The 144,179-nt window shown below is 44.5% G+C and overlaps 1 protein-coding gene across 6 annotated transcripts; it reads left to right on the forward strand.

The window, feature by feature from the left end:
• Positions 1-13,775: 13,775 nt before the first annotated feature.
• On the forward strand, positions 13,776-119,772 carry LOC148520520 (LON peptidase N-terminal domain and RING finger protein 1-like). 6 transcript variants are annotated; one of them, XR_015878864.1, is made up of 11 exons: positions 13,776-14,571; positions 18,563-18,681; positions 40,730-40,852; positions 41,699-41,845; positions 64,065-64,218; positions 77,920-78,022; positions 83,778-83,892; positions 83,978-84,099; positions 88,545-88,696; positions 98,605-98,774; positions 114,981-115,064. XR_015878864.1 is itself a non-coding variant. In XM_088475682.1 (11 exons), exons 1-11 carry the CDS (start codon positions 14,265-14,267, stop codon positions 115,134-115,136), a joined length of 1,806 nt encoding a protein of 601 aa, XP_088331808.1. In that variant the 5' UTR covers positions 13,776-14,264; the 3' UTR covers positions 115,137-119,772. The 6 variants fall into 6 exon arrangements, 5 of the variants coding, with proteins under 5 accessions (XP_088331808.1, XP_088331810.1, XP_088331809.1 ...); XM_088475682.1 differs by having other exon boundaries at positions 88,545-88,703; positions 98,605-98,905; positions 114,981-119,772; XM_088475684.1 differs by having other exon boundaries at positions 88,545-88,703; positions 114,981-119,772.
• Positions 119,773-144,179: the final 24,407 nt, after the last annotated feature.

A 144,179-nucleotide genomic window follows, 5' to 3' on the forward strand; every position in this document is an offset into this window, starting at 1 on the left:
TGCATATCCGTACTATTCTCATAAACTGTGAGTACGGAAGTCCCTTAATGAGGGCTGGTGCATGGAAACTATTGGCCTGTAGAAAAGTATTTCTATCAGTGGCTTTGAAATAGATAGAGGTGTTAATCTCTTTGCCCTCATTGATATTAATAGCCACATCCAAATAATGAATGGAATCATAATCACACACATATGTGAATTTGACGGCTGGGTCAGACATGTTGATATCAATCATGGCATTCCCAAAGGCTTCTTTGGAACCGGACCATAGAATGAATATATCATCTATGTACCGTAAATATGTCGTAATATTACTGTAGTTGCTGGGAACCGTGAAAAACAGATCTTTCTCAACTTCACACATGAATAAATTCGCCAGACTCGGGGCCACACACGATCCCATTGCACAGCAATGTGAGTTCTAATAGTGTCAAAACAAAATTGATGTCTGGATCAGAATAAACAGAACTGGTCGTTAACATACGTCGGACCGCTTCTATGCCCCTATGATGGGGTATACAGGTGTACAAACTCACAACATCAACCGTGCACATCAGTTGTTTAGAGGTCAAAGGAGAGAAATTTTGGAATTTTAAAATAAAAGATGTGGTATCTTTCAAGATAGAAGGTTGAGACTGTACTACCGGTTGCAACAAAAAATCAAGGTATTGTGACACAGTGTAGTACAGAGAATCTCGGGCAGCTATTATGGGTCGGCCCGGAGGTTTGGTGGCATTCTTGTGTAGTTTGGGGATGGTATACAGTACTGGGACTATAGGCCACTCCTGTACCAAACTGTCATGAGTTTTTTTTGTAATCACATTGTTGGATAACGCTGAAGATAGAATACTGTCCAGTTCTTTTTTAAATACCTGAGTGGGATCCTCAGGCAATTGTTGGTAGACCAAAGGATCGGACAATTGATTGTAGATCTCAGCCTTATAATCTTCAATGTCTTGTACGACAATGCCCCCTCCCTTGTCGGCCGCACGAATGACAATGTCTTTATATTGACTTAGATTTTTAAGAGCCTCTCTCTCCAAATTAGAAAGATTACAAAAGCCAGAGGTGCGCCCATGCTCGGGAATTTCTTCAATATGTTTTTCCATTCTGTTGCAGAAATATTTGATAGCTTGGTTATTAGATGTAGGTTCAAACTTGGATTTTTTGATGTAAGGGGGAGGATACTCAGTGGAATCCTGCACACCAAAGTGCTCCTTTAGTTTGATTTTTCTCATAAATTTATATAGATCAACCTTGTTAGTAAAGTTATTTGGTCCATGAGAGGGGACAAATGAAAGTCCTTTATTTAAGACTGTAGTTTCTGCTTCTGTCAATAATCTTGAAGATAAATTAAAGACTACATATTGGAAAGACCTCCCGTCAGTTTAAAGAGCGCATGGCGCTCCATCGATCTAGCATCCGAGCTGCCTTGGACGGTAAACCTGTTGACCAACCTGTTGCCAAGCATTTCCGTGACCATAAACACAGCTTAGCCACGATGAGATGTAAAATTATTGAGTGGATCCCCCCTAACATTAGGGGTGGCAACAGGGACCGTATTCTTTTACAACATGAATCAAGATGGATTTATAACCTACAGACCCTACAACCTGGCGGTCTCAATGAAATTTATTCATGTGTGAAGTTGAGAAAGAACTGTTTTTCACGGTTCCCAGCATCTACAGTAATATTACGACATATTTACGGTACATAGATGATATATTCATTCTATTGTCCGGTTCCAAAGAAGCCTTTGAGAATGCCATGATTGATATCAACATGTCTGACCCAGCCGTCAAATTCACATATGTGTGTGATTATGATTCCATTCATTATTTGGATGTGGCTATTAATATCAATGAGGGCAAAGAGATTAACACCTCTATCTATTTCAAAGCCACTGATAGAAATACTTTTCTACAGGCCAATAGTTTCCATGCACCAGCCCTCATTAAGGGACTTCCGTACTCACAGTTTATGAGAATAGTACGGATATGCAGTGATCCTGGCGATACTATTAAACAGATTGACAATATGATGCTGAAATTCCTCAGTAGAGGATATAATCCAAGACTCTTGAAATTAGCGAAGGATAAAGCATTGAAAGTCTCTAGACTGACAGCCCTCAATCCAGCCAAAAAATTGTCTAATTCCAACAGGATGCTATGGATACAGGAGTATACCGATAATTCCAGCAACAACATTAAAACCGCAAGACAACTTTGGCCTATTGTTTCATCGGACCCTGCTTTGTCTATGCTTAAGGACACTAATGTCACACCAGCGTACAAAAGGGGTCGCAATATCAAAGACTATGTGGTCCACAACGATGTTTCTCAACATAAACAACAAGCACCCTTGCATTTTCTAACTAGAAAACCAGGGAATTATAAGTGCACTGGTTGTATTACGTGTAGCCATCTGGAAACAGGTAATTCTTTTTCACACCCGCGGTCCGGCAAAAAATATTCCATCAGGCACCCCGTTACATGCACAAGCCGTTATGTTATCTATTACATTAGATGCCCCTGTGGACTATTATATATTGGAAAGACCTCCCGTCAGTTTAAAGAGCGCATGGCGCTCCATCGATCTAGCATCCGAGCTGCCTTGGACGGTAAACCTGTTGACCAACCTGTTGCCAAGCATTTCCGTGACCATAAACACAGCTTAGCCACGATGAGATGTAAAATTATTGAGTGGATCCCCCCTAACATTAGGGGTGGCAACAGGGACCGTATTCTTTTACAACATGAATCAAGATGGATTTATAACCTACAGACCCTACAACCTGGCGGTCTCAATGAAATTAATCCTCTATCTTGTTTCATTTAATGTTTCAGTCCATCTTCTGTTTTCCTTGGATTTTTCTGTGTGCAGATTTCGTTGTGTTATTTGCATTGTTCTGCACATTAGCCCTTCGTGCTGTTATTCTCATTTTTTGAGCTCTCTGCCTCTTTTACAGATATGCTTAGAATTATGTGTAGTACTGTCCAGCAGATGATTGTTTATATTTTTATTCCGGTTACCTAGGTGACGGCTTACACGAGGGTGCATACGCCCCAAGGGATGATGATGATGCCGGCGTCACGGCGCTACTGGTGACGTCATCAGAACCCCGGTCGGGACGAGAGTACGCGGTGAAGGGACACGAAGTGTTAGTCTATTTAAGGTATGTAATCGTTTGTTTCACCTTATGTCTTGATAAAAGTGGTTTACACTGAAACGTTGACCAAAGGACGCACAGTATTGCCGTGATTTATTTCAGTTGTAAGTCTCGCTGAGTGCCTCCCACCTCCGATCTATATATTGAATTTTCTGGGAAGGACACCGGAGCTGTTTTCTTTTTCAATGGAGTGCCGGTCACCAAGTTGTCTATATATATATATATATATATATATATATATGTATATTGTTGAATCGTAATGTTGAATCTTTTAATAAACCTTTTAATACATTCCTGCCTATAAACCTCTAAGATTCACCTGCCTAGAACCTCTAAGACAAAACCTGCCTATACCTTCTAAAACCACAAGATGTCGCTAATTAGCGCTGTGTTTGATTATACCATTAATGAAATACTGAGACAGTTGAATAGCGGTCCAACGCGCTAAAGATTATTATTCAGGTAAAAGTACAGATGTTACAAAGCTATGATCTAATAATGAGCGCAAATAAATTGTACAAACATTAGGTCATAAGGTACAGATAATATACATGAAATGGTTATTAAAGATCAAAATACAATGAGCAATATGAGACAGGGAGACAGAGGACAGAGAGACAGAGAACAGAGAGAGAGAGAAAGAGAGACACATTAAAATACAATGAGAGAGATATCAATGTCTGCTGAGAGCACATGTTCAAGATGGCTGGTGATGGTGTGTGTGTGTGTGTGTGTGAGGGGGGTTGGGAATGCTTCCTCCCCTATTGTCCAAACCGCATGGTCTACAGACAAACTCCATTATGAAGCTACCTGCCCTATTGTCCAAACCGCATGGTCTACAAACAAACTCCATTATGAAGAAAACCCACATTAAGTTGTAACTCTGTAAATCATACACCCATCAATGATCACAATTATAATAAAGACAATATACCTATCTGACCCATACAACACCATAACTGGGTAGAATTATAATTTCCTTTGTTCACCCCACATGGAAGTAGCCATCTCTAATAAACTGCAGACAATATACCTATCTGACCCATACGGCAATTACTTATGACCATTCAAAGCTGTTATTAATTCAACTTCCATAATATAACACTGATACCACCCTATGATTACATTCATGAGTATACAACACATACCAAGCCTATCTCTCCCAAGCAGAGATATTGTTCAGGCACATGGGAAGGCCCTAACACAGAGCACATGGGAAGGCCCTAACACAGCTCACCAGAGGATCTCAATCAACCAGCATCAATCATTTACAAATATTACAAAAACTCCATAGTCAATCCCTTTCCTGCATGCTGATGCAGACTATTGTACCCTACAGTGTAGATGAAAAGTACAGATTAGATAACATATCATCCACTGTATGGTAACACAGACTCATGAATATCCTTAGAAAACTACAAACCACAAACCATGCTAAGCTAATAACATATTAACACCAAAAATAGCTACAGACACCCAAATAGGCTAAATATTGCACTATTTATACTTAGCTATAACCCAGGGGAACTGAGACCCATTTTCCGTTGTCTTGTGAGAGAAGGAACCTCTCTCTCTTCCAAAAATCTGCAAGTGTGTGTGCTGGCTTGTGTGTTCTCAGAATGTGCATGCCATGTTCCCGCCCCCTTTCACCTGTGAGGTCATCAGAAAGGGAGTATCCTTCTGGTTACCTGAAACTACTGCTAATTAGATTCTAGTCCCAGTTAGCTATCTCTATTGATTAGACTGGAATAACCAGTCCTTTGGACAAAAATGTAAACAAGCCTACACAATGTCATTGTCCTTTGTTAAGGGTTAGAAATCTGTTACAGGGCATTTATTGGACAATTTCAAATGGATACAAAAGGTCTCCAACCTCCCTTTGCATCCCCCACATGCAAATCTAAGCTGCTATGGTTTACAACATTTCAAATAGTTATTCTCTCTAACATTCATATTTCATAGCCGCATGTTCTGATCTTCATATTGATGTCACCGGAACGCTGTGGAAACAGAGTAGATCAGTACGGTTCCAAACACAGTCCAATTGTCATTTACTAAGCCATAGTTACAGAAAACATTCATTTCTTTATATACTGACATTGCATTTAAACCAAGTAATAATTATCCTTTTTGCGTTACGGGACCATTGCTTTTAAATGTATGTATGCGGGAAAAACACCACTGCTTTGCTGTTGCTCAAATATAAGTCTGTGGTGATTTTAATGTGTTGGAAAGTTATTTTATGTATTCTGAACACTGTCGGTATGTGTTTGGGGAAGATTGTTAAAAAGCTGTTCGTGCTACTTTTAGCAACTTTGCACTGTGGTTTGTGTACTATGTATTTTTGACAAAATGGCGCTTGTGTAAGCTTTCTTTTCTAAAATGGAGTCTTGCTGCCATTCACAAGATGGTGTCGTGCAGGTTTTCCTGATTGCAAACAGATTCTGTCTTACCCAATTATCCGGTTTCGACAATATATACACTTAAACGATCACATTGGTATCCACAATGCATGCACACATATATATATATATATATATATATATATATACATATACAGTTGCAATTGTAAATAGAAACACACACACGGCGCACCTTTTACGCTGCATGTAGACACACAACGCATACTTACATATAATCATAAATATACACGCACTCATTAAAGGTTCCTGCACATTATGGTTTATATTAAAGTTATTAATTATGATGTAAAATGTATATATTTGATATCTAAGGTTTAGTACATGATAAGCAGACCATGTTTGGTACCATTCTAAACCACTGTCTATTTGCAGATCTCTGGTTTTATCAGCAAGGAGATCGCAACATGCATCTGCAAGTTATGGATTATAGAGAATTAGGTGTTAGAATGTACTTTGTATGTAGTGTCTATTTATTAGTTAAAACACACACAAAGAACCATTGGAGGGCTGAACTACCATTGTACAAACTGACCTATAACAGAAGAACCAAGAAGAAGAACCAATAGGATTATGCCAACTCATTTCTATTGTATTGCCTACTCTCTGTACTGTATATATTCAGGTGCTCTATTTCCAGTAGTTAGTCATCATATTCTTTCTTTTGACGGAGGCTTCACCTTTGATGCCGGAAATCTGGATCCAGAGCGCCTGCATATGTATCGACTGTACCTTGTTTATGTATAATCTTCTATGCTAATTGTATTTAGATCACAGCGTGTAACTAAATGCTTTTTATGTGAATAATAACTTTTTGTGCTTTGGAACCACACTCACAGTCTGGAAAGCAATTATTTCTTGTGCGAATTACAACGCTAAATAGCGACATTTGGGTATAAAGATTATTAGGTATTCATACACCTGTGGACAGAGCACCATCATCTGAGCTTCGATATGAAGGGGTAACCCGTTCCACCCTTTGCAAAGGTCTGGAATGGTACTGAGCATATTCCACCATGGATCCCAGAACCTGCATTGCTGAATAGATCGACACTCAGCGACTGTGAAGACATCTGCGCACTCGTAGTTGAAGTGTGGAGATCTTGTCTGATGTCAGAAAGATTCTCTGATCCTGAGAATCCAGCAGGGCTCCCAGATGAATCATTTTCTGTGAGGGATTCAGGGAGGACTTTTTCCAGTTGATTAACCATCCGTGCTTGTGCAGGAAAGCAATGGTTAGCTGCAGACGGCAGTGAAGCACTTCTGGGGATCCTGCTAGGAGTAGGAGGTTGTCCAGATATGGTAACAGTCGGACACTCTGAACATGTAGGTGGGCCGCCATGATAGCCATCATTTTGGTAAACACCCGTGGAGCTGTGGATAGTCCAAAGGGCAGAGCCTGAAATTGGAAGTGTTACTGTATAGCAAACCGGATAGCGCTTATGTGAGGGCACTATAGGTACCTGTAGGTACATGCCCTGAATATCCAGAGATACCATGAAGTCCCCAGGCTCCATAGCTAGGATGATGGAGCGTAGGGTTTGATCCTGAATCTGGGTACCCTGAGGAATTTATTGAAGGATTTGAGGTTGACGATAGGCCGATGAGATCCATTCAGCTTCTGAACAAGAAATAGAGTAATAACCAGTCCCTCGCTGAGATATTGGGACTGGCACAATTCCCCCTGCTTGCAGCAAGGACTGTATTGTAAGGTCTTGTTCAGGTTTGAAGGAGGTCCTGTGTAGAAAAACTGGTGGGGAGGCCATTTGAGAAATGAGAGGGCGTACCCGTGAGAGACCACTTCTCTTACCCAAACATCTGTTGTGGTTTGACACCAGCACTGGGCGAACTGTAGAAGTCGGCCTCCCACTCTGGGATATTTCAGAGGGAGACCCGTCCTGTCAGGCTGAGGGTTTATCCTTGGGTTTTGAAGCAGGAGGTCTGGTGTTACAGGTCTGCTTGGTCCTGGGTTTGGCGGCCCTAGTTGAAACCGACTGCCTAGGAAAGGACTAACTCTTAGGCTTTCCATGGGGACGAAAGGACTTAAATGATGTAGTCTGAGGCCTAGTAGAAGTAGTTGCTGAAGGCAGAAATGCAGTTTTTGATGCTGCCAACATTGTTACAAACTTATCAAGGTCTGGGCCAAACAAGATCTCCCCATTGTAGGGTACCCTTTCTAGTCCTTTCTTGGAATCCGCATCTGCTTTCCTTGAGCGTAGCCACAGGGTACAGTGTGCAGACACAGCCACGGCCAAGACTCTGGAGGTTAGGAGGCTGGCATCCAATGTCACTTCTCCAATATAGGAAACTGCATCTCGAATGTGAGCAACGAAAGACATCTGATCCCTAGAAGCATCTGAGGGAAAAGAGTCTTCAAGTGCATCAGCCCAGCTCGCTATAGCTTTAGCCACCCATGCAATAGCCATGTTGGACAGTCAACATCCCCTGAAAGAGAGTATATCGATTTCAGGCAAGCTTCCACTTTCCTATCTGTAGGATCCTTCAAGGAAGTAACTGTAGGAATAGGCAATGTAGCGCTTTTAAGTAAACGCGTAACATGTGAATCCACCACAGGGGGTGTTTCCCATTTTGCACAATGAGCCACAGGAAAAGGGTAACATGAGGTCAGACGTTTTTGTCTTACCAGGCGATTGCCAGGCAGCAGCCATGTGTTCAGCTAGTTGATCCAATAGAGAGAATTCTGCTGAAGCCACTTTCTGTCGTTTAAACAGAGGGTACTTGGATTTAGGGGCTGGATCTTCATCTTCTATTAAAAAGATGGATCTGACAGCTCGTACCAAGGCAGGAATTTTAATTTTGACCAACTCTCATCCTCCTCCAGAGGGGAGTCAGGGTTAGAGAGATCAGCATCTACTGCCTTCTCAGATGATAATTCAGAATCTGGAAGTTGCGTGGACTGTGACAATAACACAGGAAGCTTAGAGGGCTTACTGGGTAAGGCCTTCTCACCTTGCAACATGGTTTGAAAGGCATTAGATGTAGCCATTATACTCTGCACAGAGTTAGAGAATACATCTAGCCATGGTGGGGGCACAGGAGGTACCTGTATCGCCTGAACCTGTTGTGGCCACCCCAAAGGGGGAATTACGGCCTGCTTATGATAACCCCATAAGGGGAATGACAGCCGAAACCACCAGGCGGTCCGCAATAGTGGCTAGAACCTGAGAAAGTGAAGCCCAGGGGGGCTCTTTTGTACAGGCGCTGGGTTGTCTGATGGGCCTGTGGAGTATAACACTTACTATATAACCCATCTTGTATCAAATCCTCCTCACTTAAGCCTGCAGCACATAATTTGCATGAGAGCAGTATGGGTGCAGGTGCTTGTTTGTTACTCTTGCCTTTACTAGACATAGCTGCAGAGTAATATGGCACACAATATGGCTATAATAAAACCACCGTATATGTAGGATACCAGTAGGAATGCAATATACTGGTCCTGTCTAATGCTTGTGTAAGATGTAGGAGCACGCAGTCCATATATGGCACAGTGCAACGGCCAACTGTATGTGACAAACCTCACAAATACTTAGTTCTATATATGTGAGGTACAGGAAAACCCATGAATACACTTGTATGTTAGGGCAAAGTCAGAAAAAAAGGGAAAGATATATGCTGACAGTAGAATAGAAAACAGACAGGCAGCGCTAGCATTAGTCACATACATTGCAGAAATAACATATAACTGCAAACTGGCACTACAATCAACTACACAGACTCAGTGCCTGGTAGGTTATAGCACTACATATGCAGACCCCAGGGAGAGGTATGTAGGGGGACCAGACCCTGCATATCCCCAAAAGAGCTGTGGCCGTGCATTAAGAAAATGGCCGCTGGAGACCTCAGAGGGGGCATGGTCCGAGGAGGAGAGCAACTCAGGGAAGCGAGATCTCTGTGGAATGGCGCCCTGAGCTGAGGGGACGCTGACCTTCCCTTGCTGATTTCTTTAGCCACCGGGATGCTGGGGCCTTCACCATGTATACCCTGGTGGTCTACTGGATCATGGTGGCTGGAGCCTGCGTCTACACTCTGCACCTCTGGTCTGTCCCATGAGACCGGAGGTATGACCGCCCGCGTGGGCCGCCTTACCTGTCCTCTTAGCGTCTGGCTGCAGTCTGGATCCTCCTACAGGGCCTTGGCTAGCACTGACTCCGCTCTATACTGGTGGCGCGGCACCGGAGCGGCAGCGCAGATGTCCTCAGTCTGCTGCTGCGCGCTCTAAGGTAGTAAAAGTAAAATAATAAAATCATAAAATAAAAAGCCTTAGGGCTGCCTAAGCAGCCCCCTGCATTAATGGTGACCGACTACGGCTGGGCAACAACGAAACTGAGGTGCCCCTGGCTCGGGGACGGGGTATACGGGGATGGACCGATGCTTCCTGCGAGCTAAAGCTTTAACTGCGTGATCCACCACCTACACCCCAAGGTCTCCCTGTGGAGCCTATGTACCCTGAAGAAGAAATTCAACATAAGATTGGCTGTCCTAATTTATCCAATCCAGGGCCGTAGTAGGGTGATAATTTGCCCTGTGATGGCCCCGTCCGGGAGCATGAGACCTCATGCTGTCACAACAAAGGCACAGGGCCACCGGCACCAGAAAGGAGCTGAGCACTGGGAGCATCCTAAGGACATACTGGGAGGCTCTGAGGCCCCTATCTAGGCCGCAAAGTGACGTTCCAGGTACAAGCCAAATATTGGTACCAATAAAGGGATACAGTGGTGTCCCTAGGCCCTGCACCCTGAGCAGCAGCACAAATCGTTAATAGTTAAGATTACTTCTCTGGGTACCAAAAGGCTGCATTGTTTGCAAGTGCAATATGTTCTGAATGTTGTCTCTCTAAGTTATAAACGTTTGGAAGCAGATAATTAATTCATAGAGAATTAGCAGTTTAACTCAATGCTAGAAATATGCTTTTATCACAGGTTTCTCATATTTATACAGCCAACTTATTTTAAGGGGTAATATGCTGAAACCAGGGGCATATCTATAATGGGTGCAGGGTGTGCGGTGTACATGTGCACCAATTTATTCAATACTAAACCTCTTCGGAGTTCTGCATTGGCGGTAGCAGCACTGTGCAAATCACCGGCAAAATGGCACGGCACCCATTTTCCTGGCGTTTTGCGCATGCGTAGTAGGGAAATCGCCGGGAAAATGACTGCCGCGCCATTTCCCCGGTGACCTGTGCTAGCGCAGTAGACTATAGCATTGCACTAGAGTCTACTCTAGTGCCCAGAGTCTGCGGGGCTCAGTGCGCCACCGGCCGCCGGGTAAAGAGGAGGGGGCCCCAGACGGAGACTGCACATGGGCCCCCTCTCTTAATATGGCTGAACCCATGCTTACTGTAAAACTTTTTATCTAAAATGATGTATTGTCTTTATACTATTTCCTCCTGGTTGACTAAAATTTACATACTGTAAATGGGTGCCTATTTATTCATTTTGATCTAGATTGTTGCAGCAATTTGCAGTGATCTTTGTTTCCTATTTGCCAAAGTACTCCTAAGCAGTGGTCTTACCGGCAGCTGCCCCATCCTCACTGGCAATTGGCTACCACTGAAAGCGAGCAGACTCAGTGATATGTACATGCGCAACCATTGGGTGGCACTGGCAAGCATTGGCTATTGGAAAGGGATCCCAAAGATCCTTCTCTGCAAAAAAAATTGGACTATAGGCTACAATGGCTAATGTGTTAGCTAAGATGCCCAGGCTCCGAAATGCTATAGTCTGCAATGTTAATTAGCCCAGGATTATGCAACTTGTGTCACTCCATCTGCCGAGGAACTACACATCCCAGAATGTCCAGAATGTCCTGCCATAGTTTTGCTATTAGGTGCTTCTAAAACAGTGGCAGAGTAGTCTGGGGTGTATAGTTCCACAGCAGCTGGAGTACTGGATGCTCCCTAGCCCAATGCAGGAGATATTTAGACCTGCCGTGTCTCACACTTGTTGGCTTTAACCTGACTGTCACTGTACCAGACATTGTATTTGTGTTTCAATGAAAAAATTGTGGTTTAATAAAATTGTACTAGTCCAATACTTACTGTTTGCATCCTATCCTCAAAAGGTAGTATATAGGTTAATATATATATATATATATATATATATATATATGCTATTGTTAGTTATGGTTAACAAATAAAATCATAACATTAGTAATGGCACTATACATTAATACTCATTATCATATTCACTCTACATAGCTATTATCTCCATGCTTAAGAGAACTAAAGTGCCTACTTATCATTGGTGGCAGTGGGGCCTCTGAAAAGTATCATTCCTCGTTTTTGGGGCTATATCACAAAAAAATCTTTGATATCTTCTGTGTTCAATTGCACCATTCTTAAACCATGCAAAAACTGCTGCTCTGTATGGTTTTACCATTGATAAATATACTTCTATAAAGGCGGCCATACACTGTGCAATTATCCACCCGATAAGAGAATTATCGGATCTGCTCGAGCAGCCGATTATCGGATAATTGCATAGTGTATGGCCGCAACCTAGCACCAATTATCGGTCTGTTGGACAAGAAAAATCATCCAACATGCCCGACGGATGCAATAATTTATGGATAAATACCAATACTCACTATCAGACAGAGCAGTGGATAGCAAAGATATTGTTGGCATGATTCTGAGTCGGACGAAAATAAGCTTTTCGTCTTCGCATGCACCTGAGTGGCACCGCATATGCTTCCTGATTTTGGGCCTGATTCAGCAGTGCATGCAAGTGCACTACTGATCGCAGATTCCCGATAATCGGGAATTGCGCGTGCACAGGACCCATTCTGCGTAGTGGCACGCAGACCCTTGAATGCCTGTGCCCGATTGACAGGCAGAGGCATTTAAGGGGCAGTGCGGGGTCGACTGGCATTCCTGGAAACGGGGGGCGTGTCTGCCTCATTTTCTGGGAGTGACCAGCCCAGGATCTGCATTGATTAACGCAGTGTCCTGGGCTCGCAAGCCGGCTAGCCTAAGTAAGCTGAGGCTTACTCAGCTGGCCGGAGGCCCGGCGCCATCCACGATAGTGACCATCAACCGATGGTCGCAATGGTGATCCCAGACTCTGTTGCAGTGCTGGGATCGCAAATGCAGCAGGGAGTGTAACACACCTCCTGCTGCATTTGCATAATAGCAAGGAACGCAACTGCAAAGCTGTGTATGCCGTTGCAGTGCCTAATTTATGCAAACGGACAAACAAGCCTGCAACCACTTCCCAGTCACCACCCCCAAACGCTGACCTCCTGTCACTCACTCTGCGATGGCTGACCATCTGCATGCGTGATCGCATTGCGATCGCAATGCTAAACTGTGCACATGCACTACGGGACACAGTACTCACCCCCGGCCGGTCTGCATACGTGGTTGCAATTGCGATCCAATTGCTGAATCAGGCCCATAGACATGGAAGCCTTCGATTCAGTCCATGTATGATTTTAGTATGCCAAATAACTAGTTGGTCTGTCTGATTGTAATTTTGCTTTCAGTGTTAAAGTTCCTATGGGATGAATTTAGTGTTTTTTGGGCTTAAGCCCAATAAAATAAATGTATTTAACCTGATGTGTAAATAAATAGAAAAAAATATTTCTTCTGGAAAAAAAACAACAAACAATATATAAAATTCACTTCATACACAGCTTTATTTCATATCTACTATCCGGTATATGAAGAGAGGAAATACAGTAAGAAGAGCTGGAACACAAAAAGTGTTACACTTATTATGGTGCAAATAGGATTAATATAATATCCACCAATTTCTAACCCTGTGCATTGAGCAAAAAAAATGCCCCCAAAATACACACACCCCTGTCTTTTACATTATAATATCAAGCAAATCAATTGACTATAGGACACTAACCTTTACACATTGTAAGTATGGATTATGTTGGTATTTTTGTTATGAAGTTACTGTATGAAATTAATCTGCCCCCACTGAATTACATTCAGCCTATACAGCCCCAGTTATACAGCAGCAAGCACCACATAAACGCAGCCAAGCTGCTTATGGCAGGCTGTCATTAAACTAGACATGTAATCATATCTATGCTGTAGCTACATCAACACAGTGTCACAGACCACCCCATGGCTGTAATTCATCCTCTCCCCCCTCCTCAATTTGTGAGCATTATGAAACACAGGATCCTGGCTGTTTCACAACAAGGGAGGGGGGAGCATTGCAGCAGCCAATGGGAGGTCTGCCTGCCGTGCCACGTGACCGCAGACTTTATGTAATGTTGCTGCACATGTAGTTATATCAGGGTTCTATTTTCCTTTTGTGTTGTTACTTTGTTCCTCCTGGCACAGTAGTAGGTTATTAGAGAGAGTGTTGGGCTGTTTATGCTATGGGGTAAGCGCTCTCTCAGCCTGACTCCTTATGCCACAGTGCAGGGAATTGTTAGCAGCACCAGAGCATACTGTTGTTTTCATTTATTATTCCCACCTATCCTGCCCACATCAGGATGGCATCAGCTGCTCTTTGCACTGGATGGCAGGACTGAGGAAATCCCCTTACCAGCTGCTGACATGAGGATGCACCTTTGCTAGTTAATAGATTACTGACTACTACCTCATTGGGCTAGTGGCTGCTCGCTGTAAGCATCTACTCAGGGTCTCTGCTCTGTGCCCTCTGGCTACTTCTGAATCACCATTTTCTCTCATGGAGCTTTTCAATTGCCTGTGCTGCCAACAGCCCCTCTGGGACCCAGTGACTGTACCCTGTGGGCATACTTTCTGCAGGAGATGTCTCAAAAGATCAGCGCCAAGCAGGTGCTTTGTCTGTAAGCAAAGGCTAAAGATCAGGGGTTCCCATGACTTGAAGTGTAACACTCTCTTATCCAACCTGCTGGAGAAGTGCCTGAGTACAGAAACCAAAGTTAACAGGATCACAAGGGACCTGGAGGACTTGATCTCCCTTCAGCAGTATGAAGAGGCTGGGACAGTAGCCTGCAAAGGAATTGTGATGGGTAAGAGAAATGAAATAGTAAAAAAAAAAAAGAAGAGGGCACATCATGCAGGTTGTTGGGGGATGGCTAATGTATATTTTAGCAACTATAAGAATGCCTTGGTCAACATACGTAAATTCAAATGGCTGCTATAAAAAAACAGAATTTTCAATAACAGTTTTGGTACAGGCATGTAATAGTATTGTAATGATTTGAATTGACAATTATGTTAGTGATTTGTAATTTTTTTTTAAAAAAATAAAAAATTTGGTCGAGAGAGACTACCAAGCGCTGTACATTCCTAAAGGGCTAAAGCCGGGTACATACCAGATGACATTTGTTACCGGCTGAAAGCAGATGCGACAAACGACATATCGTGTGGTCCGTACACACCTCACAATCTTGTGAACGACCGCACAATATGTTATTCCCCCACCGCATCCAAATGCTTGGGGTCATCCGTCAGATCCTCAGATTTAGCAGCATGTATGGCAGATCTGAGGATGCGGCAGGCGACGCTGTGGGAGCACATATAGTGCATACACACTGGACAATTTGAACGATTTGTCATTCTGATCCATCGCATAGTGTGTACCCAGCATATTAGGGACCTAAGAAAAAGTGTGTGGTGATATTAGTACATAAGGCATGGATGTGCAAGTAAGTGTTTTACTTACTTTAGTAGTTTGGCCAGCAGTGCTATTAAAAATCATACCATGACACAAGTAATGGCATATTGCAGTGCTACTCAAACTCTGGGGCCTAATTCAGCATGGATCACAAATTGCAACCTCGTACGCAGATCGGGCAATTGTTACGTACTGCGCTTGCACCACATTGCGCATGTGCGGCGATCGCACTGCGATTACGTTCCCGCTCAGGAATCCATCGCAGAGTGGGTAACAAGCTGTGACCGTTTAGTGGTAGTAACTGAGGTGTGGTCAGAGAAACGCAGGCGTGCCTGTCCATTTGACCGCCGTTGCATGGGCGTGCATGAATTACCCACTGTGATTGCATACGCAGCCTGAGATCCTTCTGCGTGCGACGAGACTTGCAATTCCTGCGACGGTCCAGAGCTCCAGTAATTGTGCGTGACGGGCTGATGTGCTTCGATGTTACCAATGTATACGCAGGACTGCGAGGTGTTAGGGATGTGAGAAAGCAGCAGTGGGCGTCTCTATCCTGACTGGGCGGTGGCAGACATTAGCATATTTTTGCATCTGCATTGCTTGCGATTCCGCAGCTGCGATTGCAATTGCGATCTGTGCAGAATCAAGCCCTCTGTCCGTAAGTCACACAAACAGTCCAGGTTCTAAAGATTTCCATGCTTGAGCACAGGTGACTTAATTAGTAGCTCTGCCATTTTGATTTACTTATCTGTGCGCAAGCATGGATATTCTTAAAACCTGGACTGTTAGTATTTCTGAGGACCAAGTTGGAGAAGCACTGGTATTTTGGGTCTCAAGAAAATGAAGTCCTTCAGAAAAGTTATGGAAGCCCTTGTTTGGGCCCAATGGGCCTCCAATTTCAGTTAAGAATTATGCTACATAATGTGAATTTATTTCCACAGTTTCCTGACTAATTAGTTTGAGTTTAATAGTACCCTTATTACATGTCGTTGGCATGCTTTCTGTGGGTGCTGGTGGCAGCTCTTCCCAAAATACGTTTAGTACTAACAACTAAATTAACAATTAAAAGTTCCAAAAGTGTTCTTAGATTTTCGGGCAACTTTAGTACTAGAATAAATAATTGTCTGTCTTGGTAAAGGTTAGATTCTGGATATCTCGAGGTGCACCTGTTGATATGTTAGCATATGATGTTATGAAACACCCTGCAAGAGTATGTAAACCACTGAGGGATCAGTGTGATCTTTAGTCTGAAAACTGTTTATTGCAGATTAAATGCTGTGTTTGTTATGCAACGAATCTAATAGACTACATAACAAAATGCTTTCATTGCCTTGTAAGCGCACCATAGCAAATCTTATTTGATGACTTGTAAATGCACACTGGGCCTGATTCAGCAAGGATCGCAGTTGCAAAGACGCACGCAATCAGTCAATTAATTCGCATTGCGCATGCAAATACATCGTAGTGCGCGTGCGCAAATTAGCAGTTGCGATGGGAAATGTGATTATTTCACCAAGAATACGGATGTGTGTAAATGGAAGTGGGCGTCCTTATGGTAAGCTGTGATCGCAGTGCGATTGCAAATATTTGCATTTCACCGTTAATATTAGCAACGACGGTGTGTACGTTCTAGCAGAATAGCGGTCCTTGCTGAATAAGGCCCACTGATTGTAGCTGGCAGATTTTTTTAAATGAAAGGTTTTTTTTTTTACTAGTTTTAGAGTTCAGTTCATTACAGGGGTTCAATTAGCCCCTGATAATCAAGTTTCCAACAAGATGCTATAGTTGATACCTAAGTACGGAACAATACTGAAGTGCTCTGACAGATCTGGCCCCTGGGATGCCGTCAATATCCCGACCGCGGGAATTCCGGCGGCCAGAATTTCTGACACCGGAATTTCAACACTAGTCAGAATACTGGCGCAGGCATCCCAACTGCCAGGATTGCAAAGGTAATTACTGAGGGGAGGGTCAGAGTTAGGCACTAGGAGGGAGGGTTAGGGTTAGGCACTAGGGGGGAGGGTTACTTAATAAATGAGGAAACAAGTGTTTACACATATGTAATGGACCCATATGTGTATGGGCTACACTATGCAGAGATAAACGGAAGCGTAAATAGCCTGTTTCTAGGCATATCATTTGCACCAAAGATAGACCAGTGTCATTGTGCTCTGTTGATCAGTAGCAAAGTAAGCATATGGATGTAGGGTTGGTGCTCCACAAAGAGATGTGAACATCTCTGTTTATGGGCAAATATACACTTTTGGTTCTGTGAATGCAATGTGGGTCACCTCCCACTTTTTATGACCTCATAATTTTAGCAGGGCAGACCCGGGTTAATTGTGAACAGGACTGACCTGGGAATAATCCAGATCAAAGGTGCAGTGTAAATGGGGTCTGACCTGGGTTGGAACCATGGACTTCATTCAGAGGCGGTCGTTAGATGCAAGCGGTCGCTCTAAATGAGGGCGGCCGCTTGCATCTTGTAGTGCCGCCTCTTGGTCGATCGCTAAGCTGTGGGTCTTGACCATCGCGACCATCGGGGCTTGCAATGAGAACCTAAGGTTGGGTCTCGGCACTCGCAAGCCCCAGGGAGCTTCTTGCTCTGATCAAGCAGGAAGCTCCCCACTGACATCACAGCTGATGTCAGTGCGGCCGTCCCCAAACGGTAGGCGTTCCTTTGGGAACGCCTCCGTTTGGCTGGCCACGCCCCCCTGCCCGCCTCCCAAACGCTTGCAAAAGTCCAGGAATGATGATGTTTGTCCATGCAAGATAACGTTTTGCCTCTTTCTGAGTCCCATTTTTTGGAGGGAAAAATCCGAACTCGGCGTGCAAATTCGAACCTATCCGAGCCTACACATCCCTAATTTAAATAGTATTGAAGTTGCATTTTAAGCACATGCATTTAAAAATAAAAAATCAGATTGAAGTGTGTGTATCTTCCGGGGTGGCTGGGAGGCTCCCGAAAATCAGGTGGCGTTTACAGCCTCCCGGAAAAGTGGGCCAGGCTCCCAGCTAGCTGCCTACCCCCGCAGCAGGGGAAGGGGCAATGACGAGATTTGCGCTGAATTGCATCATCGTGGGCCTGGCCCCTGCTTCACAATGGCGGTAATATCGGCACTGCGTAGCAGGGACAGGGACACGATGACACTGCCACGTGCGCTTTGCCCCCTAATGCTGGGTAATGAGGGAGATGGATATAGATATATATAATATATTATAAGAGAGAGATATACAGTGTCATATACATGCTGTTTCCTAAAAGTGCATAGGTGCTGGTTATTTTAGCACTTTCTTTATTTAAAGTGGATGTAGCAGGTTTTATGGGTATTTGCAAGTCTCTTAAGTGAAGTACAACACAGAAATATATATATTTTTTGCAGCTCCTGAGGACGTTCCCTTGAGGGTACTTCGCTCACAGGTGTATCTGTCATTAAAGCAATATCCTGAATCTCTGCGGGAAGCGGAGGTGATCTGTAATCTGCAGCCACAGAATCCAGAGGTAAGTGCACATTCGCTCTACTGTCACCTAAATGTGTTAAAGTGGCAATCATTTAAAAGGCAAAACTGGTTTCACCTTTTAAATGATTGCCACTTTAAAGAATTTGGCAGACTGGCCGTAATCTCACCGATGGCTCCAAGTTGCAGGCCGTTCCATTTCTCCCCTAGTGTGAGAATATGATCTGTCTATAGTAACTGATAATATTGTGATGAATCCTCACAGGCCAGCATGTGATTCATGAATATCTAGTATAGTTTGGGGCAGAGGGCCTGATTCTGACCCGGTCGCAAGCGCTGTGCGCTCGCAACCGGGTCGATGGTGGGCCAGTGCGCATGCGCACGATGGAGCCGGCTCCGTCGTGCGCATGCGCGAGACCCGGATAGCGACGGGCACTCCGTCGCTCGTACCAAAGGGGGCGTGCTGTCGATGTTGAGTGACAGCATGCCCCCTTTGGTGGGCCGGCCGGGGGAGTAGCTGTCCAAACGGAGGCGTTCCCATGAGAACGCCTCCGTTTGGGGGGGGGCCCACTGACATCACGAGTGATGTCAGTAGGAGAGATTTCGGCTCTGTTTGAGCCGAAATCTCTCTGGGGCTTGCGGCAACGAGACCCTACCACAAGGGTCTTGTAGCAAGCCCAATGGTCGCGATGGTCTTGACCATCGAGACCATCTTCCTGGCCGCTCGCTATAGCTGTGGGTGGTCACCCACCCACAGCTATGCGAGCGGCCAGGAGGCCATTCTAAAAAAAAAAAAACGGCCCTGATTCAGGGTCCAATTGTGAAACAAGTTCAGCAAGTACTGTATAAAACTGTTTTTCCTCTATAGCGCATAGATGGAACTACATGTGATTAGTCTATTATATTATCTCCTGCAGCATGAGTCTATCTGCAGGAAAGCCCCGCACCCTCTCTGCCCTAACATCTCTCACTGGCTGGCAGACAACCAGATTTAGGGATGGCCATTGGTGCCATTAGTGCATAACATTGAATGCATAAAGTGTTGCCTACCCTCCTGCATCTGGCGGGAGACTCCCGATTCCCTGTGGAGTTTCCCGCTGCCCCAGAGACTTCAAGAAATCCCCCGACTTGGGCATGGACATGAGGACCTGGAGGCAACCGCTGAGGACTGAGGCCCTGATTGAGAGCCGGTCGCTCTGACAGAGCGCTCGCTCTGAATCAGGGCCGGTCTTTTTTTTTTTTTCTTTTTTTTTCTTTAGAACGGCCTCCTGGCTGCTCGCATAGCTGTGGGTGACCACCCACAGCTATAGTGAGCGGCCAGGAAGATGGTCGCGATGGTCAAGACCATCGCGCCCATCGGGCTTGCGACGAGATTTCGGCTCTAATAGAGCCGGAATCTCTCCACTGACATCACTTGTGATGTCAGTGGGGCCGGCCCCAAACGGTAGGCGTTCAGATGGGAACGCCTCCGTTTGGGCAGCCACCCCCCTGGCCCGCCCTCCAAAGGGGGCGTGCTGTCACTCAACATCGACAGCACGCCCCCTTTGGTGCGAGACCCGGAGCGACGGTTTGCCCGTCGCTATCCGGGTTTCGCGCATGCGCACGACGGAGCCGGCTCCGCTGTGCGCATGCGCTCTAGACCACCATCGACCCGGTTGCGAGCACTCAGCGCTTGCGACCGCGTCTGAATCAGGCCCTGAGAGCGGGCTTACCGTATCAGTACAGGGAGAAGGAACTGGGGAGCAGTCCGTGCATCCAGCCCAATCGCAGCTAGGGAGGCACTGAGATATTACTTGGTCGGAGTGTGAGGGGAGAAACTGAACATCTCCTCCAGGGACACAGATCTGAACTAGAGGGTCGAATGAGTGGCCGGGTTAATGCTGTTTCCTGCGGAGGCAGTCATGGCAGGGTGTTGTAATGGTGGAGGGGGGTGGTCCAGAGGGTGTGCTGTGCTGGGGGACACAGAGGGTGTGCTGTGCTGGGTGACAGAGGGAAAGCAATGCTGGGTGAGAGAGTGGATGCTGTGCTGGGTGACACAGATGGGTGCTGTACTGGATGCTGTGTCAGGTGGTACAGTGCTGGGTGACACAGAGCTAACAGATCCTGAGTGGCATAGAATGGATGCGGACTAACTATGGATAGCATATTTGAGGTATTTTTCCAGGAAATGCATGTTACTAGAGCTGTACTGTGTGCTATAGGCAGTGGCGTAAGTTCATCCCAGATGACGGAGGCAAGTTATAATTTGGTGCCCCTCTCCAGTAGCGCACGTAGGGGGGGTTCTGAGTACCCAGAAACTCCCCTTGACAGACTGGAGTGCAGGCAACGTGTTCTTAAACCCCACACTCTAGCGGCAATTTTGACACGATTCGCGGGTCAATATGAAGGAGGCGGAGCCAGTATGACGCAATTTAATTAGATTTCAGTCATGTGGCCCCGACCCCTCCCAATTAATCCGCGAATCGCGCCAATTTGCCATGAGGGGATGGAGCTTAAAAACATGGTGCCAGCGTGCTAGATCCTGTTCCTATCAGATCTGCAGCAAGGTAATGTATGCGACATATGTTTGTGTGTGCATGTGTATGTATGTATGTATATATATATAATATATTTATTATAAGGAATGGGCGGGTTCGGATTTCTGACATCCGACCCCCCCCACCGATCTGAGTCGGGAACCGAGTCCGGCTCAGTTTTTCTCGCCTGACTCGGAACTGAAATCGAAGCAAAACGTCATCATCCCGCCTTCCGGATCTCGCGGGTTTTGGATTCTATAAAAGGTCCCAGCGTCGCCGCCATTTCTCACTCCGGCTGTGGACAGTGAAGAGGGAGGGTGGGAGCTAGGGCTGGCTGGGCTGTGTTGTGCTGCTGTTGTCCATAGGGGCTGTGTCCACTCAGTCCATAGGGGCTGACTGGGCTGTATTGTGCTGCTGTTGTCCATAGGGGCTGGCTGGGCTGTGTTGTGCAGTCAGTTGTCCACTCCAAAGTCTATAGGGGCTGGCTGGACTGTGTTGTGCAGTGTCCAATAAAGGCTGTAGTCCTAAAGGGGTGCTGTAGTGTTGTCCAGGGGGTGATCTGTCCATCAGGGGTGCTCCCCCAAGTGCACTCCAAAAAAAAAATATTTTTTTCTGTGTTTGTGAATTGTGTGCGCAGTAGCCGCACGTGCATCAACAAAGTAGCAGCGCCAAACGTGCGCCTGTGTCATAAGTAAAGGGCCGGCTGGCTCATCTGTTAAAGGGTGGTGTAACCCCCAAAGTGCACTCCAAAAAAATATATATATATTTTCTGTGTTTGTGAATTGTGTGCACTGTGATTGCACGTATATATCAATATAACATAAATCGAGGACCAAACTTAGGCCCTCATTCAGAGCCGTTCGCTATTTGCGGTCGTTCGTTCAAAAACAAGGGGTGGCTATTCAAATGATCCGTTCGCAAATTGCAGTCTGTTCACACCTCTAAGTCTGAACGAGCGAGCAAAACATACGCTCGTTTATTTGATAAAAACGCCCCCTGGCCGCTCGCACCATACGTCATGTCCGCTATTTATTTGATTAATCGAGTACATCGTACAGCGTATGAACTGCTCGCTATTCTTGTGGTTGGTTTCTTCAACCGCTATTTTGCGAGCAGTTCTGAGTTTAAAAAAACCAAGTGACGTGGTCAATGACGCTGCTGGATTAATTATGCACACCCTTAAAACGCCCGTTTTGACCTTTAAGCACGCCTGCGTTCGAATTCCACTCCCCCCTTTTCAAGCACCTTCCCCTGTTACCACCCTCATACGCCTCATTCTGTCACTCAAAATAGCAGGCACTCGCTATATAGCGTACAAACGATTTTTGGCCGCACTGACTGGTTCGCGCATGCGTACTAAAAACCGTACGCATGCGCAGATGTGCAAACATCGCTCGGAACGAGCGTACTGCCGCTAACGAGCGTCTCTGAATGAGGGCCTTAGTCCGATAAAAATAAAATAGGGAAAGATTAAGAACCACTTCCTCCTAGTGCTGAAGCTGCTGCCACTAGTCATGACATAGACGATAACATGCCATCAATGTCGTCTGCCAAGGTCGATGCCCAATGTCATAGTAGAGGGTGTATAAAATGACAAATGACAAAGTTCAAGAAAATGACCTTAAAAAAAACATTTAAGTCATCTGAGGAGAAACGTAAACTTGCCAATATGCCATTTATGACACGAGGTGGCAAGGAACGGCTAAGATCTTCCCCTATGCTCATGACTAGTGGTTCAGCTTCATATGACGATGGAAGTCCTCCTCCAAGCTGGCAAAAGCACAGCGAAGAACTGTGCGTTCTAAGAAGATATCACAAATCCCCAAGGAGAGTCCAAGTGTGGTGGCGGTTGCGATGCCTGACCTTCCCAGCACTGGACGGGAAGAGGCTCTTTCCACCATTTGCATGCCCTCTGCAAGTGCTGGAAGGAGCACCCACAGTCCACTTGCTGATATACAAATTTACAAATTGAAGATGTCACAGGATGAGGATACTGGTATAGCTGGCGCTGAGGAGGAAGTTGGTGAGGAGGATTCTGATGGTGATGTGGTTTGTTTAAATCAGGCTCCGGGGGAGACAGTTGTTGTCCGTGGGATGAATAGGCCCATCACTGTCATACCTGGGCAGAAGACCAAACATTCCACCTCTTTGGACTGGCAATATTTCTAACCAAATCCGGACAACAACTGTCTTGCCATATGTACCATATGTTAAGGTGAAATAAGTAGGGGTAGGGACGTCAACCACCTAGGAACATCCTCCCTTATACGTCACCTGCAGCAAATTCATAGAAAGTTACTGTCAAGTTCAGAAACTTTGGCTAAGACTGTAAGCAGTCCAGGGACACCTAAATCCCTTTGTCCTGTTGTATCCAAGCACCTGCAAACCACACCGTCAACTCCCTCCTCGTCAATTTCCTCCTTAGTCAGGATCGGAAGTAGTCCTGCAGGCCATGTCACTGGCATGACTGACTCTCCTATTCGGGATTCCTCCGGAGGATCCTGCATTGCTACACCTACTGCTGCTGCTGCTGTTGGGAGTCGTTCATCATCCCAGAGAGGAAGTAGGAAGACCACTACTTTTACTAAACAATTGACCCTCCAACAGTCCTTTAGCGAGGAGGATGAAGTACGACAGCAGTCATCCTGAAGCAAAACTGATAACTGAGGCCTTGACTGCTATGTTGGTGTTAGACGTGCGTCCGGTATCTGCCATTAGTGCAGTGGGATTTTGACAATTGATGGAGGTAGTGTGTCCCCGGTACCAAATCCCGTCTACATTCCAGTTCACTAGGCAGGCGATACCGAGAATGTACAGAGACGTCAGAAAAAGTGTCCTCAGTGTCCTAAAAAATGCGGTTGTACCCAATGTCCACTCAACCACGGACATGTGGACACATGGAACAGGGCAGACTAAGGACTATATGACTGTGACAGCCCACTGGGTAGATGTATCGCCTTACGCAGCAACAACAGCAGCATCATCAGTAGTAGCAGCTCGTTCCAAGGCAGACTACGCTGTGTATCACCAGTTTCAGTAAGAGGCACACCGCCGACAACCTCTTAGAGAAACTGAGGGAAATCATCACCCAGTGGCTTACCCCACTTAGACTCTCCTGGGGATTTGTGATATCTGATAACACCACCAATATTGTGCAGGCATTACATCTGGGCAAATTCCAGCACGTCCCATGTTTTGCTCACACAATAAATTTGGTGGTGCAGAATTTTCTAAAAAGCGACAGGGGCATGCAGGAGACGCTTTGGGTGGCCCAAAAAATTTCTGCCCACTTTTGCCATTCAGCGACTGCATGCCGAAGACTGGAGCACCAGCAAACACTCTTGAACCTGCCCCGCCATCACCTGAAGCAAGAGGTTGTGACGCGGTGGAACTCAACCCTCTATATGCTTCAGAGGATGGAGGAGCAGCAAAAGGCCATTCAAGCCTATACATTAACCTATGACATAGGAAGGGGTATGCACCTGACTCAAGCGCAGTGGAGAATGATCTCCGTGTTGTGCAAGGTTCTCCAGCCCTTGGAACTTGCCACACGTGAAGTCAGTTCAGACACTGCCAGCTTGAGTCAGGTCATTCCCCTCATCAAGCTTTTGCAGAAGCAGCTGGAGAAAGTGAAGGAGGAGCTAAGACGGAGCAATTTCGCTCAGCATGTGGGACTTGTGGATGAAGCCCTTCATTCGCTTTGCCAGGATTCCAGGGTGGTCAATCTGTTGAAATCAGACCGCTACATTTTGGCCACCGTGCTCGATCCTAGATTTGAAGCCTATGTGGTGTCTCTCTTTCAGACCGACACAAGTCTGCAGAGGTGCAAAGACCTGCTGGTGAAAACACTGTCAGCTGAAGCGGAACGTGACACGTTAACAGCTCCTTCTTCATTTTCTCCCGCAACTGGGGCTGCCAGGAAACAGCTTGGTTATCCTAAGGAACCCGCTGGTGGTGATGCAGGGCAGGCAGGACCAAGTTTGGACATCTGGTCTGGACTGAAGGACCTGGCAACAATTTCTGACATGTCTACTGTCACTGCATACGATACTGTCACCATTGACAGAATGGTGGAGGATTACATCGGTGACAGCATCCAAGTAGGCATGTCAGACAGTCCGTACCTGTACTGGCAGGGAAAAAGGCAATTTGGAGGCCCCTGTACAATCTGGCTTTATTTTACCTGAGTTGCCCCCCCCTCCAGAGTGTTTAGTGCAGCCGGGAACCTTGTCAGCGAAAGGCTTAGGAGGTTCCTTCCACAAAATGTGGAGAAGATGATGTTCATAAAAATTAGTTATCAACTCTTCCAGGGAGACCAGCCTCCAGAACGTACAGAGTGACCTGTGGTAGTGGATTCCAGCGGGGACGACTTAATACTCTGTGAGGAATCGGTGGATGAAGAGGATGAGGACGACATCTTGCCTCCGTAGAGCCAGTTTGTGCAGGGACAGATTAATTGCCAGCTTGTTTTGTGGGGGCCCAAACGAACCAATCATTTCAGCCACAGTCGTGTGGCAGACCCTGGCTCTGAAATGATTGGTTTGTTAAAGTGTGCATGTCCTGTTTATACAACATAAGAGTGAGTGGGAGGGCCCAAGGACAATTCCATCTTGCACCTCCTTTTTTTCCTTTGCATTATGTACTGTTTGGGGCCTAGTTTTTCAAACTGCCATCCTGTCTGCCACTGCAGTGTCACTCCTAGATGGGCCACGTGTTTGTGTCGCCCACTCGTGTCGCTTAGCATAGTCATCCAGTTACCTCGGTGCAACCTTTTGGACATAAAAACACTATTGTGAGGTGTGAGGTGTTCAGAATAGACTGGAAATGAGTGGAAATTAAGGTTATTGAAGTTAATAATAGCATAGGAGCAGAAAAATCACAAATTCTGTGATTTTAGCTGTTTTTATGCTTTATTTATTTATTTATTTATTTTAAATACAGATCCAAAACACGGAAGGGTGGTTTTGGCAAAACCAATCCAGATCCAAAACACGAAGAAAGATCCAGATCCAAAATCAAAACACAAAAAGTGACACACACACACACACACACACACACACACACACACACACACACACGCACGCACGCACGCACGCACGCACGCACGCACGCACGCACGCACGCATAAATATTGGAACATTGACCGAATTTTCATATTTTGGCCCCTATTCACCACCACAATGGCTTTGAAATGAAACAAACAAGATGTGCTTTAACTGCAGACTTTCAGATTTAATTTGAGGGTACTTACATCCAAATCAGGTGAATGGTGTAGGAATTACAACGGTTTCTATATGTGCCTCCCACTTTTTAAGGGGCCAAAAGTAATGGGACAAACTAAACAATCCTAAATCTAATATTCACTTTTTAATACTTTGTTGCAAATCCTTTGCAGGCAATTACAGCCTGAAGTCTGGAACGCATAGACATCACCAGACGCTGGGTTTCATCCCTGGTGATGCTCTACCAGGCCTCTACTGCAAATGTCTTCAGTTCCTGCTTGTTCTTGGAGCATTTTCCCTTCAGTTTTGTCTTCATCAAGTGAAATGCATGCTCAATCGGATTCAGGTCAGGGGATTGACTTGGCCATTGCATAACATTCCACTTTTTAGCCTTAAAAAACTCTTTGGTTGCTTTTGCAGTATGCTTCGGGTCATTGTCCATCTGCACTGTGAAGCGCCGTCCAATGAGTTCTGAAGCATTTGACTGAATATGAGCATATAATATTGCCCAAAACACTTCAGAATTCATTCTGCTTTTGTCAGCAGTCACATCATCAATAAACACAAGGGAACCAGTTCCATTGGCAGCCATACATGCCCACGCCATGACACTACCATCACCATGCTTCACTGATGAGGTGGTATGTTTTGGATCATGAGCAGTTCCTTTCCTTCTCCATATTCTTCTCTTCCCATCACTCTGGTACAAGTTGATCTTTGTCTCATCTGTCCATAGGATGTTGTTCCAGAACTGTAATGGCTTTTTTAGATGTTGTTTGGCAAACTCTAATCTGGTCTTACATCTTGTGGTGAACCCTTTATATTCACTCTTGTGAAGTCTTCTCTTGATTGTTGACTTTGACACATATACACCTACCTCCTGGAGAGTGTTCTTGATTTGGTCAACTGTTGTGAAGGGGTTTTTCTTCACCAGGGAAATAATTCTTCTGTCATCCACCACAGTTGTTTTCCGTGGTCTTCCGGGTCTTTTGGTGTTGCTGAGCTGTCCGGTGCATTCTTTCTTTTTAAGAATGTTCCAAACAGTTGATTTGGCCACACCTAATGTTTTTGCTATCTCTCTGATGGGTTTATTTTGATTTTTCAGCCTAATGATGGCTTGCTTCACTGATAGTGACAGCTCTTTGGATCTCATATTGAGAGTCGACAGCAACTGATTCCAAATGCAAATGTCACACCTAGAATCAACTCCAGACCTTTTCCCTGCTTAATTGATAATGAAATAACGAGGGAATAGCCCACACCTGTCCATGAAATAGCTTTTGAGTTGATAGTCCCATTACTTTTGGCCCCTTAAAAAGTGGGAGGTACATATAGAAACCGTTGTAATTCCTACCCCCTCTCCCCCCCATAAAAATCCTGTTTGCCCCTGCTCTCCCTGTAAAAAGGAAAATAAATATGGTGCATATCTATCTATCTATCTATCTATCTATCTATCTATCTATCTATCTATCTATCTATCTATCTATCTATCTATCTATCTATCTATCTATCTATCTATCTATCTATCCACACAAAAACAACACACTAATATAGAATATGTTTATTTGTCTCTATAAGGCCTATTTAATAAAGTAATTGTACACCTTTTTCAGTAGATGTCTGTACATTTATTGAATCCCCTTAATGTATCTGAATTCTGTAGACTGACCCCGGTAGCTAAGGCTATCTCAATGTGGCATTAGCTGCTGTTTCCTATGGGCTACAGATTGCAAAAAGTATTAGTAGAGGGATCCGTAGCATCCCTCCCTGGCAATCTCCACTCATACCACGCATGCTCAGTAGTGCTGAAGGAGAGAAGTGAAGGGTTCACATTAGGGTTGTGATCCCCATCAGTTAATGTGCCTGGTACACATGCAAAGGTATACAGCTCTCCCGTCGTATACCAAGGACATAAGATAAGGGATAATATTGCAACATTTTCTATCATAGAGATGGGGACTCAGGAATGTACTGCATGTTTGTATGAAGAGCAACCTCCGATACAGCCCTGAGGGTAATTAGGAATATATACAGCTATGCATTAGTCACAGATAACATAGTGACCTGTATAGTACAATTAGCACAAGGCTCAGAGTCCTCCTGATGAAGGCAAAAGCCACCAGATGTGGGGTGAGGCGCCCTCCTGATACCCTTAATGGAGGGGAAAAACTACCTGATATGGGGGCTTTGTGGACTGGGTTTGGTCAGGCTGAATCAAGATAACACTGCCACTGTGGTGGGACTACAAATCACAAAATGCCCAGTCTACAGCCGACTGCTTCAAATGCTGGAAAGTTGCTCTACCCAAGTTCTGCTCCCAATACTCAATCACTGATGCCCCAGGCCCTGCCTCCCATGCCCTCTTAGCTGCAGCTCCGTCCAGTGCATCATTGTTGACATCCAGCTCCTGGAAGATCCGCAACCGCGCCCCTTCAGTGCTGGCGTCCGGTGGCGGGCGCCTCCATTGCCTCCGACAGGCTATAGGGGTGTACATATTTGTGAGAAAATTGTCAGAAGTTTTAAAACAGGACCCATAACCACTGCTCACAATTTACAGACAGGAGGCCTATAATGTAAATGTACATATAATTGCTGCAATAGATGATATCTAAGGCTGAGCTGCCAGGATGCACAGAGCAGCAGGACCTTCCCCTGTCACACACTAATAGTAGGTAAGGGCTGGCGGAGGGGGGAGGCAGAGAAGTATGGAAAGTGGGAGCTCAGGGGTTGATGACACACCCTAAGTGGCAATAGATACTCCCATAGGTGGAGTTAGGCACACCCTTTGGGCGGAGCATGACCTGCTCCCTCAGCAACGCACATGGATCATTCTTTTATTGAATATAATCTCCCTGAAACTAGTTTTCAGAAGTAGGCAAGCATGTTTGCACCCATCAACGGGCATCCCTGCTATGGGGAACGTCAGGGAGCGGGATAATCATAGAAGTGGGCTCGACCTGTGAGGCACCAGGGCATACTTGCCGACAATCAGTTCCCTCCTTCCGGGAGGGAGCTGATTGTCAGCTATCAGCGGGGGGCGTGCCCGGCCATGATGTCACTTTTGGGGCGGAGCCGGGGGTGGAGCTGTGTGATTGCGTCATTGTAGCCCCGCCCCCTCTTCACAATGCCATTATTTTTGGCATTGTGAAGCAGGGGGCGGGGCCACGATGACACGATTCAACGCGAATTGCGTCACCGGCCCCCCCGCTGCGGGATTTTTTAGTTTATTCTTGGGGGTGGTTGGGAGGGTTGCCGGCTGCCGGGAGGCTTGCCTGCCTTTCCAGGGGGCCGGGAGCGGCACCCGAAAATCGGGAGGCTCCCGGCCAAATCGGGAAGGTAGGCAAACCTGCACCAGGGGGAGGGGCTAAGTGCCATGCCCTCCTGCGCCGAGGACAAAAACAAACAAACAATCGCTGCCACCATTGATGGCTTTACCATTGAGCATCGGTGGCTAACCTTTAGTGCCCACCCCCCCTGTTCTGTCTTCTCCTCCAGGCGCTGTTAGAACAAGTCTGTTCCTTCTTGCAGCAACCCCCCCTCCCCCCACACTGATGGTGGTGTGTGTTTGTGTGGGCAGCTGCTGATGCTGACAGTAGGTAACTGTCGGCTCCTAACAGTGGCTCCCTGTGCCCCAGAGACTGACTTTATGGACAGTGATGAGGGTGTGGGGATAGAGATGAGAGGTAGACACAGGGGTGTGTGAGAGGTGAGCGAGAGGGGGACAGGTGAGGGTTATAGAAAGGAGAGCCAGGGGAAGGGCAGAGATGAGAGATGCTTATGAATGGTCCACTCCAAAATACTAGTCTATAAATATAACCGTTAATATAATAATGTTAAAGTTGTCCACTTTTGCACAACCCCTGCAAATACAAATATGTTTTCTCCATACCTGAAATTGCCAGGAGCTTATTAGGACTGCTGCCTGATGCTGGATTATTTGTATAATGCTCTTCCATATTATTGTTTATTTGTACAGAACTAACATAGGGCCTTATTCAGACCTGGTCGCAAGCGCTGAGCGCTCGCAACCGGTTCGGTGTTTGCCCACTGGGCATGCGCACGTTGGAGCCGGCTCCGAGGTGCGCATGCGCGAGACCCGGCTAGCGACAGGCGCTCCGTCGCTACGGGTCTCCCACCAAAGGGGGCGAGCTGTCGATGGTGATTGACAGCTCGCCCCGTTTTTGGAGGCGGGCAGCGGGGGTGGCCGGCCAAACGGAGGCGTTCTTGACGGAACGCTTGCCGTTTGGGGGCGGCCCCACTGACATCAGCAGTCCTACCTGCTAGCGGCCAGGAGGCCACACTTCACACCTCATTCAGAGCGACCGCTTGTATCTAGCTATCGACTCTGAATGAGGGCCATAGAGCCTGACTGTAATGGGCAGATTTAAGACTGTGATCAGGGCCGGTTCTCCCGTTACGCATGGTACGCAGCTGCGTAAGGTGCCACGTAGTGAAGGGCGCCTCAGCTGTGTACCATGCGGGCCACGGGCAGACTGTGTCTCTGTGACACAGCTGCACCGCGTGTGTAGCGCTGACCGGACGGAGTTCGGTCAGCTCTACACAGCACAAACACACAGCCCTCGGATCCGGCAGCTGTGTGTTTGCTTTAGCAGCTGATGAGAGTCAGACAGACTCTCATCGGCTGCTGCTCCCACTGCCAGAGCCGGACATCTTCCGTGTCCCGCAGTGGGTAATGGGAGTGACGTCATTATGTGATGTCACTCCCATAATGCAAAGCGGCGGATTGAGGAGCTGACATCGGCGGCGGGAGCAGGAGCAGGAGCGGGTTTCAGGTAAGTGTTTTTTTTTTTTAATTTTTATTACATCTCTATTGCGGAGGGGGGGGAGGTGGATTACTACTGGGGGCACTACAAGGGGGGATTACTACTGGGGGCACCACAAGGGGGGGCTACTACTGGGGGCACCACAAGGGGGGGACTACTACTGGGGGCACTACAAGGGGGGCTACTACTGGGAGCACTACAGGGGGGGCTACTACTGGGGGCACTACAAGGGGAGATTACTACTGGGGGCACTGCAGGGGGGGATTACTACTGGGGGCACTACAGGGGGGAATACTACTGGGGGCACTACAAGAGGGGGGAATACTACTGGGGGCACTACAAGGGGGGGGAATACTACTGGGGGCACTACAAGGGGGGGTAAATACTACTGGGGGCACTACAAGGGGGGAAATACTACTGGGTGCACTACAAGGGGGGAAATACTACTGGGTGCACTACAAGGGGGGGATTACTACTGGGGGCACTACAAGGGGGGATTACTGCTGGGGGCACTACAAGTGGGGGGACTACTAGGGGCACTACAAAGGGGGGGGATCACTACTGGGGGCACTATATAAAGGGCACTGCATAGGGGGGTACCACTACTGGGAGCACTGCATAGGGGGGGTGTACTACTGGGGCACAAGGGACACTGCACAGGGGGGACCACTACTGGGGCACTGTAAAAGGGGCACTGCATAGGGGGTACCACTACTGGTGGCACTGCATAGGGGGACTACTACTGGGTGCACTATATAAGGGGAATACTACTGGGGACACAAGGGGCACTGCACAGGGGGGACCACTACCGGGGGCACTGTAAAAGGGGAACTGCATAGTGGGTACCACTACTGGGGCACTGCATAGGGGGACTACTACTGGGGGCACTATACAAGGGGAATACTACTGGAGGCACAAGGGGCACTGCACAGGGGGGACCACTACCGGTGGCACTGTAAAAGGGGCACTGCATAGGGGGGCACCAAAAAATATACTCGCTTACCAAAAAATTTGGGCTTGGGCCGGTCCTGACTGTGATGCTGCTCCTCTAAGCATCATTCCTTTCAGCAATCGCATGGTTTAGTATTTTAACTCTTTGGATTACAGGCACGGTGTTTTTTTTTTTTTTTTAATTATCACTTATTACAAAATAAAAACATTGTTGCGCCAATCTGCGTAGCGTCTCTCTGTAATTCTTTAATATCATCTTCCTCCAGCATATGCAATTGCTGTAATATAGAATGCAGATGGTTATCCCTGTTCTTTAATTGAACCGGGGAGTGGGGCTTCTCATGTGTCTGGGACGGAGCAAAAAAAAAAATTGGGTTATTCTTTACCATCGATGGAAGGAAACCATCTGGTTCTCCCCCATCGATGGTAAAAGCATTCGACATCTGCCATAAACCATCCATGATGAATCATCGATGGCCATCCCTAATTTGGGATCCTGAACATATTGAGAGATCATTTGCACTATGTATGCAGCTGTTATTATTTCACGTTTTACTGTGCAGTCTGCAGTAGCTGTATTTAGGTTGTTGAACCATGGTGAACTGATCAATAACTGGTTAAGGTATGGGCTGTACAGCAGGAACTGCAGAGATCCCAGACATGAGAACCACGTGGTTATGCTTATAGGGGGAGGGAATGTGGTTTTCTGAAGAAAAGAGTTCCTGAATGAAAGTGAAATTAAATTGCCATTTATACAAGCAAAAGTTAAAATTTTTATGAAAAGTATTTTTGCAATTCTGGAAAAAAACAGCATGAAGTCAGTCAGCAATGCATTCAAATATTACTGCAGCAGTCAGGGCTGGCAACATAAATCTTGGGGCCCGGTACAGTTGGATCTTTGGGGACCCCAACCCTCCCCCCTCCCATTGCCGCCTCCATGACGCGTCCTACAAACATACATGCCAGGTACGCACACACATACATGCCAGGTACGCGCACACAATTATTACAGATAGAGAAATGCGCGCACACACACATACATACATACATACATACATACTTGTGTGGCTCGCGGCTGCAATGTTTCCCATGAGGCCACACCCCTTATTCAGACATGCGCCAAAGGCTTAGAGGAAAGTGAGAAAAAATGTCAGGCTTTGTGAACTGATACAACAGATCACCAATATCTGCAGAAAATGTAAACGTAATTTTTTTTTTTGTATTATTATTATTTTCAATATTTATTGAGCACTATATGTGTATCTGGCTCACACAACCCGCATTACGTTGACTGAGAGTATGGAACTACAGAATATATGCAAAAGTGACAATAACATACGGGCCTATTCATCATAACTTAAAATTCTCTGGAGGTAATTAGGTTTAGAACTCGCATGGAGTTCTACCTAATTACCGGAGGAATTCATCATTCTTCCTCTCCATAACTATCTACTCTGAAAAGCTATAATTTTTGTGATGACAGCTCTTCGGGAAATAGTTATCCCTCTCTGCTCTAACTTACCGCAGCTGGAATCTGTGCTGCGCATGCGCTGTTACATTCGTAAAACCAGCGCATGCGCAGCACTACCTACAGCTGCGGTAATTCTGTGCGTTCCCCCCCTCCACTCACCTCCCCCCTGTCCCGCACTTACCTGCCCGCTGCAGCGCCTTCGGCTCCGGTTGCTGCTCTGACACATGTTCTACTGGCATAACACTGTAAAGTTTACAAAAAATTTTTTTTTTTTTCTTCTAAACTTTGTGTTCTGCTGGGAGAACACAGTGTCCGAGGAGCCGCCGAAGCCAGAGGACGGACCAGACCGCCAGAGGAAGATGCCGGGGGACCTCAACAGCTGGAAGCAGGTAAGTCTCACCTGCTATTCGCCACCTCACAGTGGCGGATAGTAACTCCATCAAATTCCGAAAATACATAATTTTCGGAATTTGATGAATGCCATAATTTTCATATCCCTATACTAATGTACGGGGAGTGTGGAAATTAACACAGGGAGATATCTACTGTGTTAAGATACTTCATGAATACTAAAATAACATTATTTAAGGAAAATGTCCTTAAAAACGTTATTTTAGTGTTGATGAACAGGCCCCATAGTCACTTACCTTAATGCTGTGTCCATATATTTTCAGCTGGACCACTGACCGACGAGAAGGAGGAGTATGTGTTGTGTGTGTGTGTGTGGGGGCGAGGGGGCTGGGGTGCCGCAAGGGGTGGGAGGGGTGATGCGAGGGGGGGGGAGGGTCGGGGTTGCCGTGATGGGAAAGTTGGGGAGGAAGCCTATAGGGGAGGATCAGGAAGGCAGTAGGAGCTGGATGCAGGGGGGTTCGGGCCCAGAAGGATGATCACCAGCCCCTGTGTGTCTGTGCTTATCATGTGACGTGTCAGTGGGCATGACTTCGGCTGGACGGCTGCTGTAACAACACAGCACAGGCACAGCAGTCATTTAAAAAGCTTCAAAAGGTGCTGCTGTCCGTTTTTTTTTTTTTGGCCGTAATCGTCGGGGCCCCTCTGATCCGGGGTCCGGTATGGGTGTCCCCTTTGTCCCCCCTGTCGCTGGGCCTGGCAGCAGCACTTAGTACATACATTCAACACGGATACTGTGAGTGGTCTGATGATGAATGAAATGTAGACAATAACAAGTTGCAATTGTCCAAGTTCTAGCATGCCACATTCTAGAACTTTGGCCCTCATTCAGAGCCGTTCGCTATTTGCGTTCGTTCGTTCAAAAACAAGGGGTGGCTATGCAAATGATCCGTTCGCACATTGCAGTCTGTTCACACCTCTAAGTCTGAACGAGCGAGCAAAACATACGCTCGTTTATTTGTTAAAAACGCCACCTGGCCGCTCGCACCATACGTCATGTCCGCTATTTATTAGATTAATCGAGTACATCGTACAGGGTATGAACTGCTCGCTATTCTTGTGGTTGTTTTTTTCAACCGCTATTTTGCGAGCAGTTCTGAGTTAAAAAAAAACCAAGTGACGTGGTCAATGACGCTGCTGTATTAATTATGCACTCCCTTAAAACGCCCGTTTTGACCTTTTAGCACGCCTGCGTTCGAATTCCACTCCCCCGTTTTCAAGCACCTTCCCCTGTTACCACCCACATACGCCTCATTCTGTCACTCAAAATAGCAGGCACTCGCTATATAGCGTACAAACGATTTTCGGCCGCACTGACTGGTTCGCGCATGCGTACTAAAAACCGTACGCATGCGCAGATGTGCGAACATCGCTCGGAACGAGCGTACGGCCGCTAGCGAGCGGCTCTGAATGAGGGCCTTAGTTGGAGTGTGCTGTCAGGTTCCCGGGTCACTTATCTGGAGTTTTATTCTTTCCCGTAATACTTGCTTTCAGTGTGACTAGCTAAACAATTTCTTGTTGTAAAGAAGCTTCAGAATTTTTAGCAGCTTAGAATAAAACTTCAGTCTTAGTTTAGGATTCTGTTTTCCTCCCAGGGCAGGTCCTTCCAAGTTGAAGCTGAATGCATGTTGACCTCTCTGTTAAATGATTCATAGGTTTGGGTCTCTGCAAGAAGTCCAGCAGCTCTGCTGTGTGAACTGAAATGATTGTGAACAGTATTGTAATGTACTGAGGAATTCGTTTAAACCACTAGTATGCAACCGTCAGTTACCCTGCAGACTCAAACAGCCACCCAAACAGCCTTTGGAATATTGTCCCATTGGATGAACCCACAGTGAATGGCGGAATCATATTGTAGCTCATTATTGTAGATAATTGAAGCAGAGCCGTAACTAGACTTTTTGGTGTCCTGTGCCAGAAAGAGCATTGGCGCGCCCCTCATTTTTCAAAGGGACATAATGCACCCAAAAAAGGGCCATGGATTCATGGGGAAGGGCCAGGGAAGAAATAGGAGAGGCCAGGAGATGCTGGGGATGAAATAAGAGGAAGCTACAAGCAAGAATGATAATAAACAGAAATTTGACAGGCCCAAACAGCGCCCCATGACCTGTGGTGCCCTGTGCGATGGCACCCGCCGCACTACCCTAGCTACGGCCCTGAATTGAAGCAATATCTTAAATCAAAGTATGTCTGTACATATCTCCCATAATTTGATGTTTGACAAAGATAGATTGTAAAATTAATTTTTCTGGTATACACTTGGTACTGTGGGCCTGATTCAGAGTTGGGAATAGAGAGAGATATCTCTCTCAACTGCGAACCTGAACAAACCATATTGCAATGCAAAGGGTGTAAATACATAAATTATTTTACATGTAGGGTAAATACTGGATGCTTTTGCATGTAGTCAGTGGCGTATCTATAATGTGTGCAGTGTGTGTGGGGCAGGGGGGCCCCGCACCGCACACACTGCACCCATATTTTTTTTAAACTTACCTGTCCGAGGTCCCGCGTCCGGTGTCACTGCTGCTCAGAACAGCGGAAAAATGGCCACCGCTGCCACTTTCCGGTGTTCTGCACATGCGCAGTAGACTACGGGCACTAGAGTGTGCCCAGAATCTACTGCGCATGCATAGAACGCCGGAAGATGGCTGCCACGGCCATTTTTCCGGCGTTCTGCGCATACGCAGTTGACTCCTGGCACACTCTAGTGCCCGGAGTCTACTAATGCTCCAGTGGCTGGCCAGCCGCGTTAGTCGGCTGCCAGCCACCAGGGAGAGAGGAGGGGGCCCCCACAAGGAGTGCACACGGGCCCCCTCCTCTCTTAAAACGCCCCTGCATGTAGCCCACAAATACTGCACAGCTATATTATTACTCTACAATTTAGATGTCAGTTTGGAAACACTCCTCCCAAATCTAAATCTCTCTGCACATTTTAAATCTGCCCCACCTGCAGTGCAGCATGGTGTCACCAAGATGATCAGTCGAGAGAGACATCTCTCTCTTTTCAGGCCCTGTATTCAAAATCCGCTTTACTTTACTTTTATTTAAAGCTACCTAAACACATATTGCTTACAATGACTAATTTGGATGATTTCATAAAAAGTGGCTGCATGTATGCCCCAAATATGATTGAACAGATATTGATCAGGACTGGCCATGGATGGCTTGGCATATTGTACAGTGCTTGGTTCTGATTCAAATATGTACGCTAACCCGATAGTTAGTATACTTCTCCGATGGTATAGGGTCTGCGCATGTGCCGAACAGGTCCTGTGATCTTTCTCACAGACCCCCCTTCCCCAAGCCGCAGCATGATTGACAATGCTGCAGTGTTTGGGGAGTGGAGTGGGGGCGTGCCTGGTCACCATTCCCGGAAACAGGGACATGTCATCCCCATTTTCCAGGAGGGACAAGGCTAGGGTCTGCAATGGTGGATGCATATGCATATTTCCTGGCTTTGCAGATGCCAGGACCTGGCCAGGCTGCGGTAAGCGGTTTGCCAAAAGGGCAACCAACGCAGATGCAGCAAGGAGGTGTGTGATTTCTACAGATACCTCCCAGTGGCAAACGCAGGATTTCTAGAGGGGGGTTTCCAAATGCTTGATTTTAGAGTGAGTGTGGCCAGTCCATGAAGAGGGTGTAATCAGAACTTATCCAGCTTTAATATGTTACATACAAAGTATATTGTGTTGCATAATACCAGCATATACAGGACCAGCGATCACAGTAACCCATTAGATGCAGCAGTATGGCCATCCTGTCAGAGCTGAATGTTTTTATTTCATATGTGGGCTCCATTCCAGAGTATGGGAGCAAGTCCCGGAGTCTGACGGAGCAGCAAAAGAACCTAGCACTGCCCTGGAAATATATGTGTACATATTTGTCTCCTTATGTACTGGATAGTGTATTATTATACAGTATTAAATTAATTATTAACCCTATTGATGGTCTGTAGCAGTGCACCCCTAACAGGGCATGTCTTCCACATCTCCTAGTTGGTGCCAGTATTTATTACTTGCTGACACATGATAAAGATCTACAGGTGGTGGTAAATACAGTTGTGATACTGAGAAGAACATCCAGTATTAGTAATATTCTATTATATTACTATTTCTATTGTTGTCATGGTGTGTGCTGGGGAGGGGGGTTTCCAGGCAGACGGAAACCCCTCCTACGTTTGCCTATGCCTCCTGTTGCATTTGCATTTTAGATGGACGAAATTGCTCAGCCGCTTGTGTGTGGTTCTGTAATTCCATCCATCTCTAAATCCGGCCCTTTGTCCGGCCCCACTAATTGCACCCCATAGGACCAGTTCGTAAGACCCTTACCTATGTGTGATTAATTTGTACATACAGTACATGTGGTTGCTTGAAGGCACTAATGCCTAATGACCGGATCTGTCTCACCATTTATGTGGTCATTTCCTTCCCTTCGTCATCTGAAGAACATGTATCACGTGATTGCACTGTGGGCCTGATTCAGTACCAATCACAAGTGCAACTAAAGATGCAAATCGAGCGATTGTTTGCCATCGCCCATGCGTATGTACCGCATTGTGCATGCGCTGCGATCACATTGCAATTACGGACGCACAGGGGAACCCATCGCAGAGTGAGTGACAGGATGTCAGTGTTTGGGGGTGGTGACGAGGGAGTGGTTGGTAAAATGCAGACATGTCTGTCCGTTTAAACGGCGTTTCCTGGCTGTGCATAAATCATACTTGCCTACCTACCCGATTTGGTCGGGAGCCTCCTAAAAATTGGGTGCCGCTCCTGACATCCCGGGAAGGCAGGCAATCCTCCCGGCCCCGGCGATGTGTCCGCACACCCCTGCGCTTTTAATTAAAAACCCTGGCAGAAGGGGGGCCGGTGACTTGATTCGCGCTGAATCGCGTCATCGTGGCTCCGCCCTCGGCTGCAAGAAGGGGCGGAGCCACGATGACGCAATCGCACTGTCATGCCCCATGCTTCACCCCCAACGCCGTGTCAGGTGCCGGGCCCCGCCCCCTTTGGCCCCGTCACGCGCCCAGCCCTGTAAGCCCGACAGCTCCCTCCCGGAATTTGGATTTTAAAGCAGAATTCCGGCTTTTGAATTGCAAAGATTACATGATTTTAGCTGTTTTTAAAATCCTTTATCAATTTAAAAAACAAACAAACCCAGATCCAAAACCAAAACACTTGATAGTGGTTTTGCAAAACCCTAACCAAAACACAGAGATGAATACAGAACCAAAACCAAAACACTGGGTCAGCGCACATATCTTCTTGCATTCACTAGCCAACGCTCTACTCTACTCTTCCCATCACTCTATTACTGCACCCTGAATTTGATTGTTGTGTTTTGTTATAGTTATCCTATTTGTTGATGTTAAATTCTAATGTTTAAATCTTACGGTGCTGCCGGTATCGTGTTGCGCCACATAAAACGTTTTTGTTCCTTTAGTATTATTAACATCAATAACATTAATTTCCAGTCACCTCACAGCCCCTGAAATTGCCAGGGAGGGACTAAAATGCAATCCAAAATACGCAAGATCCAGTTTTAGCTCAAAATTGCAAATTGTGAAAAGACCCGAGTCAGGACTTGGTTCTACTCGGAACCCCAAAGTGATTCCAAACTGGGACTCGATTTGACCTGGAACCTGGAAGTTCAGGTGTGTTCTGTTTTCTCAAAAACCAGACAACTCCTCTCTAAACGTTAGACCCTTCAGTGGATGTTACCACATAAGGGGCTCTATTTACTACAATCCGCATATTGAATGCGGATTGTAGTGTGATATTACCGAGTGAATTCGCATTGCGAATTCAGGCAATATCACAGGGATTTACTATAAATCCCTTGCAGGGACAGAGCTTGTGATAAAGCTCTGTCCCTGCGGATTCCATCCGCACTCTAGTCGCGGTATTTTCGGAAAAAATCCAGCGACTAAGAGCCCGCGCATGCGCCGACCCACCGTCGCTGCTACCCCCCCACGATGCTAAGCCCCACCCCCCGAGATCGTGGACCCCCGCGACCCCCCCCTCCCTTCATTACACGTATCTGCATCCTCCTGGCCTTCGGTGATCTTCTTCGGGCTTCCCGATCAGGTGATCTCCCATACTGCACTGGGACCCGATCACCTGATGACCGGGCCGCAGTGCACTAAGGAAGACCAGCTGACCGGAGAGGAGCCATCACCGGAGGCCCGATCACCGGTCCCTGGATTCAGGTAAGTAAAAAAAAATGTTTACATTTTTTTTTCTTTTTTTTTACAGCAATCAGCTTGCGGTCTGTTTAGACCACATAGCTGATTACTGGTACCGGCTCCCGCCTCTGCTCTCCCCGTTAGAGCAGAGTGGGAGCCCGGTGGCGTTATTATCACAGGGCTTCCCCCGGTATTTTTTTACAATTTATTTTTAGTAACTCTGGTCGGATCACATTTCCCATTACAATTATGGGAAATGCGATCTGCTTTACTAAAAATAAGTGATACTAGGGGTTGGAGTAGAATTTTATTAATTCTGCTCCAATTGCCCTGTAATAACTACAGGTGAAACTAAAATAATGTGAAAAGGGTGTGAAAACACCCTTTTTCACTTTATTTTAGTAAAAATAATGTTAATAAATAGAGCCCAAGGAGAGTAGAGCTTTAGATGTTATCATATATTAGTGCATTCTATCCAGAACTAAACTGTAAGTTTGCGGTGAAATTTTGTATATGAATGTACGGTAATTCTCATTGTGGCTTCCCCTGCAGGGATTCTACAGAAAGGGATTGGCTGTGAGCCATATGGAGAATAAGGAAGAAGCTTTCATTCCATTCCAGCAATGCCTAGCACTGAATCCACACTTCTCTGCAGCTCGTTATGAGATTGAGCAGGTGACTTTTAGTTTTATAATGGGTTGTTATATGCCAAGTTCACTTTTTAATGCTTGGAGCTGGATTTAGAGTACTCTTGTACAAAGGACCGGATAAAGATCTGTGGGGGCCCCAGGGCTGCTGCCAACCTTGTGGGGGGCCCCTACGAAAAAATGTATCAAAATGAGATGCTGGTGTGTTAAACACACTGTAATACCCCAGCAGCACATTATACCACACAGAAACAGTTCACATATACTGCAGTGCCACCCACGCTGGTGATGTAGCTATATGTGGGGGGACCCTCGGGTGGGGGCCCCTGGATGCCCTGTTGCTAATCCGGCACTGCTTGTACAACGAAACCTCATTCTTTATGTAAACTTAGCCACAGTTTTTAGTCTATTAATTTGCGCCGCTATTGTAAGCTGTGCTTATCTGTTACTTTCGGCCAATGGTGAGGTAGATCTGGGGTTGTCATGTGGAATTGGAGTACAGTAAGGGTACGCATATGCAAATTAAGCATGTCCCTTTCAGATGCATCTTATATTAATTTATATGTATACTTGTTTATAAGTTCCTTTCAAATCTACCTCTACAGCAGCTTTGGTAGAGTTTATAAGATAGAGGATGACTATGATGATTGCGGTGTCCAAACATATTTTTAATCTATATACATAAAAGTGAGTCTAGACCTTGGAGATTTTTCTTTTCCTTTATTGAAAACCGTATACCATATGAAAGTGTCCACCTGGCAGATGGTCCACTTTGCAGATCGCCTAGTATGCAATATCTTCACCATGACAGCTGTAAGTTGCTTAGATATTGCGTAACATGGTCAAATGCCACTGACAATTCTTTCTTTCTTAGTTGCTGAAGAATTCTGGTTGTCCTGTTCCTTCATCACTAGAAGATTTACTGGAGGAGGTGTCTCGTTACTTGAAGCTGTCCAGCGTAGACCCCTCCACTCCCCAAGCACAGACCATCAGTTCCGAAGGAAACGTTGCCAAAGTGAAGGTAACCTAAATTCTGAGTGCTGTGCTGTTATGGTATGGCAAGACAAGGTAAATGATAGGACATTCTCTGTAAAGAATAGAGTGGAGTAGTATGTACATACTATATAAATAAATCTTAGTAAAACACTTTCATGTTGGTTCTGAGTTGCAAGCAAGTAGAAGTGGCCAGATCTCACTGGTATCTGCATAATGCGGAAATGAAACAATCAGTGACTGCTCATGTTTCGGATTATACTTGCACTAACTGACGGAGATCGCTCCTTTGAATGGATTGATCTGTCTGTTGTCGTACCACTCTTTAGTAAAATAAGTGATTCTGGGTGGTAACTGGGAGGCCCCAGTTTGTGGGAGTGTCATGGGCGGGTAGTCCAACATGCATGCATAATGGACGCCCCAGATCCGGGTGACACAGCTGCGCCGAGTGACTTTTCACTCAAAATGTGTGTACCATACGCACAAATAAAACTACTGGTAGCGACAAAGCTGTATTTCTAGTGTGATTTGCGTCACATGTGTGTGACTGAGTGTGAATCTCTGCAGAAAGGGCTCCAATGTGAATAGCCGCAGCTTTCCTCATGCCAATTTCCATTGTGTTTAACCTGCAAATTTGTACGAGTGTATAACCAGTTCCTGTGCGGTTAAAGCCGCAGCCTGGGACCTTAGTAGACTGTGGGAGAGATATCAGACCTTAAATAAAGTACCAGTCAGCTTCTAACTGTCATGTTGCAGACTGTATTTGAAAAATGACAGTTAGGAGTTGATTGGTTGGTACTTTATCTCTCTCCAAGGCTTATTACATCTACCCCACAGTGTGCAGCTTTTCCTCTTATTTGAATTATGAGCCTGATTTGGTATGGATCGCAATTGCGATTGCAGTTGCATAATTGCACGCAAGGAGGCTGAGAAAATATGTTAGTGCCTGCCACAGCTCAGCCAGCATAGAGATACCCACTGCTGCTTTCTCACATCCGTAATACCTCGGAGTCCTGCGCATACATTGGTAACACCGAAGCACATCGGCCCGTCACGCACAATTACAGCAGGTCGGACTGTAGCAGAAATCGCAAGTCTTGTCGCACACAGTGAGTACTTAAGCTGCGTATGAAATCAGAGTGGCTAATTTATGCACGCCTATGCAATGGCATTCAGACGACAGACATGCCTGCATTACTCTGGCCACTTCCTGTCACCACCCCCAAACGCTCAGTCTGCCACTCACTCTGCGATGGATTCCTATTTGCGTGCGTAATCGCAGTGCGGTGCATACGCATGCACAGTGCTGAACAATTGGCCAATCTGCGTATGTAGTTGCAATTGCGTACGCTGCTGAATAGGGCTCTATATCTGATCTGATGCATATAAGAGGCAACATTTAAGGACATATACACTATGTTACTCCTCTTGGAGTGTCTCAGTCGCGCCGCGTGTCTCACACTATGTGGCGCATAGACGTTAGGTGTATGACGGCACATCTGTAGGGCATCTGTTTCTGATGAATCCTTTGCTCCCAGCATGGGGCTTGTGCAAGTCCGGATATTAATGATGACGGTTGTGTCTGCAGGCAAAAACACAGTGGGCAGGACAGGCTTCCGCTTTCAGTCGCACGGATTTCCTGCACACATCGGCGGAGTCTCGCAATTACATCTGAAAGTGAATAAAATGCCATGGGTGCATGACTCGGAATCACCACTGTTATTTCCACAGTTGTAAAACTAACACAGTAGGAGGATTTGTAGCCGTGAAATAAACCAATCTGCTTATCTGAATAGAGATGAAGAAATTGTAGATTGCCTAAATATTACTTGAGAAAAGGGGTCACTAACACTACAAGGTAACTATTTGGATTGACTGAAAACTAAGACGATATAAGCCAATAGGTCATGGTGTATACAGTACATCACTATTAGCCACATTTTCAACCAATTGTTGTTGAGTGTGTTTTCCAGAGGATTTTAAAAGAGTAAGGGGAATAGTAAAGAATGGATTTCGGTCACCTAGAGCTTAGTAAGGAATTTCATCCTGTATCTCATTATACATAATTCAGAAACTGCAGGGCTTAGGGTTGGATGGAAGGACGGTGGGCAGGGGCGTAGGGAGGGAGGGCGGTTCCAGTGGAGCGCAAGCTCCAGGTGCTAAATTTGTCTGCAGGCACCGCGCGCTGTGTACTCGGAAGCTGTCTAAGGTGACAGCCTGCCAGGTGCCAGAATTGCCCTGTGAACGCTGGTCTCTGAAGTGATCGGAGGCTAAGGAAGCCTCCAACTACTTCAGAGACCCGCGTTCCCAGTGATGCAGTGCGCGGGTGACGTCATGACGTCACCCGCGCGCTGAGGAGCCTGCGTGGCTGCGCCTGCTCGATTTAGCTAGATCCAGTCAGGCTGGCAGTGGCAATGACACCCCGCACGACGCCCGCGATGGATGAGGCAAGTGCTGGGAGAGAGAGGGGGACTGGGACAGAGCTACAGGGGCAGAACTACATTGGGGGAGAAACAAAACTACAGGGGGGGGGCAGAACTACAGGGGCAGAACTATAGAGGGGGACAGAATTACACGGGCACTACTTTAAGGGGCACGACTACTGGGAGCACTGCATATGGGCACCTATACAGTATACAGGGAGCACTGCACATGGGCACCACTACAGGGGGCAATGCACATGGGCATCACTACAGGGAGCACAGAATGGGGGGGCACTACTTTAAGGGGCAGAACTACAGGGGCACTACTTTAAGGGGAACAGCTACAGGGGGCAAAGCATATGGGCACCACAACAGGGGGCATTGCATATGGGCACAACTACAGGGGGCATTGCATATGGGCACCACAACAGGGGGCATTGCATATGGGCACCACTACAGGGGGCACTGCATATAGGTACCACTACAGGGGGTTGCCCCAATTCTTTATTTTTACTTCTCTTTATTCCCATATGGACCCGTCTCCTCCCTGGAACACTTGAGGGTGTGTGTGTGTGTGGGGGGTTGCGCCATAGCACGCACGTGCTCTGGGCGCCCTGGCTACACGCTACTCCCCTGACGGTGGGTAGCAGTTCAGATGAAGGCCTGGAAGCAGAAACTGGAAGAACGTGACCCTCTATCTTGTCTCCTGGCTCCTTGCCCTTCCTTGTTTTCCCTCATTGCTTGAAGGCATGATGATACTCTTACTGGGCGAGTTGCAGCAAAGCATAGTTTGCGGTCTGATGCAGAGGGATTGCTGTGCTACCCCCAGCCAGCGGTGCCCCACGGCAGAGCCGGATTTAGACCTCATGGGGCCCTAGGCAAGGTACCGGTTTGGGACCCCCTCCCTCAAACAATCCTGTGCATACATTACAGTAGGTGTCTCTGGACCCCACTTGGAATGTCACAGGCGAAAACGGGAAAGAAGGAAATGGGAGGAAAGGGTGAAAAATAGGATGACAGGAAGAAAGCTCATCAGGGTCCCTACCTGCCTGGCCTTGTTGGGTGCAGCACTGCTGCTGCTGATTGCTACTGGTGGGTGGCGGCGGGCCTAGACAGATGGATGATGGATCACCAGCAGGGAGGGACAGGGGCGGATCTAGACTCTTACTTTTGGGTGGGCGGTATGTGTATATGCAGTGGTGACAAGGATGTGCTTGCCACCGCATCGGCGATCCATCCATCATCATAGATCCCAATGGGGGCCCAGGGAGTGAGGTACGTGTCGCCTGGGTCCTCAGACTCCTCATTAGTCCGGTTTTAGTCACCTGTAGGAGGGGGACCTTGTGTGTCATATCAGGGCCGGGCTAGACCAAGTAGAGCCCAGGACAAAAAAATCAATACAGGTTGAGTCTCCAATATCCAAATATTCCGAAATACAGAATATTCCGAAATGCGGATTTTTTTTGGCATGACTGAGAAAATTAAACCTTTGATTTTTGATGGTTCAATGTACACAAACTTTGTCTAAGGCAGAAATTATTACAAATATTGTATAAAATTACCTTCAAGCTGTGTGTATAGGGTGTATATGAAACTTTGTTTGAGCCACAAAATTATTGAAAATATAGTATAAAATGACCAGCAGGCTGTGTGTATAAGGTGTATATAACACATAAATGCATTATGTGTGTATATTGGGGTCCCATTCCCAAGATATTCCATTATGATATGCAAATATTACAAAATACGGAATATTCCATTATCCAAAATTCCCCTGGTCCCAAGCATTTTGGATATCGGAGACTCAACCTGTACTGTATTTGTGTGTACTAAATAAAAACTCACCTTACCTATATGGTGGTTTCTCAGCAATGGGGAACCTCTAAAGAAATTGATCCTCCGTGGGCAGACAGTGTCCTCAATCAGTAGTCACTATTCACGTTGAAGATCACATGGTCCGGAAGATGCCTGTTTGTGTAGGAATATAACCAATGTCATCATCGTACAACAGAAGTTCAACCTGAAATGTGTCCGCTCCAGCCTCCTGCCCCGTGTTCCCCCCAGCTTCCACCTATCTATGTCCCCTCCAGTCCCCTGGCATTCCAGCCTCCAGTCCTCTGTGTACCCTCCAGCCCCCCATCATTCCAGCCTCCAACCACCTGTCATTCCAGCCTTCAGCCCTGTTTCCCCTCCAGCCACCTGTCCTCTCCAGCCCCTCATCATTCCAGCCTTCAGCCCTCTGTGTCCCTTCCAGCCACCTGTCATTCCAGCCTCCTGTCCCCTCATCATTCCAGCCTTCAGTCCTCTGTGTCCCCTCCAGCCCCCTGTCATTCCAGCCTCCTGTCCCCTCATCATTCCAGCCTTCAGTCCTCTGTGTCCCCTCCAGCCCCCTGTCATTCCAGCCTCCTGTCCCCTCATCATTCCAGCCTTCAGTCCTCTGTGTCCCCTCCAGCCCCCTGTCATTCAGCTTTCAGCCCTCTGTGTCCCCTCCAGCCCCTCATTCTTCCAGCCTTCAGCCCTCTGTGTCCCCTCCAGCCACCTGTCATTCCAGCCTCCTGTTCCCTCATCATTCCAGCCTTCAGTCCTCTGTGTCCCCTCAAGCCCCCTGTCATTCAGCTTTCAGCCCTCGGTTGATGCTAGATCCAGTAGCGGTTCTAGGTCCAGGCAAGCCGGGCCGTCGCCCGGAGCGCCATGGTGTCCGGCGGGCGCTGGAAACGCCCACCCTCCCTCCCGGCGCTAAAGTGTTTATGAAGCTTCAGGGGGAGGGAGCAGAGGAGGGAAGGGGCGGCCACACAGGACGGCGCTGGGCGCAGCAAAGCCTAGCGCCGGCCCTGGCTAGATGTGGCTAAAGGACCTCTCTGACGTATCAACCACGTGACCGCTGCAGGAGGCTGGACTGCTCCTGCGTTACCATCCAGGAGGACACAGGGGTGCATAAATATCTGTGGTGAGCGTAGCGAGCCACCGTGCCCGAAGCGTGGCGAGCGTAGCGAGCCCACGAGGGGACACTTTTGGTCCCCCGTTAGCATCCCTGCCCCTCCCCCTTTCATGCCGGGTCACGTGGGTGTGACGTCACAGGTCCCCTGCAGCCCTCTATTCTAGTCATAACCTTCAGCCCTCTGTGTCCCCTCCAGCCACCTGTCATTCCAGTCTCTAGCCCCGTGTCCCTCAAAGCCCCACAACATTCCGGCCTCCTGTCTCCCCTCCAGGCCCGTCATCCTGTCTCCCCTCGAAGACCCCTGTCATTCCAGCCTCCAACCCCGAGTAACCTCAACAACCAACCAGCTCCCCGGCCAACCCTCCAACTTACCTTCATTTCGGCAGCTGGACTGCTCCTTTTTCTTTGAGTTTGGGGTCCTGCTGCTCCAACAACGGCAGCCAGTGTAGTAGTGTGTGCTGCTACTTGCTCCTCAGGCTCTGACTCTTCCTGACTGAGCAGAGTTGTCTCTGCAGAGAGCCTTCTGGATCGAGGGGGCGTGGCCTAATCGCGGGTCCGTGGCCACGCCCCCTTATGGAGAAAAAACGTTTTCCACTTTTGTGTTACGGGGCCCTGGATCCGCCACAGGAGGGACACAGCGGCGGGCCGTGGATCCGGTGAGTCACTGTGTGCCTTGTGCACACACGCAGACCCTTCCCTCTTGCGCAGGCAGGCTGCCTCGTGCACACAGTCTCTCTTTCCCAGAGAGCACCATGCAGACAGCCGTGCGGGACTCTCTGGGTGAGGAGGCGGGACCGCATGACGTCATGGCGTCACGCGGTACTCGCGAAGTGCTCCTCTGGGAGTCCTGTGACAGGTGATTTCTAAGGGCAAAGGGGCCCGTCACGGGCCCCTTGGGTCCCGCCGGGCCCTAGGCGAGCACCTAGGATGCCTAGCGGGAAATCCGGCCCTGCCCCATGGCACCTGTCAACCATTTGATTTAGGATTCAGGACGATTGGCCACCACTTTACTTGGGTGGGAGTGGGCATATTCAGACTGCATGAGTTTGTCTGTCTTCTGGGCCCTTATTCAGCACTCTGCTGCCTGCCTAAATTCCATGTGCATCATCCTGCCTATTCTCTGACAAGATCCAATTCTCCTGAAACAGACCTCTATCTCCTGTCACTGTACATCACAGCTCCTCACTCCAGTTATTCTGGAACCAGCTTCTAATCTGGCTCCGACTACCTGCCAGTTTCAGCCTTCCATCATCCTGCAGGATGCCACAGCTCCTCACAGAGTGGTCTCAGATCCCTACTAACCTGATGGGTATGGTCCCACACCTTTTCAAACTTGTTGAGGAATATTCCAAACTCCAGGCCATGAGCAGGTTACAAACTAGCACCTCCTAGCATGCAGCCATCACAATATTAACCTTAATGCTGCTTTTTTATACATATATCTTAGGTAAAAATAATGTTATTTAATTTGGTCCAGGATACAAAAGTCTGTAGGTGGGTTCAATGACCTCTTACTTGCACCTGTTGCATACAACTTGCTGCCTGTCTAAAAAAAGAAAACCTTACCTGTTTGGTGCCACAAGGAGTGTATGTCAGGCAGTGTTAGACTCGCATCGCTCATGCTGACCCTGTCTTTATACTTTTAGAGCTACTGTGGCATGGAGGATCCCCCCCTTAAATACAATTAAATGATCAAGGAACTAGGTAATGAATAAACAAAATATGATGGCAACAAAATTGTTCCTCAGCATAATCTTGGTGCATAATTTGACATGGGTGGCATGCTCAAACATCATAAAACACTTCAATTTAAGAATGTGACTTTCTCTTAGAGATGTGCGCGGACCCGCGTGTTTTGGCTTTGGTTCTAATTCATCATCGTGTTTTGGTTTTGGCAAAAATACCCTCGGATTCAGTTTTGGGGGCTGATTTAGCAGAGGACGGAGCCGCAGTTTTGCAGCTCTGTCCTTGCAAATATGCAAATGCAGCAAGAGGTGTCTTAACACCCCCTGCTGCATTTGTGATTCCAGCACTGCGACCAATGTCACAGGCTTGGCTCGGCTTGTAGATAGTGGCGGCCAGCTGAGTAAGCCTTAGCTTAATTTCTAAGGCATGCCACCACTGTCTACAATGCTGCAGTGACCAGCACTTACTGATGTGTACAGATTAGCAACATCTTGTACAAGCTTCTAGTGGCACAGCATTGCCGGCATTGCCACAAGTGTGCGGCATAAAACTCAGTTTGTAATCCAGAGACTCCTCCTTCTGGGCTGAGACTTGTAGTTCAGTTAAGGTTTTATACAGAGCCCTTCAAATCCAAATTTTAATTTCTAAGGCATGTTATCACTGTGTGAGTGCCGCACATCTCTGCAAAACAATGTCACACGATGCACGGACTGGCACTGACTTTTCTAAAATGAGGTGTTATCTTGCTGATATGTGTATCTAGCATAATATATTGTAATAATGATGGCAGAACACATTTATAACTTGTTTTTCAAAAGTGTACTCAGGACTCTCACACCAAATGAATGAATTATTTATTACACACACAATTACAACTCTCGATCCATGACAACTATATCGTACCGAATGACAGATTATTAGCCAATCAGCGGACGATACTACAGACATTGCATTGTTTGGTTTTTTTTTTACGCATGCGCAGTACAGTGTAGGAAAAGCGACATCTGGTGGACAGAAATTGTATTACACACTCCAGCTTTTCCAGCTCTTCAGTACTTTATGATGCGACTCAGTACGCCACGGCATAGCGCGACTACCAAGGCGCGCTACATGGTGTATTGAGCAAAGATGTAGCAGACACATCTGTAGCTCTAGTTTCAATAGCTTATACATATGAAACTATTATATGGGCACTATGCATGCAAAGTGAAGTTGTAATGATCAATTCTTTCAGTCATTCGGGCATTGGGCTAAGCAGGATCACAATGGAAGGCTGCAGCTATGGCAGGTAAGCCAGAAACCTCACACTCATTGCATAGGGCCATTGGCATACCTGATATTCCATTTGATAAAATCTGACTATGAGTGAGGCTCAGTGCAGTGTTGTAAATGTTCTGTTTGACTAGCTTTGTGGGAAGTTCGTTATTTACACTGAAGGGTATATTTACTAAAGTGCAGGTTTTTAGAAATGGAGATGTTGCCCATAGCAACATATCAGATTCTACTTAACATTTATCTAGCACTTCTAGAAGATAATAGCAAGATTTTGATTGGTTGCTAAGCTATGGGCAACATCTCCACTTCTAAAAACCAGCACTTTAGTGAGTCGCCTCTCGGGGTTATATTTACTAAAGTGATCAAAAAGGTAATAGCAGTATAGTTCTGCGATTCAGGGGACAATAAGGATATAGTACTGTACCCTGTATAGTACTATGATAGCAGAATTGCAATATATTAAAAATGGCAATTGTGGTTACAAACTGTCTAGGTTACTCTGGACAGTCCGGTTATTGTAAAATATATATGAAATGTCTGGGAATGGGCAGCACCATCTTTAACTCACGATGCACCGTGAAACTTCCCATTGCCAACTCTCTATGGCTTCCCTTTATAACTCAGTGTATGAGTGCGGCTGTAAGGTTTCAGAGACAGAGGCCCTGATTCAGAGCCGGACGCTCTGAAAGAGCGCTTGCTCTGAATCAGGGTGTTTCCAAGCGCTTGACCACCCACCGCTATTGCGAGCGGCCAGGATGATGGTCGCGATGGTCAAGACCATCGGGGCTTGCGACGAGACCCTGGTGGTAGGGTCTTGTGGCCGCAAGCCCCAGAGAGCTTCTGGCTGTAATAGAGCCGGAAAGCTCTTCCACTGACATCACTGGTGATGAATATTACTACTTAAATCAGGGGTAGCCAACCCTGGTCCTCGAGAGCTACCAACAGTGCATGTTTTCTAGGTCTTATCACAGAATCACCAGTGAAATAATTAGCTCTACTTGTGGATCTTTTTAAATGTGTTAGTGAGTAATGAATATACCTGTGCAGCAGCTAGGTGGTCTGGAAAACCTCGAGGACCGAGGTTGGCTACCCCTGACTTAAATCATGCTTTACGTATCATCACATTTGCCAACATCCCGGCACCTGCCTGTTGGGGTCCACATACTGCTTGTCAACATTTTGATTGTCAACAGGCAGTATGTATCCCATGATAAGATCATCTACACAGGTAAATTAATTTTACAGTTTGTTAAAGTAAGTAGAACTATTGATCAGGACTAAAATATATAACCAGTGTGCAGCCTTTTCAGGTCCTCCGTCTTAATCAGCTTTGTCTCTGGCTTCAGCTACTTCCATCACTATACTCTCTCCATCCCAATGACTTCACCATAGTCCCTCACAATTCTAGCTTCTTAAATCATTGACTTCAGCTTTGAGACTCATGAACTGTCCTTTCAAGACTAGGCACCTTGGCTGCACATGATGCATCAATGATGGCTTATAGCAACCAATCACCCAGCACCATTATAAGCTGTTCTGATCGTTCTTTTTTGGCTTACTGACTGGTGCATAAGTGGTACCATAATCTTCGCTTCATTTTTGTAAATGTCTTTACTCTTTTTGTGACTTATTGGTGAACTTTGTCTTAAAAACCCATTTGCATCCGAATGTATTCTTTACCTGGTGGTATCTTTGGGAGTCCCCAGGTCTGGAGCTGGTGGAGTAATTTCAACGCTTCATGGACAGGTTCGATATCCTTCTACTTTTTGTAGGCAGGCAGACTGTGCAAGTCAACTACTGTGGCTCGGGCTGTGGTGCTGGTGCACTTTTCTTTTGGCTTGTGGTGCACTTTTCTTTTGATTCATGTACATAGGCCATGCTGTCAAATATTTTAATATACTGCAGCTCAGGCTTCTCTCTGTTCATCTGTTTATTTATTTGTAGCCTTACTGTGTAAGCAAATATGGAGCCTGTTAAAATGTTATGTTCCAAATCTGTCATTGTCACATTTATGTGAAAGCGCATACTTCTATCAATTTCAAAGAGTACAATTCTTTCTTGTGTCCCTTGTGTTCAAGTTTGTATGGTACTGTTGTCTGGAACACAGTACTTTTTTTTTTTTCTTATTTTTTTCTTTTCAAGATTGTTTGTATCTTATGATTAATGCATTCAGGGGCCTATTCATCATAACTAAATTGGCCCGTTAACCATCTGGAAATGCTAGTTTACCTGATATACAGCAAACTCTGAATACTTAGTTTTCGGAGTTTGCCTGTGAGAACAACCGCTTGTTCTTGTTGCCCCGGTCATTCCTATGGGAAAGAGTTCCGTGGATACGAAGAGGGATCCCTCTGCTGCCTCCTCACTGACTCCTTGGCGGCTTCATGCATGCATGACCTCAGGTTACATGTGCGCAGAAGCCGCTGATGGGGACAGGTAAGTAACACAGCTACTTCTGTAGTTGCATTACTAATCTCGGGGACAGCTGCTTTTCGGAGCAGCTGTCCCCACATAATTTATCATTAATTCGGTGATGAGCATCCACCGCTGCGAGGTGGATACTTAATCATCAGGGGCCATACAGCCCCCCATGATGAATAGCCCCTATTATCAGCACATAGTATATTTGGCATCTTGACAAACTTGTACCTTACTTCACAACAATACTCTTCTGAGATTCTATGGTACTGACGTTTTTTTGTTTTGTTTTACTATTTTCTTTCAAATGCCGTTTTAAGCATCTAATGCCACTGATCAATCTTGATAGATTTAGCAAGCTGTTCTTTAGCATTGGGTTCCTATGCCACACATGGATTCAGTCCATATGACGCTCCTGCATGATGGTGTTGATTGATTCCTTGTGCGCATACCTGCCGACTTTCTGGCTGCTCCTTCCAGGAGGGAGCAGTCAGATTGGCAGGGGGGGGGGTTGGGGGGAAGGGGCGTGGCCAGAACAAGGGGGAGTGGCTGGGTGGTGACAGGCACTTGTGGGCGTGGCGGGGGGGGCTGGGACATGTGATCGCGTCAGTTTGGCCCCGCCCCTGCTACACAATGCCGATAATGTATTTTGTGATGGTGCAGCAGTCAGCCATGAATGCCCCAACATTGCCTTACTTTAACAACCTGTTCACTGACAACAAGTTGCTTTTATGGCTAGGTACATATAGCACATTATTTACTGCCAACTTTATGGTGAATGTCGGATAGACTGTGCAGAGATCTTAATCTTCCCTGGGGTCTATATATCAATGGTTTCCGCATGGTTTAAGGAGCTCTCTGATATCTCTTGGGTTAGGCTAATGCTGCAGAACGCAGTTCCCGTTGTTATCAATAGGGGCCAAAGTCTGTTGCTGATTCACCACTGTGAACTTAATTTTATTGCTCCATTAAACTTTCTACTAGCTCCCAGTCTTCACACATGCCCTCTTAAAATGCACTTTTTCATTCTAGTGTACAATCTCTCCTCCTAGCTTTGCAGCCTGCCCACTTCTCCCTTTGTCTACCCATAATTCCTATAGACTGTGCGCTCGTATGAGCAAGGACCTCTCCCCTTTAGCGTCTCTACATAATTATGTTAACTGCTCACTCTAATTACTTATATGTGCAAATTTATTTACTCCTGTTGAGAAAACAAACAAACAAGCAAAAAAAAAACCTGTAGATTAGAGCTAGATAAGAAACTCCTTTTTAAGAGGCACTCTAGAATTCATATGTATTGCATGATTTGATGAATATATTAAAAATTAAACTTTATTGTTACTTATTAAAATAAAGGGGTATTAATTGACTCAATTATTCTGTGATCAAAGATGTAAATGGCGAGTCTACCCTATTGACTAAAACATAATTTACTATATATTGTACCTTTTAATACATGTATAGGTGACAATATTCTGGTGAAAATGATGTGTCAGCTCTCACTTTGAGGAAATTAATTTGTAGCAATAATCGCGGGCTCCTTTGTCCCTGTGAGTACTGTGACAATGATAACGAGGGAGTTAGAGCTCCCTGATTAAAATTGTTGCAGCACACTATAGTGGGTATTATTCTGTTGCAATATACAAATCAAAATTATGCCAATCAAAAAATATATGTGATATTAAATAGGCAGTTTGTATTCTATATAGAAAATGGTTTTTGCCCTTAACCCGTTAATAGGTGTTGGGTGAATATTCATACAAACATATATATGTGTATCACGCATTACAAAAACTGAATGAATCCTGTGAAGATTTTGCACACCATATAGCAGTCTCTAAATCTTCACATGCACTTTGCCCATTGATAATGTGAACAGGAAAAAAATATACATCCTAAGCAGCTCAAAATTTGAAAAAGTGCACATTAAATATAGTACACCCTACACATGCTAAACAGGACAATCATGAATACCTGGATTGCCTGTGTGTATGTTCTTATCCTGTGACACCATAAATTAATTCCTCATACAACAGTGAACAGATGTATCCATAAGCATATATAACAGGGCAGTCCTGAGTAGATGGTTCTGACTGTGTAAAAAGCACTGACCAATTATGATCAGACAGTGTTCATATATTAAATTGTAATCATATAATATTCGCAAATCATCATCCACAGATTATCAAGAATAGTATGAACAAAGTACAACACCCAAAAGTCCTGGTCACCTTCTGCTGTCTGTGGTCTTCCCTGAGTGGACCACAAATGAGAGAGGGATCCCGGGTGGTGCTGATAGAAACAAAAGTAGGTGGGTGGACACTGACCCGTGTGTGGTGTTAGGTGGCCCTTGTTGCTAATTGCAGCGCAAGGCCTGGATTCTCCACCGGGACAAGTTGCTTCCCACTCGAAGAAGAAATACCTGTGCCCATCTGCAGTAAACAATTCTGCCGGTATCTGCCATAAAACAGCTTCCCGCAGTGTAGGGGAGCCTGGACTGTGTACACGCGTTTCGCCTTGTGGGCTTGATCACCATAAGCTTGACGTCAGCTTCGGGTGCCTTCCTGATAACATTGTAGGCAGCCAATCCCTGCATAGTATAAATGATTAGCAGGAGAGTGGACCAATAGTGTCCTTATCTCCTGCTGAGTTCTAATGTTGCGATCACATGGGAGAATCAGCCCAATCAGAGCTATTCCCTGTCATGTGCTTCACTGATTTAACCTTCGCCTTACCCTTAGGATTACTACCATAGGTATGCATATAACAGAGATATATACTGTATATCAGAGAACTCACACAGTACTCCTCTGTATAGAGTGTTAAGAACCTAAGTTTATGTCATTAAAGGATGTAAAAACTCATGGAAATATTGATACATCTGGAACTCTAATAGTATTCATTTAGAATGTTAATCGATAAAAAAAATCACTATTGAAACCAAAAAATAGTAATAATAGTAAGTATCCTTTAAAAGGAAAGTTATGGGGGTTACAAATGAAAATAAAATTAGCATAAGAATAAATATAAATATATTAAAAATATATAGTACCCTCATATTATCAGATAATAAAGTAATAGTTAATAATTAATAATATTTATATATAATTGTTTAAATAAAATTAATATTTTTTATATATATATATATATATTTTTTTTTTTTGTGCAGTAATATTAGAATTATAACTAAAGTAGTCTTCTCATTATATACCAAATATATTATAGTATTCCTTATATATTTATATATACATGTACTCATGAATTGTTATCTACCTATCATGCAGATGCGTATATCAGTGTATAAATTAATGATTCAAATGCAGTTCATTATCTGAATGTGTGTGTATTTTGGTGTCACATATACATGCAAACACCTCCACTAAGAAAATAGATTTTCAATAGTATATAAATTAATGAACCATAGTGATTAGCATGTGTATAGCTGACACGTGTTATGTGCTGGTTCCCAATTTCCTACCTAAAGCACCTTAAAGTAGTGAGTGATTGATAAAAGGAGGAAATTGATTTATACAGTGTGGTTAATTCTAATAGATTACATCCTATGGGTTCTGGGAAGGATAACTTGGCACCCTTCTTCATGAAAAGTAAATATTGTGATGATATGCAAATGATAAGGTTACTGGGAACAGTAATCCACTATAATCATGTTCCAAGAAATACTGAATAATTAATAAATTCATTTAGGCCATTTGGAGCCAAAGCTCCCATCCTAAAGGTCCATTCACTTTCCTTTTTGAGTAATTCACTCATGGCATCCCTTCCTCTGATGCCCATCTTGGCTTTTTTTTAAGCCAAAACCTTTCCTTTCGTGTGTGCTATCATGACGAAGGGAATGGAAGTGCTTAGCCACTGTAATGATTTGTTTCATGTTAGACAGGTCCCTGGAGGCATTTCTTCTATTTCCAGCGTGTTCTAAGATCCGCTGTTTGAGCATTCTAGTGGTGATCCCTATATATAGTTTGTTATAAGGACAAGTTATACAGTAAACCATGTTGGTTGTTTTGCAGTTGAAAAATTATTTTATTTTGACAGTTGTACCAAATTTGTCTTGTATCTCCAGTGTATTTTGAATGTATTTACATGCTTTGCATGAACCACATGCATGTGTCCCACTAATCGTGGGTAGTTTGCATTTACTTCTACAAAAATGACTGGTTACCAGAATATTGCGTAAATTGGGGGACCTCCTCCAGCTCATGGAAACTCTGGGTTTCAACTTTCCTGCCAGATCCAGATCCGTGAGAAGGATCAGCCATTTTTTTGTAGTATTCTTATTTCCCTCCATTCTTTGCAGTAATGCCCTACAAAGCATATTTCTTTAGTATCCTCCTTCCATTTCTTTTCTTGGTATACGAGAGTATATCTTTTGATGGGGGATCACTGATGCTTTAGCCTTCTTTATGGATCTATGGCTATACCCTCATTCTCTGAGCCGTTCTGTAAGTTCAGAACATTTCTCGGTGAAAGTTCCCTCATCTGAGCAATTGCATTTTAATCTCAGGAATTCACTCTTGGGTATATTGCTCACGGTTGGAGGGAAATGGGAACATGTTTTATGTAGGCCACTATTTGTAACTGTCTGTTTCCGAAACAAATCTGTAGCCAACATATTTTCCTTATTTCTGTATATCCTTAAATCCAGGAAAGAGATACTGGTCCTACTAATTTCATAGGTAAATTTTAAGATTTAATTAATTTTTGTTAAGATGTTCCATGAATTCTACAAGTTGTTCCTCTGTGCCTTCCCATATGATGAGCAAATCATCAATATAGCGTAGCCATGTGATGATATGTTTTGTATATGGCTCATTTATCTAGTTAAAAATATGTTCCCTTTCCCATTATCCCAGGAAGAGGTTAGCTTATGTGGGGGTACAAGCCACCCCCATTGCTGTCCCTCTTACCTGTAGATAGTGGTGATCATCGAATACAAAATAATTTCTGGTCAAAATTAATTTGAGAAGTCTTAAAATAAACAACTGGAATTCTCCCAAACCTCCATCCCGAGGAAGAATTTGACTGCTTTTAGCCCAAGATCATGTTGTATACAGGGATTTCACATCCATGCTCACCAGCATTTGATTTTCTTCCAGACTAACATCATCGATTTTCTTAAGGACATCCGTTGTATCCTTGACATAGGAGGTCAATTCCACAACAAATGGTCTTAAGTGTGTGTCTACAAACACACTAACTTTTTCAGAAAGGCTGCCAATCCCTGATACAATTGGACATCCTGGTGGATTCATCAAGTTCTTATGGACCTTTGGAAGCATATAGAATGTATGTGTCTTTAGGTTGTCTGTCCTGAGAAATTGATGCTCCTGTTCCGTGATGGTCCTATTGCGAACAGCTTGATCTATGATCCTGAAATAAAGCTCCTTATAATTTTCCGTGGGATTCAACATAAGTCGTTGGTAACATGAAGTGTTATTTAACTGTTTTAGTGCCTCTCTGACATACATATCCCTGGGCCACAATACCGTGTTGCCCCCCTTATCTGAGGGTTTGATGATAATCTCATTTCAGGTCTTAATCTCTTTCATGGCGGCCAGATTGTGGGGCAATTTACAGTATTGTTTCTTTCTATACAGTTTATCCAATCCTTGGGATACCATGTTCATAAACACTCTCGTTTCTGGTGAGATATTTTCAGGTGGAAAGAAGGTAGATTTGTTTCTGCATATAGAACTTCTGCTATTTCCTATTATGTCAACCTCATTCCTATCCTCCCCTAATAATTCCTCCAGCACCTGAATGGAGTCTCTCTCTTGGCTGGACATCAGGATATCAGTAACTTGTGTATTGGAGACATTAGTCTCATCCTCATATCCACTCAGGATTACCCTGTTATATATGCTTATGGATGCATCTGTTCACTGTTGTATGAGGAACTAATTTATGGTGTCACAGGATAAGAACATACACCAGGTATTCATGATTGTCCTATTTAGCATGTGTAGGGTGTACTATAATTAATGTGCACTTTTCTTTCAAATTTCGAGCTCCTTAGGATGTATATTTTTTTCCTGTTCACATTATCAATGGGCAAAGTGCAAGTGAAGATTTAGAGACTGCTATATGGTGTGCAGAATCTTCACAGGATTCATTCAATTTTTGTAATGCATGATACACATATATATGTTTGTATGAATATTCACCCAACACCTATTAACGGGTGAAGTGAAATAACAATTTTCTATATAGAATACAAACTGCCTATTTAATATCACATACATTTTTTGATTGGCATCATTTTGATTGGTATATTGCAACAGAATAATACCCACTATAGTGCACTGCAACAATTTTAATCAGGGAGCTCTAACTCCGTCGATATCATTGTCACAGTTCTCACGGGGGCAAAGGAGCCCGCGATTATTGCTACAAATTAAATTCTTTAAAGTGAGTGCTGACACATAATTTTCGCTAGAATATTGTCACCTATACATGTATTAAAGGTACAATATATAGTAAATTATGTGTTAGTCAAGAGGGTAGACTCGCCATTTACGTCTTTGATCACAGAATAATAATTGAGTCAATTAATACCCCTTTATTTATTTATTTTAATAAGTAACAAATAAAGGTTAATTTTTAATATATTCATCAAATCATGCAATACATATTAATTCTAGAGTGCCCCTTTAAAAGGAGTTTCTTATCTAGCTCTAGTCTCAAGGTTTTTTTTATCAACAGGTGTATGCTTTATACTTATCAGCGAGCACCACCAACATATAAAGATTATCGCTATTAAAGGATTATTGGTATAATAGTTGGTCTGAACAAGAATAAATTGATGTGACAGTCATAACCTTGTGCGGGATCAAAAAAATTTTTGCTACACAAATTTATATACTGTCTGTAGTCTGTACTTATGTATTATGTACTGTACTTCTGTATTCTCTGTTTTCCCCCTTGTATGGTGTTACAGAGCCCTTGTTGAGCCTTATAAATAAATGAGAATAGTAACAACAATTAGCAGCTGCCTTTCTTAACCACTTTACTGGCATGGTCACTTGGGATGCGACCGCAGCCAGTAGTGCTCCAACTGAACTGGTCGCATCCCATGCAACTGCTCCTCCCCGATGCTCTTGAAGAGGAGATCCGTTCTGCACATATGCAGAACGACCTCCAGGCAGTAATGTGGCGGTCCGTGACCACTGACATCACTGCCAGAATTGTGCCCCAGAGTGCCCTCCAGAGGGGATTTGCTATCAGTGGGGGTGGTGACTGGATAAAATATAGTAATATGATGCTGGAGGGGGGTGGGGTGGTGGGATAAATATAAAAAACAATGACAATGGTCATAGGGGAGGAGGAGGAAGGAGGGAGGAGGGTGCAAAAAACAGGTGCCTTTTACAACTGGGTTTTAAAACACTGATTCTTTTAGAACTAAGGTGGAGTGGGGGATACTGTTAATATGATTTATGACCACTGGGGGGCCTATTGCCTAAGGGGGGGGGTACAAAGTATTTTTACAATTGGGGGCCTATGGACACGGGGTGGTGCAAGACACCACCTAGGCATAATAACTTTATTAAATGTAAAGAAAAAAAATATGACCATTTCTGACTGGTTTTGGGGGGAAAAAAAATTGGCAGTTAAGTGGTCAAGCTTCTGACTTTCAATGCCCAGGCTTTTTAACTTTAAATTTAATATAGAACAAACCTTGCCATCTGCTTCTTATATTTCAGGAACATACATCTTGCCAATTGTTACTTTTTAGTTTCTGGTCTTCTATAACTTCCAAAAAAAAAAAAATCTTTACTGTATGAAAGTTAAGCCGGGTACACACTAGACCAGTGATTTTCAACTTGCGGCACACTGAACAAGATTTTAAAATTGCCATGGCACCCCATTGGTTGTTTTAATCAAATATAATACAGGTTGAGTCTCCCATATCCAAATATTCCAGAAATATGGAATTTTGTTAGCGTGACTGAGATAGTAACACCTTTTTAGCTTTTTTATGGTTCAATGTAAACAAACTTTGTTTAATGCACAAAATTGTTAAAAATATTGTAATTCATCATCTTCAGGCTGTGTGTATGAGGTGTATATGAAACATAAATGCATTCTGTGTTTAGATTTGGGTCCCAGCCCTAAGATATCTCATTATGGTATGTATATATTCCAAAATACTGAAAAACCTGACATCCAAAATACTTTTGATCCAAAGCATTTTGGATATGGGAGACTCTACCTGTATATAATAACTAATGTCAACATATATTTAATATGTCTAGGTTTTTCTGAAATATACATGTATGTGTTACTCGGAATATCACCCAGCATGTGGTAATGACATACAGTAGAACATGTGACTGCGCAGAGATGCAGTTTTCACCACTTTTCTGACAAGCAATCCAACAACCAAAGAACTAGGTTTCAGATCTTCCAGGATCATATAGCACAGGTGCCATCTTATTTTATAGAAGAACTATACAGCAGATAATACAGCCCATTGGCACATTTAGGCAATACTACAGGGTGTATTGATACCCCTTAATCGCTATACCTAAATGTTGCTATTTAACACTATGAGTCGCATAATAAATAATTGCTTTCCAATCCAATTGTGGTTCCATAGCACAAAAAGTTATATTATTCAATGAAAAGTATAACGCGCTGTGATCTAGACAATTAGCGCTAAAAGCAAGTAAATACAAAGGTACAAGCCGATACATACGCGTTCGCACTGGTCCCAGTATCCAGTCATCAATCCAGAAGTCTGTGGTCATCCAAAGAGAATGGCTGCATACTATAATCAGTACTCAGGTTATATACCTTACAGAGTTCAGCTCTAACAAAGAAACTAGTTGACAGATTTCCATTGGTTCTTGCTCCTGGACATTCTGGTACGATGCAGGTCATAGGTCAGTTCATACAGTGTCACTAGGGGTATGTCCCAGAAGTTTGTTTGTGTGGTTTTCCCGCCGAAGAACTGGTTTAAACTAGCCAAAAGACACTACATACAGAGGTATTCATTCTAATCACTAATTCGCTATAATTCATAACTTGCGGATGCATGATGCGATCTCCTTGCCGATAGAACCGGAGATCTGCGAATAAACAGGGATTTAGAATGGTACCAAACATGACTTGTCTACTAGTTTCTGCACCTTAAATATCATAAACATTACATTCCACAACATAAGCATTTGCTAATAAACCTCTAATAGTAAGCTTAATATGAAGGAACCTTTTTATAAGTGCGTGCATGTGTGAGTGTGAGAATATTGTGTACTTTCGCTAGTGTGCGTTGTGCGTCTTGTATATTTTATATATATTATCTAATGTGCATATAGGTTTTGATTGGACTTTCAACAATGTGCAGTAGTTAAGCAGACGCACGACGCTAATAACCAAGTATAGCGTCATACCAGATGGTATTGTGCTGACGACGCAAAATGGCGTTGCCAGATATTAATTTAAAATATTTGGTCTCAGCCAATCATCCGGCTTCGACAGGTGATTATCAACACTATTCCATGAGAGATGCAGACTGTTTCATACTAACCAAAGACACTGTAACATCATTCTTACTATGTATACCCATTACACACTATTGTGTCACACAATGCACGGCCTATGCAGAGTAACACAGAGAGGAACAATGTCCTGACACCTGAGGGAAAGCCTAAAGTTCTCAAAGGCGGTGGCAGCAGCAGACTAGTAGCCATCATTGATGTGATAAATCGTGATAGTGCCAGACTACTGTATAGCTAGATATACACCACAAAGTTCAGCAAGAGTACACAGAGCCTACCAGAGCCATAACTAGACTTTTTGGTGCCCTGTGACAAAAAGAACATTGGCGCCCCCCCTTCCCCATTTTTCAAAAAGGGACATAAGATAGTGCACCCAAAAAAGGGCCATGGCCTCATGGGGAAGGGCCAGGGACGAGAGAGGGAAGGTCAGGAGATGCTGGGGATAAAAGAGGAAGTGAGAATGATAATAACCGGAAAATTGACAGGCCCAAACAGCTCCCGCTGCCCTGCGGTGCCCTGTGCCATGGCACTGGTTGCACTAACCTAGTTACAGCCCTGGAGCCTACCTCCGGGCCCTTCATATGCGGCCTCTCGCCTTGCTAGATGTTCCCATTGCTGTTGTCGGGTAGCAGGAAGTTGAGCTGCCCCTCAGGCTCCGGAAGACAGCAGTGGCAGAGGGAGTGCAGGCAGGGAAGCAGCTTTGGCTCAGACTCCCGGCACACTGCAGTCTCTGCCTGTAAACAGCGCATGTATCCAGCAGTAAGGTAGGATTCCCTTTACTTACCACTCTTGTTCCTCAATCGGCCTCTGTTGTCAGGGTTCAGTGTTGTGACATCACGTTCCAGCAGCTGTGCAATGGTGGACATGGTTTTGCTTCTCCGGCGGCACACCTAAGGAGTGCTCGCGGCAAACTAATGTGCCGCGGCACAGTGGTTGAAAAACAGTGCACTAGACGATATATTGGATGAATTGTCGTTTTGGGGTGAATTGGAATGACAAATTGTCCACATTGTCCTGTTTATACGCAGTATTGTGTGCTCCTGTGCATGGCACCATCAGATCTGCCTGCAGTGCAGGCAGATCTCAAGATCCGGTGAACTACACCATCCCTTTGGATGCGGCGGGGGAACAACATATCGGGCAGTCGTACACCAAATTCTGCAGTGTGTACGGACCGCCCGATATATTGTTCCGTTGCTGGATTCGCACATTGTCTAGTTTAGTGTCTACCCAGCATTACTTTTTAAACAAGATAACCAGGTGATGTTAGTTATATTTTCATAAAAACAAAATCTAGTAAAACTGGTGTTAATTTCATTATTTCAGCGTTCCAAAATTGCTTTATAATCTTCTATATTATATAAGGAAGAAAATGGACAGTTAGTCCATATAGCAGTAACCAATTTTTTTAAACATGTTTTTGAATATATGTATCTGTGAATTATGCTAGTCACTCACTAGTAGTTTCATTAAAACTAGATTATAGTTCTTTGCTTGACACCAAATGGTCACAACCGGTGCCATATGATAAAATTAGGGGTATCCTGTAAAAATATGGTGGTTTTGAATGATTGTGTGCCTGTAGTTTTTCTTTTACATACGGTTTAGTCTGTGCTATGATACTGGATTTGTCAGTAGAAAACTGTATAAATGTATTACCACCATGGAATGGCATGGCATATCCCTGCCCTCTAACCATCTAGGAGAAATAAGTGGAGGACTAATTAGAGGCCACAATTAGGGAAATTGTGGTTTCCGATTGGTCATCTCTTTCACATACCCTCATGGCCATTTAAAAGGGCAAATTAAAGGTTTGAGTAGTTGTATAGCTTTAAACTGTCTCAATGAACACTACAGAAACAAGGCGACCATTGAATATTTATCCCAAATAATTTCCTATAAACGTTTTGATATTTAAGTTTATACACTACTTTTTTGGTAGTTTTAAGCATGTGTTCTTTCTGAGATGTCACGTTTGTTACTGTTCCACAGCCTGATGCAGACAAAAAGACTTTTCTTATGGCAAACGCTTCTGATGGGACAGCAAATTCCTCTGCCTTAAACCAAGTGCAAATGAAACGGAAGGAGACCGATGAATCATCCTCACTAGACAAGGACAGATTAAGTAAGCATTTAAAATTAAAAGGTCAGTCGAAATTAAATTAAGGTAGTGTCAGGTGGGACTAGCATGTACTCGATAATTTTCAGCCAGTCGTGTTTTGGCACCAGTTTTTTTTTTTTTTTTTCTTTGTGGTGTTCCTTTTTTCCAAAAACTAGAAATGTATCCCCGTAACCAGGGATGAAGTTATAATCTGAATTTTAATCTGTCTTTTAAACTTGACCTTTAGTGGGCTCTTCAGTATTTTTCATACAATACATGACCACTTGACGGGGATAGCATGTCATTAGCAAAATTGGATGTGTCTGCTAACAAATGCAGTTTTAAAGTACACAGACACACAGTGGTTGGGAACGGCCATTTGGCAGTTTCAGGCAGCTCTAAATTGCTTCATATGTGCCAAGACGACAAGCAAAACCTTTCATCATTCAAACGTGGATAATAGGCTAGGCCAAATGCCCAGCTGTACTCATTCTGTCTTCCTAAACTCCTCCTTTTCATGGTGCTGTGGTAATGTCACATGGCAGAGTGTTGATTTGATTAGAAATATTTTATGCTTTACAAAATGTGTTTTTATTAAGTGAGTCTAGCACTTATCAATACAATGTCTCCTCCAATCCATTCATTCTTTATAAAACACGTACCATAGGGATTAATACTAGAGATGTACGCTGACCTCCGTGTTTTGGTTTTGGATCTGTATCTCCTCGTGTTTTGGATTCGGATTGGTTTTGCCAAAACCGCCCTTCTGGTTTTTTTTTCGGTTTTGGATCCGTATTTTTTTTCTAAAAAAATCAATCGTAAAAACAGCTAAAATCACATAATTTGAGCATGTTTTTGTTCCTACAGTATTATTAACCTCTATAACATTAATTTTCACTCGTTTCCAGTCACTTTTGACCACCTCGCAGCTCACAATATTGTTTTAATCCAGTTTAGCCTGCAATTTGTACCAAGCCAGCTGGCTGACTAAGCTAAGCGGCAGCAATGGGCAGCACAAACACTTGGCAGTTCAACTTCCAACATGGCACATCAGGAAACAAATGTTTTTATTATTCAAGAGAGGCCTGAGGGAGTTTGAGTATGTATGTTGTTGAAGGCTGGGACAGGAAAGGTTGATTGGTAGTAAATTTAATAAAAAAATTTTATTCCGAAGTAAATTTTGTGAGGGAGGGGAGGCATTTACAAAAAATATTTTACTCATTCACATCAGTCCTTGCCCCAGAAGAATTCTTGAGCCTGCTGCTGCTGGGAGTGTATTTTCATCCCAGAAGGGGACCAGCAAGACTACTAGCAGTGCTTTCCAAAACAATTGACTGTTAAATAATTCCACTTGAAACTTTTGCCCCACCTGTACAGGGACATAAAAAAAAAACAACAACATAGTTAGTGGCCTCCAAACTGCCATTGTACCCACTGTCCACTTAACAAGTACAGATATGTGGACAAGCGGAACAGAGAAAATGCAAGATTTCAGATTTAAGTCTTAAACGTTGTGCCTTTCTTAAGAATCCTTGAGCACCATGCCTGCTGCTGGAAGTGGATTTTCATCCCAGAAGGGATGAAGACGTGTTTCTTCTTTCCAACAGACACAGATTTGAAGAGATGTAAAGAGCTGTTGATAAGTGAATTGTCAACTAAGCTTTCAAAACACCCACTGCTGATGCAGATGAGTCAACACAACCAAGTTTTGACATCTGGTTGGGTCAGAATTGTCTACAATTAATGACCTCTACTGTGACTCAATCCATAACAAAGAATGGTTGAGGACTATTTAAAAAATGTTAATGATAGCATCCAAATTGGCATGTCATACAGTCCGTTTGACTACTAGCAGGAAAAAAAGGTAATTTGGAGGCCCTTGCACAAACTGGCTTTGCTTTACTTGAGCTGCCCTCCCTCCAGTGTGTACTCAGAAAGCGTTTTCAGCACAGACGGGAACCTTGTTGGTGATCGGCCTATGAGGCTACTTCCCCAAAATGTGGAAAAGATAATGTTCATCAAAATGAATTACAAATTCCACGAGGAAGACCTTTACCAGCAATTAAGTAAAACAAAATACAGAGGTGTCTGTAATGGTGGATTCCAGTGGGGACAAATTAATATTGTGTGAAGAAGAGGATGTAAACACTGATGGGGAAGATGATGACAATGATGACATCTGATGGATGCGCTGCAGATGACGTAACAGGGCGGAGGTTCCTAGATGGTTAAGGTCTCTATCTCGATTCTCTACTAATTTTGGCTTTACAAATGGCACAGATGCCTTCACAACTGTTGTCAGGATTTGGGTTAAAATAATTCCACCCCAGCCTATAACCCCAGTTTATATCTTTACCCCAGCCTATAGCATCACCCCAGAGTGTACCAGCACCCAAGCCTATATTGTCATCCCATCCTGTTGTTATGATATCCAATGCTTCCTCCATGTGAAAAGACTAGAACCAGGCTAGCGAGACTTACTGCCAATAACAACCGCCCCTTGTTCCCTTAGAACTGGGATACGTTTACCGGTACTTAGGCGGCTGCCTGGACTTATAGCTCGAGGTAGTAGCAATTGACATGGTGAGAGCAACAGTAGGAATAGAGTAGAAAAGGTGGCTTGAGGCCCATGCTGAAGAGTTTGACAATTGATTTGGCTTTGAGAGCCGATGTTGTGGCTTGGGCAGTGAACCAGATACAATGTCCTGTTAAATAGTACACAGATATGAGCACTGGTTTGTGTATAAGTTAGTGTACAATATTAGCGTCCAAAGTCCTGACGGACAGTACATAAATTTGAGTGCAAGTTTGTGTACAGGTTAGTGTGCAAAGTAGCATCCACAGTTCTGATGGAATTTACATAGGTTTGAGTACAAATTTGGTCAAATTTGCATCCAAAGTCCTGATGGACAATACATAAGTTACAGTACCGGTTTGTGTACAAGTTAGCGTCCACTGAACTGCCGAGAATGCCGATTCGGCTTGGAGGACCGTCACTGCCAATGCAGCTAGGAAGCCACCGGTGGGATAAGGAAGCTGGAGCACAGTACAGGAATTGATGGTGCGGTTAGGGCGCCGTAGGAGAGGCCACAGGAGCCGGAGCCAGCTGGGAGATTGAACCGAGGAGATGGAGTGCCTTCCAGCAGAGTCGACAGGATACTGCTGGTGCCGCTGAGCCAAATGAACCCACAGGAACGCTATAATCGGCGAGGTGACAACAGTCCAGTGTGTACAAATAGGAGGACGTACCAATCATGTTGCACTGAGGATGATGCATCACTTCCTGAGGTGTGCCGATTGCCTAGCAACAGAAGCAACTGGAGTAACCTGTCCTGACTGGGTAATCTGCTTGAAGGAGACAAGTCGTGACCGCGGCTTGTAACACCTGTGTTGTGTATAAATTACAGCTGCGCTCCCTGTTAGATTTGGGATTCATTGTCCACTTTAGTGGATGTTAGGTCCATTTTAGTCCATATCACCACACCCCCTACACATCTTCTGACTTGGGCTTCAGGAGGAACAGCTGCACTCTGGAATACGGTTGCATGGAGTTGCCCCTCTGACTCGCTGAAATTCAGGTAGATGGGCAATGGGTAGGGACTGGGAGTAGGGAGTTTTAGCTGCTTTATTCCATTTTTCTTAAACCATATCCACTATTATCACCTTTTGAAAATATGTTTTTGTGAATCTCAGCTGAGGCGTTTGTGATGTCATTATGTTTAATATATTATGCATGTTATATAGCACTTTATTGTGGTCTTGTAGTCGGCATGTAGACTAAACATTTATTCATGATTGTTGAAAGAAGGAAAAAGTTGCATTTTTTTATTGCTAACTTTGTGTTATTAAATTGTGAAGTTTCCACTAACAGTGTCACAATATTTTATTACGAATAGACTGCATTTTCCACTTACAGTGTGGCAATATTTTTTACGAATACACTGCGTTTTCCACATAGGCCCATATTCAATTGCTGGCGAACAGTCCCGGACTTTTCGCCTACCGGAGTTTTCGCTGTCATCGCCAGTTTTGCCTCTGGAAAAGTATCGCACTCGTCACCGCGATTCGCCCTATTTAATTGCAAAGGACCAAGAACGCATCCCTGCGAAACTGAGATCGCGGAAAAGTACTGTCAGATTTGAGGAAATCAGCCTGACACCCCCCTAAAGATGCACTGACATGGGGGATCACTATGGATAACCCCGAATAGCCCTGCTGAAGGTATTTGGGGTGCTTTAATGCTCTCAATTGGTGCTATTTAGCATATTTGCACAAATGGTGAAAAAAAAAAAAAAAAAGCTGCTAAATGTTAAGTAGTCCCAGCAAATTTGGGGTACATGAAAATGGGTGCAAGCATGGTTAAAAATCGCTAAAGTGCATTTGTAAAAATCCTAAAAAACGCACCTTCAGCAAGCACCTGCAATAAACAAAACCAGGTTGTGCATACTTGGGGGACTCCCTGGAGTCGATTTTGCTAGTTTTTAAGTTTGTCCCCCAACTTTGTTTTTTTCCACCCCCAAAATGAAAGTACTTTTTTGTGGTGTTCTAAAGTATTTTATTAACTTTTATGGACGCAGTTTACCTTTAAGGGACTGTCCCAAGGCTGCAAGGGTGTTCCCGCAACTTTGCACCCCAAACCCCCAATTCTGCACTTTTTTCCACCTCCATTCACATGCGAATCTTTTCCGCTGGTTACAAGGCCTAGACTTTTCGCACCGGCGTAAAGTCTTTGCAATTGAATACGGGGAAAAGTATTCGCTTGACGAAATTACGTCACCGGCGAGAACTTTTTTTTGCCGATCTCGGCTTTTCGCCAGCAATTGAATATGGCCCTTAGTATGACAATACTTTTTATGAACACACCCCTGCAGCCACTGCCCCTGGATTGACATAGTCAGAAACCCCTGGATGGACACAGCAGCCCCTGCCCTAGATGTAGACAACAACCCCTGGATTTACACAGCAGCCACTCCCACTGGATGGACACAGCAACAGCAACCTCAGGATGGACACAGCAGAAATGGACAAAGCAGGCCCTGGATAGACAGAAGCCTCTGCCCTTGATGGACACAGCAGCCCCTCTTGGATGAAGCACAGCCCTGACAGCCCATGACTCAGCAAGCAAATGGCGCCGATCACGGTGGGGGAGGGACTTTGATTTAATCCAAAACCCTAGAGAATCCGACAGTGGGATGATGACACTTTGCCTCGCTTTGAGATCCGAGTCAAGCCGGAAAACTCGAGCCGCACTCTGATCTTGCCTCGGATCTGCAAGTTCGAGTGGGTTCAGTGGGTTCAGTTCTCTGAGAATCAGTCCCGCTCATCTCTAATTAATAAACATATGTTAGAGTCTGTAGTTTCCAATATCTTCCAAAATATATAAATTTACAACTAGTATTTAATATTTTTTAAAAGTGTTACACAAGCCAGATTTACAGTAATTATTCAAATGGATGTTCATTTCCATCCATGGTGTATTGTTAGTTAAGCTAAATTGTTAAATTATAGGCTTATTGTCACGGTTCGGGCTGCCAGGATCGCGACTCTTACCTCGCCGGGTGCCCTGGCGCGGTCCCTCCGGCGGTGGAGCAGGGTCCTGGAGAGCGGCGCTGGGCACAGGGGGACCCCACAGACTATGGGGGGCTCATCTGGAGGGAGGTGTGAGCAGGTGAAACTGACAGTGCATTGCACTGGAGACTACTGGGCGCGGCCATGTTGGATTTTGGTCAGGTGTCTGGTGGGAGCCAATCAGGTCACAGCTCTCCTGGGAGTGTTTTGCAGCCAATCCTGCACTACCTGAGGGTACTAAAGGGCTGTCAAGAGGTCCTTTAGTTGCCAGTGCAACGTTTATCACAGCATAGCTGTGAGCTAGTTCCTGTGCTCCCTTGCTCCATACTTGCTGCAGTTCCAGAGTGTCTCAGTGTTACCACTTCTCAGCTCTGTACCTCGCCTGTTCTGCATACCAGCTTGCCACCTGTACCCGCTACCTGCTGCGGACCAACCGACCCCGGTTGCTGAGTATAGTCCTTCAGCATTCCTTCAGCGGCACCACGCCCTCCTTGTACCCACTCACCTCATGAGTCATACTCCGTTAAGACCAGCTGCCTTACAGAATCAACAAACAAGCCTCCATTCCGCATCCGACTCCACTCCGGGTCCAAGCCCACGCCATACCGTGATTGTTTGCACTGGCCAAATGGAGTCGGCTAGTGGACAGGATCCGAGGGCTGACCTGCTCCAAAGCATTGCCAGCCGTTTGGAGGGTCTAGAGGCTTCACAGCGGCAAATGGCCCAATTTCTACAGGCGATTCTGCTCGTCAGGATACCTTGCAGGCCTCTCTGGTCACAGTGAATATGCCTGTCGCCACGAACCAACCAACGGTCCCTGTCATTCCCACACCATCCGCACCACCCCATCTGCACCTCCTGTCACCTAATAAATTCGATGGGACTCCTAAATTTTGCCATGGGTTCCTGAACCAATGCAATGTGCATTTCACGCTACAGCCTATGAATTTCCCATCACCAAAATCCAAGGTGGCCTATATAGTGTCCCTATTGTCCGGCTCGGCTCTAGACTGGGTTTCACTCCTTTGGGAAAGATCCAATCCTCTGTTGGATAATTATTCCGAATTCCTTTCAGCTTTTCGTTGGATTTTTGACGAACCAGGAAGAACTACGTCAGCAGCAGCCGAGATCCTGCGCCTTCGTCAAGGGAATCGTCCAGTTAGCCAGTACATCATCCAGTTCCAGACGTTGTCATCTGAGCTAAAATGGAACGAGGAGGCCCTAATTTCCGCCTTCTGGAGTGGGCTGTCGGATCGCATTAAGGATGACCTTGCCACACGGGACCTTCCTACTACCCTAAATGACCTCAGTTCTCTCTGCAATAAGGTGGACTTACGCTATCGGGAGCGTCAGAGCGAAAAGAATAGGGGAGATCGTTTCAAGTTCCGGTCCACTACTACTACCGTCGCCCCTCCGCCTGAGCCAACTAGCGATGAACCGATGCAGATTAATCGAGCTCGTCTGTCTGTTGAGGAGCGACGTCGATGAGAAAATTTGTGTATGTACTGCGGAGAGACCGGTCATCTGGTCGCTGCCTGTCCTACCCATCCGGGAAACTCCCGCGCCTAACCGGTTCCGGAGACACCAGATTGAGAGTTATGTCTTCATCTCCACTTAAAGCTGAGTCTGCCTTGTCCTTTACCTTGGAGTTAACGCTCGGTCCTAAAATTGTTCTCTCTCTCCTTGATTCAGGGGCGAGAACTTCATCACCGCTGAACTCGTCCAGAGACTCCAAATTCCGGTCTTCTCTCTCCAACATGCACTTACCCTATGTGCCGTGCATGGTACCCAAATTACTAATGGGACTGTATCCCTTCATACTCAACCTGTGCAGGTCCGTGTGGGTGCTCTCCACACGGAAGCAATCCAGTTTTTAGTTATACCTAAAGCCTCCCACAGAGTCATTCTCGGATATCCCTGGCTGTGCAAGCATTCTCCCAACATAGACTGGGGTACCATGCAAATCCTGTCCTGGGGAGAAGCATGTCATGTATCCTGCCTTCCTCAGATTAAACCAGTCAATAAGCTCTGTAGGGCAGCAACTACGCAAATACCCCCCCCCAGTACCTCTCGCTCAGTGACATCTTTTCTAAAACAGGTGCCAATACTCTGCCTCCGCATCAGGAGTGGGACTGTCCTATCGATTTGGTTCCCGGCAAGGATCCTCCTCGTGGTCGTACATATCCGATGTCCTTACCTGAGTCTGAGGCCATGTCGGCCTACATTCAGGAAAATCTTCAAAAAGGATTCATCCGACCATCCTCCTCGCCAGCCGGTGCAGGGTTCTTGTTCGTGACCAAAAAAGATGGAGGTCTGCATCCCTGCTTCGATTACCGGGGCCTAAACGACATACCTATCAAAAATCATTATCCGATACCCCTCATCTCGGAATTGTTCGATCGTGTAAAGGGTGCCACAATATTCACCAAATTAGATCTGCGAGGGGCCTATAACCTCATCAGGATCTGGACCAGAGACGAATGGAAAACCGCATTTAATACCCGAGACGGTCATTTTGAATACTTGGTGATGCCCTTTGGTTTCTGCAATGTCCCTGCTGTTTTCTAAAACTTTGTGAATGAGATTTTTCGGGACTTACTTTGTCTCCGTGGTAGTATATTTAGATGACATCCTAATATTCTCCTCTAGTATTGACAAACACCGGGCTCAAGTCAAGGAGGTCCTGACTTGTCTATGCAAGAATCATCTGTACTGTAAGGCAGAGAAATACTTGTTTGAGGTACAGACCGTTCCATTCCTTGGCTACATTCTCTCGGGTTCTGGCCTTGAGATGGATCCTAAGAAAGTACAGGCTATTCTGGACTGGTCTCGCCCCAATTCGCTGAAGGCGGTACAAAGATTCCTGGGGTTCGTGAATTACTCCCGGAAATTCATCAAGGAGTTTTCCAACCTTACGGCACACATTTCCTCATTAACTCGAAAAGGAGCGACCCCATCGAGGTGGCCTATGGAGGCTGAAACTGCCTTTCAAATCCTGAAGCAAGCCTTTATTTCGGCTCCGGTGCTGAGACAACTGGACGCTAACAGCCCGTTTTTTTCAGAAGTAGATGTGTCCTTCGAAGCCGTGGGTGCAGTACTCTCTCAGAAATTCGAGGATAACAAATTCCATCCTTGTGGATTTTTCTCAAAGTTTTCTCTAGCTGAGAGAAATGACCACATTGGGGAGCAGGAATTGTTGGCAATTAAATTGGCCTTTGAGGAATGGCAGTATCTCCTCGAAGGGGCCACGTTCCCCATCACTGTTTATACGGATCATCGAAACCTACTGTATATAAAAAACATCCAGTGCCTTAGTCCTCGTCTGGCTCGTTGGGCAATTTTCTTTTCCCGTTTCAATTTTACTTTGACTTATCGTCCTGGTTCACTCAACCAAAACGTGGATGCTCTCTCCCGTTCCTTCTCCTCTGAAACATCTACTGAACATATTAGAAACTTCAGTTCTGGAATCCAAAGTATTCGCCAATACCTACATCCAACCCCTCCTGGGAGAACCTTTGTGACCCTGGATCTACGCAAACAACTATTGAATTGGGCTCATGCCTCTTGCTTTTCCGGACACACAGGTATGCGTAAAACCCTGGAATTCCTACAACGGTCATATTGGTGGCCCGCCATGAAGTCTGAGATAACAGAGTATGTTTCCTCATGCCCACAGTGTGTTCAACATAAAATATCCAGGCAGGCTCCAGCCGGCACCCTACTGCCTCTCTCTGTACCGCTTCACCCCTGGACACACCTATCCATGGACTTTGTAACCGACTTACCTATATCCAACAGGTTCACCACCATCTGGTTAGTGGTGGATCAGTTCTCGAAAATGGTACACTATATTCCTCTGAAGAAACTGCCTTCCGCTCCAGAGCTAGCTCAATTATTTGTCGTCAACATCTTCCGTCTACATGGTCTTCCGACCAAGATTGTCTCAGATCGCTGGGTGCAGTTCATGGCAAAATTCTGGAGGGCCCTCTGTTCCATCTTTCAAGTTAAATTAAAATTTTCCATGGCCTATCACCCCCAGTCTAATGGTTCCAAGGAGAGACTTTTCTACAAATCCATATGTCCTCGTCTCGAGATAACTGGGCAGACACTCTAACCTGGGCAGAGTTTGCTCACAATAGTTCGTACCATTCGTCCAAAGGTCGTACTCCATTCTTCACAGTTTTTGGCCTGCATCCCAGAATACCAGAATTTAAAGAATTGCCAGTGTTTGATGTACCAGCAGTGACCTCTACACTACAGAATTTTTTGCAAATATGGTCTCAAGTGCATTCCGCTCTACAAAAAGCCTCAGACCGTTACAAAGTTGGAGCCAATAGGAAGAGAAGAGCAGTGCCCAGCCTAAAGGAGGGTGACCATGTCTGGCTTTCTACACATAATCTTCGCCTCAAGGTTCCGTCCATGAAGTTTGCCCCTCGCTTCATTGGTCCGTTTCCTATCACTCAAGTGGTTAACCCAGTGGCCTACAAACTAAAGCTTCCACCCTACCTCAGAGTACCAAATTCCTTCCACATTTCCTTGTTGAAACCTCTTGTCCTAAACTGCTTCCGAAAAATTCTTCCACGTTCCCTCTAAAGTCTGCACTGAGCGAGGCGTAGAATTTGCAGTCAAGCAGATCTTGGACTCTCGTTTTCGCTATGGTCAACTTCAGTACCTGTTGGATTGGAGAGGTTATGGGCCAGAAGAATGATGCTGGGTAAAGGCAGAGGATGTCCATGCTCCTCGATTAGTACATTAGTTCCATATGAAGAATCCTGAAAAACCCAAGAAGTTTCCGGAGGCCACTCATAAAGGGGGGAGTACTGTCACGATTCGGGCTGCCAGGATTGCGACTCTTACCTCGCCGGGCGCTCTGGTGCGGTCCCTCCGGCGGTGGAGCAGGGTCCCGGAGAGCGGCGCTGGGCACAGGGGGTCCCCACAGACTAAGGGGGCTCATCTGGAGGGAGGTGTGAGCAGGTGAAACTGACAGTGCATTGCACTGGAGACTACTGGGCGCGGCCATGTTGGATTTTGGTCAGGTGTCTGGTGGGAGCCAATCAGGTCACAGCTGCCCTGGGAGTGTTTTGCAGCCAATCCTGCACTACCTGAGGGTACTAAAGGGCTGTCAAGAGGTCCTTTAGTTGCCAGTGCAACATTTATCACAGCATGGCTGTGAGCTAGTTCCTGTGCTCCCTTGCTACAGTTCCAGAGTGTTTCAGTGTTACCACTTCTCAGCTCTGTACCTCACCTGTTCTGCATACCAGCTTGCCACCTGTACCCGCTACCTGCTGCTGACCAACCGACCCCCGTCGCTAAGTATAGTCCGCATTCCTTCAGCGGCACCATGCCTTCCTTGTACCCACTCACCTCATGAGTCATACTCCGTTAAGACCAGCTGCCTTCCAGTATCAACAAACAAGCCTCCATTCCGCATCCGACTCCACTCCGGGGCCAAGCCCTCGCCATACCGTGACACTTATATGATAAATCTTAGAATGGTTTTTAAACCGCTGAGAATCACCTGTATACAACTAGCTAAATTTACTATATAAGGGCTAGCCAGGCAAGTCAATAAAAAATGTGCAGTATTCTAATAGATATTTACATAAAACAACATAAAATCAGTAGCAGAACTTTTCCTCTCACTGTGCTTGAACTTTGCCATCAAAAGCACTGTCACACATAGAAAATATCATTATGAAAGGTAAATATTGGTAGTTACGAATCCTTTGCACAAATTTAAAGGGCCAATGCAAATTTAAACGTGAGTCAGAGATAATTGGTCTCTGCACACAGAAACAAATGACTCTATTTGCCCTATCTCTGTCGTTAGACCGCCCCTATCTATACACTTGGTTTGATGCCTGTCATCATCAGAGCCCTATATTTAATGCAAATAGATATGCCAGAAAAATTGTATATTTACAGTGATCAACCATAATATTAAAACCACCCACTCAACCTTACAACCTAACAAGTCACCCAGAAAGGTGTAGTGCTGCCCCTCAGGAAGGGGGTCAGACTTCAGTCAAGAAAGAGTGCACCCAAAAACAAACTGCACCCGATCTGAATGACCTGCCTTTCTTTCCCGCCAACAGGAAATTGCCAACAACCAATCAAAACCAAACTAAAGGATGGGTGGGAGGTAAAATTCTTCACAAAGAAGCTTGTACCATGTGACCCAAAACCTTAAATACCTTAACTTTTAACCTCACCCCTTATAACACCTATCTGGCTAAAGCATAACCCATGTGACAATTCACCCCTAGCCTGGTTAAACCCACGACAGGCATACTCTGCCTTCTGTTCTTCTACTGTATATTGCGACAACATGCACATATATTGTGGCAATATGAGGAATGACACTAATACTTTGAGTAGATGGAGTGACACTCAGCACACTTATTGTGACATTGTAATATTGTGAAAGTGTAATATTACATGCAATACATTTTTCTGCCACCAGATGGCATCTTGACAGAATTGTACTACGCATGGTACATAAATAAAAAGTATGTAGCATATGCTTACTGTGCTTTTTGAATCAAATTGCTATGTTCGCACCCCAGTTTAAATGACCGAATCGCAGCATCTGTAGTCTAAGTACGGGGTAAGTGTCAGTCCCTTGCAGAAAAATACACGACTGAATAGCAGAGAATTGCTGTCAAGTGATTGACCGCTCCACCCACTCAGACCACAAATGCTTTATGCAGCAGAAAATGTAAGCAGCTTACCCCCTCCTAAAATCCTCATTCAGATCCAATGCTTTCCATTATAATTGGAACACCACAAGTGTAGTGAAAGCTAGACCCTGGATGGTCAATGCAGGACTGTTACTTCATCCCCATGCTGGAATGAGACTGGTTTCTTCTCAAGACATTTGGGGATCTATTCATCATCACTTAATTTCTACAATTTCAATTACAAAATGAACTTTTTCACCTGCTTATGTAGAAATTAAGTTTTCGGGTCATTCATCAAAAAGGTAATGCAGGAGATATCGCAGATATACTTACCTCTCTCTCCCGGAATGGTCCCCTGTCCCCATACATCAAGCTCCGAAAATATAATATTTTCAGAGGTTGACTGTGGGAGCATTCACGATCTTCAGATGGCTCCCGCAACCCGCTCCTTCCTTATGAGAAGGAGTCCAGGGTTGCTGCCCCTGTCCGGCTCCTTCCACCGGATGCTGTGGCTTTTGTGCGCCTGCGCGACTTGTAGTGACCCGAGTCTTTTCACTGCTCCGAAAGGAGCAGTGAAAAGACTCTGGGAGACAGCTGATTTTCGGCTCAACTGTCTTCGTGCCGGAGCAGTGATGAATTGCTCTGGCGCTCGCGTCCAGTTGGAATGTTAATTATCAGGGTTCGTTCGGACCCAAATAATTAACATAATGTATAGAGTTCTTGGTCTGTGGGATCAAGCATTTAGAAAAAAAATAATAGAAAAAATTACCACAAATAAAATGTTCTGGAGATGTAATCAAAGTTACTATACAAAACATTTTGCATTTTTTATCTGTCCTCCCCTACCAGGAATCCTGCACACTGACCACTTTTCAAAAATTATTGGAAAAAAGGAGGTTTAAGCATGGGTGATCAAAATCTATCAAATCTGTCCAACCATATTGTTCTGAAAACATATTGTTCTGTAAAATGTATGGTGGCTCCCAAATCTGGTTGGTTTGCAAGATCCAACTTGTAAAATTGGGAAGATTGTTTCAGGTAATGTGATTTGAATACCGAATGATTAGATCACCCCATGTGTGTCCCAATTGGGTCACCAATCTATTTGTTCAGGGATCAAAACTCTCAATTCATCAGCGATTAACAGGAATCCACAGCTGAGGGAGCACAAAAGATAATTATGTCTGTACTGTGTAACACGTATATTAAATCTGAAAATATAAAAAAAAAAATTTTCTCTTTTCATATTACATCTAGTTGAGCGTCAGTACTGAGTTTCTGAAACTCAAGAAGTCATATAATCAGTTTTATTACTACTGAGTAACCTAACAATTTAATTGTGTTGTAATTGTCAATTGCTACTTTTCAAACATATCTTTATCTGCACTTTTATGCCTTGGGATTTTGTTGCAGCTACTGTAACTCCAATTCTCAGCTATAATTAGTGACTCTGGAAATTAATGTTGAAGATGTAACAAACCTCTAATACCTTTTGCAGACTCTCAGGAAGATGATGAGAATCACAAGGGCTGTCTCCCACTCAATCCGTCCTTGAAAGACCTCCTGAGCCTCTCTGATGTAGAATGTTCATTGTGCATCCGGTGAGTTATAAATAAGAAAATACATACAACCAATGTGATTTCTGTCCCTGTAAATACGAAGCAGTGTACAAACGAGATTGTGTGACGCGTGATTACTGGAATCAGTTTAAGGGGTGGAGAGTGCGCATTTTTAGGCTGAACAACCATTTCCTTTATGCAATAGGATGTTTTAAGATCGTGTCTTATCCTAGAGCTATTATGAGGCCCATTTTACAATTCCACTTTTGTGCAATATATAAAAAAATACATAATGCCACATGTAATGACCCTATTAATATCCCCTTATTTGAGTGTAAAAGGAGGCTAATCCAAGCAGTATTTTTAGGAGAAATTTACAAAAACGTATTTAATGGAAAGGGGGTTCTCTAATATTCAGTAGGATATGGTCTTTGATGTGGCCATTACACAATGTATCTCTGGAGATTTTTCTGCTTCTCCATCCCCTTAGGTGCACTTCTAGCTTGCATAGGCATCTCCTGGAGGTGACCTGGGATGATGGAAACGATGCTGGAATTATGCAAGGAGAGAGAGATAAATGTAAATGGTAATAATGGCCTGCAAGAATGCCTGAATCAGTGGAAAGTCCTCCTATTTCCAGGTTATACAAGATCAGAGACGGCAACCTACCTGTTAAGTCCCATCTGGAATTTGGAATTCCGTGCAGCAGTGTTTTGATTTGTGTGTTGAGTCTAATAGTTTTTGGAAATAAGGAGAGGTTTAAGCATGGGTGATCAAAATCTATCAAATCTGCCCAACCATATTGTTTCAAAAACATATTGTTATGTAAAATGTATGGTGGTTGCCAAATCTGGTTGCTTTGCCAGATCCAACTTGTAAAATTGGGAAGATTGTTTCAGGTCATGTGATTTGAATATCGAATGAATAGATCACTCAATGTGTGTCCCAATTGGGTCACCAATCTATTTGTTCAGGGATCAAAACTCTGTCAATTCACATATGATTAACAGAAATCCACAGTGTAGAATACACTTATTATTTCAAGTATACAGTCAGGATATGGGCTGCCTCATCCTCCTTCTTATTGTCCTGAACCTGACAGGATCACATTCTCAGTAATTCCTTTAGTGGAAGTGCCTCAGTTGAGTATTGGTTACTGCTTCTCACTCCCGCCACCAGGATTTTGCCTGTGCTGCTCATGACCTGTTTAACTCAGTCCTACCACAGTCGCCATTATTTTAGCCACTAGTCTCCAAGGCTTTCATGGTGCCTTCAAAACTCACCCCTTCATTGAAGCCTATCAGCCCTCCTAACGCCTCTGCCTTTGCTACCATCTACTGTATACTCCCCTCTTAGTGCCAACCTGTTGCTTTTTCTCCTTCCTTCTAGAATGCAAGTTCTCTTTGGGAAGATGTATCAAACCTTCTAAAGAGTGGACCAGTTGCCCATATCATCCAATCAGCTTTGAGGTATCATTTATGAAGTACATTTTATAAAATGATAGGTAGAAGCTGATTGGTTTGTATGGGCATCTTCTCCACTTGTCCTCTTTTTATACTCTTACGAAGGCTTGATAACATTTCCTCCAAGGAGAAAATACTTCCCCTGTACTGTCCTTCCTAAAACTACATCAATTCTCCTGAGTACTTGCCTACCTGATGCGGGTGCTACTGATCACAGATGAACACTGTCTTGTCTATAGCTAGATCTGCAATTGTATGTTCTGTGTATACTCTTTCAGTTTGTTGTTGGTTGGTTGTTGTATAATTTTAGAATTTTTGGAATCGTGTATTATTCACTGCTCTACATTGCTTAATACTGTTTAATATGTTCTCTGTTCACACACTGTGTACAGCGCTGTGGACCATTTGTGGCGCCTTACAAATAATAATATAATAATTCAAAGAAAATAGAGGGGTTATTAGCAAATAACAAAATAGCTGAGCTAATGTCCAAGTGAATAAGCAACAATTCAGGTTTCAAAATGATTAAAGAGTAAATTTCAGTATTGACATTTAACAGATAATTAGTTGATTCAGCTGAAATTAGCAATTACCACAATAACAGTTCTATGGCCCCAGGTCTGTCACAGATAATTTTTATATGATGTGCTCAGCAGTGACCACCGTCTGATCAGGGCAGCGTGACAGTCCTTCAGTCTATTTAGAGACATTATTTAGCAGCGCTCGGAGAGGTTGGCATGCTTCCCTGGAAACGAAAAAGCAGGAAGAAGTTTTATTGTTGCAAAAAACACAGCCAGAATCATGCAAGAAGCCAAAACTGCAGAGACTGTGTCCTTGTTGTAGAACTAAACCATTTGCTGTTATTTTTCATACAGTACAAGGTAACACTTGCCGAACACCTCCAATAATACACTATAGAGCTGTCTGTCACCTCTGAGGTGTTCAGCAAGTGTTACTATGTATGAAATAGCATATATGCCACACTTTTTATTTATATATATATATGTATAGATGTATATAGAAAGAGAGTGTGCATATTAAAATAAAAGGTTATTTGTGCTCATCGGGAGCGCCCTTTTCCAGCATACTTCAGACTCCCTGTCAGGACACTAGAGGGCGGCGCAGAGTCTCTTTCAGGGTCTCACCGTGGGTGTTAAAAAATGCAAATACAAACTCTATCAAACCAGTTGCATGTTTTTTTCTCTAGTGTTTTTGAGGTCATATGAGTTCTTGTTAGAAGTTGTTAGTGGGTCTATTAACGCGTCTCACCATTGTTAAAAATTCTACCGGGAGACTTGCATTTTTTATAGATAACTTACAGACTCTTGGAAGAGCAGGGCGCCGTCCCGTATCCCAACCCCTTCCCTGGTGAAATTGGCAGAACAGGGAGTGTGATATTGTGATTTGCGGAGAGTTGCATCATCATGGCTCCAACCCGACTTCATAATATGTACCATGAATTGTGGCATTGTGCAGTGGTGGAATTGGTTTCACAATAGCGAAAATTCAGTGTGATGACGCACTTGTCACTTGGATCTCTCCTCCAGGGAAAAGAAAGTATAAAAATATGTGCCAACAATCCCCCCTGCTATTAATGCCAGTAGGTATGATGTTTAAGATTACTAACTTTGTGAACTCCTTCCCTACTCACAGTGGAGGCAGACATTTTATGAAATAAACTAGAAACTGTTGACACGGCTAAGGATTGAGGCAAAAAGTCCCTCATGCCTCTGCAAAGTCACTAGTTTCTGGTGTTTTACAGGCTGAGTAGGCAATAGGTTACATTTTATTGGGATGCAGTTGAAATGTCGACCTCCGGCTTCTCGACTGTCTAATCCCAGCAGGGGTCTAATGACAGGCGTCGAAATTCCGACGCCTGTCATTTTACCTAGGCCGGGAGCCCGACGCTCGGTATACCAAATAAAGGTGCGGGGGGGAGGGTTAGGGGTTCCCGAGGGGGGGGGGACTTAGGGTTAGGCACCCCCCTGGGAGGGTTAGGTTTAAGCTGCAGCGAAAGGGGAAGTTTAGTTTAGACACTTCCAGGGGGGGTTAGAGTTAGGCAATTGGGGGGAGGTTAGGGTTAGTCACCCCTAAGGGAGGGTTAGGGTTGGGGGAGGGGGTAGGGTTAGTAATAGTCAAAATACTTACCTGTTTGGATCTTCTGTTGCTGGTCTTCTGGCGTCGGGATATGAACTGTGTCCGGCGGTAATTTCATACTGATCCCATTTACTAAGGTCTATGCTTTATGTGAACTACAAAGCCTGAGGTTCAATATTTATTGTTGTAGTGCTCAGATAGGGCCTTTGTCAGGAATATAACTGATGACCCCAGTGCTGTCAGGCAACAATACCAACCACTGTGCCACTGTGCTGCCCAACACCATGGCAGTCTTTGGAAAAAAATCTACAACATTTTCTTTAATGTCTCCTAAAATCATAACTGAAAGTGTTTTTTAATTGTATCCAACACATTTATTGAACAGATGAGATTTTGGGCTTATAGGAATGAAAACCAACAACAGGGAGGCCATAACATCTGCCAGTAACTGTAAAACATAGATGAAGTGACACTGACAGTAGAAAGTCAGTAACAAACATGGAGTAGGAGCCTCCTGAGCTTTTGGCCATAAGCCCTGCCATGTACAGAAAACCCCTGAATCTCCGGGTCACGTTCTAAGTTAATTTGTATGGAGATTTGACTGCCAGCTGCTGTTCAAAGGACAAATGATTGCTTGGATTATTTCCAGGAAGCCATAGGCAGGAAAATACAATAAAGAGCCAGAATTGCTGGACAAAGCAACTCCAGCCAAATTGCAAATTATTTTGTTGTGCAAGGTGCTACATCAGATCTTTACTTTTCTATGTTGCCATGTTTGGTACAGAAGATGCCTGTGATAAGGGGATTATAGGTCAAAGGGGGTATAATCCCTTTTGGAGATAGGATTATACCCAGGGCCGTAACTAGCATAGTGCGACCAGTCAGTGCCATGGCACAGGGCAGGGGGTGCTGTTTGGGCCTGTCAATTTTCCTATTTATTATCATTCTCACTTGTAGCTTCCTCTTCTTTTATCCCCAGCATCTCCTGGCCTCCCCTATCTCTTCTGGTTTAGGCTAAAATATGTATGAACTCAGAATGTCGACACCCGAATATCAACATGACTTTAAGTTGACAACTAATAAGTTGACATGGAAAATAGGTTGACATGGTTAAAATATTAACATGTTCGTCATGATGACGTTTTTTTGCTTATTGTTAGGGTTAGGCTTAAATAACCAAAAAAACATATGTTGACATTCTGGTGTTGACACGATAAACGTAGACATTATGAACATGTCAACATTATGAAATACGTCTACATTTTTGAATGTTGACATATTGGTTGGTTGTAGACCTAAAGTCCATGTTGACATTCTGACTGTCCACATTCATTAACTGTCGACATTCTAAATGTTGATTTTTCATACCACACCAATATGCAACACCAATCTATGTGAAGCAAGGACAAATTTCTTGCCTCACTTCCTGTCCCCTGGCCTGCTCTAGCTTCACCTCAGATTTAAGTAATCGTATTCACTGATTGCACTAGGATGCAGGGGATTGGTATCACAATAAGCACACTCCGGCAGTCATTGTACTAGCGCTGGTGGCTGGCTGCTTAGGTATTATAAGTACAGGAGTAGGACTTTCCAACCCAGTGCCTCTATGCGTGCAGCCAGCTACAGTCTTGCTAATACATTGACTATTACATTGTCCCAAACAAGGGACAAGCAGGAAGAGAGTTGGTAGACACCAACCATCAGTAATTAGGGATGTCAGTATTTCCTAGCAAATTCAGCCTTTGGTGCATTTTAATTTATCCCCAATACACTTAAACCAGTCATTATTAATTTTCATTATTCTTGAAGTTCCCAAAACATCAGTGTTCAACAAAGTATCACTTCATAACCTTTCATTCAGCGTTGCCTATCTTGATTTCTTTTAATAGGCAAAATCCAGCTGTAATTTTATGTTACATTCTGTACAGGCAGCCTGCAAGAAGGGTTACATTTGTATTGAACAATTTATATTTCAAGGTTCATTTGAGTTGTGAACTTCTGCGATGCCTTCTCTAGATGAGGATAATCGTTCTGATAAATGTAGGGAAGGATATCGGGCTGTAAATTGTATCCTTTGTCAAACTATAGTACTTGGAATCCAAAAACAGTGGTCAAAAGGCAGGTTACCATGTACAGTGACCAGTTGAGAAACTAGTGATTTTTATTTTCATCAATAATCCCACCAATCATTTTGTTCATATTAAAGATCTTTTTGTTTAAATATTGACAAATGGCAGGATGTACCTGGATCCGGTCACCACCCCTTGCGGGCACACCTTCTGCAGGGAGTGCTTAGAACGTTGCATGGACCACCAGCCGTATTGCCCGCTATGCAAGCAGAGTTTAAGAGAGGTAATGCTGACTTTCATCTTTATTATATATATTTTTTTCCTGTCTCCACTGGAACACAAATTAATGTTTTTAATCTTTATTGTAGTACCTGAGGGTAGGGTGTTACTCCGTCACTGCAGCTCTGCAGAACCTCATGGTGGCCATATTTCCTTCAGAGATGACGGACAGGAAGCAGGTTCATCTCTCTGAGATTGCTGAACTGTCCAAGTAAGATATTAGTAGTTACTCATAGTAGGTGTTTTATTGTTCCTGCTTTATAATCCGATATCTAATGCTGGGCACACACAGCCAGATAAAATGTCTGTCAGACCGACAGACATTTTATCTGGCCGGCTGCCAGCCGCAGATGTCGCCGGCATACACTGTGAGAGAAATCTCAGTGTATAGCCCGACATCCGCGCTCCGCCCCCGGAGGAAGATACATTTCCCTGTTCCTTCCGGAACACAGGAAATGTCTGTCTGTCGGCCGTGCTGGGCATACACTGCCCGATGCGGCCGACAGTTACCGGGTAAATATCGCATTGGACGGGCATGCTGGACAATCCTGCATGCCCGACCGAGCAATATTTAACCCTCAGTCGCCCGCACACACGCTACAATTATCGGGGCGATCCGCCGATATCAGGCGGATCGCCCCAATAATTGTAGCGAGTATGGCCAGCATAAGGAATGTAGTTTGAATTAGGGGTGAGCGGGTTCGGATTTCTGAAATCTGAACCCCCCCGAGCCCCCCCGATCCGAGGCAGATCCGAGTCAGGCTCGACTTTTCCCGCCTGACTCGGATCTGAAATCGAGGCAAAACGTCATCATCCCGCCTTCCGAGTCTCGCGGGTTTTGGATCCTATATAAGGTACCCGCGTCGGCGCTATTTTCTCACTCTGCTGTGGACAGTGAAGAGGGAGGGTGGGAGTTAGGGCTGGCTGGGCTGTGTAGTGCAGAGTAGTGTTGTGCTGTGCTGTACTGCGCTGTGCTGCTGTTGTCCACTACTTCAAAATCCATAGGGGCTGGCTGTGTTGTGCTGTGCTACTGTTGTTAATAGGGGCTGTGTCCACTACTTCAAATTCCATAGGGGCTGGCTGGACTGTGTTGTGCAGTCAGTTCTCCATAGGGGCTGTGTCCACTCCAAAGTCCTGTGCAGTGTCCCAGTCCTAAAGGGGTGCTGTAGTGTTGTCCAGGGGGTGCTCTGTCCATCAGGGGTGCTCCCCCCAAGTGCTAAAAAAATAATATATTTTCTGTGTTTGTGAATTGTGTGCGCAGTAGCCGCACGTGCATCAACAAAGTAGTGCCAAGCGTGCGCCTGTGTCATAAGTAAAGGGCCGGCTGGCTTGACCGTTAAAGGGTGCTGTAACCCCCAAAGTACACTCCAGTCCAAACCAAAAAAAAAATTATTTTCTGTGTTTGTGAATTGTGTGCGCAGTAGCCGCACGTGCATCAACAAAGTAGTGCCAAGCGTGCGCCTGTGTCATAAGTAAAGGGCCAGCTGGCTTGACCGTTAAAGGGTGCTGTAACCCCCAAAGTACACTCCAGTCCAAACCAAAAAAATATATATTTTCTGTGTTTGTGAATTGTGTGCGTAGTAGCCGCACGTGCATCAACAAAGTAGTGCCAAGCGTGCGCCTGTGTCATAAGTAAAGGGCCGGCTGGCTTGACCGTTAAAGGGTGCTGTAACCCCCAAAGTACACTCCAGTCCAAACCCCAAAAAAAATTATTTTCTGTGTTTGTTCATTGTGTGCGCAGTAGCCGCACGTGCATCAACAAAGTAGTGCCAAGCGTGCGCCTGTGTCATAAGTAAAGGGCCGGCTGGCTTGACCGTTAAAGGGTGCTGTAACCCCCAAAGTACACTCCAAACCAAAAAAAATAATATTTTCTGTGTTTGTGACTTGTGTGCACTGTGGCTGCACGTGCATCAACAAAGGAGCAGCGCCAAGCGTGCGCCTGTGTCCCATAAGTAAAGAGCCGGCTGGCTCATTTCTTAAAGGGTGGTGTAACCCACAAAGTGCACTACTCTCCAGCAAAATTAAAAAAATATTTTCTGTGTTTGTGTGCGCTTTAGGCGCACGTATAGATCAATATAACATAAATGGAGGACCAAACTTTCTCCGATAAAAATAAAATAGGGAAAGATCAAGAACCACTTCCTCCTAGTGCTATTGCTGCTGCTGGGAGTTGTTAATCATCCCAGAGAGGAAGTAGGAACATCACTACTTTTACTAAACAATTGACCCTCCAACAGTCCCTAGCGATGAGGATGAAGTACGACAGCAGTCATCCTGAAGCAAAACGTATAACTGAGGCCTTGACTGCTATGTTGGTGTTAGACGTGCGTCCGGTATCCGCCATTAGTGCAGTGGGATTTTGACAATTGATGGAGATAGTGTGTCCCCGGTTCCAAATCCCATCTAGATTCCACCTGCATCCTCAAAGCAGCAGCAACAAGCGTGCGTCTGTCTGTTAAAGGGTGGTGACACCCTCAAAGTGTGCTACACAAACAATAAAAATATTGTTCTTTTTTTTTCTGTCTTTGTGAAATGTGTGGGCTGTAGACGCACCTGCATCCTTAAAGCAGCAGCGACAAGCGTGCGTCTGTCTGTTAAAGGGTGGTGTAACCCTCAAAGTGCTCCAAAAAATAAACTATTTTTTTAATGTGTTTGTGACTTGTGTGCGATGTAGCCACACGTGCATCAACATAGTAGCAGCGCCAAGCGTGCGCCTGTGTCATAAGTCAAGGGCTGGTTTGGACATCTGGTCCGGACTGAAGGACGTGCCAACAATTTCTGACAAGTCTACTGTCACTGCATATGATACTGTCCTCAAAGCAGCAGCGACAAGCGTGCGTCTGTCTGTTAAAGGGTGGTGACACCCTCAAAGTGTGCTACACAAACAATTAAAATATACTTCTTCTTTTTTCTGTCTTTGTGAATTGTGTGGGCTGTAGCCGCACTTGCATCCTCAAAGCAGCAGCGACAAGCGTGCATCTGTCTGTTAAAGGATTACATCGGTGACAGCATCCAAGTAGGCATGTCAGACAGTCCGTACCTGTACTGGCAGGAAAACGAAGCAATTTGGAGGTCCCTGTACAAACTGGCTCTATTTTACCTGAGTTGCCCCCCCCTCCAGTGTGTACTCCGAAAGAGTGTTTAGTGCAGCCGGGAACCTTGTCGGCGAAAGATGTAGGAGGTTGCTTCCACAAAATGTGGAGAAGATGATGTTCATAAAATGAATTATCAACTCTTCCAGGGAGACCAGCCTCCAGAACGTACAGAGGGACCTGTGGTTCCAGCGGGGACGAATTAATACTCTGTGAGGATGAGGATGTACACACTGAAGAGGGTGAGGAATCGGTGGATGAGGAGGATGAGGATGACATCTTGCCTCCGTAGAGCCAGTTTGTGCAGGGACAGATTAATTGCCAGCTTGTTTTGTGGGGGCCCAAACGAACCAATCATTTCAGCCACAGTTGTGTGGCAGACCCTGGCGCTGAAATGATTGGTTTGTTAAAGTGTGCATGTCCTGTTTATGCAACATAAGGGTGGGTGGGAGGGCCCAAGGACAATTCCATCTTGCACCTCTTTTTTTTCTTTGCATTATGTACAGTTTGGGGCCTAGTTTTTCAAACTGCCATCCTGTCTGCCACGGCAGTTTCACGCCTAGATGGGTCACGTGTTTGTGCCGCCCACTCATGTCGCTTAGCATAGTCATCCAGCTACCTCGGTGCAACCTTTTGGACATAAAAACACTATTGTGAGGTGTGAGGTGTTCAGAATAGACTGGAAATTAAGGTTATTGAGGTTAATAATAGCATAGGAGCAGAAAAACCTACAAATTCTGTGATTTTAGCTGTTTTTATGCTTTTTTTCAAAAAAATACAGATCCAAAACACAAAACCCAGAACCCAAAACACGGAAGGGTGGTTTTGGCAAAACCAATCCAGATCCAAAACACGAAGAAAGATCCAGATCCAAAACCAAAACACGAAAAGTGGCCGGTGCACACCCCTAGTTTGAATACTTATTTACATAATAATTAGGATGTTTGAATAGCGCCAGAGAGCTTATTGTATTATTTTATAAAACTGGTGAAAACCCTGAGTGCTAGAGAATAGAGTGGGCAGGACCCACAACCTGTAGCCAATCAGAGCATTAGAAAGTTAAGCGCAGCCCTGAGTATTTTAGCTCAGCCATCTCTGTGGAAATATATCTACAAATTTAAAGTGGGAAGGACTATAACAACATGTAGACCATCCGCACACTCAACAGCTGCACAAAGTATTAACGTCAAACTGGTGCAAGAAGATTGTGCTGCATAACGTTTCAAGAAAAAAGGATCTTTTTTTTTTTTTTTGCATTGTAATAATGTGAAAGAAAATAAAACAGGAATTCAAGTAGAAGCTGATTGTTTCCTATAGGAAACTACATTTCTCCAATGTCCACTTCTCTACTTTTTACAGTGTTTGATACATTTCCCCTATAGTCTTGGTATTATTTACCTGTATTGCTCAAAGTGATTTTGCCCATGGGAGGGAACGCTTGAAGGTCATCCGGTGTATGTAAAATAGATCTGCCTACTCCCATAATGCTTCTTACAGTAAAGACTCTCTCTAGTGTTTATCTTGCTATGGTCCACAAACACTAATAGCTTTTTCTCCCTTTTAGCCTGGTCAGCAGTGTGCCGATCTTTGTCTGTACGGTGGCCTTCCCCGAAGTCCCCTGTCCTCTCCATGTTTTTGAACCACGTTATCGCCTCATGATGAGACGCTGCCTTGAAACTGGGACCAAGAGTTTTGGGATGTGCCTGTATGAGAGTGGTAAGAGGTACTGAACAGCTGTTACTTATATTACACTTTCTTTCTAGTTCTCTTTTCACCTAAACACAGGGGAAGTGGCTTCTTTATAGGCAAAACCAGTATTCATGGCAATGAAGCCAAACCATTCACTTGGTTCCATGTAAAATAACAGCGTGAAATGCCTCCATGATGCCGCTGGTCATTACATTCTTATGAGTGTTCTTTTAACCACGTAATTTGTTTTTACCAAGCCAAAGCTTTTAACCAAAATATCTCAAACACTCTCTTACTAAGTTAGCGGAATTATTCTAACAAATACAATTATTACTGTAGTAATATTAGAGTGTAATGTCACTTTAATTTCTTTCAATATACTGGCGGATACACCCTTACCTAAAAGTATATCCACCTTCAGACAACTTCCCTGTGTTTTCAGCAAGGATTTCATGTCATCCAGGATAAAGGTAATGTTTATTTACCCTTGGATATTGCATAGACCTTTTCAGTGGAAATGGTATATGCAATATCAAAAGGGCAGTGCATAGAGAATACTAATGTATTGAATTCAAGGAAATCTAAATGCCCTTGATCAAGGCCGGGGCAAGGTTTCTGGGTGCCCTAGGCAACATTTCATCAACCGCCCCTGCTCCCTCCAATTCATAATATGCAACGCATCAGTCTCCCCAGTTAAATAACATGCCACACAGCAGTGTCCCATATTCATAATATACTATATAGAATATTACACACAGCAGAGCGCCAAAATCATAATGTACCTCTTAACACTGTCGCAAACTCGTTTTATGAAACTCAGCCTTGAATTATGCCATTCATTTTTTTTTTTGTGGACTCAGCGGCGCCCTCTAGTGGCCGGCACCCTTAGGTGGCTGCCTAAGGTTGCCTAATGGTAGCATCGGCCATGCCCTTCATCCAATCCTCTACCCAGTTTCTCACCTATTACTAGCTTGTCCTGGCCTGATACAGCAGTCTCTTTCTACAACTCTAAATTCCCTGCAGCTGTAGATGAGGCAGCTCCAGTCACCGGACACCATCTCTGGCGAACCCCAAGCCTGGCGCTCCAAAAATAACTGCAGTCTTCACAAGTGCCTCCATACTATTGAGCGCCAAAAAATTTTGCTCCAAACCTAACTTTTTGCACAGCAAATGTATCCTGTTTTCTTAATATACCAGTCTCTCTATATGCAAGTTACTTTAAGTCCATAATATACACTGAATCAATCATTGCCTGCTTGCCACATTCGACTTGCCCGGATCATCCCAACCCTCTTCTTCCCCCCCCGGCGTTGCCGCTTGCTCCAAAGACAAAAGAAACAACATCTGTTCAGTAATTTTCTCACGTCATATCCAGCACTCCTTTCCTCTTTCCCCTCGACCATGCTCCCTTTCCACCCAGTTCTTCTCTTCTACCTGGTTCTTTTCCTTCTGTATTTAGTAGCTTGCTACTAGCTAGCAACCACCTGATGCTCTTTCTTTCCACTCACTCACATCCTCCACAGCTCCCTTCAGTCAGACTTCCTCCCTCACTATGAGACTGCCCGACATAAACTGACCAATGATATACTGACACCTTTAATTCTTTTTTTTTACAAACATTTATTAACCACACAGCCACTGGCCACTGCACTGCTAGTGCTATTACCATAGGTAGGGCCGGATTAAGGTTTGCGGGGGCCCCTGGGCAACAAACTTGTGGGGGCCCCTGTCAATAACATTATTAAAGTGATATATTGGTAATGTTATAAAAGTATATATAGTAGCTCAGCTATTAGCAGTTCCATAAGATTGAGCTGAAAGATCAACAATTCTTGTCCATGAATACGCACTGTGCCAAAGGGATAAGGATCTGATGATTTGCTATTGGAGTCATTACATCAAGTGGTGTAGTCCACCATATAAGGTGCACGTCCAGCACATAGAGGGTGATAAGTCCTGGTGAAGGATTTTTTTCTTGTACCTAAAAATGACTGCATTAGGAGGCGCTGTTTTCCACCTTTTGCATATTATTATTGGAGCTGGTTGAACTACAGCCGTTTGGGAAGAAGAGCAGCCACCCCTTTATACAGGGGAGTGCATTTAAAGTGGACTGAAATATTGAACGGACTATTGTCTTAACTGACATTTGAAACAACTGATCTAGGATAAGACTAGCGCCGTATACCACCATTTTGTGTGTGTGTGTGTGTGTGTGTGTGTGTGTGTATATATATAGCTTTCACTTTTTAATACTTTGTTGCAAATCCTTTGCAGGCAATTACAGCCTGAAGTCTGGAATGCATAGACATCACCAGACGCTGGGTTTCATCCCTGGTGATGCTCTGCCAGGCCTCTACTGCAAATGTCTTCAGTTCCTGCTTGTTCTTGGGGCATTTTCCCTTCAGTTTTGTCTTCATCAAGTGAAATGCATGCTCAATCGGATTCAGGTCAGGGGATTGACTTGGCCATTGCATAACATTCCACTTTTGAGCCTTAAAAAACTCTTTGGTTGCTTTTGCAGTATGCTTCGGGGCATTGTCCATCTGCACTGTGAAGCGCCATCCAATGAGTTCTGAAGCATTTGACTGAATATGAGCATATAATATTGCCCGAAACACTTCAGAATTCATTCTGCTGCTTTTGTCAGCAGTTACATCATCAATAAATACAAGGGAACCAGTTCCATTGGCAGCCATATATCCCCACGCCATGACACTACCACCACAATGCTTCACTGATGAGGTGGTATGTTTTGGATCATGAGCAGTTCCTTTCCTTCTCCATACTCTTCTCTTCCCATCACTCTGGTACAAGTTGATCTTTGTATAATCTATCCATAGGATGTTGTTCCAGAACTGTAATGGCTTTTTTAGATGTTGTTTGGCAAACTCTAATCTGTTCTTCCTGTTTTTGAGGCTCACCAATGGTTTACATCTTATGGTGAACCCTCTATATTCACTCTTGTGAAGTCTTCTCTTGATTGTTGACTTTGACACATATACACCTACCTCCTGGAGATTGTTCTTGATTTGTCCAACTTCTTCACCAGGGAAATAATTCTTCTGTCATCCACCACAGTTGTTTTCCGTGGTCTTCCGGGTCTATTGGTGTTGCTCTCTGGTGCATTCTTTCTTTTTAAGAATGTTCCAAACAGTTGATTTGGCCACACCTAATGTTGTTGCTATCTCTCTCATGGGTTTGTTTTGATTTTTCAGCCTAATGATGGCTTGCTTCACTGACAGCGACAGCTCTTTGGATCTCATATTGAGAGTCGACAGCAACTGATTCCAATTGCAAATGTCACACCTAGAATCAACTCCAGACCTTTTACCTGCTTAATTGATAATGAAATAACGAAGGAATAGCCCACACCTGTCCATGAAATAGCTTTTGAGTTGATAGTCCCATTACTTTTGGCCCCTTAAAAAATGGGAGGCACATATCACCTGATGTAATTACCCTCAAATTAAATCTGAAAGTCTGCAGTTAAAGCACATCTTGTTTGTTTTAACGATACTGGATCAGAACCTCTATACACTCCTTCCTATACCTTCTAATATCCTGCCTATACCTCCTAAGGATAATGCTAATTTGCGTACGCAGTCATACATTAAATAAAGACTTAAGACCTGGAATCTGTGGTTCCAAAGCACAAGTAGTATTCAGGTAAAAGTACAGTCAGTTACACGCTATTGATCCAGACACAATTCGGTGCAAAGGAATTATACAGACCCAAGTACAGTATACATACGCAGCACTTCCGGACCAGATGTTAGGCATCAGCAAGAAACCCCTCGTCTATCAGCATTCAGCACGAAGACTAAAGACCCAGTGTTGGAGCACACATATTTATACCCCCCAGGAATAGACAACACAATAGAGAAGTTTGTTGCTGATGCTATTGGTTCCCAAGGGGGATACATCTGTTAAAGAGCATTTAACAGGCTGATTCAAATAGACACAACCCAGCCTCCAACAACTGAGGGTCCCTAGATTCCCGCCACATGCAACATCCTAACAGTTATTCATATTATATACATTTTGTTGTCTCTGCGGTCCATAAGTTGAGAATGCATGATGCGATCTCCCCACCGATAATACCGGAATACTGTGGAAAGAGTACGCATCAGTACAAAACCAAACACTGCTTACTTATCATGTATAAAACTTTAGTTACCAAACAATCTTTATTTCATAGCATTTATACTTAATGAACAATCTTAAATCTTATACCTTAAAGCTTATGGAACCTTGTATGTGAATATGTAATGTGTGAGTATATGGGGTTTGATATAAAGAAGCTAGTTAACTGGGGACAGATGCTTGCGCATTTAGCTACTAAACAGCGTTTTCATATAGGATCTTATGCATTCGCTAATATGCGACTAGTTAACAGCGCAATTGTGCATATTAATGTGTATATGAGAAATGGTGAAAGATGCAATCACATGATGCTATTAGTAATATCGCCATATGTACTTAAATGTGAATTTATCTAAAATGGCGCTTGGGCGGCCATTCGCAAAATGGCGTCTTGCGATCTCATTTCCAAGATGGCGTTTTGCGGCCAGTCGCAAGATGGCGTCGCCGCGATTCAATTTTAAACTGATATTGTCTCAGCCAATTATCCAGCTTCGACAGTTTCATTTCAAAGCCATTGTGGTGGTGAATAGAGACCAAAATATGAAAATTCTGTCAATGTCCCGATATTTAAGCACTGGACTGTGTGTGTGTGTGTGTATGTATGTGTGTATAAAAATATATATATATTAGGGATGTGCAGGCTCGGTTCTACTCTGTTCCGTTCGTTTTTTTTTACCGAATCTTATTGGCTATCCATATATATATACAGTCAGGTGCATAAATATTGGGACATTGACAGAATTTTCATATTTTGGCCTCTATTCACCACCACAATGGCTTTGAAATGAAACAAACAAGATGTGCTTTAACTGCAGACTTTCAGCTTTAATTTGAGGGTAATTGCATGCATATCAGGTGAACGGTGTAGGAATTACAACGGTTTCTATATGTGCCTCCCACTTTTTAAGGGGCCAAAAGTAATGGGACTATCAACTCAAAAGCTATTTCATGGACAGTTGTGGGCTATTCCCTCATTATTTCATTATCAATTAAGCAGGTAAAAGGTCTGGAGTTGATTCTAGGTGTAACATTTTCATTTGGAATTAGTTGCTGTCGACTCTCAATGTGAGATCCAAAGAGCTGTCACTATCTGTGAAGCAAGCCATCATTAGGCTGAAAAATCAAAACAAACCCATGAGAGAGATAGCAAAAACATTAGGTGTGGCCATATCAACTGTTTGGAACATTCTTAAAAAGAAAGAACGCACCGGAGAGCTCAGCAACACCAAAAGACCCAGAAGACCACGGAAAACAACTGTGGTGGATGACAGAAGAATTATTTCCCTGGTGAAGAAAAACCCCTTCACAACAGTTGGCCAAATCAAGAACACTCTCCAGGAGGTAGGTGTATGTGTGTCAAAGTCAACAATCAAGAGAAGACTTCACAAGAGTGAATATAGAGGGTTCTCCACAAGATGTAAACCATTGGTGACCCTCAAAAACAGGAAGACCAGATTAGAGTTTGCCAAACAACATCTAAAAAAGTCATTACAGTTCTGGAACAACATCATATGGATAGATTAGACAAAGATCAACTTGTACCAGAGTGATGGGAAGAGAAGAGTATGGAGAAGGAAAGGAACTGCTCATAATCCAAAACATACCACCTCATCAGTGAAGCATGGTGATGGTAGTGTCATGGCATGGGCATATATGGCTGCCAATGGAACTGGTTTCCTTGTATTTATTGATGATGTGACTGCTGACAAAAGCAGCAGAATGAATTCTGAAGTGTTTCGGGCAATATTATATGCTCATATTCAGTCAAATGCTTCAGAACTCATTGGACGGCGCTTCACAGTGCAGATGGACAATGACCTGAAGCATACTGCAAAAGCAACCAAAGAGTTTTTTAAGGCTAAAAAGTGGAATGTTATGCAATGGCCAAGTCAATCCCCTGACCTTAAATCCGATTGAGCATGCATTTCACTTGATGAAGACAAAACTGAAGGGAAAATGCCCCAAGAACAAGCAGGAACTGAAGTCATTTGCAGTAGAGGCCTGGCAGAGCATCACCAGGGATGAAACCCAGCGTCTGGTGATGTCTATGCGTTCCAGACTTCAGGCTGTAATTGCCTGCAAAGGATTTGCAACAAAGTATTAAAAAGTGAAAGCTGGATTTAGGATTGTTTAGTTTGTCCCATTACTTTTGGCCCCTTAAAAAGTGGGAGGCACATATAGAAACCGTTCCTACACCGTTCACCTGATTTGGATGTAATTACCCTCAAATTAAATCTGAAAGTCTGTAGTTAAAGCACATCTTGTTTGTTTCATTTCAAAGCCATTGTGGTGGTGAATAGAGGCCAAAATATGAAAATTCTGTCAATGTCCCAATATTTATGCACCTGACTGTGTGTATATGTATATGTATATATATATGTAATATATATATACATATATATACATATATATATATATACAGCCATAGAAAAGAACAGCACACGGAAACTTGTAGTAAATCAATAATGATGTATAGAGCTATGTTTCGGGGTGCAACCCCCTTTGTCAAGCCCACACTAAACAATGTGGGCTTGACAAAGGGGGTTGCACACCGAAACGTAGCTCTATACATCATTATTGATTTACAACAATACGGCGTCCATTGAAGATTGATTCTGGCGGATTTCTATTTCTTTTTAGATTCTATTACATGTAGAGACTTGAAATTCGACAGAATAGCCTCTGTTTTGCCAAACCCCACAAACTTAAGATTTCCTCTGACAGTATGCAGTCGCAAAGTGGATATTCACTTTGTCGACAGTTATGATATAGACATGGTGTAAATGTCCACCTCAACTGTCAACACCTGTATAATGAAAATGTCGACAGAATGTCAACATTGTGAACATGCTGACGTGCGTGTTAGCGTTAGGGACAAAGAGTCACAGTAAAAACAGTCAACGTTGGAACAATGTCAACATTACATCAGTGTCAACATGATAAAGGTCGACATGGCCAATGTTCATACTGTGAACATGTCGACATGTTTAATGCCTACATAACGACCATGTCGACACTTTAATGTTGTCTAATAAATGTTGACCATTGGTGTAATATACCACGCCCCCTTTACCAGCTACAGTCTTTGTCTCCATGCCCACTGAACCCCAGTTTCTCCTAGTGGGCCTGACTCAGACATGCGTAATGACAAAGTTTGTGTAATTGACAAATTTTTTTTTTTGCAATTGTGCTTGCAGGAATATATTTAAAAACTTGTACGGCGCATGTGTTACACAGAGAGTATGCACAAAGGCGATGCTGCATAGGAGACTATAGTATTTCTCCCCCTTTCTTACCTCATCCACACCATGACTATGATTTCGTCAAATTCTCACTTACTCAGTATCTACCTAATCCTTTATTCTACCCCCTGTTCCCACCTCTATCCTCCCCCCCCCCTAGTCTCCTCCACTGTTTCCTCCCGTTATCTCCCCTCTTCTGTATTCCTCCCCTCTGCTTCCCTCCCTCTCCTCTTACTCCGCTTTCATTCTTTTCTCTCCCACAATGGTCCTACTTCCCCACCACTAAGCTCAGCACCCACCCTCCTCTCCCTATAATCTTACCACACCTTCATCTCCATCACACTAATCTCCCTCCCTCTCCTACAAATGCATGCAACCTATCTTGTCTACTGATTACTTCCTCCCACTCCTGCCTCCAAGATCTCACCCAAGCTGCTCCCTTCCTCTGGAACTCTCTCCCTCTCCCTATCAGACTCTCCACTTCTCTACAAATCTTCAAACAAGCTCTCAAGATCCACTACTTCAAAGCCTTCCAGATCTCATCCTAACCTGCTGCTTACATGCTTCTTCCTCACTGTCTACCCTATTTGTGTTTTCTGTCTGTCTCCCCCTCCCCTATAGAATGTAAGCTCTCACGAGCAGGGCCCTCTTCCCTTATGTGCTTTTCCTTCCCTCACTCATACGATCATCTACTCAAAACTCTCCACAAGCGCACTTAACACTTGGTTGCTGATGCCCTGCTGCTTTTTTGAGTGTTATGATGGCTGCAGCAATGTTTCTAAACTGTTTTTATTCTGTATTGTTTAGTATTGTAAGTCACTGTTTTATGAGTTTGCTCATTTGTGTACTTTGTGAGGCGCTGCGGAACCCTTGTAGTGCCATATAAATAGAGGATGATGATAATAATAATAATAATAATAATAATATAGTATGACGGGCAATCTGCATCTGCCATAGGGCAGATGCAGTCTTCGATGGTGCAGCTGATAGTAGCATCTAGGGACGCACTGATCAGTATTACTGCATGTATGGATGCTGAAAATGGACATCTCAATCCTCGCACATTCGAACATAATGTCATGGACTGGCGTCCGCCAATAGACGCTGCTGCGTGCACTTCTGTGTCCACCTCTGTATCAGGTCCTTCGTCTCACTATTGCCCTCTTCCTCGAGACTAATGCTCTAATGAGCAGGAGCCCTCTCTACCCTCTGTCTGCAAGAACACATCATCCTCCAACCAACCTCTCCTTAGGCAGGCCTCACGAAAAGTGTGACAAACTTCCCCATGAACAGTCCTAAGGTCTTCGAAGGAAGTAGGACCTGTAACGGTGTAAAGCAAACTTTGGAGATAGAAGCATTCAAAATGTGTAGGATGTACAGTGTAAACATGGCCAAGAACTTCTGTTGCTCTGATACCAGGATGACCATCTACAGTGACTCCCTGTTTCTGTGCAGAAAAACTTTTGGAGAAGCATTCCATGTGTAATATTTTGGCAGCTCACAGTACAGCAGGGTCCTTGCAAAGTCATCCTTTTGACACAGTTGGAAGAAAGAAGTGAATGTTGTTGTGTAATTTGGTATAGTCAGAGAGCTGAGAATGCTGACAAAGCCTGCTAAAGCTCTCTTCGATAATAAACATTAAGATCATGACAAAACATGACAACACAAAATGCTTGCTCCAAGGCCCTACCCATATGCCGTGAGGCCCTACAATGAGCGTCCAGCAAAAGTTGTGTTTTTTAATTAATTAAAAATGAACAGTAATTAATTTCCATTTAAAAATTTTTTATTTGCCTCCGCCGTGTTTTAATACTCTCATATGTAAAATGTCACAATCTTTGCTTGTAACTGTGGATTTGTATAGAAAGACAAAAGTACAAATTTTCACTTTTATACAGTAGAGAAGATAGAAAAGAAAAAAATAGTAGATAAGCTAAATCCTTTTCTAATTCTGTACCTGATCTGTAGAGGGCGAATGCTTTGCAAAAATTGTGTTTTTTAATTAATTAAAAATTAATAGTAATTTTGATTTAGTAGAAAAGATAGAAAAGAAAAAATAGTAGATAAGCTAAATCCGTTTGTAATTCCGTACCTGACCTGTAGAGGGCGACTACTATGCAAAAATTGTGGTTTTTCATTAATTAAAATTAACAGTAATTAATTTTGATTTCCAATTTTTTTTTGTTGCCTCCGCTGTGTTTTAATACGCTTGTATGTAAAATTTCACGATCGTGGCTTGTAAACTGTGGATTTGTATAGAAAGACAGAAGGACTATTTTTCACTTTTATATAGTAGATGTACTTCTTTTGCTTTTATATAGGATTTATATTTTGTAGTTTTTGTTACGTCCGTCCCTGCAGAATGTTTTGCTGCTTTCCAAATAAGTGGTGATGGTCTAAAAAACTTAAACCTATTTTTCTGAATGATATAAAGATTTTGGTAATAACACAGGAGGACGCCAATAAAAAAATACATTTACTCCCTATTGACTTACATAATTGACATTTAATCTTTGCTGTACGAGTCGTCTTATTTCTCTCTGTATACAGCTTTTCAGACTTTGGCTGCATGTTGGAGATCTTGCACTTGGACTATTTGCCAGATGGACGATCACTGGTGGAGACAGTTGGTAGAAGACGTTTCCGAGTGTTGCAGAGGGGACAAATAGATGGATACCACAAAGCAGAGATAGAATACCTGGTGGACAAGAAGCTGGAGGGTGAGGAACTGCAGGAGGTACAAAGATTACATGATATGGTGTACCAAGAGCTAGAAGAATGCTTCTCACAGCACACAGGGCGTGTCTTCATGCATCATACCAGCCCACCTCCAAAAGACGACAACATACAGGTCAGCATTAGGGGATAAGGTTGTTGCAAAAATAAGCCTTAGGCTTATCGAACAGGAGACCTTCAAGCAGAATAACCGTTTTCTTCTCTCAAATCTAAGGGGGGAGATTTATCAAATATTGGAGATGGATAATGGGTTAGATACATGAAACCTTGGAAAAAGAGAGAGGAACATGTACTAAGCTGTGGAAAGAGATTTAGGGGTCTATTCACTAAGCCTTGGAGAGAGATGAAGTGGAGAAAGAGAAGTCCCAGCCAATCAGCTCCTGTCACTATTCAAACATAGCCTGTAACATGGCATTTGGAGCTGATTTGCTGGAACTTATCTGTCTCTCAAAGGCCTTAGTGAATAGGACCCCAAAGTACAAACCAATCAGCTCCTAACTGTCAATTTTCAAACACAGCCTGTAAAATGACTGTTATAAGCTGATTGGTTGGTACATTATTTCTCCAAGCTTTGATAAATCTCATATCTTTCTCCAGTTTATCTCTTTCAAAGGCTTGATACATCCAGAGCCGGATTTAGACCTTATGGGCCCTAGTCAAGATACCTGTTTTGGGTCCCCCTTCCCTCAAATAATCCATAACACTATATTTTCATTCCTAATTCATGTACAGCACCCTTGAGAAAAGGTCCACCATGGCCTTGAAACGTTGACTATGTATGTATAATACACTTGATTTTTGCTAGCTTTCACTAAGCTTTCCCAAGTTTTTCCCCGCTGATTGCCCCCTCTATAGCTCTCACTGTCAGAGCATCCATATCATACTGACTCACTGCAAATGTAACCCCAGGCGGAATACCTTACCTGTTGTGGATACGCTGACCGGCATGGCAGCATGGCTCCTCGAGTGGCTCTTCCTTCCTCTGCCTCCCTCCCAGTCAGTGTTATTGCGGGGGGAAGGGAGGGGCTCTAGTCTTACCCTGCCCTTTAACTCCACCCCCTCCTCCCCCCAGCCTCCCTCCCCTGAGCTACTGCTACTATACTGCCTGCTTGTGTGTGCTGTGCGAAACACAGCGCAGTAGGGTCAGATTTTCTCCAGGGCTGGATTTCAGGGCTGTGTTTTAGCATGGGGCGGTCAGGAGGTCGAGGTGTATACATGTTTTGTTTTTATTTTGCATTGAAGATGCTAGATATGCATTTGTAATTTCCTGTTTGTAAAAAACTAATATAGGATATTGTTCAATGTAGTTTTCAAATGTTAGCAAGTACAGTATAATTGCATGAAGGTTTGGAACACTAGAGTATTGCCCAAATCGCATTCCAAATTGAATCTCCCCCAATATCGGTCACTATGGTGGCAATGGTAGGACATACCACATCCTTGCCAGATAGTACCAAAACTAAGATTGGGCCACTTTTTCATATTGTGTGCTTGAGCAATGCTTGCAACTTCTGAGGCTGGGTACACACTGGGCGATACATAGGCTGATATATTGAGATCGCGTCGGCGGGTCTGTAGTGCCCCCGATATGTGCGAACTACTTTATTCAGACATATTGCATCTGCTCTGCAGCACAGCAGATGGCCGATATATCTGCGGATATATCTGTGCATCTGACTGTGGCCCTGATTCAGACGGAAAACATATGAATTACCGCCGGACACAAGTTCAAATCCCGACAGCGGCAGGCCAACACGGCTGAAAATCCCGATCGTCCCCAGGTAAGTATCAACTAAGCTAACCTAACCCCCCTAACCCTAACCCTCCTTAGGGGTGCCTAACCCTAACCTTCCCCCCCAGTGCCTAACCCTAATCCCCCCTCTAAGTGCCTAAACCTAACCTCCCCTTCCCCGCCGCCTAAACCTAAGTCCCCCCCGGGGGTGCCTAACCCTAACCCTCCCTCCCCCTAGCCTAACCCTAACCTCCCGGGGGGATGCCTAACCCGGTCTCCCGGCGTCTGTAAAATGACAGGCGTCTAGAATTAGACGCCTGTCATTTAACCCTTGCCGGGATAAAGCAGTCGGGAAGCCGGCTATCGAGCTTACGTCCGCTGGCTTCCCGATTGCATACCGATTCAGACCTGCTCGCTAGAATGCGCTCGCTCGTTGCTGGACGTTTTTTGTGTTCTGCGCATGCGTATGCATCACATTGCGCGTGCGCAACCCACTGCGATAGACCGGGAATCACTCGCTCGCTCAGCATAGACTGCCAAGTTGAATGAGTGACAGGAGTGGCCATTTGTGGGTGGTAACAGCGGCAGGCCACTAGAAATGGCGAGTGGATGTGCGAACGCAGGCGTGCCTGTGTGTTTCAACGCCGTTTCATAGGCGTGCATAATTAACAGGCAGCATCATTGTATACGTCACCTTGTTGCATTTCACACTGAAGGCATCGCAGTGCTTGCAGGCAGGTATAGTCAACCTCAAGTGCTGCAAGCACAACCGTTGGTGATCGATGTACCAATGTTCTCATGCACTTCCTGGAGATGACGTGCGCAAGTGGTTGTCTTATGAATGGCTGGTGGGCATCTACTTATGCAAAGTGATCGCTCGCCAAGACATAGTGGGCGTGCTAATGCCTAGCCGAGCGATCGCCTGCCTTGCTGGGTGTGCGCTGGATCTGCATACGCTGGGAGTGAGTGATCGTATCTAGCGAACGGCTCTGGATCAGGCCCTGTGTGTACGGGTGGCCAGCCCACCACCCGTACACTTGATGCAGGGTCCACTGGTGACTGACAGCACAACTGGGTGGGCAAATTCAAATGCCCGCCCAGTTGTGATGTCAGGGTGTAGCTTACATGATCGGCCGCTGTGTCGGCGGATCCAGCCATAGGTGGATCCGTCGGCAGAGTGTGTAGCCAGCTTAAATTGCATTCCTATTGAGGTTGTTTGAATTTTATTGGTTGCTGTTGGCAACACCAACTCTCTCCTTTGTACCAGTTTTTAATCGGATTCCTAGTCTACCACATGGTGCCACTGTGTACTTTTAGAAACGTAAAAGATTATGGGATTAACTGAACTCCTGCTTTATCTCTTCACATGCATGTTTGTGTCCCTGCATCCCAGCTTTCTATCTTTCTGTTAAACACACACTGTTCTAACACTGTATTTTATTAATGTCCCACATGTGCTCTTCGGGTATAGTAATGATAGTTAGGCTATACGCAGCATTGGCGCTGCACATTAATCTAGTCTTGCTGTATCAGTTATCTGTGTCTCAGGCAACTTATACTGTACCTGCTGTTTTCCACAAATACAAGCCTCATTTATTCCAAAAATTAGTTGCCTGAAAAGAAAAGCAAAAAAAACCCAGTTGTTTTACTTTTAAATAATGTAAATATTGCTACAGATTTTTTTTTTACAATTAAATTACACTGGTAATGAGCAGAAGTGTTAATTTGATTGCGGGGAATGAATCTGCCGTTTAACATTCTTGCTGTCAGATGTAATGTGATAAGAGCACTGTGTACTGCTAAAGCTATTGTCTGGCTGGCTCACTACCAAACCGAGCGGTGACTGTGTCCTGCCTCCATCCAAAGTGAAGGGCGCAGCCCCTGTTACATAGACTAACATAATTTTTTTTAACTGATTATAAATTTCCTTAAAAAATAAAGCTGCTAATAGCATTTACAGAGATATTTAGTAAAAGTTTCTAGAGTTATCAGAGCAAAATATATATGAGCTAAAGCTGTGATAATTGATGGGGGCTTCAGTCACAAATCCTGTGAGCCTAGGCCAGATTACCAATGGGGCAGATGGGCCTAATTTTATTTGGAGGCCCATCATCATGATGGTCAGCCATAAATCATGAGTATTAAAAATGTATTTCTATTTCCTCACAAAATTACGCAATTGTTATAGTTTTACATATTTAGGGGAACAGGCTGATAGTGTCTGTGTCAGGCTGATAGTGTCTGTGTATGAGGGAGGAGTGATAGTGTCTGTGTCAGGCTGATAGTGTCTGTGTATGAGGGAGGAGTGATAGTGTCTGTGTATGAGGGAGGAGTGATAGTGTCTGTGTATGAGGGAGGAGTGATAGTGTCTGTGTATGAGGGAGGAGGGTTGTAGACCATACTTGCCGACAATCAGCTCCAGCCTTCCGGGAGGGAGCTGATTGTCGGCTAATAGCAGGGGGCGGGGCCGGCCATTGGGGGCGGAGCCAGGGTGGGGGCGGCCATTTGGTGGCACACTGGGGGCGGGGATGGGGGCGGGGACGCACGATTGCGTCATCGTGACTCCGCCCCCTCTTCACAATGCTGTTATTTTCAGCATTGTGAAGCAGGGGGCGGGGCCACGATGACGCGATTCTGCGCGAATCGCGTCACCGGGCCCCCCGCTGCGGGGGTTTCCGTTTTTGTCAGGGGGGAGGTGGGGAGGGTCTCAAGCTTCCGGGAGGCTTGCCTGCCTTTCCGGGGGGCCGGGAGCGGCACCCGAAAATCGGGAGGCTCCCGGCCAAATCGGGAGGGTTGGCAAGCCTGTTGTAGACACCCATATGGCACTGACCACACCCCACTGCACAAGTCACAGCCACATGGCACTGGCCACACCCACACAACACTGGTCACAGCTTCTCTCAATAAAGCCTTCAACATTTTCAGCCCCAGGCCCATGTGGTCCTTAATCCGGCCCTCCTGGGAGCATGCCCAGGCCATCCCCAATCCCATTTCCCTCCTCTGAAAGCACAGTTGAATTGCCAAATGCACCAGTGACAGATGGACACTGCTCCCACTCGGGCTGGATTAAGGCTTGTGGGGGCCCCCTCCAAACTACACGGAGCCTACCTCCCTTCCCCGCCACACGGAGCCTATCCCTACCCCAAGATTACTTGCCTTCTGTTAAACACGCGCATACACACACAACATACACACTAACACACACATATTGTATACAGTATACACACACATGAACACTTCTACATACACACACTAACACATATATACACATATATACATACTAACACATACACAGTATACACACACTAACACATACTGCATATACAATAATTCATATATACACACACACATACATACTAACACATACATACATACTAACACATACATACATACTAACACATACATACTAACACATACACATATACTAACACATACATACATACTAACACATACATACATACTAACACATACATACACAAAAAACAGTACACATACATGCAGGAGCTGCTGGTTGCTAATGAAAGCGGGCACCTTGCATAATTAGGCCCCACCTCCTCATGCCATAATCCCACGATTTGCAGATGATATGGAGGTGGGGCTTGTCGTATTGGCTCTGCCCCCACTTCAGCAGGTGCACTAGAGGTAGAGGCCCCTCTGTGTGTGTGGGCACTGGGACGACCACCCCTGTCGCCCCCCCCCCCCCTTAATCAGGCCCTGCTCCCACTTACTACGGTGACCGTGGCTACGTGGACATCAATCCCAGAAGTCGGGGAAATTGTGCCTACTGTACATTGTGTTAGCAACCACTTACATTTTCAGCCACTTTTGGTAAAGAAAAATGGCTGGTAATACACAATTAAGTCACTGAAAATGAAATTTCCAATATCTCCAGTTCTGTCAAGGGGTATATGTGTGTTATATTTATTTATTTATTAGTGGATGCCACCAGTTCTTTTGTATGAGACCTGTTTTAATTGATATCTAATGAACCTTTAAAATGACCTTGCATTATATACTATGGGCGAGATGTACTAAAGGCAAAAATGCGGCCACGACTCTGGAAATACATTCCGGAGCTTGGACCCGGCCTATGGGCTTCTCATTGCATTTCTTCTGGGAGGGATCCAATGGAATCCCTCCCAGTGGGCCTGATTCAGAGCTGAACGCTCTGACCAGAGCGCTCGCTCTGAATCAGGGCCCTCCTCCATGAAAATGGAGCGGCCTCCTGGCCGCTTGCATAGCTGTGGGTGACCATATGCGAGCGGCCATAAAGATGGTCGCGATGGTCTTGACCATCGCGACCATCGGACTTGCGACAGAGACCCAGCGGTAGGGTCTCCCTGCCGCAAGCCCTGGAGTGATTTTGGCTCTATCAGACTAGCCCTGGAGTGATTTTGGCTCTATCTATCACTAGTGATGTCAGTGGGACCGGCTTCAGACGGCAGGCGTTCCCATGCGGCACTATCACTAGTGATGTCAGTGGGGCCGGCTTCAGACGGCAGGCGTTCTCCTTCTGCAGGCACGCCCACCAAAGGGGGCGTGCTGTCAATCAACATCGACAGCACGCCCCCTTTGGTGCGAGACCCGGAGCGATGGTGAGCCCGTCGCTCGCCGGGTCTCGCGCATGCGCACGACGGAGCTCCCTCTGTCGTTCGCATGCGCAGTGGGGAACATCGACCCACTTGCGAGCGTACTGCCGCTCGCGAGCGGGTCTGAATGACCCCCAGTGTTCCCCGCATGGCACGTGCAGTTCTGCTCATGCACAGAGGGACTTCTGGGTAATAAACCCGGAAGTACCTCTATCGCAAAGGACACCTCTTATCGGGAAAGCTGTCCATTGCAATCGAAATTGCAATTCTAAATACATACTGGCGTAATTAACGCTGGTATGTACCCGATAAGTGGTGAATGTACCGCATCATGGATGTGATGCTTAGTACAACATGCCCTATGTATTGATGACATATACAAAACTACCATCAAGATAAGATACAATAAGTGAGCAACACATAGTATATTGAAAGCAGGTGCTGCCTCACAAATGGAGTTCCTGTATTAAGTAGAATGAGTGGGTCCGGTTCTCTGAGAACCAGACCCACCCGAACATTGCGATACGGGCTGGGATCAGAGTCCATCTTGGGTTTTCCTGCTTAACTGTGATCCCAAAACGAGGCAAAACGTCATCATCCTGCTGTCCGGATTCTCATGGGTTTTGGATTGTATAGAAGTCCCTCTCTTCGGTGCGCTCTGCTGGGCTGTGTTGTCCAATACAGGGGTGTGCTTTGCTGGGCTGTGTTGTCCAATCCCGGCAGGGTGTGCTGTGTTCTGTCCAGGGGGCTGTATTATTTATCATTGCTTTGCTAATCCAGGGGTGTGCTGTGCTGTCCGTCAAGGGGTGTGCTGTCCAGGGTTGTGCTGTCCATCCAGTGTGCTGTCTGTCCATGGGCTGTAAAAAAAAAAAGTAAAAGGAACTAAAAAAAAGTAAAAAATATATATTGTGACGCTGTATGCCGTGCCCCCCCCCACAGTGTATCCAAAACACTGCGGTTTTACTGACCAACAGCGTCACAGTATAATATTATTTATACAAGTATTCTGGCACTGTTGGTCAGTAATACCGCAGTGTACTATATTCATAAAACTTATCACATTAAGTGGAAACGCAGTGTAATATTCAACACATATTGCGACACTGTAAGTGGAAACGCAGTGTATTATTCATAAAAAATATTGTGACACTAAGTGGAAACACAGTATAATATTCAGCAGCACGTATTGTGACACTAAGTGGTAGCACAGTGTATTCATAAAAAATATTGTGACACTGTAGGTCATTGATACCGCAGTGTAATATTTAAAATTGGTACAAATTGGCTTGTGTGCTGTCCCCCATTTTGTTCGTATTAGTTGATCTGAAGAACCATAAGTTAAGTGGAGAGCATGAACCACATACTAGTGCTGTAGTTGCTGCCAGTGCCACCAGTCATGACGATACTAGTGCGTCTACGTCGTCTATTGAAACCGATGCCTAAGGGCATGCAGGGCTTAAGTCAGGGCATCTAAAATCAAAGAATCAATCTTTTACATAGGTAAAGAAAAAACATCAAAGGGAAAGTTATCTGCAGAAAGACAAAAAATTAGCAATATGCCTTTCACCACAAGTGGAAAGGCTAAGACCTTGGCCTTTATTTATGACTGGTGGTTCTGCCTCTTATAATGCTTTAAGCCATTCTCCCTGTAGATGTTTAAACAAAATGAAAATCGTTAAGGCACAGGAACCAACTGTGCACTCAGAAATGTCACAAATCCCTGAGCAGAGTCTAAGTGTGTCGGCAGGTGCCATGTGTGAGCCTGACCTTTCCAAAACTGTGCTCAAAGAGGAGCCCCCTTCCACCACTTGTGCGTTCTCTGCAAATGTGGGGATGAGCATCACAAGTCTCAACATGCTGACATAGAAATAGAGGATGCTTCTGTGGAATTGCACCAGGATGAGGAGGATAAGGATGTTGATGATGAGGATGTTGTTTGTGTAAATCAGGACCCAGTGGAAACAGTTGTTGCTCATGATAAGGAAAAACCCATTGTCATGACTGGGCATAAAAAAAATATTGTTTGGAATAATTTCTACCCAAATCCGGAAAACAATTGTCAAGCCATCTGTACACATTATCATGCCAGAGTAAGTAGAGGTAGGGACCTTAACCATCTAGGAACCTCCTCCCTGATATGTCATCTACAGCGCATCCATCCAACGTGTTTGCAAAATTTGGCTAATAAAGTAACAACAAGCAGTCCAGCATCAGATAGCTCCCTTCTCTCTGCTAGATCCAAGCACCTGGCATCTTCACCAACAAAACCTTCATCAATAATATCTTCAATCATGATTGGAACTAGTCCTACATTCAATATGATAATGCTAACTCAGTCCTCCTCCCCTATCCTGGATTTCTCAGAAGAATTCTGGAGCACTATGCCTGCTGCTGCTGCTGGGAGTGGATCTTCATCCCAGAAGGGGACAAGGAAGACTACTAGTAGTAGTTCAAAAAAACGATTGCCTGTTAAACAGTCCTTTGCAAGGGGTGGCAAGTATGACAGCAGTCACCCAGTTGCACAGCGGATCACTGACTCCATAACATATATGCTGGTATTAGATGTGCATCTGATATCAGCCATTAGTGCAGTGGGTTTTAGACATTTAATTTAGGTCCTATATCCCAACTACCAAATCCCATCTAGTTTCCACTTCACTATTTGTTTATTTATTAACAGTTTATTATATAGCGCAGCATATTCCGTTGCGCTTTACATTTGGAAACATAAATAGAACAAAACTTGGTAATAACGCACAGATATATAGGTAGGAAGGCCCTGCTCGTAAGCTTACAAACTATAGGGAAATAGGCATTGATACACAAGGATAGGTGCTATATATTGCAATTTTGGTCCAGCCAGAATGGAGAGTTTCTTGGTGGGCTGCATGATCCAGTTACACAGGAATGTTAGCCAAATATCAGGAGGATGTGAAAGAAAGACAATGTGTGAGGTTATGTGTGGAAATATGGAAGCTATGAAGGTTATGTGGGCGGTTCTGGAATCTGATAAGCTTGCCTGAAGAGGTGAGTTTTCAGGGAACACTTGAAGGATTGAAGACTAGAGGAAAGTCTTATTGTGCGTGGTAAGGCATTCCATAGAGTGGGTGTAGCCTGAAGAAAGTCCTGTAACCGTGAGTGGGAGCAAGTAATGCGTTGGGATGAGAGACACAGATCTTGTGCTGAGCGGAGAGGTCGGGTTGGGAGATATTTTGAAATGAGTGAAGAGATGTATGTTGGTGTGGTTTGGTTAATAGCCTTATTTTATATTGAATACGGTAGAAAACCGGCAGCCAATGGAGGGACTGACAGAGTGGTGCAGCAGATGATGAACGTTTGGCAATGAAGATAAGCCTCGCAACTGCATTCATAATGGATTGTAATGGTGATAGCCTGTTTTTGGGAAGGCCAGTAAGGAGACTATTGCAATAGTCAATGCGAGAAATAATGTGTGCATGGATTACAGTTTTAGCAGTGTCTTGCGTGAGATATGGTCGAATTTTGGATATGTTTTTTAGATGTATGTAACATGATTTTGAGACAGATTGAATGTGGGAAACAAAGGACAGTTCAGAGTCAAGTATGACACCTAGGCAGCGAGCTTGTGGGGCAGGGTAGATTGTCGAGTTATCAAGAGAGATTGAGAGATCAGGTTGGTAACTGTTATTGGCTGGCGGAAATATAATTAATTACTAATAATTCACTAGAAAAGCAATTCCCAGCCTGTATAGGGACGTTAAAAAAAAATAAAAATTTTTTTTAGTGTCCTCCAAAATGCCATTGTACCAACTGTCAACTTATCCACAGATATGTGGACAAGTGGAACACTACAAATGCAAGATTACATGACTTCAGCGGCACCAACAGCAGCAGCATCTAAGACACAGCAGCTCATTCAAAGGCAGGCTACTCTGTGTATCATCGGTTCACTAAGAGGCATACTGCTGACAACCTCTTAGAAAAACTCAGGGAAGTCATTGCAAAATGGCTTACCCCACTTGGACTCTCCTCGGGATTTGAGATTTCTGACAACGCCACCAATATTGTGAGAGCATTACAGCAGGGTGAATTTCAACATGTCCCATGGTTTGCTCACACTATCAACTTGGTGGTGCAAATTTAAAAAAAAATAAAAATGACAGGGCCATGCAGGAGATGCTCTGTGGCCTGCAAAATTCTGGACATTTTCACCATTCAGCAGGTGCATGTAGAAGATTGCAGCACCTGCAAGAAATGTTGAATTTGCCCTGTCACCAGCTGAAGCAAGAGGTGGTTACAAGGTGGAACTCCACCCTTTTATATCCTTCAGCAGATGGAAGAACAGCAAAAACCCTTCGAAGTAGTGACCTGTGAAGTGAGTTCAGACATTGCCAGCTTGAGTCAGGTAATTCCCCTAATTAGACTGTTGGAAAAGCAGCTTGAGAAACTGAAGGAAGAACTGAAACGAAGCGATTCCACTAAGCAGGTCGTGTCTTCCTTCCCAGCGGACACAGATCTGAAGAGATGCAAAGAGCTGTTGGTAAGGAAATTGTCAGCTGAAGCGGCACGTGATGCAGTGATGGCTCCTTCTTCAGTTTCTCTAGCACGTGCGGCTGCCAGAAAAAACTAAATTTTCCCCAAAAAAGACCCACTGGTGATGCAGATGAGTCAACACAACCAAGTTTTGACATCTGGTCGGGTCTAAAAGCATTGCCTACAATTAATGAGACCTCTACCGTGACTCAATCCGATACTGTCACCATTCAAAGAATGGTTGAGGACTATTTTAGTGATAGCGTCCAAATAGGCATGTCAGAAAATCTGTTTCACTACTGGCAGGAAATAAAGGCAATTTGGAAGCTCTTGCACAAACATGCTTTGTTTTACTTGAGCTGCCCACCCTCCAGTGTAATTTTGTGTAAAATTGATGTAAACACTGATGATGGTGAGGAATCGGATGATGATGGCGACAACATCTTGCCTCTGTAAAGCCAGTTTGTGCACAGAAAAATCATTGCCAGCAATGTCAGCTGCCCGTTGGCAACTTGTTTTGTGAGGGCCCAAACAAACCAATCGCTTCAGCCACAATTGGCAGTCCCTGTTGCTGAAGTGATTGGTTTGTTAAACTGTACATGTTCTGTTTACTATATACAACATAAGGTAGGGTGGAAGGGCCCAAGGACAATTCCATCTTGCATTTCTTTTCTTTGCATTATGTGCTGTTTGGGGCATTGCTGTCTGACATTTTTAATGTTAGAGTTTATTAAACTGCCATCCTGTCTACCACTGCAGTGCCACTCTTTGCCATGTTGGAAGCTGAACTGCCACATGTTAGTGCAGCCCACTGCTGTCGCTAAGCTTATTCAGCCAGCTAGCTCGATGCAACCTTTTTGCCTAAACTGGATGAAATCAATGTTGTGAGGGGGTCAAAATTGACTGGAAATTACTGGAAATAAATGTTATTGAGGTTAATAATACTGTAGGAACAAAAACAGGCCCAAATTATGTGATTTCTGCTGTTTTTATGATTTTTTTAGAAAAAATACAGATCCAAAACCAAAACACGCAAGGGTGGTTTTGTAAAACCTGATCCAAAACACGGGGGTCAGCGCACATTCCCTAAGCAATCAAAATGTCATTGTGCTTAGGGTTATGTGTCAAATTTTGGGAAAGGCCAAGATTTCGCTCAATGTTTTGTAAACCATTGCTAGCAAAAAAAAGCTTCATTTACTTTGAGTGAGGAAGGCTACTCCAGTTGCCTATGTTTCACATTGAACAGTGGCTAATGCTGCGTTTGGCACAAAAGACAAAAACACCTGCTCCTTGGATAGGGCTCTCTTTTGGTTGCATGTTGAAATAAATATATTTTATGTCACTTATTTTGTATACAGAGTACAGGAATAATAAATACTTCTTTTCATCTTTCTCATTATTGTAAATCCTAGAGTACAGGTAGTGCAATCTCATTTACATAAAAGTGTAATCAGGACAGAAGATATTGGACATCTAGATTGCCAATTTGCCATCATACCTCATACAAGTGCTCAGGAAAAGTGGAGATGTTGGGTTGCTGCATTATACTGCAATGCGAGCAGTCACATAGAATTTAATATACCCTGAATTTGCAGTAGTGGGCAGGATATACGTGTAAGCTGTGTATTTATTTATTTTTTAATTATTCATAGTTTTATCCTGGGGAAGCCAGTGGCTCCCTCATTTGATGGTGTCAGCACCTGGACAAACCATGTGGACATTGTGGAGAGGTAAAGGGATGCAAATGCAATTTCATAATGGCATGCAGGGAAAATACTGCCTGCATTTGCATGTAGCACAGAAATAAGGATCCGCTTTATTTTTGTGTAATCATTTAGGGGTCAATTCAATTAGGTGCGAGTTGGGTCCTGCAAGCCGTTCCCATCTTGAACTCATAGCAATTTGCATGTACAAATCAATTCCAAATTCACATTGCTGTCTCTGACAAATTTTGTGGGGTTTTTTGCATTTCCCCCCTGAGCTGGTGAAAAGGTAGGGAAAATATTAAGGCACAAATGTTGGGACGCAGTGCAAAACCTCTGACACACCCCTACCAAATAATATTCATGCACTTGAAGGGCTATAATAGCATAATTTGGCCAATAAAAACATGTCAGTTTTCAGGTCAAGTTTTCAAAAAATCTGTGTCAATGATGTCGGACAGGTATGTGGAGTTGTAAATGATGCGGGACGGGTATGTGGCGGTGTAAATTATGTGGGACAGGTATGGTGAGATTTAAATGATGCGGGACAGGTATAGTGAGATGTAAATGATGTAGGACAGGTATGTGGAGGTGTAAATGATGCGGGACAGGTATGCGGAGGTGTAAATTAACTTGCAGGTGTGAGCCATAACAGTGTTTTCTTTTCTTATCATATTTCTCATTATTGTAAATCCTAGAGTACAGGTAGTGCAATCTCATTTACATGTGGGACAGGTATGTGGAGGTGTAAATGATGCGGGACAGGTATGTGGAGGTGTAAATGATGTGGGACAGGTATGTGGAGGTGTAAATGATGAAGGACAGGTATGTGGAAGTGTAAATGATGTGGGACAGGTATGTGGAGGTGTAAATGATGAAGGACAGGTATGTGGAAGTGTAAATGATGCAGGACAGGTATGTGGAGGTATAAATGATGCGGGACAGGTATGTGGAGGTGTAAATGATGCGGGCAGGTATGGTGAGATGAAATGATGCGGAACAGGTATGGTGAGATGTAAATGATGTGGGACAGGTATGTGGAGGTGTAAATGATGCGGGACATGGAATGTGGAGGTGTAAATGATGTGGGACAGGTATGGTGAGATGTAAATGATGTGGGATAGATATGATGAGATATAAATGATGCGGAACAGGTATGTGGAGGTATAAATGATGCGGGACAGGTATGTGGAGGTGTAAATGATGTGGGACAGGTATGTTGAGGTGTAAATGATGCGGGACATGGAATGTGGAGGTGTAAATGATGTGGGATAGGTATGGTGAGATGTAAATGATGCGGGACAGGTATGTGGAGGTGTAAATGATGCAGGACAGGTATGTGGAGGTGTAAATGATGTGGGACAGGTATGTTGAGGTGTAAATGATGCGGGACATGGAATGTGGAGGTGTAAATAATGCGAGACAGGTATGGTGAGATGTAAATGATGCGGGACAGGTATGGTGAGATGTAAATGATGCGGGACAGGTATGTGGAGGAGTAAATTATGCGGGACAGGTATCTGGAGGTGTAAATGATACGGGACAGGTATGGTGAGATGTAAATGATGCGGGATAGGTATATGGAGGTGTAAATGATGCGGGACAGGTACGTGGATGTGTAAATTAACTTGCAGGTGGAAGCCAAAACAGTGTTTTCTTTACAAAATGGTAATAAAGCACTGAAAAATCACTTTTATGTATATTTTTCTGTTCCCCAAATTGCTGGAAAGACCTTAATTTGCTGAAAAGAATTTGCCTGCTATAATTTTTCCACCATTAATAAAACATGCAAAACTCAGTCATTTAACACGTATAGTATTTTCCTTATGGCCACTAACAGTTTTCAGAAGTCTTTGCAATAAATATGTTTTCTTTCATGGTCCTATTTTATTATTTAATTATGTTGTGGTTGGTTGTGCAGGGGTTAAAGGCATCCGTTGACAAACTCATTGCACCGTGTAGAACTGTTCTCCTTACACCCTGCAGTGCTTTGCCTTGCCCACACAGTTGAGTTTTGAAAGCGAGATTGATGCTGCTGTCCATTAAAAGCCGCCAGGTGCTTGCAAGCAAATGACTGGAAAATGTTCTAAAAACCAAAATAGCATGCTTAAAGACTCCGATGGGACGTGTCCACCCAAACACCAGATTATAATTTACTGTTTTAGGATCTTTTATTTTTGTTTCTTTAATAATCTGGAGGCAAAGAATAGACATGCAAAAGTAAGACCTACTCTGTCCACAAACTCGGCTTGCCTGTACATATGATCACATAAATGGCTTCTACAATAATGCTGCATCTTGGTGACATAAGAACAATAATATAATCTGCAGGCTTGTGTAGCAAAGGTGCTAAAGCATAAAAAACATTTACTGAAAGCATTTTTTTTACTGGCATATTATTATGTCCAGAAACTGACTAGATGTGGGGCGCTTCTCCTCATTAGGCTCCAAAATGAAGTTATTCTCCTAAAACTGCATCATATTGGCTTTACTCCCTCCTCATGAGTGGGCAATTTGTAGCATTATGCTCCCCTGTGAGTACAGGGAACTCCCTGAAAATTCATGAGTCTCCTGGACGTTCCTGGAGATTAGGTAAGATGACTTACCTACCCTACTGGAATTTCCACCAGACTCACAAATGTTCTTCCAGCCCCCAGGAGAGTAGACTACCCACATCTAATGTTTTACATTACAGTAAAATGCTGTGGTAGTACAGCTAATTTTGTGGCTCAAACAGTTTGTGTACATACATGAAATTCATTTATGTTTCATATACACCTTATACACGCAGCCTGAAGGTAATTTTATTCAATAGTTTTAATAATTTTGTGCCTTAAACCAAGTTTGTGTACAATGAACCATCAAAAAGCAAAGGTGTCACTATCTCAGTCATGCTAAAAAAATCTGTATTTCGGAATATTCCGTATTTCATAATATTTGGATATGGGAGACTCAACCTGTAGTACAGTGTGTAAAATTAAAGCTAGCAAAACTAAGTACAGGAAAACAAAAAACTAAGCTGAAAAGGTGATTTTACCAAAGTTCAAGACAAATTTTTACCTGATCAGAATCAAATTTCCATATATCCAGGAAAGAAAGCCCAGTCGGTGTAGACACTACTCATGATCATGGTAAAATTTCCCAGTAAACTAGGAAAAAACAACATATAAACGGTGCAGATATTCACTTGCTCATTGAAGAGGTTGGGGTGGGTAGTGATGATGCGGTTCACTGTGAATCACATCATCATGGCACAATCCCGTGATGTGACACCACAAGTTGCATCTTTTTTCTGCTGCTGGGACATTATTATAAGATTTGCAAAGCACCTCCCACTCCATGGATCCACTAGATACCAAAAGTAGGTGAGTATGCACTAAAGAGTTGGCACTGAAGCCTCAATTGAAAAAAAAATGCTTTAAATATTCTTGTTAAATAGGATACACTCATAATAGCTTAATATAAGGTAATAATCAAATTGTTGGTCTAAAAGTATATAAAGTAATATCCTTTACAGTTCTAATCAACTGCACTAGAAAGAGATATGTATTAGGGTTTAGAAGTTACTGCTTAGTTCTCAGAACTTGATTTCTAAATAATGGAGGTATTTTTTTTATTGCTTTTTTATACTCCTTTTGTATTCCCCTTTTGCAGGCGTCACCAGATGGCCCAACCTGGTGTTGGTGGCTGCTGTCCGTGTTACCATTGGACCCGACGTACCAGATGCTTATTCTCTCAATGACATCATTAAAGGAGAGGCTTTTCCACCTGAAGCACATTCTGTCTGTATTCCTCCAGAACAGGTCTTAGGAAGGATTGTACAACTAATTATTATCTTGTAAGAATAACATAAAGCACAAATTTGGAGACATCTTCAACATCCGTCCACCAAACAATAAGGGATTTACATGCTCCCTTGGCTGAGCTGCTATCATTTACCATTGAATGCACAACCATTAGCAATTACTGGAAAGCTTGATATTGGAGTCAAGAATTGGAAAATTAGTTGAACAATTTAAACTGTTGTAACTGGGAAAAGTAATTTTTAATTATCCACTGGATGAATATTATTGTATTCTCTTTCCATATACCAAACTCCTCACCAACAAATCATTTTCAAAATCACCCAACCTCTGGATAACTCTGATACCTATTTAGAAAGTGGATTATTTTGTCTTAAACACTCTATTTAGTAAGTTGATTTTTTTTTTTCTTTTTGAGCCATCAACAACTTTGAGCTGAATTTAGAACAAAAAAACAAAAAAAAAGCTCATGGCGGCCATTTTGTTCACACTCACAGTGAACTCTTGCCTAAGAATCAGTGGCCAAACTTCTGCAAAATGATTGTAAACTCCAGCTGCCGTTTTGTTCTTATATATTTATTTCCGGGTTATAGATCAGGCGCATGAGCACATGTAGTTATTGGGAAGGTAAAAATTGCATTTGGTAGAAGGGAATAAAAATTCATAGAGTACAGTTTAGCACTACTGGGAGGGAAAAAAACTCAGCCAGGTAACCATTTTCCATTAGTAGTGTCTAAATGTAACTCTTGCACTTTATGAAAGTACTTTGTTATAGATGGTCAATTTTTTTCTTTCGGTGCAATAATGCTTTTGCAGTCTTCTGTTTATTACTCATTTAAAAAAGTACAGTAGCTGTCAGGGCCGTAGCTAGGGTAGTGCGGCCGGTGCCATCGCACAGGGCAGGGGGCGCTGTTTGGGCCTGTCAATTGTATCTTCCTCTTATTTCATCCCCAGCGTCTCCTGGCCTCTCCTATCTCTTCCCCATGAAGCCATGGCCCTTTTTTGGGTGCATTATGTCCCTCAGAAAAATGAGGGGGGCGCCAATGCTCTTTCTGGCAATGGGCACCAAAAGTCTGGCAGCTGTTATACAGTGCATGCCTTTAGCTAAGGCTGCCATCATATTGGAGCAAAAAACTGGGATACCTTTGTGTCCCCATGTCAGAAAATCCATCCTATATTACATGTGCCGAATAAGGTAGAGTGTATAAAAAACTATCTCTTCTTACTCTGTTAATTTTTAATCCTGAGTCTGAATTTTGGGAAAATAATCATTTATGAGTTAAAATATTTAGGGTGAGAATAAAAGGGTATTCTGTGAAAACTAATACACATCAAAGCCTTTGAGAGTACAACTTGAAATGAATGGGGTTTTTTATAAGGTAAATATGTAACCATATAATGTAGCATTTTAGTTATAGACTTTCACTGTTGCTTTTATTTAAAATGCTTTTTATCTTCTCTCATTCGGTGCCATCAGTCAGCCAGCAGTACCCATTAGTTGAATGGCTTGATAATCATCTTGACCTATGTCCATAGAAGAATTGCTCCCTGAAACAGTTGCTTGTTGTAAGCTCTGACTGAGTGACACTCCGTCAAACAGAAGTTACAATTGCCACAAAGGGATGTTATTTAATAGAGGGAAGACTAGGATGGGGGAGGGGGAGTGTAGGAGTCCTACTGTATGTAACAACTGCACATACTAAGATGCCAGACGCTGTTTATTGTATACAGCAGGGGTGGGAACCTTTTTTTCTGCCGAGGGCCATTTGGATATATATAACATCATTCGTGGACCTGGTGCAGGCCACGCCCCCTCAGTGTGACGCCACACGGGGATGGGGCAACAATCACCGTGATTACAGCAATACCGGAGCATCCTGAGGATGCTCCGGAAGCTGTAAGGGCAGCGGTGTGACCGCCTGAAGCGTCCTGAGGATGCTCCAGGCAGCACTGCTGCATAGATTCTGGCTGCAGGGTGTCATTCTAGGCACCCTGCTAACCAGATGAGGCTAGCAGAAAAAAGCTCAGAGGGCCAGACAAAATGATTCTGCGGGCCTTATAAGGCCCCCGGGCCTGAGGTTCCCCATCCCTGGTATACAGTATACTGATAAACCAGCAAGTGCTTCTGCTTTAGGCATAGCTTATTTTGTATAGCTTTCAAACACATTTTTGTTTTAGAGATTTGTATAAGCAAACTTTATACAAAAAAAAAAATCTCTGTGCTTATTTTTGTGTTCTATGCCTTCAAATTCAAGTTTATATGCTAGTCCTTTAGGAATCTAGACAGTAGTTGTTTTTTTCATTACTGGGGGGGGGGGTCTATTTACTAAGCCTTGGATGGTGATAAAGTACCAACCAATCGGCTCCGGACTGGCATGTCACAGGCTGAGTTTAAAAATTGACAGGAGCTGGTTGGCTGGTACTTTATCTCCGTCCACTTTGTCTCCATCCAATGTTTAGTAAATCTACCCCTCATTCTTGTACACTGCCTTTTGTAACCACCACAGAGATTAATTGTAAGGGCAAATGATAGCGATACAAATAATATGTAGATGTAAGTTATGTAAAAAGCACACTTTGGGATTCTTCATTCTAGCATCTGTCAAGCTTCTTCACCAGTTTAAGAAACACCTGATATTGCCTTTTACATATAAAAGTATTTAATTTGCTGTAGCCAATAGCAAGCAATTACTTGGCTAGTGTAGACTAATATAAACAAACATGTGATTGGTTGCTGTGGCTTAATACTTGGGTTATGTTTTCTGATGTAACAAATACAGACCTTTCTATTTATTGTATGTGTCTCATCTGTTATTAAATAATAATGGAAACCATTAAATAATAATGGTAACCATGGTTACAGCACCGTGTTCTGGCATGTACAATTACCACAAGGTCAGCCCCCTTTCTGGTAGGTCTCACTACTTCTGTCCTTGCTAAATACCTGTAAGTATTGCGAGTCCACTCTGACTGCGGTTAGAAACCCATAAGGGGTTATTCAATTCAGCATGATGTACTGGGAATTTAGGTTGGCAATTTGATTTTGCGGGCAAAAGTGATCGCCGCACAATCTTGCAATTAATTTCCAAAACTCTCTGAAAAGTTTCACTGCAAAATTGCATTTCTTCCCTCACTCCCCCATGGGGAAAGGTGAAGAAAATCTTTTTATTTTCCAATTTAAAAATGACCTAGTGCAGAATCTCTGGTACAACTCTGCAGTGAATAACCAGGCACTTGGAGAATATTTACCTACCCACTCAGAATTGCCGGGAGGCTCCTGAAAATCAAGTGGAGCTGCCGTCCACCCAGAAAGGTGGACAAGTCTCTCGGAGTCTGGGGCCCCAGTGAAGTTGGCGCCACAGGCGGCCCACGACACAATTCACATTGAATCGCATCATTGTGGCTCTACCCCCGCTTCAATTCCGGTAATCGCTGCATTGCATATCGGGGGGTAGGACTGTGATGACGAGATCAACCCGCCCACCTCAACCAAGCCCCTGCCATCCCCAGACTCTCCCACCTCTACCGAGGACCACCCCCTGCAGTGCCGACCTGGCTGCCTCCTCTAGGGGGAAGCAGCCAAAAGGTTGGCAAGTATGACTTGGAGGCATCTCAGTAGCACAATATTGAATCACACCTATAGATTCCAAATACACAATTACTTTGGTGTATCACATAGACTTGTTTTCCTGGTATGACAGTGTTATAAGGACATAAGGGGTAGCCAGATATCAGATACCAGTGGATCCCTTGGTAACATCAACGTCTAGTTTAAGCCCATACAACCCAACTGCCCAAATTTTTGCAGGACAGTCACATTTCACGGCATTTCACGGACCTCGAAAGTGGTGGAGCTTACAGAGTTTAAACCAAAAGTGGGCATTTTGGGGCAGATCTATTAATATTCCCCCTAAACTAAGTAACCTGAAATGAAAGGTTAAAAAACATGTAATCTTATGAAAATATCCTCAGCTGGACTATATTTAGAATCCATTCCTCCAAGCTGTCCTGATTTTGATGGGACAGTACAGATTTAAGGGAAATGTACGCAACCAGAGCATTCGCCCAAATTTGCGGCTAAGGATTGGGAGATATTCCCCTGCTGCAGGTTATAGAGGCAGGTGCGTCCAGTGTGTGGATCAATAAAATGCCATTTGTTTTGCTAAAAAGGCTTCTTGGGTGTATGGTCATGCCCACCATGACACTGTCACTCATCACTCATACTGTGCCTCAGCCCCGCCCCCATACCACTTCCAAACTCATAAATATTGGGACTAGGTATGATAATCTACTCTTCACTGTTTAGCCACGCTCCTTGTACTGACTCCAGACTCCCAAATGTTAGGAGGCATGATAATCTGCTGTTACTGGAACTGGAACTACTGTGTTTCTGTAGCACCTAGAGTACATCTGAGCCCAACCCATAAATCTTATGAAGACATTTTAGATATAGAACAAATTGTAGTTTAATAAAATTGTTTTTGATTCTGTGAAATATATATATATATATATATATATATATATATACATACATACAGCCATGACCAAAAGTTTTGAGAATGACACAAGTATTGTTTTCCACAAAGTTTGCTGCTTCAGTGTTTTTAGTCCTTTTTGTCAGATGTTACTATGGTATACTGAAGTAAAATTACAAGCATTTCATTAGTGTCAAAGGTTTTTATTGACAATTATATTATGTTTATGCAGAGTCAATATTTGCAGTGTTGACCCTTCTTTTTCAAGACCTCCATAAAATAAGTTATCCCAGCAAATTTGGGGTACTTGAAATGGGGGCCAGCATATTTAAAAGTTGCTAATGTTAAGTTGAATAAATTGTGAAAAATCCACCTGCCACAAGCACCGGCAATCAAAAAAACACTTGGTGTATGTGTGTGTGTGTGTGTGTATATATATATATATATATACACACAAACATGTAGAGGGGCACTCATGGATCAAGGTGATGCAACTGCTGGGGTGCCTTCCTAGAATTAGTATATCCAGTGAATGTCCATAGCTCATGGAACAGGTGGCACTCCAACAGGCTTTTAAATGTGCAAAAATGCTTTTATTATACCAATGTTTCAAGGCCATGTCGGCCTTTTCATCATTTTTGCACCCTGATGAAAAGGCCGACATGGCCTTGAAACGTTGGTAAAATAAAAGCCTTTTTGCACATTTAAAAGCCTTACTGTACTGTATATATGTATAAACTGATGTTTCAATGCTGTAAAGTCATTTACGGAAACAGGTGGTGTGGTTGCACAGTTTTCCATGAGAGCACATTAACAAGACATTGAGGTCGCTGAAAGGAATTCTGAACCTCAGAAAAAAATGTCAAACTGATTTATACATAAGGACAACTAATGCAGTAATTGAAAATATTCACATATGAAGCAGGAAGGTAGTTCAGTCTTCCCCTATCTTTCCACTGCAGCTGTGTTAAAAGTGAAGTGTACTGGGGTATTCCCTCCACCCTCCTTCACAATCAATGACCATTCTAAATCTCAGACAGTGCTGTCATGGGACAGAAAATTCAAATAGCAGTTACTGTATGCTTTATGGAGCATAACTAGTTATACCCCAGTGAATGAATCGGCCATTCTGTGCTGAGCATTTCTAGGAAACTGACTGGCTTTCACACTGCCTCAGCGATGACCAGATTGATATTCTCAGGAAATATTTTGAAATACCTGTTTGTTTGTTTTTTTGCCATGGTATGGGAACACGTACAGTGCTACAAAGACTTAATTAACCATGATCACTTCAATTATATCAGGAGAATTCTATATTTTAGTAATACAAAAAAACCCCTAAATTTAAAATATAGGGCCGTATTCAATTTGAAGCGAAAAGCCGTTTTCAAGTGTTTTTCGCAAAAACTTTTCGCCGATGACGTCATTTTCGCCTGTTTGGGTTTTACTCTGTATTCAATTTGAAAGACTTTCCGCCTAGGCGGAAAGTCAATGCAATGTAATAGGCAAAAAAGTTTTGCCTGTGAATAACAGGCGGAAAAAAGTGCAGAATTGGGGTTTTGGGGTGCAACGTTGCGGGAACCCCCGTGCAGTCTTCAGACAGTCCCCCAAAGGTAAACTGTCAAAAACATTTTCAAAAAACTTAAGGGCACCCCAAACAATGACTTTGAATTTGGGGGCGAAAAAAAAATGTTGGGGGACAAAAACTAGTGAACTTGACTCTGGGGGGGCTCCCCAAGTATGCCCCAAGTGTTTTTTTTGATTGCAGGTGCTTGCGGAAGGTGGATTTTTCACGATTTTTCAACTTAAGACTCCCATTTTCAAGTACCCCAAATTTGCTGGGATAACTTATTTTCTGGAAAAAATACTCCAGAATACTATTCTTCACCGTGTATACAAAAACGCTATTTAGCAGCTATTTAGCCCGTTTAAGAACACCAAATACCTTCAGCAAGCCAAATCGGGGGGTACCATAGTGTCAGAGCATCTTTTGGGGGGTGTAATGCTGATTTCCCCAAATCTGACAGTACTTTCCGCCTGTTCTAGTTTCGCTTGGTCCCGTTCTCGCGTACTTCCATATTGAATATGGGGTAAAGTGGGGACGGCCGCAATACTTTTGTGCCTCCCAGACTTTTCGTCTGCATCATGTCTTTTGTAGGCGGAAAAGTATCACGGAACCGCTGTAATTGAATATGGCTCTAAATGTTGTTTATGTATCAAGCTTCGTGAAGTGGACCAGTGGAGAAGTTGCCCATAGCAACCAATCAGCTCCTACCTATTATTTTATAGACTGTACTTGATAAATGCTACTTCAAAGCTGATTGGTTCATAGTTGCCTACATTCAGCTCCCTCCTTCCGGGAGGGAGCTGAATGCCTGCATACAGTGGGGTGTGTGGTCGGGCACTGACTCTGCATGGGGACGGAGCAAGGGGCGTGAAAGCACGATCGCATCATCGTGGCCCCGCCCCCTGTTCACATTGCCAAAAATAAAGGCATTGTGAAGCGGGGGACTGAGCCACGATGGCATGATTTAGCGCGAATCGCGTCATCGGGATCCCCGCTGTGGGGGTTTACAGTTTGGGGGGGCAGGCAGCAGCTGGGAGGCTTGTCTGCCTTTCCGGGGTTCGGGAGCGGCACCCAATACTCGGGAGGCTCCCATCCAAATCAGAGGGTAGGCAAGCCTGGATTGGTTGCTATGGGCAACTTCTCCACTGGTCCACTTCTCCACGCTTTTCAAAGCTTGATACATAAACCCCATGGTCTGTTAAGCCTCCTATCTAGAATTCGCAGATTTGGTCAAAATTGCCATCTCACATGTTGCAGTGGGAATCGCTATACTCCTCCATTCTAGCTGATCCTAAATCTTATAACATTATATTTATGGATAATATTTGCTCTTTACCACAGCAGCCAGCAGGGCCGGAATATTGGCGGGGTGTTAGGGGCGGTCGTCCATTGGCCCCCACACATAGGGGCCCCCACACTGTCCCCAGACATGCCACTGTTACAAATATTGTATTGGAGAACAGCATGTAGCTGTCTCTGCGGTGATCCTCTCCAGGGGCTCAGCTGTTCCCTAAACAGCGGCCGCGGAGGAGCTTCAATAGTCAGAGCCAGCCACTGCTGCAGCGTCGGCTCGCACAGTCAAAGTCTCGCGAGATGACGCCAAGTCTTGCAAGACTTTGACTGTCAGTACCGAGGCTGCAGCACATAGAGAAGATTTTCAATGCCAGTGGCTCCTTTGTTCTATGCCTTCCCCCATGACACAGCTCAGACTCAGTGGTGCAGTAATCGTGAGCTGAGCTACAGAGCTGACAGGCAGGTAGCTCACATTTATATACAGTCAGGTGCATAAATATTGGGACAGTGACAGAATTTTCATATTTTAGCCTCTATTCACCACCACAATGGTTTTCAAATGAAACAAACAAGATGTGCTTTACCTGCAGACTTTTAGATGTAATTTGAGGGTAATTACATCCAAATCAGGTGAACGGTGTAGGAATTACAATGGTTTCTATATGTGCCTCCCACTTTTTAAGGGGCCAAAAGTAATGGGACTATCAACTCAAAAGCTATTTCATGGACAGGTGTGGGCTATTCCCTCGTTATTTCATTATCAATTAAGCAGGTAAAAGGTCTGGAGTTGATTCTAGGTGTGACATTTGCATTTGGAATCAGTTGCTGTCGACTCTCAATATGAGATCCAAAGAGCTGTCACTATCAGTGAAGCAAGCCATCATTAGGCTGAAAAATCAAAACAAACCCATCAGAGAGATAGTAAAAACATTAGGTGTGGCCAAATCAACACTTTGGAACATTCTTAAAAAGAAAGAACGCACCGGAGAGCTCAGCAACACCAAAAGACCCAGAAGACCACGGAAAACAACTGTGGTGGATTACAGAAGAATTATTTCCCTGGGGAACAAAAACCCCTTCACAACAGTTGGCCAAATCAAGAACACTTTTCAGGAGGTAGGTGTATATGTGTCAAAGTCAACAATCAAGAGAAGACTTCACAAGAGTGAATATAGAGGGTTCACCACAAATTGTAAACCATTGGTGAGCCACAAAAACCGGAAGACCAGATTAGAGTTTGCCAAACAACATCTAAAAAGCCATTACAGTTCTGGAACAACATCCTATGGACAGATGAGACAAAGATCAACTTGTACCAGAGTGATGGGAAGAGAAGAGTATGGAGAAAGAAAGGAACTGCTCATGATCCAAAACATCCCACCTCATCAGTGAAGCATGGTGGTGGTAATGTCATGGCGTGGGCATGTATGGCTGCCAATGGAACTGGTTCCCTTGTATTTATTAATGATGTGACTGCTGACAAAAGCAGCAGAATGAATTCTGAAGTGTTTCGGGCAATATTATATGCTCATATTCAGTCAAATGCTTCAGAACTCATTGGACGGCGCTTCACAGTGCAGATGGACAATGACCCGAAGCATACTGCAAAAGCAACCAAAGAGTTTTTTAAGGCTAAAAAGTGGAATGTTATGCAAAGGCCAAGTCAATCCCCTGACCTGAATCAAATTGAGCATGCATTTCACTTGATGAAGACACAACTGAAGGGAAAATGCCCCAAGAACAAGCAGGAACTGAAGACTTTTGCAGTAGAGGCCTGGCAGAGCATTTCCAGGGATGAAACCCAGTGTCTGGTGATGTCTATGCGTTCCAGACTTCAGGCTGTAATTGCCTGCAAATGATTTGCAACACAGTATTAAAAAGTGAAAGTTAGATTTAGGATTGTTTAGTTTGTCCCATTACTTTTGGCCCCTTAAAAAGTGGGAGGCACATATAGAAACCGTTGTAATTCCTGCACCGTTCACCTGATTTGGATGTAATTACCCTCCAATTAAATCTGAAAGTCTGCAGTTAAAGCACATCTTGTTTGTTTCATTTCAAAGCCATTGTGGTTGTGAATAGGGGCCAAAATATGAAAATTCTGTGAATGTCCCAATATTTATGCACCTGACTGTGTATATATATATCTATATATACATATATATATACACAGACACTATATATATATATATATATATATATATATATATAGTGTGTGCGTGTATATATATATATATATATATATATATATATATATATAATTTAAATATACTGTGTTTATATATATATATACATACACACACAGTGTGTGTATGTATATATATATATACATATATATACACACCCATATAAACATATGTACAGTATATATAGCTTGTGTATATATATATATATATATATATATATATATATATATACTGTGTGTGTGTGTGTATGTATGTGTATAAATATATATCCATCCATCCATTTGGGGTTTGGAATATATATATATATATATATATATATTAGGGGTGTGCACCGGGCACTTTTTATGTTTTGGATCTGGATCTTTCTTCGTGTTTTGGATCTGGATTGGTTTTGCCAAAACCACCCTTCCGTGTTTTGGGTTCTGGGTTTTGTGTTTTGGATCTGTATTTTTTTTTAAACAAGAATAAAAACAGCTAAAATCACAGAATGTGTTGGTTTTTCTGCTCCTATGCTATTATTAACCTCAATAACCTTAATTTCCACTCATTTCCAGTCTTTTCTGAACACCTCACAATAGTGTTTTTATGTTCAAAAGGCTATGCTAAGCGACACGAGTGGGCGGCACAAACACGTGGCCCCTCTAGGAGTGGCACTGCAGTGGCAGACAGGATTGCAGTTTGAAAAACTAGGCCCCAAACAGTACATAATACAAAGAAAAAAAAGAGGTGCAAGATGGAATTGTCCTTGGGCCCTCCCACCCACCCTTATGTTGTATAAACAGGACATGCACCCTTTAACAAACCAATCATTTCAGCGCCAGGGTCTGCCACACGACTGTGGCTGAAATGATTGGTTCGTTTGGGCCCCCACAAAACAAGCTGGCAATTAATCTGTCCCTGCACAAACTGGCTCTACGGAGGCAAGATGTCGTCCTCATCCTCCTCATCCACCGATTCCTCACCCTCTTCAGTGTTGTGTACATCCTTATCCTCACAGACTATTAACTCGTCCCCGCTGGAATCCACCACCACAGGTCCCTCTGTACGTTCTGGAGGCTGGTCTCCCTGGAAGAGTTGGTAATTCATTTTTATGAACATCATCTTCTCCACATTTTGTGGAAGCAACCTCCTTCGCCTTTCGCTGACAAGGTTCCCGGCTGCACTAAACACACTGGAGGATGGGCAACTCAGGTAAAATAGAGGCAGTTTGTACAGGGGCCTCCAAATTGCCTCTTTTTCCTGCCAGTATATGTACGGACTGTCTGACATGCCTACTAGGATGCTGTCACCGATGTAATCCTCCACCATTCTGTCAATGGTGACAGTATCATATGCAGTGACAGTAGACATGTCAGAAATTGTTGCCAGGTCCTTCATTCCGGACCAGATGTCCAAACTTGGTCCTGCCTGCCCTGCATCACCGCCAGCGGGTTGCTTAGGATACCTAAGTTGTTTCCTGGCAGCCCCAGTTGCGGTAGAAAATGAAGAAGGAGCTGTTGACGTGTCATGTTCCGCTTCAGCTGACAGTGTTTTCACCAGCAGGTCTTTGCACCTCTGCAGGCTTGTGTCGGCCGGAAAGAGAGACACCACATAGGCTTTAAACCTAGGATCGAGCACGGTGGCCAAAATGTAGTGGTCTAATTTCAACAGATTGACCACCCTGGAATCCTGGCAAAGCGAATGAAGGGCTTCATCCACAAGTCCCACATGCCGAGCAGAATCGCTCCATCTTAGCTCCTCCTTCACTTTCTCCAGCTGCTTCTGCAAAAGCCTGATGAGGGGATGATGACCTGACTCAAGCTGGCAGTGTCTGAACTGACTTCACGTGTGGCAAGTTCGAAGGACTGGAGAACCTTGCACAACACGGAAATCATTCTCCACTGCGCTTGAGTCAGGTGCATACCCCCTCCTTTGCCTATGTCATAGGTGGATGTATAGGCTTGAATGGCCTTTTGCTGCTCCTCCATCCTCTGAAGCATATAGAGGGTTGAGTTCCACCGCATCACCACCTCTTGCTTCAGGTGATGGCGGGGCAGGTTCAAGAGTGCTTGCTGGCGCTCCAGTCTTCGGCACGCAGTCGCTGAATGGCGAAAGTGGCCAGAAATTTTTCGGGCCACCCAAAGCGTCTCCTGCACGCCCCTGTCGCTTTTCAGAAAATTCTGCACCACCAAGTTTATTGTGTGAGCAAAACATGGGACGTGCTGGAATTTGCCCAGATGTAATGCCCGCACAATATTGGTGGTGTTGTCAGATATCACAAATCCCCAGGAGAGTCTAAGTGGGGTAAGCCACTGGGTGATGATTTCCCTCAGTTTCTCTAAGAGGTTGTCGGCAGTGTGCCTCTTACTGAAACCGGTGATACACAGTGTAGCCTGCCTTGGCACGAGCTGGCATTTCTTAGATGCTGCTACTGGTGACGCTGCTGTTGTTGCTACGTAAGGTGATACATCTACCCAGTGGGCTGTCACAGTCATATAGTCCTTAGTCTGCCCTGTTCCACTTGTCCACATGTCCGTGGTTAAGTGGACATTGGGTACAACCGCATTTTTCAGGACACTTTTGACACTTTTTCTGACGTTTCTGTACAGTCTCGGGATCGCCTGCCTAGTGAAGTGGAATCTAGATGGGATTTGGAGCCGGGGACACACTACCTCCATCAATTGTCTAAATCCCACTGCACTAATGGCGGATACCGGACGATAGCAGTCAAGGCCTCAGTTATACGTTTTGCTTCAGGATGACTGCTGTCGTACTTCATCCTCCTCGCTAAGGACTGTTGGAGGGTCAATTGTTTAGTAAAAGTAGTGGTGTTCCTACTTCCTCTCTGGGATGATGAATGACACCCAGCAGCAACAGCAGCAGTAGGCGTAGCAGTGCAGGATCCTCCGGAGGAATCCCGGATAGGAGAGTCAGTCATGCCAGTGACATGGCCTGCAGGACTACTTCCGATCCTGGCTAAGGAAGAAATTGATGAGGAGGGAGTTGACGGTGTGGTTTGCAGGTGCTTGGATACAACAGGACAAAGGGATTTAGGTGTCCCTGGACTGCTTACGGTCTTAGCCAAAGTTTCTGAACTTGACAGTAACTTTTTTATGAATTTGCTGCAGGTGACGTATAAGGGAGGATGTTCCTAGGTGGTTAAGGTCCCTACCCCTACTTATGTCACCTTTACATATGGTACATATGGCAAGACAGTTGTCCGGATTTGTATAGAAATATTACCAGACCAAAAAGGTGGAATGTTTGGTCTTGTGCCCAGGCATGACCGTGATGGGCTTTTTCATCCCACGGACAACAACTGTCTCCCCCGGAGCCTGATTTAAACAAACCACATCACCATCAGAATCCTCCTCGCTAACTTCCTCCTCAGCGCCAGCTACACCATTATCCTCATCCTGTTGTACTTCAACAGTGACATCTTCAATTTGCATATCAGCAAGTGGACTGTGGGTGCTCCTTTCAGCACTTGCAGGGGGCGTGCAAATGGTGTGCTGGAATATTTAAGTGAGCTATCCTTTAGACAGGCCAAAAACAGACTTTATAAACTCAACTGTGAGTTATGTCTGGACTTAATTAAGAACAGAAATGCAAAAAAGACTCTCTTATAAAGTATCTTTTAAATGTATCAGTAATTGTCCATGGTTGGTCTCAGATAGAAAATATATTAATGTATACCCACAATTTGGTTTCTTACAGAACCAATACTGATTAGAATGCAGCCAATGGGTACAAGGACTTGTAGTCATGGATGAATGAGAAATTATAATGTCACTGGTTCCTAGTGAATTGATTGGCTGCATTCTCATTATACTGGTACAGCCGACAAAATGGCTGCCTCCACAGAGTAAGCGTTGAGGTATCAAAATCCATTTTTTTTTTCACCCACATATACTGAGGATTATAATCTGATGATGATTGTTTGTTATTTTGGAAACAAGGACATTACTGCGACAAGCAATAAAAAAGACCTCTGTAATTTCTTTCACTACTGCTAACTTGATTAAATCTATAGAGCCGATCAGAAGAGAATTGTGATGGGATAAGGGCAAATTAAAAGTTCAGGCACTTCATTGTACCATATTGCAATCATACACTATGCTACTTTGTCACACAGGGGTCTATTCATCAATGCTAAAATACGGTTTTAAGAACATATTCCTTAATTACCCTTTTTTAGTATTCATTAACACAGGAGATATCACTAAGTCACCCATAGTTTTATTATTTGACCATACTTAACTTAAACTTATCCAACTAAAATAAAGATATAGATTTGCAAAAAAGAGGTCGCAGCCAAATTTATTGAAATCAGATTAGGAATTGAAATTGCAATGATCGAGCATGGTGGCGAAAAAGCAGTGCTAACTCGGCTACAGCCCATTTAAGAGTATTACTAAGAAGGAGGTGGAGAATCCACCACCCGATGTGAGCTGCCTTGAGTAGTACCATCCTCCCTTAATCTAGCACAGTGCTGATCCCTCCATAAGATGGAGACCTGGTCCTCCCCTAAGGCAGCAACCGACTCGCCTCTCTCAAAGGGGGGATGCTAGCCAAGTTCAGCTGCACTAAATTGAGCCGCCGAGGAGCACTGCTTTCCGCCAAAACGAGGTCCCTAGACAACGAACCGCCACCAGCTAACAGGACCACTAACTTCTACCCATGCCCGACAAAAGAGCCGAAACAAACAATGCCAAACCTTCTCCTGCCAAATGCACTCCATCCTCTCTGTAGAAGTCAACCTCCTCGAAACGTATACGGGGGTGTTTAATGACACGCCCTCCCAGACCCTCTACATGACGAGACACTGCGGCATTCAATTTCCTCCTCACCCTATCCAAAGCCGCGCCACCTTGCTCCCCTCGACAAAACCTACCAGGAATAACCTCCGACCACACCAAATGCACCTGCGGCCAACGCTCGGCTATTATTTGAAAATCCCTTTTAATGGCCAGGATAACCTCAACACCCTTACAAGTGCCCAAATCATTGCCGCCTAAATGGATGATCAAGCAATCCGGGGCACCCCATTTCTTCTCTGATTCCCAAAGAAGAGGCAACAGACCACTCCAACGAAAGCCTCGCATCCCAATCCAGCGTACATTACCGGGGCTATCACGAGCAAGGGGGTGCCTGCAAGCCCAAAACACATATGAATGGCCTACAATCCACACCCTATCAAACACCCTACCACAACCTGTAAGGGGAAATTATTTAAAAGAACGTTAGTGTTTAATTCGAATTTCAAGTAACCAACAGCAAAGTCAGGGAAACTGAGTTATTTGAGTGACCCAGATGGAGGTGAACAACACCAAAACCTCAACAGAGGGCAAAAGGTGAAAAGAACTCCAACCCCCCCTAGTGGCGGGTAGCTTAAGGCACTGGGTTTCCCAAAAAACAAACTCGCCAGAAGCGCTGTCTAATTAGGCAGCATGTCGCCTCTCACTTAACCTTTATAAGCGGAAGACCTCCAATGACCCAACCGTTTGATTGCGTCGCTGGAAGAGCCCGCTGCTGCCACACAAGTAGCTGCGCCAATCCTAAACGAATGTATGCCGTAAAGCTCAACCGGCAAATCAAGCGCTACCAAACACCGCTTAAAAATTGCAGAAAATTGAAAAAGTGTCAGTGGCGAAAGGTCCTCATGAACTAGCCATTGCAAACCGCCTTGCGGACGCTGAAAATTGTAACGCCTAGCTATGCTTACTGGACATATGCTCGGGTCCGGATGCGCAGGGATCGACAGCCAATGCCCCCTACCTAATTGGTCGGTCTTTGATCTTTGAATTTTGAGCAAGATCAAATCCGACTTAACCATCACGTTATTCAAAAGAATCCCCGAGCTTGCTGCTCTCTTGCTAGCGGCCGCCAACTCGCCTACCCGCAGCGCTCCAAAAAATGCCAACACAAAAGCTAATTGAAACAAAAAGGCTTCATACTGCCCCAAGGCTACTCCTGCTACTGCCACCAGGAGATTTCTCAACAAACCGGTGTCAACCGGCCTCCGAGAGTCACCTGGTCCTGCCTGCTCTCTAGCCCAACCTTTTAAAGCCTTGGCCAGAAGGAACGACTTGGTTGGGTCTACCAAGCCACGCAAGCGCGAAAAATACGAGATGTCGGCTAAGGCGCCGGACATTGCGGCCTTAGACCGGCCCCGCTCCTGCCACATCCAAACAAATTGCAACATGCTATCCTCAATATTCTTACCCCGATCTACTTCAGCTAAGAAAGCCAGCCACGAATCCCACACTACCGTATATGACTTTAAGGTGCTCGGTGCCAAAGCTCTCAACGCGAGTCCATCGATGCCGGCCCGATGATCTGCCAGACATGAGCGGGACAAGGTAAGCCATGGACGCTGGCTGCAGGCACCAATGCCCTGAACCTAGTCTATTGAAAACGAGACAAAGCATCCGCTATCTCGTTCTCAACGCCAGGGACGTGCCTAGCCCTGAAATCAATGTTCCCCTTTAGACACAAAAGTATCAGATGCCTCAGTAAACTGAGAGCCTGAGGGCAGACTGACCTCTGATTGTTAATGGCCTTAACTACCCCCAAGTTATTGCACCAGAAACTTATGCTACGATTGCTAAGCTGCGCAGCCCAAATCTCTACTGCCACCACAATCGGGAAAAGCTCCAAAAGGAGCATATTAGATGTCAAACCGGCGTCCTGCCAGCTTTTCGGCCATGGCTCCGCGCACCACTGCCCCTCGAAAAAGGCCCCAAAACCACAAGCTCCGGACGCATCCGTATAAAGCTGGAGTTCAGAGTTGGCCACCAATTTGGGTAACCAAATCCTCACACCATTGAAATCCCGTAAAAAAGCACACCACAAACGCACGTCCTCCTTAAGCTCCCTAGTCAAACGAATTAAATGGTGCTCCTTTTTAACGCCCACCGTGGCCCTCTCCAACCGACGGCAGAAGATCCTACCCATAGGAATCACTCAGCAAGAAAAATTAAGTGGGCCGAATAACGACTGCAACTGCCTCAATGAAATTTTCTTTGCGGAGAGGCAGAGCCCTAAATACTCCCACATCTTACCGACTTTATCCTGGGGCAATCGACATAAACCCATCATGGTATCAATCTCGATACCTAAATAGGACAAAACTGTGGTAGGCCCTTCTGTCTTCTTCGCCACAGTGGGCACGCCCATAACACGAAAAAGAGCCTGCACTGATAAAAGCAGCTTGCTGCAGACACCGCTATCAGCTGAACCAACTAATAAAAAATCATCTAAGTAATGGGCTATCCCAGTTTTTCCTGAACCCGCTCGAATGCACCATTGCAAAAATGAGCTAAAGCACTCGAAAAAGGCACAGGAAATGGAACAACCCATTGGCAAACATTTGTCCACGAAATATGAACCCTCGAACTTAAAACCCATGAACCTAAAAGAGTCGGGGTGCAATGGAAGTAACCTGAAAGCCGACTCTATGTCTATTTTTGCCAATAGCGCTCCACTACCAAACCCCTGCACTATCCGGAGGGCGTCCTCAAAAGATTGGTAAGTGACGCTGCAGTCCTTCGGGTCCAGAGCGTCGTTAACTGATCCTCCCTCTGGGTAGGACAGGTGCTGAATCAACCGAAATTTACCTACCTCCTTCTTGGGAACAACTCCCAAGGGAGCAATGCACAAATCCACTAAAGGAGGAGATGAGAAAGGGCCAACCATGCGGCCCAATTCCACCTCCGCCATTACTTTGGCCCTCACAATATCAGGATAATCCCTAGCCGATTTAAGGTTCCTTTTTGCTAACGCCGCAACTGACCCAACTATTGGCAAACGAAAACCCTCCCGAAAACCTTGCAATAAAAAGGCTGCTTCCGCCCTAAGCAGATAGCGGCCCAACCACCGCTCCAACACATCTAACTGTATTGGTGAAACGGCTCTATTTAGCATTTCGCTGTTCGCCCTGTCCCGCTGCCTGCCCGCCTGTGCGCTTGCACTCTTTAACTGCGTGATTGCCTCCACACGACAGACAGACATGCTTAAAACGGCAGCTTGCTCCTCTGTTACATTGCCCGTTATTAAAGGCAAAGCACTTTCCCTTTCCTGCCGTATTAAAAATTTGAACGGGCAACAAAGGGCTGCTTACGGCCCACTGGTGCTTCCGTGGTGGGTTTGTTCTGCTGAGTGACCTCAAGCCAGACCTCCACGTCCTTGTAGCCGAAGCTAAGAATTTTCTGGCCATCCTGCTTCTTACGAAAAGCCTCGTCATATTGCCGCCACACATTACGCCTAGCGGACAACTGAATGCTGTGAACGAGGTGTAAGTACTTCAGGATGTTCAGAAACTCGGCGGGCCTAGTCTCAGTGTAGCAAGCCGCAAATATATACATCCCGCAAAGCCAATTGGCATAGCTGCGCCGCGCCTCTTCCGCTGCTGCCCCCCCAGATTTAGCTGTATCCAAAGCTTTTTTGGCGTCATGCGTAATGGCAAACATGTCTACGTATTTGCCCTTTCTAATACGCTCCCTCACTTTCGACCTAACTACTCTTAAAATGGCAGTGTTAGAGCAGTGTACGGCATCACCCGTCGCATCCGGAACCGAGCTGCCTGCAGAACTACGCGCTCTATTCTGACTTTTACGCTTCCCTTTCAATTGCTGAACGAAATAGCGCATTAGCTTACGCGGTTTATCTACTGAACTGGAAGAGTCAGAGGAATCCTCCGAGTGTGACAAATCAATGTGGCTGTGGTGCAATGGTATCTCACCTGCTCCGGAAGTCGACGGGGTAGCTGACGCCACGGCGGAAACCGCCTCCTGACTTGCACCGCGTGGCATGTCCATCACATTCGGGGTTCACGACGGCTGGGCATCCTCTGTAGACACAGCATCACCAGCAATGACGGCCGAAGTAGATGGACCCTGTGGACTTGTAACGACAGTGTTAGACACGATCTCGTGTGCAACAGAGGTCGCTGCGGGGGCTTGGGTTGGGACCACTGCGGACGGGGAAGCCCTCGCCTGCGCGTGGCTTGAGCATGGGGGGGTGGGTGGCCTAACCGGAGGAGGGGCCGCCGGCAGAGGGGGCTGCTGAATTGGATCCTGCCTGACAAAATAGTCTGGCGCCTGGTGTGAAACCGGATACTGCAAGCGGAACCATGAAGGGACAGAATAAAATTGCTGTCCCGCATAGGGCGGCATCACCTGATGCATGAACTGACCCGCCGCATGAGACAGCCGCGGGTCAAAGCACTGCTGCGGAAACGCTGGAGGGACGGTTGGGAGCACCTGCTGCGCTAAGCCCTGAGCAAAATAAGGGGACCACTGCGCCCCCAATGCCGGGCTGTGCAAAGGCAAATTATGCCGCGCAGGGCCATAAAAAGCAACGCTGGGCGCCTGCGGCAATGGTGCCGCGAGAGGTAGCACATACTGCGGCGTAATGGGGGTGCTACGAGCGGAGACACCGCCGTGTCCATCCGCAGCAGCACTACGCCTAATAGGGGAAGCCTGCAACCCTGCCGGGCTGGAGAAAAGCACATTATCCGAGGTGGTTTGCGCTCTGCTAGGGGTGTTGTGCCCCGTCCTCCCTGCCCCTAAAGCAGTGGAGGTAGTTGAAAAAGGGCTGCGCAAATGCTGTGGCTCTGCAGGCGCCTGGGTATCAATGCATGCGGGGCCGGGTACTGGGGTCAGCGATCCCGCCCTCCCCAAGTCCCGACAGCCGGTGGCCATTAACGCAGGGCTCTGCAAGCCCTGCACCTCTAAAATGGCCGCCTCCGTAATATGGCCGCCGCCGTAATATGGGCGGGGCCAACGACGGGAGCCGCGGCTACCGCGGCGATGCTCCCGCCGGCGGCCATTAACGCAGGGCTCTGCAGGCCCTGCGCACCTAAAATGGCCGCCGCCGCCAGCTGAGTGGGGCCAGCGACGGGAGCCGCGATTGCCGTGGCAACGCTCCCGCCGCCAACCCCTGGTGACTGTGATGGGCTCGGGGAAGGACCCCCACCGCGGGCCAGCCAGACTTGCAGGCCCGACGGTGAGGGCGCGAGGACGCCGGTGCCCGCGCTGGAAGCGGACGCCGCCGGCGCCCGTGATGACAAGCGCGGGCGCAGTGCACGCACCGCGTGTGTAAGGGGATGCGGCGGCCACTGCAAGTGGCCTGGCTGCATCGGCCAGCCGCTGGGGGGGGGGCATTGCGGCGCAGGCGCGGCATGATGGATTGGCAAAAGATGGTGGGGGGGTGTAATAAGAGCAGACAGGGGGGTGAGGAGCGTGTAGGAAGGGGGGGTACACAATGAGACAGATAAATGAAGGAGAAACAATAGAGAAGAGGAAGGAATTATATGGTAGAAAATTGTAGGTAAAACAATAGCAGGAATAATAGCTTAGTCTTATGACACTGAGGTACTTATCCAGAGGAGATCACAACTGGAAAAGAGAAAGCTGACTCCTCCCAGCACCCTAATATTCATAAACAGAGCCCGCCCAAACAGGTCCCTGATAGGCTGTCACTACTGATTGACCCACTAACCTAACCTATAACGAGACTGCAACCCCCAAACCAGTTTTAACCAGTATTAGCACAATAAAAAACAGGGTGCTTATGTCCTCTCATGCTTATTCTAGCATTCGCGTGCTTTAATATCTCCTGGTTAAGTCCGTCTGTGTTAATTTCCACACTCCCCATACATTAGTATGGATATGTAGAAATTAGGCTATTCATCAAATTCTGAACATTACGTATTTTCGGAAGTTGATGGTGCTACTATTCGCCACTCTCAGATGGCATACAGCGGGATATACTTACCTGCTTTCAGCGTTAGCAGGTCCTCCTAGGCTCCCTACGTCACTCCCTGGTCCCTCCTCTGGCTCCGGCTGCTGCTCTGACACAGACTGTGTTCGCAGAACGCAGTAAAGTTTAAAAAATTTTAAAAAAGAAAATGTTTTTTTTTTTAAATGATAAAAAAATCTTCAGACTGGAGGTCAGGGTCCGCGGCTGCAGCCTGTGTACCAGGCGGCCAGGTAGGTGGGGGAGCGGGGGCGGAGGGGGGACGGACGTACACAGAGTTATTTTAGCTGTAATCTGTGCTGCGCATGCGCCGCTTTAGATTGCAGCTACGGAAAGTTAGAGCAGGGAAAAGTATCTATTTTATGAATAGCTGTCATCGCAAAAATGACAGCTTTTTGGAATAGATAGTTATGGAGAGGAGGAATGATGAATTCCCCCAGTAATTAGGTAGAACTCCATGCAAGTTCTAAACCTAATTACCTCCATCGATTTTTTAGTTATGATGAATAAGCCCCCACAGTGCTTACAATCTTCTACATTCATCTTCTAACAATTTAACAGATCCATATATGTGATAAGGACACACATGCATCTGGCTAGGGCTGAAATAGTGGAGTGGCAGCTTGCTGCTCCCTTTGCACATGATCCTGTTTTATAAGGAAGGTTAATCATTTATTATTACATATGTAATAAAACCTTTAACCTATGTTCAATTCAGTTATATTTAGCTGTTGAATCCAGACACAATTCAGCTGGGTTTGGGACCATTAATATTTATTGCAGTGGCATGGAGGGGGGAATTCATGAGATCGTAAGTTGTGGTTGATCCCCTAGATGAAATCCTCAACGATCATTTATTGTTGGTTAAAAAAATTCATATTATGGCTCTGTGCATATTCCCTGGAGAAAGACGCTGCTGCCTCGTTCGGGGGTGCTTCTCACCCTCAGTGTGAAAAAAATAATAGATTAATTTTGTGTGTGCATGTTAGCCACACTTATCAGCAATGTAGGTGCGCAGGGGTGCTGTGCTGCCTGTGTCTCATTTATCAAGGGGCTGCTGCCTCTTTCAGGGGTGCTCTTCACCCCCAATGTGAATTTTTTTTTTCTGTGTGAGGTTGTGTGCGTTAGCTGCGCTATAATTGCTTGGTGACACTGCTGTAAGACAGTCACATGACAGGAGAGCAGGATCCACATACCAGTCATGGCAGCAGTCATGATGACGATGCAAGGCCGTCAACGTCATCTATGAAGGCCGATGCACCAGGGCTTAAGTTAGCCCATGTAAAAAAAATCAACTTTTACTCCTATAAAGAAAAAAAAAAGTTAGCTTTAGAGAAACAAAAAATTGCCAATGTGCCATTCACTTTACGAAGTGGCAAGGAAAGGATAAGGCCTTGGCCTTTATGATTGCTGGTTCTAGTGATGATTTAAGCTCCTCTGCTTGGAGGGAAGGTACAAAAAAAATTAAAATTGTTAAGCCGAGTAAGACACCGGAACCAACTGTGTGCTCAGAAAAATCACAAATCCACGAGGAGAGTCCAAGTGTGTCCGCGATTGCCATGTGTGAGCCTGACCTTTCTTTTTTTTGTTTTTACATCAATAGTTTTTTATTAGAAATTTGTCCGTGAAACATGGAGGGGAAGGGGTACAGAAAGGAGAAAAGGAGGGAAGGGAATCAGCAAAAATTACAACATTTCCAATCGTATAAACAATGAATAAAAAGCAAATAGTATGAACAACAGATTGTTCTCGTATCCGATAATCACATTGTAATAAAACATCATTGGGAGATGAGACAACAACAAGCCTTTCAATAAAATAGAAAGCTAAGGGGTTTTGAGGAGAAGTAATGCACCTTCCCCAGCTGCAGTAAACTTTGACCAACTAGACCACTTCACTAAAGGGGAAGAGACCAAGGAGGAGCATGGTAAGTAACCCTACAGTTTCCATTAAAAAGGCAAAATTAATCTTACGGATTATTTTAGAGAGGGGGGGGGGAGATGAACATTTCCAATGTTGAGCAATAGCTGCTCTTGTGGCAATGAATATATGTCCTAGAACGTAGCAATCCGCCTTAGATAGACCCGAAGGGTATATATGTAGCAGTGCCAGAGCAGGGGACTCATGGATGCGTACTTGTAGGACTTTATAGACTAATGTGAACACCTCGTTCCATAGAGGACGTATGCGAGTACAGCTCCAGAAGATATGGAATAAATCACCTAATTCCATACAGTTTCTCCAGCAAAACTTCGATTGAGAATGCCAAATTTTATGTAGTTTAGCTGGTGTGAAGTAAAGTCTCTGTAACAATTTATATTGCATTTCAAGGTGGTTATGGCATCTGGAGAAGCGGTGGGCTGTTAAGTATATGGATTCCCATTGATGAGGTGTAAATGTGGTTTGTAAGTCAGCTTCCCATTGGAGTTGCAAGGGAGATTTACCCATTTCCTCTCTATCTTGGTAAATGGAGTACCAAAACCGTATTGAACCTCTGGAGTTCCCTGATGACAATCTGGATAGGATGTGGGCAGGTGGAATGTGTAGGGAGCCCGGGATTTTAAACATACTCAATAACCAATGGTATATACGGGTATACGTAAATGATTACCTGTGTGGTAGATTGTATTGTAGCTGAAGGGAGGCAAAAGTTCTGATAGATCTGTTATTAATCAGATCAGAGATAGAAGAGATACCACAGGATTGCCAATGAGAAATGTTTAAATCAGGTATTAAATGTGAGAGGGTTCCTAAGGAGAGGTTATCAGACGGTAGAGAGAGTCCCCTAGTAGAGATTGCAGTTAGATCCCAGGCTATTAATGAGTCTACAATGGCTTGAGGAGTATCTTTCGCCACAGGACATAGTTGTTTGGGGCTCCACAGAAACTCCCATAAGGGACATGAGCATAGTTCCCTCTCCAAATCTACCCATGGTTTGGTCCCAGGGGGGAGGGACGTCGCCTATCTGAGCCACCAGACAAGCATAATGGTAAGCGAACAGATCAGGGACTTCGAGCCCACCCACCTTGCGCTGTCTAGTTAACCAAGAATAGGCGATCCTAGAGGTTTTTCCCTTCCAAATATATTTCAAAATTAAGGAGTGGATCTGTCGAATATAATTTTTTGGGACTAGATAAGGGATTGCTCGGAACAAATACATAAGCTTTGGTAAAATCGACATTTTGAACGCAGCAAGTCTACCCCACCAAGATATTTCAAAACTTTACCAATGTTTCAATAGGTCATCTATATGGGTCAAAAGGGGCTTAAAATTTAATTCTGCTAAGTTAGACATAGTGTTAGATATGTGAATCCCTAGATATGATATGGAGTTCTCCTTCCATATGTATTTGAAATTTGTTTTAAATCTTATCAATGTTTTGGGTGGGATATGGAAAGGCAGGGCCTCTGTTTTAGTAGTGTTAAGTTAGTAGAATGACGAAGCGCTATATTGATCTATGATGTTGTGTAAGGCTGGTAGTGAAGAGCATGGGTTGGTAACGAATAGAATTACGTCGTCTGCAAACAAACTCAGTTTATGTATTGAAGAACCCACCTTGATTCCCGGGAATGCACTAGAACCTCTAATTGTAGTGGCAAATGGCTCGACAGCAAGAATGTACATAAATGGGGAGAGGGGACATCCCTGCCTAGTGCCATTTGTTATTTCAAAAATTGGAGACGAAAATCCATTGCTCAAGACAGACGCCGATGGTCAGCTATAGAGTGCCGAGATAGAGGTCGCTATTTCACCCTGGAACCCAAATTTTACTAAAACAGCTTTAAGAAAATCCCAGTTTAGATGATCAAACGCCATTTCGGCATCCAGGGAAAGAAGTACAGCCTCGCATTTTACCCTAAGCAAGAATTCGGCAAGGTCGTATACTCTACGGGTATTGTCGGATGTTTGTCTACCATGAACGAATCCTGCCTGGTCCAGATGGATTCATTTTGGGATATAGGGGGAGAGTCTATTAGCGATTAATTTAGAGTAGATTTTCACGTCAGTATTGAGCAATGCAATGGGTCTATAACTCTGGCATAGAGAAGGGTCCTTCCCCTGCTTATGGATAGTGATTATTTGGGCTTGAAGCTTTTCCTTAGGGTGGGAACCTGTTTTAGTAGTATACAAAAAAAGATCTCTAAGTATAGGGGAAAGCTCTGTTGCGAATTTCTTGTAGAAAGAGTTTGTGAATCCATCTGGACCAGGAGCCTTTTCTGAAGGCAGGGAACCAATCACCCCGAAGATCTCCTTAGTAGACCATGCCGAGTTAAGGGATTCTAGATCCTCTTCACTCAATGCAGGGAGCTCCAAGTCCTTCAGAAAAGAAGAAATAAGAGTGGCGCTTGGTTGAGGGCTTGAGGAGTCATCTTTTAAGTTATACAACTTCCCATAGTACCTAGAGAATTCTCTAGCTATATCTGAGGGATTTAGAAGGGTACGTCCGTCAGGGGATCGTAGAGATTTAATTCTATTCCTAGCGTGTCTAGTCCGAAGTTTACTAGCTAAAAACTTACCAGATCTATTTCCCAAGGTATAGAACCTTTGTTGCATTTTAGTATAGGCCGTTTGCATATGGGATAGAAACATCTTAAGTAGTTGATTTCAGATAGAGACTAGTTCTCTTTTGAGCTCGCGAGTCCTATTCAGTGACTCCACCTAATGGAGCCTTTCCTCTAGAGCTGTCTGTTTGTTAAGATATTGCCTTCGAAGTCTAGCTCCCGTCTGGATGGCCACCCCTCTTAAAACAGCTTTCAGGGTACACCAGAATGTAGGGCATGAGGTATCAAGGGGAGAATTAGTCACTAGATAGGTTGATATGGCTTCAGACAGTGCACTAACCGCCTCCGGGGAAGATAATAAGTAGCTAGGGAATCTCCACTGTCTAGGGGGCAATGTAGATCGGGAGAGATTCCACGTCCATGTCACCGCGGCATGGTCTGACCATACTACTGGGACAATGGTAGATCTAAGAGTGTGCTGCAATGTCCACTTATCCGTAAGGATATAGTCGATACGAGAATAAGAATTGTGTACGTGTGAGAAATACGTGTAATCTTTAACTTGAGGTGAATTTGTCCTCCATACGTCATATAAATCAAACTCAGCGAGTAAATGCCGCAGGGCTCCAGTAGGACTTCCCCTCCCAGAATAACCCTGAGCCAGTGGTGTCTTGTCAAGCTTATCATCCAACACCAGATTAAGGTCACCCATTAGTACTAAATGTCCCTGTCTAACCTTTTGAAGCATTTCTAGAAATTTGCGTAAGAAAGACGCTTGACGTGAGTTGGGGGCATAAATCGAGACTAGTGTCATCATTTTATCCTCTAATTTCCCAATTACAATAAGGTATCGGCCATCTTTATCTTCGATGTTAGTTCAAACTGCACTGAACGATGAAGCAGAATGGCTACTCCATTCCTTTTAAAAGGGCCATTAGCATAGTAAGCAGTGGGATATCTGGTATTGCTAATGACTGGGGGGGCTAATGAAGAAAAATGGGTTTCCTGGAGGGCGACTACTTTAGCTTTTTCTTTGTGAAATGTATCAAGAGCAAGACGTCGTTTATTGGGGGAGTTAAGGCCATGTGTGTTTAGACTGAAAAACTTAACCATGGGGTATGGTAAGAAGCTTATATAAACATAAAAGTATTAAAAGTCCAGATTCCCTAAAGGAAGGGGGGGTATGAGGGCAATACAGGATGTGGGGGGATGGGGAGTAGAAAAACTGAAATGACCCAGAGAAGAATTTTGGGTCATAGTGTTTGTCTCCGGGATACCTTGGAGACAAAACAAAAAAAAGAAGAACAGTGGGGTGGTGGCCGACATAGGGCTCACCCATACAGTAGACTAACCATCATAAATAACTGTAATGATTGAGAAATATAAAGATCAAGATAAACATTTGACCGGTTCTATAATTTAACAAAACAATCCTATATAATATGAGGCATTGAAAAATGGCAATAACATCACTACCAATATTAGCTGGAGGCTAGCTAAATAGTGAGAAATTATCCAATATCTATAAACATAATAAGTGTCTAGCGAAATTGAGTAGATATAGATCTCAATAGAAACATAGTTTGCAGTTTCCTGCATCAACAGACTTTCGATTTTTATAACAGGATCCTGTAACCTGAGAATGCAACATGTATATTGGCGCTAGGAAGGTATAACTAGCAAATAATAAAAAAAGACATTGAGATAACTATTGGTAGATAAACAGCTTACAGTATCCACATATGTCGTCGGGTATGTATCAAATCTAAAACACTATATACTCATACCCAAAAGTATCTTAGCTATGAGCTGGAATCGTCCTACCAGTGACTTTTAGATAACATTTCAGTCCGGGAGAATTCAATCGGAAGAGATAGATTTGGTAGCTGAAATAGGAATGTCCCAGTCTGCGAGAAGTTTGACTCCAGCTTCAATAGAAGAAATCACATATGTGGAAGACTCGTATTGTATCAAAATCTTGACAGGGAATCCCCAGCGATAGGAGATGTCGTTTTCTCGGAGAGCAGCAGTGATAGCGTGATATGAGCGCCTTTTAGCTAGAGTGTAGGGGGATAGATCTGGAAAAATTTGTAAGGTGCCCAAAGCGTCTGAGCCTTCCGTTAATCTTGCCGCCTTTAGAATATTTTCCTTAATGTGGAAAAAATGAATCCTCATCAGGGTGTCTCTGGGGAAGTTAGAGGATCCCCCCTTGGTCTCGGCAGGCGATGTATTCGATCGATAAGCAAATCATGCTCAGACGCTGATGGGAGTAATTTCTGGAAGAGCTTGATCACGTATTCCTGAAGCTCACCAGGCGTGACAGAGTCTGGGATGCCTCTGATCTTTAGATTGTTTCTTCTTGATCTGTCCTCAAGGTCTGCCAACTTATCTCTGGTGGAAGTCATCTCGGTCTGCAGCTCAGAGTGAGCTGTGAGAAGGTCATTGTGGGATTCCACCAGCTCATGCACCTTGCACTCCAAGTGATCTGTACGTCCCGCAATTCCCACAAGATCCGCTCGGAGTGATTGGACTGACGTTTCCAAACCTGTGAGGATGTCTGTATGAAAAGTGGTGAACAGCTGTAGCATTGTCTGGGTAGTGAGGGGAGCCGATGGATCCAAATCCAGACCCGCTCCTGCCTGTGGAGCGGGCCCATTGTCAAAGGCATTACCGCTGATCCTGAGGATTTCACTGGAGTGGTTGTGAGTGTTTCATTTCTGGATATAGCTGGCTTAGGGAATTGAATAGGGGCTGGCTGGCGGGGGGTTTTCCCCCCTTTCTTCATCAGCATGGTGTTAAATTAATCTAATATCGAAACGCCAGGAGTAGATTTAGGCAGATAGAGAACCTGAGATGACAGTGTTAGATCCGGTCTTCAGTACATTACTGTATGGGTGAGTTAATAATCAGTCCATTATAAGAGACATCCAGTCCCGGACCCGCTCTTCGGGCGTTAACTTGGAAGATTACATATTCAATATTCAATAGAGCAAGTATAGGAAATCCAATAACCTGAAGACTTTCACAGAGAAATCACAGAAGTATGACAGGAGCTGTTCTCACAGTGTCTGCCTGTAGTTCTATGTCTAATGCTTCATAGGTGGCATAAGATCATGAAGATTAGTGTATACTCTCACCTCTGGATAAGACAGGCAAGGCTTTGCTCAGTGATATTGGGGTGACTCTTTTGCACTGGATCCCTGGCTTTCAGGGCGCCTTGTATGGAATCGCGCTTCCGCGCAGCAGGTTGGACTTTGTACTCCAGTCCCCGGCTTCAGGTCAACGCTAGGCCGCGGTATAAAGGCCCCACTAGGAAGCTCCCTGCAGGCAGTTCTGGAATGCCAGCAGCAGCACTAACCTCCGAGCGCTCATCCAAGCCCTCAGCCAAAAGGAGGAGACGGCGGCATGTAGCAGGAGGCAGCCCGGAGAGGTGAGATGGGAGTCGCAAGATGGCGCCGGCGGGTGCTGCGCTGAGCACTCGGTGCTTGTATTGAGACCTTTCAGAGACTCCCCTCCTCAGGCCGGCGGCCCTGTCCGGTGGCCCAGATGCTAAGGGGGAGGAAGAGTCCACTCGGGCGGCTGGGGATAAGGTTAGTGCGGGATCCGGGATCGATCATGCGTGATCTATAGTGGAGCTCAGGGTTTAGGCTTCTGCCATCTTCGAGCCTGACATTTCTAATACTGTACTTGAAGAGGATCCTCCTTCCACCATTTGTGTGCCCTCTGCAAATATGGGGATGAGCAGCACAAGTCAACATGCTGATGTAGAAATTGAGGATGCTTCTGTGGAATTGCACCAGGAGGATGAGGAGGATATTTACATAGTTAAAAACGGAGCAGTGTCACCTAGCTGTTCCCTTCTATCTGGATCCAAGTGCTTGCAATCTCCAATACCAACACCTGCATCATCATCAACATCCTCATTTGTGATCGTAAGTAGTTCTGCATCCAATTTCATTAGTATGACTGACTCCTCTCCTCAGTGATTCCTCAGAAGGTTCCTTGAGTGCTACACCTGTTGCTGCTGCTGGAGGGGAATCTTCATCCCAGAAAAGGACCAAAAAGACTACTACTAGTAGTAATTGAAAAAAACAATTGACTATTAAACAATCCTTTGATAGAGGAAGTAAGTATAACGGTTGTCACCCAGTTTCACAGCGGATCACTCACGCCATGATGGCTATGCTAGTATTAGATGATGAAATAATAAAAAATGAGGATGATAGTGTGGAGGAAGTGCAAAATGAGGATGAGGGGGAAATTTGTGTCCTATCTGACGCTAATGAGGA

Source organism: Taudactylus pleione, unplaced genomic scaffold, assembly GCF_031769625.1.
Source record: "Taudactylus pleione unplaced genomic scaffold, aTauple2 ptg000176l, whole genome shotgun sequence".
NCBI lineage: Eukaryota > Metazoa > Chordata > Amphibia > Anura > Myobatrachidae > Taudactylus > Taudactylus pleione.

Bases quoted from the DNA above. Each gene is read 5' to 3' on its own strand.
- LOC148520520 (XM_088475682.1), top strand. From the start codon at position 14,265: ATGGAGCTTTTCAATTGCCTGTGCTGCCAACAGCCCCTCTGGGACCCA. The intron at 40,853-41,698 runs GTGACTTTTAGT...TTTCTTTCTTAG, and splicing joins CTCGTTATGAGATTGAGCAG to TTGCTGAAGAATTCTGGTTG. The intron at 64,219-77,919 runs GTCAGTCGAAAT...TACCTTTTGCAG, and splicing joins TAAGCATTTAAAATTAAAAG to ACTCTCAGGAAGATGATGAG.